Source organism: Pan troglodytes, chromosome 22 (genome assembly GCF_028858775.2).
Source record: "Pan troglodytes isolate AG18354 chromosome 22, NHGRI_mPanTro3-v2.0_pri, whole genome shotgun sequence".
NCBI lineage: Eukaryota > Metazoa > Chordata > Mammalia > Primates > Hominidae > Pan > Pan troglodytes.
This window is the reverse complement of record NC_072420.2, coordinates 26,407,294-26,551,472: the sequence shown is the minus strand read 5'-3', so window position 1 is coordinate 26,551,472 and position 144,179 is coordinate 26,407,294. Positions and strand designations below refer to the sequence as shown.

General features: G+C 39.6%; 3 protein-coding genes and 1 pseudogene across 13 annotated transcripts in view; 2 read left to right on the top strand and 2 right to left on the bottom strand.

Annotated features, from left to right (window-relative positions):
* The window catches only part of GABPA (GA binding protein transcription factor subunit alpha), a 37,828-nt gene extending 7,231 nt beyond the window's left edge, over positions 1–30,597 (bottom strand). Inside the window, exons 1-10 of one of the 8 annotated variants that reach the window (XM_024352454.3) lie at positions 29,986–30,491; positions 25,525–25,678; positions 23,879–23,981; positions 20,206–20,350; positions 16,431–16,515; positions 13,311–13,556; positions 7,332–7,526; positions 3,169–3,222; positions 1,198–1,338; positions 761–953 (exon numbers count right to left, since the gene is read on the bottom strand). In XM_024352454.3, the coding sequence (XP_024208222.1) occupies positions 761–953; positions 1,198–1,338; positions 3,169–3,222; positions 7,332–7,526; positions 13,311–13,556; positions 16,431–16,515; positions 20,206–20,350; positions 23,879–23,955 (1,136 nt within the window). In that variant the 5' untranslated portion in view covers positions 23,956–23,981; positions 25,525–25,678; positions 29,986–30,491. Of the gene's footprint in view, positions 1–760; positions 954–1,197; positions 1,339–3,168; positions 3,223–7,331; positions 7,527–13,310; positions 13,557–16,430; positions 16,516–20,205; positions 20,351–23,878; positions 23,982–25,064; positions 25,158–25,524; positions 25,679–28,621; positions 28,672–29,985 lie in introns of those variants that run through there. The other 7 variants (XM_063803548.1, XM_063803550.1, XM_063803549.1 and 4 more) reach the window with 7 other exon arrangements.
* LOC104002358 (protein LLP homolog) lies at positions 1,930–2,623 on the top strand (annotated as a pseudogene).
* On the top strand, positions 29,938–41,072 carry ATP5PF (ATP synthase peripheral stalk subunit F6). Of its 4 annotated transcripts, none has more exons than XM_001158637.4 (4): positions 29,938–30,077; positions 35,762–35,932; positions 40,221–40,345; positions 40,894–41,072. In XM_001158637.4, the coding sequence occupies exons 2-4, from the start codon at positions 35,769–35,771 to the stop codon at positions 40,929–40,931; spliced, it is 327 nt and encodes a 108-aa protein (XP_001158637.1). In that variant the 5' UTR covers positions 29,938–30,077; positions 35,762–35,768; the 3' UTR covers positions 40,932–41,072. The 4 variants fall into 4 exon arrangements, with proteins under 4 accessions (XP_001158637.1, XP_001158695.1, XP_001158570.1 ...); XM_001158695.4 differs by lacking the exon at positions 29,938–30,077 and adding an exon at positions 30,448–30,575; XM_001158570.3 differs by lacking the exon at positions 29,938–30,077 and adding an exon at positions 30,539–30,625.
* Positions 41,073–50,854: 9,782 nt separating this feature from the next.
* JAM2 (junctional adhesion molecule 2) lies at positions 50,855–126,599 on the bottom strand. Its single transcript, XM_001157948.8, has 10 exons — positions 125,969–126,599; positions 81,960–82,025; positions 75,645–75,752; positions 71,724–71,876; positions 66,818–67,020; positions 63,300–63,399; positions 59,477–59,584; positions 56,099–56,114; positions 53,213–53,255; positions 50,855–50,954 (listed from the first exon to the last, which is right to left on the bottom strand). The coding sequence occupies exons 1-10, from the start codon at positions 126,033–126,035 to the stop codon at positions 50,922–50,924; spliced, it is 897 nt and encodes a 298-aa protein (XP_001157948.1). The 5' UTR covers positions 126,036–126,599; the 3' UTR covers positions 50,855–50,921.
* Between the last annotated feature and the right edge of the window lie 17,580 nt (positions 126,600–144,179).

Sequence of the window (144,179 nt, the reverse complement as noted above, 5' to 3'; positions counted from 1 at the left end):
TCGCTGAACCAAAATTTCCATATAATTATATTGGGATACTGAGATGAGGGGATGGAAAGGGGAAGGGAGAGTGTGTGTGTGTGAGCTAAATTATAATCTTTCAGTGTGAAAATGGCCAAGTGAAACATGAAGAAGCAGTAAAAGCATGCTATTTAGAAAAACTCGTGAATTGCAGAACTATTTTACCATATTCAATCTCCCAAAAAATCAGACATAATTCCGTGATATTCTTATATATCCTTCTTCTCAGATACTTAAATGTACCTGTTGAATTTCCATCACTGTAGTAGGCATAATTTCTGATAGTAATTTCTGTCAAAAAACCTTATACTACTTATGGAGAGTTTGTATCAATGTAAAGATTGGATATCCAGATTTAGGCAGATTGTGTAGAAAATGGGTCAATATTCTGCTTGTAATTGTAAAAACAGAGGACAGTTTCTGCTTACTCATTAAAAACTAACACTCAATTCATCTAGGCAAATAATAAAAACCTCAAAAATTAAACATTTTTTTCTGGACAGAGTATTATAGCTTTCAAATCAGATAAAAACAAACAATCTTAGAGTAATTTTGTAAAAAAAAACTGTACCTCGAAATTATTAAGATCTTTTTAAAAAGGTTTTTTAATATGTAAAGAAAAAACATAAACAAGTTTTTAATATCATTACATAACAATGCTTATTACATCTAGAATAAGAAACTATTTTTTAGAAAGTTTCTATTTTTGATAACAGAAAAAAAAGTAATAAAGGCTTACCTTAATGCACGACTGAGTTTCTCATAGTTCATCGTAGGCTTATTTTTACGCTGTCCCCATTTCTGTGCAACCAGTTCAGGCTGATTTAGCTTAAATTCACCTTCATCACCAACCCAAGAAATGCAGTCTCGAGCGTCCTTATCAGTAAGAAGTTCTAGCAAAAACTGCCATAGTTGGATTTGGCCATTGTTTCCTAAATTGGTAAGAGGAACAAAGCATTAGCTATAGTGTTACAGATTAGCCCAAGGCAAAGACAACAAACTGGTCCCGTGGTTTAAATCTCAGCCATGGCAAAAACAATTTTTGTTTTTCTAGAAATGCTGTCTAAAAACTGCCAGAGGGATAGTCCAAATTCACATTTTTCATACAGTAAAATACAACAAAATATACCTAATTAGATAGATATATTTTATAAATACAAGAAAATACAAAAATACCTGTTCTATTCCCAGGTGAGCTTCTATCTTCTCCTGAAATCCTCGGCGCTCTTTGTACTTTGGCTGCCTTCGCACTACTATTTATAACTTTAATGGTAGTAGGTGTAGCAGATTGCACTGATGCTGGAATAATTTGCACAGCTGCAAAGACAGACAAGGAGAAATTTTTTTTCTTCCAATACAAGCAGGAAAAAAAAAATTACTGAAAGACATTATCACTTTAACTAATGTCCTATGAATTACCCCAAGAAAGTACTTCACTACAGAAAGCCTCAATCCACAATTTCAAACAAAATAACAAAAAAGTTCAGTATAATGCTTGCATTATAGTTTGTGCATCTTAGTAAGAGCTAGTATTCTTGTTTGGAAATAACTTAGTGATGCATACACATTAGACAGAGAGTATTTAAATATGTTTGTTTTTAAAACATTTGTTCATAAAAATGGTTTGTCAAATATATTGTACTAAATGTGGACAAATGAGAATTCACACCACCAGTTTGAGAATCTGGCAATATCTGGAGTAAGGCTGAAAGGATAGAAACCCTATGACACGAACATCTCACACATGTTCTTACAAATATTCATTCAATGATGTTTTCACAGCATTTAAAAAATACAGCAGTGAAAATGAATGAAACAGCTGCAAGTATCAACATGAGTAATTCTCAAATGATAAAAAAGTTATAAAATAATATGTACAATGTATTATTTTACAAACAATGTTTAAACATGTGGAAAACAATGCTATACAGTGTTTACAATTACATAGTTGGTAAAAATATAAAATATGCAGACAGTAATAAACATAAAATTCAAGATAGTTCTCTGGTAGGAGAGAGGAAAATGAAACCTACAACAGGTATACTTGGTGTAAAAAATTTTATTTCTTATGATGTACACAGGTGTTAGTTATACTTTCTTTGTGTATCTCAAATTCCTCATTAAAAATTTTAGCCGGTTGGGATGATCTTGTGACGTGTGTGTTCGTACCTCAGGTAAAACATAGCTAAAAGCTTATGGCATAAGCGGAAAAGAAAGATGCATGCTGAAAAGGGGGGAAAAATGCCCCAAAAGAGCTCAGCAGGCTTAAAAGTATTCTCAAACTAGACAGTAATGTTTTAATGAAAGATGTTTAAGAGATAGCAACTGTTGTGGTACCCAAACCCAAACATGCCAAGAGAAAATGCAACATGAGGTAAAAGATGGAAAAGATGACATGAAAATGGAGATGGATATTAAGAGAAACAAAAAGACTCTTCTAGACTGTACTTCTAGCAAGTACAGTACCCAATATAGATGAATCAAAGGTAAAGAATAAAGCTGAAGGCAAAGCGAGAGAAAAGAAAGGGGAAAAGCCAAGCAAAAGTAGTGGAAGCGGCGAAGGGTTTGGCCTGGTAGACTCTTCAAGCCTTGGAAAATGCCACATGGGACAGATGATCCATTAGAATGTATACAACTGTATATTTTGATTGCAACTCCCACCAAATGAAAACTATTTGTTTTCCTATTTTAACTTGGCCTTTTTTCTTCATTTCAAACCCAGTGTAACTCCTCAAGTTTGTTTTGGACACTTGAATATTTTCTCTGCTGTATCCAACCTATACTGATATTTCAATTGGATGCTACCTAATATCCAGTTATTATCAGGCATGAAAGTTCTGTCAGGTATGAATGTGGTTAGAATTGTTCTTACAACTTGGTAATTAACAGTCAGTAAAGATGAAACAAATGATGTCCTAACAAATTTTGGTGAACTGAGATACAAAGCAAGCTGTTATGTTAATCGTATCATTTAAAAACACATGAGTGGATCTTATAAAGTACTTGTGTCGAGCTTTCATTCCACAGAACAAAAGATATTTTGTGTGTAGAAAAAAAATTTTTTTAAATAATTTTCTTTTATTACCTTGCAGTATCAAATAAACATTTCTTATTAATAAAAGGGCAAATATAGGTACAAATACTCACGTTGATCAATTGTAACTATTTCATTCATCTGTTGTTCTTGACTTGCCAATACATCTGAAAAAAACAAAAATTTTTTGTTTTTATTTAAAACCAAAAATATAAAAACCCCAATCCAATAAAACTCAACTTAATAAACATGGTTCTTTTAAAAAGAACTCCACAATTAAAATCAAAACACTGAACTGAAACTTACTGGCATAAAAACCTTAAAAATATTTGATAGTCACTTTAAAAGGAAAAGATACCTTAAGAGAAATAACACAGGGAAAAGCTCCAATGTCTTTTAGTGTTCAGTAAAGTTCTGCAGAGAACTATGGTTTTCTAAATGTAAACATTTGTATTGAAATCCACATAAAGCCATGTAAAAATATGGAAATCTTCAAGATCAGATCAAAGATAAAACATACACCAAAATTAAATTATTTAGGTACGTATCTCCACCAAAAAGGCCTCCTTCCCATTATCTGTTATAACATCCACTTTTGACTAAAGCTGCTTAAGCTTTATAATGCTTCTACTCAAAGACAGCAAATTTTCAACACAATTGTAGCAGTCCTAAATGTCTCAATTAAACTAAATAATTTCACATTTAAAAATATAGTTCCCAAAATAAAAATACTATAAAGGTCCTGAGATAAGGCTTTACAGAACCATTCATTACTTATCTGTTGTTATTCCCTACTTAGATGTTATTCTTTACCTCTCACAAGAATTGCACATCCCAGTCTCTATTACTTCAGCCTACTTTGTGCCCATCACAAATTGCATGCCTCTCTCTTGAAATTGAAACTATACCCTCCAGCAATCATTCTGGGTACTGAGGCCTGGGCTCCCAAGAAGACTCCGCCTAAGGGTGCCTTGCCAGGATCCAGTTCCAGACACGCAGAGCTGGAAAAGGTTGGGGAAGTAAAAAGAGGTCAGAATCCTATCAGATGGGAGCTTTGAGGGTCTGAAGACTGAGGACTTAACAATTATATGGGACTGGCTTCAGACAGATCTGGATTCAGTTCTTAGCTCTTACTGACTATATGACTTTGGTAAAATTACCAACCTCTTTCAACATTAACTTCTTCAAGTTTAAATTAGACACCTATACTTACTGCCTCATGAGGTTATTGTGAGGATTAAAGAAACATGTTTTTAAAAAGCACAGTGCACAAAACAGTTACTTTTTCAGTCAACTGACAACCTCACTGTTTTATCCAGACTCCTAGTTCTGAGCATTCTCCTCCAGAACTGTGGTCTCTCTTGATAAAAAAAAATATGTACTTTATGTTTGTAGTAAATTTTCCTCAGAATTTTATAAAAGTTCCTCAAAGAGGAACTATTTGAGACTAAAGGAACCTAGCCTCAAAAGAGGCAAACGAAAGCATCACCATCACACAGCGCAGGCATAATCAACTTGTAAAATCACCTTCTAAGTCCTAATTCTCAGATTGGAGTTTGGTCTGTTTCCTGGAAACTCTCAAGACAGAAGGCAGACCACAGGGGGAAAAAAAAAAAGTTTTTGAAAGACTGGTCCAAGACCAATCTCTTCAAAGTACAGGCACTCTGAATATCACATTCCTCCCTGAAACCCCCAAATCCTTGCTACACACAAAGTAAGCAGTCTTGAGAGGCAAAGCCCTGGGGGATATGGAGCCATTTTATGAAGAAACATTAGACACTACAGGAATAAAACAATTATTTTTCCTAAATAAAACCCTTAGCAAACTGAGAACTTCCTTTGCCTTTGGTGACAGAAGACAGAGATTAACACCGAGAAGGACATCATGGAACTGGTAGTACTGGGACATTTCCTAATTATCCTCCCATGTATAGTAGGACTTGGATGTAGTTTCAACATAGGGGGGACTGCAGGCAGGTGGTGGCTCAGGTGAATAATCTCATACAAATATCTGAAGAAGGAGCCCTACCTCTTCAGTACTGCTGCTTCTTGAGAGATCACTGAGGATGGATAATAGAGGCTGGGTTATTAACAGTTCTGTCCCAGAATCAGTGCCTTTTGCAGATAGGCTGCAGACTTCTCTCTACAGAAGGGACCAGAGTACTAACTACACTGAGCTCAAAAAACCCTGTTCTGAGAAGTAAGACTTGTGAATTCTAGAAAGTCTGTTAGAAATACCCTTACACATCATCCTGCTCATCTCCCAATTCTGAACTGAGCACTAGATTTCCAAGGCAGATGGGATTTCCCTACCCCGGCAGAGTGAAGAACCATGGCTGGATCACCAAGAAATTCCGTGAGACACTCATCTAGGCTGTGGGACTTTGTTGCTTTAAAAGACAAAGCAATGGTTCCAGAGCAGAGCTTTTCTGAGGAAGACTCATTCAACCGCATGGAAATGGAAAGATACACAAGACACCTTTGACTTCTGTTCTGGGAAAAGCCTATGAATAAGCTTTAAAGTTTGAGAAGCAATAAGAGAACCAGAAAGAGACAGCCACAACAAACAGCTGACCTGGGAAAGACTGGAAAAAACGTGGATTTGGGAAAAATGAAACTACCATCTATGCACTATCTTTGTTGTGTTCTTGAGATTTCTTATAAGAAAGTGTTTCAATAAACATGACTCACATGTTTCACAATTCAGAATCTACCTTATTCATTTCAAAACCTCTGCAGGGAAGGAAATCTGTGAAACCAAGGACAAAGCTTCAACCAGGACATTCAACTTACTTATCTAGTAAGAATGGAAATTGGAAATAAATGCTGCAAATACAATGAATGTACTAAGTCTTTTAGTATCATAGATACTTAAAAAAAACATCTGGGAGAATCCTTACAAGAATAAAATTATAAACAATTAAGAAATGCCTCTCTCCAGAGCTCATTTCTTATTCACCAGCAGAGAAAGCACTTTCAACTCCTGATCTCAAGTGATCTGCCCACCCCAGACTCCCAAAGTGCTGGGGTTACAGGAGTGAGCCACTGCACCTGGCCAGAGAAAGCACCTTGAATGAAAACTGCAAGCATTGAATTACGGTGGAAAAATCCCTCCACCAGAGCTCTCTCCTTATTGGGTATATAATAAAACAAAATGCTATCATTAACATTTTCATCCATAACTGATATAAAAGCAAAGTCAGAGTATGTTGTAGTCATGTGTTCTGAAAAATATGTGGGTCTGGCTAGCATTTCTGATATGCAAAACTGTCAAGGAATGGGTTGCTTTCGGTGTCTTAACAGTGACAGAAATATAAGATGGATTAAAATTCAAGCAAAAATAATTTACATTTGTGCCTTGTTTTCTTGGACAGCCAAGTAGTTTCCAAACTTCTCTCTCTCTTTTTTTTCCAATTGAGACTCTTGCTCTGTCACCATGCTGGATTGTAGTGGCGCAGTCTCAGCTCACTGCAACCTCCGCCTTTCAGGTTCAGGCTATCCTCTCGCCTCAACCTCCCAAGTAGGTAGGACTACAGGCACGCACCACCTTGTCCACCTATTTTTTGTATTTTTAGTGGAGATGGGGTTTCACCACGTTGGCCAGGCTGGTCTCGAACTTCTAACCTCAAGTGATCTGCCTGCCTCATACAATTTCTTTATATGGTCACTTAATCATAATAATGTCTGAAGCCTTACAAGTTATAAGTGGAAAAACTTATAACCAATGGCTTCCAATTCCAAAAGGTGGCTGCATACACTTCATTCCCTCTTAAGACTCTATTCAATTAATAGTAAAGACTTCAAAAAAGATTTAATCTCATCAATAATGAAGAGAACGGGTAGGAAGCCACCTGTAAACAAATGATCTCTTCCGTTTCTAGATGAGCAGTAAATGTAAGAGCTGATCAAACAGAAGGCAACAAATGGAATATATGAAGAGGGCTAAGTGTAGGGCACAGCATCTGATTTAAGAACTTGGATTCTAATGTTAGCCTGGGCTTGAATCCTGGCTCTGCCACTTCCTAGCTGTGACTTTATGGGGCTCTCAAAGCCTCACTTTCCTATCTAAAAAATAAGCGAAGTAATGACTTGTGGTGTTACTATAGGAATTAAAGAACATATAGAGCTTTCAGCATAGCATTATACAGTAAATAAATGTTAATTATTATTGCTTATTACTTATCATTATCAATAAACAATTAAGATGAAAGCAAAGTTACAAGGAAATAAAATTAAGCTTAAATTACAATGTAAAGAAATAACTGTAATTTCATACATTTTCGGAGAAGTTCCAGATGACTCCAGAGAATTTCTCCCCGAGGAACCCGCTGAAAAAAATCTTCTTGGTTGAGACTACATAATTCTCTCCCCGAAATGTTGAGTGTGGTGAGGTCTATATCGGTCATGCTGAATTCCTTCATTACCCAAACCACCCAATGCAGGACTTGGTCTGTGGACCACTGTATGGGATCTAGAAAGAAAAATATTCACTTTAGCCTAGTTCCATTTTAGATACTGTGTAAATTTACAGTTAACTTCTCAATACACACACATACACACAGATGTTTTCTTTCCCCAAGTATATGAGGTAAACTTACTATATGAAGGAAAAAAAAAAAAAAAGAAAATTATGCTGTAATTTTTTCCTCAGCTCCTTCCCAATTTCTTAATCTAAATTTCTGATGCAGTCACTTGGTTCAACCTCAGTTGGAACTGTATCAAGAAAAACAAAATGCAAAACTGCTCTCCAGTGGGCCAAATGAAAGAATAAAATATGAGATTATTCTGGAGAGAATAAAGTAAATTATCCAAGTTTAAAAAAATTTGCAGTTGCATTGAAAAAAAATCAAAAGGGGATTCTAAGAAGCTAGCTTTATTCTCCAAACTATGAACCATATCCTTTTTCCTCCCTTTTCCTTCCTGTAAAAAGTTGGCTGCTCCTGCATTTACCCTTATGATGCATTTCCAATAAATAAATAAACATGGTAATTGCCTGTTTTACTCAGCTGTCCCCTCACAACACATTAAGAAATACAAGAAATGTGTCTTGTAAACCATTCTATCTTTAGAACCTAACAGTGCCTTGCTCATACACTTGTTTAATCTTAAAGAGTATATCCAAATAATTTTCCTTGTGCCTATCATTTACTACCTAATTGAATTCATAAATAAAAAAAATGGCCAATATCTATAAATATTACATTGCTGTATCACCCGCACCTAATAGAGCATTCTATCTGTGTAAGTTTAATACATATTAGCTAAATTAGTTTTGGTTCTGGTACTCCCGCTTTAAGAAGATGATCTATTCAAATAATATTGGTTATATACCCAATAAATAAATGCTATTCAATAAGAAAAGTAGAAAAAAAATAACATTTAGGTATCGAGGGCAAATTATAGTGAAAATAAATCAAACATAAGAATTTTATAAAAGTTCTTCAAAGAGGCAAAGTGCTATTGAAACTGAAACTATTCCATTTGAGACTAAAGGAACAGAGGTGCCCTAGCCTCAAAAGGCAAAAGCAAGCATTCTAAGAATACAGGATTAATAGCCACAGAATATATATTTTAAAATTTTTCCATAAAGTTGTTACGTGAGGATTCTAGGAAGATGGTGGCAAAGTTTTTTAATTTTTCTGAATTGTACACATAAACATAAAAAAGTGACTGGAGAACAAAACCAAAAACCCACGAACATTTACATAAAACCAGGTGACAAGATATCTTCATGGACCTCAAGATACAAGAGGGTAAAGACAAAGCAGTAACAGCTATAAGACCTCCATGGTCTTAGCTTGTGTGCAGGAGAAAGCAAAGGGAAGCAAGGGAAGTGTGACCCACTCTGATCATAGGAAAACCTGAGCGCAGCCAAGAAGCATGCATTCAAAGTACAACAGGACAAGATGAAAGCAACGCTAAAAAGCAGTTTCGCCCAATCCAATAGCCGCAGTGTGTGTTAAGATTTAAAGGGCTGAAGCAATGTAGCACCTGGGTGTTTGTCAAACTGAGCCAAGAACCACTTTCAGGAGAATGGCCCACAGTAAGGAGAAACTGGCAGAGTGGAACTAGAAGTGAGCAGCAGAGGGACGCCAAGGAAAAGGAAAGAGGAGAAGGCCCAGGTAAAAGTCGACAAGAACTGAAAAAGAAAGTTGCCTTATCTGTGAGTACTATACTACTTGAAAACAACAGAAGCAGAGTTAAATAGAAAAGCTATCCTGAAACACACCTCTTTTAAAAGAAAAAGAAAGCTAATTTCACATAAAAATTTAAAAATAAAAAAAACTCAGGGAAAAATATAATTTGTCTGATTTGTTTTCTCAAATATCAGGACTTCTGGTTTAACATAACTAATTGTCCACCCATGTTCTGCCTCCTTTCTCTAAGACTCTAGTAAAACAAGAGTAAAGGAATTTTTAAAAGATGCAAAATCACAGGAACATGAGTACAAAGTGACAGGCATGGATGAAAGATTTAATCTAATGTTTTGAAGACAATAAGCAGAGTGGTAATCGATTTGGCAGAGGAGGGGAAAACTATGACCTAAAATGTTTGCCAAGGAGGATGCCAGTAAGAAGTGAGAGAATTCCTGCCTGCAGAACCCCCTTCACTGGTTCAAGTCATGGTGGTTCTGAGTAGCAACAGAGGCTTAAAGCTGAAAATAAGGAGACTGATTTAAAGTAGATGGTGTGGTTAGAACCTCCAGGGTCTCTCTTTCATTTGGGGGGCCAGTTAAATGAGTGCACCCCACACATGTGGACACCGGGAAAACACTTATTAATAGATGGGGAGAGACACGAACAGACACCGAGAGAACAATTCCCAGTAATAAAAGCCTATAAACTGAAGAGTGAGACAGTCTCCACCTTCTCTACCTCCTCCCTGCTCTACTTCCTTTTCCAGTTCCACAACACAGTATTCACATGCACACCTACCCCAAATGCTCACCCCTATCTTCTACTGCTGACAGGTATCTGCAAAAAGATCTATAAATATTGACACGTTTGAAACTCTTTTCTTTGCCCTTTTTTTTTTTTTTTTTTTTTTTTAGACAGTCTTGCTTTGCCACCCAGGCTGGAGTATAGTGGTGCCATCAAAGCTCTCTATAGCCTCAAACTCCAGAGCTCAAGCAATTTTCCCAGCTTAGCCTCCTAGGATATTGGTGTATGCCACTATGCCCAGCTCTTTTTTCTTTTTTCTTTTTTTTGGAGACAGTCTGGCTATATAGCCCAGGCTGGTCTCAAACTCCTGGCCTCAAGAAACCCTCTCACCTCAGCCTCCCAACGTGCTGGGATTATAGGCATGAGCCAACACACCTGGCCTGAAATTCTATTAATGAAATAGTCAATGCCTCGTTTTATCAGCATATAGTTATCAAATCCTTCAGAACTTCGCATTAATTAGCTTTAAAGTTATTTACTCTTATTTTTTTTCTTTTGAGATGGAGTCTCACTTTGTTGCCCAGGCTGGAGTGCACTGGTGCAATTTCGGCTCACTGCAACGTCCACCTCCCAGGTTCAAGAGATTCTTGTGCCTCAGCCTCCCAAGTAGCTGGGATTACAGGCATGTACCACCACGCCCAGCTAATTTTTGTGTTTTTAGTAGAAACAGGTTTTACCATGTTAGCCAGGCTGGTCTCAAACTCCTGGCCTCAAGTGACCCACCTGCCTCAGCCTCCCAAAGTGCTGGGATTACAGGCATGAGCTACTGCGCCTGGCCTAAAGTGATTAATTCTTAAATATGAAAAGATGGGCAAAAATAATTAGATATTTGGGAAAGGTTAAAAACAACACAAACAAAAACCACAAGAAAAACAGTATCCACAAGAAACAGATATACCATGGTAAAGCTTTTTAAAAGTTAAAAAAAAACTATAATCAATATACTCAGAGAAGTAGGAGAAAACACGATATTGGCAATGTAAGATCAGAATGCTACAGAAAGGAACAAACAAAAATGAAGAGCCCTTGTAAATTAAAAATCAGATAGGTTATATTAAAAACACAAGAAAATCTGGCAGAAAGTAGTGCAGATAGGTAAGATGAAAAATAAACAAGAAAAAAGATGCAGCAGATCAACTCAAGAGATTCAACAGGAGTTCCAGCAAAAAGAACACAGGTATTTATCAAAATAATGCAGTAAGAACATCCAGAACTGAAGGCTACAATTATCAAGATCAGGGCTGTCCAACAGAAATACAATGCAGACCATTATGTAATTTTAAATTTTCTAATAGTTACATTTAAAAACTTGGTCAAATACATCTTAATAATGAATTTATTTTAACTTAATGTTCCAAATGTTATTTCAACTGGTAATTAATATAAAAAATTAGAAAAGATTTTATACTTTTTCTTTTAATGGGTATTTTTGCATTTACAACCCATCTTAATTTTGACCAGAGACACTTCAAGTGCTCACGTGTGATTAGTGGCTACAGTACTGGGCAGCGGAGGGACAGACTGAAATTCTACATTAGCTGTCTGGTTCCATAGCTCTCTTTCAGTTCCGTGGGTAAGCTCTCTCATTTACTGTGTATCTTTTAGGTTTGGTTTAAAGAAAGAAAAAAATGTCCTAGGGAAAACAGTGGTTCTACAATACAGCCTTTCTGTCATCAGCCCTGCTCCCCAGGTACAACCTTGTCTCTGAAAATAAAAAATAAAAAAAGGACAAAAACCCGACAATACTGTTTCATTTACAAATACACTCAGGTCCCCACCAACTCTTGGAAGATCAGTATTATTTATTTGTTACCCCAGCATTCTTCCTCATCTGCCCCCATTTCTAAGATATCTATTTCTTATGATTCTGTTTTGTCTCGCCAACTCTAGTTACTTCTGTCTAAATTTAAGAATGATCCTCTGATCATCAAATTTAATAGATATCAGTCAGCATTCTTTGACTTTCTCGGCAGCATCTGAGAGTCTTGACCATCCAAACTCTCCTCTCAATTTCAGTGACACTATACATATAAGTTCTTACTTTCTTTCTGTCTCTTCAGTTATTTCTTGTCTCCCTTTTCTCCAACCCTAAATGTTTACAGGGTCTAGGGTATATGCCTTTAGTTGTGTGTTCTTTTCCATTTCTCCCTTTCCATCAGGGACTACGTAGACTTTTATAGCTTCAAATATAAATTCAGTGGGAATGAGTCTCATATAACATCTTTGTCTCCAGCCCAAATCTTATATAACTGAAACCATTTTCTGGCTAACCTCCAGCTGAATATAAACTTCCACATCAAAATCAAGTGCTATCCACCTTCTCTTGAAAAAAACATTTCCTATAACAGACTTCTCTACTTCCCCAACTGGGCTTTTGAAAGCATGCTCTTCATAGTGCACCATCTTAATTAAGCCCAGCATTTAACATGGTGCCTGGCGTACGGTAGTGTTCACTAAATATGTAATGATGATGGAACCAATTTTTATCAAGATTATTACTGTTTTAGTCACCAAGATGAAGCTTGAGAAGTTAGATCAATACTTGTATCTTCCCTCTCTACCCTCATAAAATCTGTCAATCTGCTCAGTCCTATCACTGTTTTCATCCACTTTTTCCTTGCTACTCCCAAAGAAATCATCTGGAGTCTGGGCTAATGTAGACATTATCATCCAGTCACAACTATAATAATATGCTCCTGTTTTCCCTTCACTTAGTCTCTACCTGTTCCAACTTATGCCATATACTGCCACCATATTCATTTTTCAATTATCATTTTCATCAATCAAAAACAGTTCTGTAATGCTATAGAGTAACTCCTTAACCACTCCATTTTCTCACTACTCATGCATACCCCCAGGTCTAAGCTTTGCACATAACATTTCCTGTCTTAAATGTCTTTCTCTGCCCAATGGTATCTTATTTATAATAAACTCTTTTCAGCTTTCCCTCAGGGCAACTATGATCTCTTTGAGATTCCAATAGCATACTTCTTCTACAAGAGTTACTGACAGTTTAAAAACATGTTACCTTTTATGGCAATTATCTCTTTTCATCTATCTTCTCTCTCTTCAACTACACTCTCAACACCCTAAGAGCAGAAATTTTTTAGACTTCTTTGTATTTCCTGCACGCAGGACAGAATTTGTCCACCACATGAGCTTAAATGTGCGTTACAATTAAAAGAGAGATACAGAAAATCAACATTCATCCTAATAACTCTACATGTAAAATAGATTATAACTTACCCTAGTGTCTTCTATGTCAAGCTTAATTCCTATTATTCTACCCAATATAGAATTATGCATTTCATTACCATAGGGTATCCCAAGGCGTTCTTGTTCTTTCCTATAGCCTTCCAGTGCAGCAGCCCATCTTGTCACTTGTTCTGAAGTTTCATCTGAAATGGTTGTGATGTGTTTTGTGCCATCAAGAGTTATCACTTGAGCTTCTTCAACAAGATGTGCTTCTGATTCAGCATGGTGGGCATCTGGATCAATAACAACCTCAACAGTGTCCGCAGGTTTAACAATTTCAAGGATGTTTAACTTTGGTTCAATTCCTGAACAGTGGATTAAAAAAAATTGTAAATCTAAATGAAAACGCAGAAGTCACCAAAAAATAATTTAGTTTATATGTTCCCAAATGGTAGAGAAAAACTACATCGAATAAAGCAAATGTAGTAAAAGTTAACATTTGGGGAATCTGGGTGAAGGATATTCAAGAATTCTTTTACCAGTCTTGCAACTTTTCTACAAGTTTAAAATAATTTTATAAAAAATAAGACACACACACAAACTCTACCTATAAACGTCATTAGAAAAAAAGAAGTACCAGTTCTTACCACAATAAAATAAATAAATAAATAAAAATAAAAATTACCAATACGAAACAATAAAAATTAGACTAGGCAGAGTATAAATGAGCAGCTACCTATCCTTGGAATTTTAAAAAATCCTTCTAAGCAAATTAAAATTATTATTTACTGACTCAGTTTTTCTTTTTAAAGGACAAAGTAGATGTGTTAAAAATTATGCCAAATTTACTAAATTAAATTAACCATTAAATTCTAAATTTCATTTTAAATGAGATGAAGAAAAACCCAAATCCTGAATATTTTAAGCTCCTAGTATAAAGGTGTTAAGAACTGTAATTCCTATGGAAAAAAATAAAAAATAAAAATAAATAATTTATTAATACAAAGGCTCCTCAACTATCCAGAATTAAATCAAAATTCTGATTTTGATTTAATTCTGGATAGTTTAAAACACATTGAAACCTATTAAATTATAATTTGATTATACCTAATTAAATTATAATTAAGCCAAGAAATTATGCCATAAAAGCAGTTATTTCATTATGTGTGCAGTACTCTCTATAAGATATACTTTTATTTATCTATTCAAAATGGAATTAGCCCTTTATGAAATAACCTCAGACTAAAATGACAGCTCTAAGACACTGTCATATTACATAACTGCTTCTGTTTCTTACTGAATCTATTACAATCTATATCAAAATTCAATCAAAGTACAGCTTAAAGAAAAAGCACAACTCAACTTCGATCTTCTGTGAAAACCAGTATTGCAAGAAACTACTACTATCATTCTCAGGTAGTTTAAAGAGAATCACTTTTCAAATATACATGATAAAAACAATCAAAATCAAAAATATTTTTTGTTAAAATCTATTTCCTAATCCTTCATCTAAATTTCATACTTTAATGGCTTTAAGCAAACTCTTCTTAAACACACTTGCATCAAGAGATCACTAGGCTTTTAAAGATAAAAACTACTAATTTATTTCCTATTCCCAATAATCAGTCCTGAGGGAATTAAGGATCACAAGTACGTAACTACCATTGTCAGAGTCTGAAGAAAAATGTGGTTTGTGAAACATAATTGTGAACAATGTATGTTCAGAGATGAAATTATTCTAAATTTTAAAAAGCTAAAATTCAACCTACCAAAACAGTTTCCTAATTTTCTTTTCTAACTTGGGTACTTATACAAGTTTAGTAAAATACTGTAATGAATAAGGTTGACTGGATGACTCTATGTCTATTACAAATTCTTCTCTCTGTGCTAAACTGTACTGGCTGGATTTCTTTGCAGCTAGGGTTCCAGGCGTGATTAATGCTTTAGAATCACTGGTATAAGCCTTCTATTTGGAAATGGGTTAAGAGGAGACAAGCAGGCAGATCAGAGGTCCCCAAACCCCAGGCCACAGACCACACAACAGGAGGTGACTGGCAGGCGAGTGGATAAAGTTTCATCTGTATTTACAGTCGCTCCCTTTCACTCACATTACCGCCTGAGCTTCACTTCCTGTCAGATCAGTGGTAGCATTAAATTCTCATAGGAGCACAAACCCTATTGTGAGCTGCACATGCGAAGTATCTAGGTTGCGTGCTCCTTATGAGAATTTAATGCCTAATACTCTGTCACTGTCTCCCATCACCTCCAGATGAAACTGTCTAGTTGCAGGGAAACAAACTCAAGGCTTCCATTGATTCTACATTATGGTGAGTTGTATAATTATTTCATTATACACTACAATGTAGTAATAATAGATACAAAGCACACCTTAATGTAATGTGCTTGAATTCCCCTGCCCCAATCCACGGAAAAACTGTCTTCTGTGAAACTGGTCCCTGGTGCCAAAAAAGGTTGGGGACCATTGAGGCAGATAACATCTGTTCTTTTATTGATTGATTGATTGATTGAGACAGAGTTTTCCTCTTGTTGCCCAAGATGCAGTGTAGTGACACAATCTCTGCTCACTGCAACCTCCACTTCCTGGGTTCAAGTGATTTTCCTGTCTTAGCCTCCCAAGTAGCTGGGATTACAGGCATGTGCCACCACACCCAGCTTATTCTGTATTTTTAGTAGAGACGGGGTTGCATCATGTTGGCCAGGCTGTTCTCAAACTCTTGACCTCAAATGATCTGCCCACCTCAGCCTCCCAAAGTGGTAGGATTACAGGCGTGAGCCCCCGCAGCCAGCAGACATCTATTTTTTTGACTAGTGTGGATCACTGTAAAGGCAACATGGTTAAAGTGACAGCTACCATGGTAGCTTCCAGGTGTTGTATTTTCCAGATCATGGCAGGGCAGCAGCTTCCTTAGCAGTCCAGTTCTGCAGTGTGGCTGAGGTACTCTTAGGAAGTCAGCTGCAACCTGCTGACTTCCAGTACTCTCTCTGATTCTGCTATTTACTACCATATAATATATCCTTTTATGATTGAACTAAGTAGAATGTGTTATACTATCTGTTTCACCCTGTCAAATAAAACTACTAAACCCAAAGCATGAATATTTGGCTATTATATCATATCAAGTAATGTAGACAACCGTCGAAAACACCTAAAAACTTATAAATTGTATCAGAAAAACATGAGCTAAAATTTTAAATAACTATCATGAAAAGTAACTTACCTTGGTAAGAAATTACCTGTACACTAAGCTGTACAGTTCCATCTGTTTTTACTCCTTGGTCAAATAAACTTCGTTCTGGATCCAGCTAACCATGGATAAAATGAGTAAGATTATTTCAGTGCAATCATTAGATTAAGTCCCTTGCCTTTGGTTTAGAATAAATGAATGTACCAAACAGAACTTAATTACTGAACATACTAATTAAATTATAAGAACACATTATTTAGCTTGTCATATTTAATTCTTTGCCAAAATCTAAAATATTTTCACCACTGAGGAAGTAATTGAGGACAGCATACCACCAAATTTGTCATGTCAGTTTTCTCTACCTCTGGAGTCTAGTTTGGGATTTTAAATAATTCCAAAAGGCAATTATTCATTCTGAAATGTATTTAAAGTAGAAGGTAATGCTATATCTGTCATGAATAAGTAAAAGTGTTTAATTAGTCATGATAATTTATCTAAATATATTAACATATTCTTGTCATATCTGCCTTGTAATCAATGCTACATATTGAAGATAAGGGTTTCCTCTAAATCTCTCATCATAAAGTTAATAAAATTAAAGCACTTATGACCTTACTACCTAACCTAGCTATGAATATCTTGAATCCTAATTCTATATCATTTCAGTATTAGTGTTTTTTCCTTCATATATCCTTATAGAATGCATTTCACACTATGGCAAATTGATGATAAAACATTAATTCTGACTTCCAGACACTTTCTGTCATCAGCTTAAAGACAGGCTTCCATTATAATCATCTTGCATAATTTATAACTGTGTCTGCATGTCATAAAGCTGCATGTCCTACTCGCATTCCCAAGAATTCAACTGATGGTGTCGTCATGGCACAAACACATGACAAATAACTATGAATCTAACTTGAACAGGGGAGAAGACAAACTGTGTAGGGCTGGGCATGGTGGCTCACACTTGTAATCCCAGCACTTTGGGAGTCCAAGGCAGGTGGATCACCTGAGGTCTGAAGTTCGAGACCAGCCTGGGCAACATGGAGAAACCCTGTCTATACACAAATACCAAAATTAGCCAGGAGTGGTGGCGCATGCCTGTAATCCCAGCTACTTGGGAGGCTGAGGCATGAAAATTGCTTAGACCCAGTAGGCGGAGGTTGCAGTGAGCGCCACTGCACTCAGTCTGGGCAATACGGCAAGACTCCATCTCCAAAAAAAAAAAAAACAAAAAAAAAACACCGTGTAACCTTGTAGACAGATAGATTAAATATGACAGTTTCATCCATTAATACACATTTCATTAAAAATTGTCTTAATGTCAAGTTTTTTTCTCCTTGTCTGGTGGACACTGGTATTATCCATTAGAAGCTATGGCAAATGTAACTCTGAAAGTATAAGCTCTCAGGTACTGAACATATTAGCAAGTTCACTAAAAGCCAGAACAAGGACAAAACTCAAGCCTGGTATTTGATCTTGTGTTAACACTCTTCAAAAAAGTGCAACTTAGCCGTTGTTCCCTCAGCTTTCAAGTCAGCCCACAGCATTACCATAAGCAGCAAGACTTCTGATTGAAATGTATGTTTGCATTGACATGAAGAACATGTCAGTGTGGTCCTCATATCCTTTTTAAGGAGGAAAGGGGGACAAGGAGTAATGCAAAATGCCCTTAGATCCAAAGCTAGCCCTGAATTCTATGACAATATGAATTATAAATATTACCATTTATCCAACTAATATTTACTGAGAACTTGGAAGAGCCTGGGTAATCTGCAGGCCATACTTTCATTTTGGATAGGTCAAGTGTTATAAAGAAAGCAATAAATGTTACAGCTGAAAGACAACTAAGAGATCAAGTCCAGATTCTCCTTTATTTTACATATGAGCAAAACCAGGCAAAGTCCAGTGACACTGAGTTATATTCACTATAAACCTTTAAAATAGTTTTTTGTTTTTTCGCCTCAAACAAGTGAAGAGAGTTCTGGAGCCACAGAGGTCTGGGTTCAAATTCCAGTATACCCTTTTGTAGCCACACATTGGGCAAATTATTTAACCTCTTTAAATCTGTTTCTACATCTGCAGAATGTGACTAAAAATATGCTGATTTCAAAGACTGATGTGAAGATTACGTGAGAGAATTAGAGTGTTTTGCAAGTATTTTTTTCACTCAACGTACCTTGCCCATATAGCTCAAGTTCACCAGTTTTTAATGGCTACCTCGAATTCTATTCTATGGAACTAATTTATCAAATCTCATTTTTGGAACATTTGAGGTGTTTTCAGTTTTTGCAAAGCCATGAACATCTTCATGCATATATCTTTACCTACCCAAGTGAGCATTTCTGTAGGAATAATTTGCTGAAGTGGAACTGGTAGGAATTTCACATTTAACATGAACAGATATTAAATGGGAGGTGGTCTTCCAAAAAGACTAAGCTAACTCATCCTCTCATTGTTAAGAGAAAAAAACTTTAAATCCTAAAATTGTAACACTACTAGACCTTCCCACATGCCCTAGTTTTAGAGGCACTCTATCTTCCCTACCCACCACCAATTACTAGATTTATATTGAAATGAAAAGATTAAAGTATGGTTAAAAGGCAAATAAAATGCACAAATTTTGTTAAAACACTTCAACTTATTGTACAACAATATCTTATTAAAAATAGTAGCAGCATATGATGATTTGAATTTTTAAAAAACTAATAAAAAAGTTCTGTAATATACAGAATACCCATATCACAAGGCAGGCAGGGGAAGCAGTAAAGAATAAAATAAATCAAACGATCCAGAAGATGAAACAATATACATTCATCTAAGTTAATATAAAAATAGTATAAAACTCAGCCAGGCACGCTGGCTCACACCTGTAATCCTAGCACTTTGGGAGGCCAAGGCAGGCGGATCACTTGAGAGCAGGAGTTCAAGACCAGCCTGGCCAACACAGCAAAGCCCCGTGTCTACTAAAAATACGAAAATTAGCCAGGTGTGGAAGCACCGGCCTGTAGTAGTCCCAGCTACTCAGGAGGCTGAGGCAGGAGGATCGTTTGAACCTGGGAGGTGGAGGTTGCAGTGACCCGAAACTACACGACTGCACTAAAGCCTGGGTGACAGAACGAGACTCCATTTCAAGAAAAAGAAAGAAAAAAGTATAAAACTCTAGTATTTAATCATATGTTTAAGGAAGGTCATGGAAAACTGTATGGGCAATCCTATTTAGGCTGCTACCTTTTATACATAAAAGTGCTACCTATCTTTAAAATGTACTGTAAAATATGACTCGGGATATGTTTCAGACATAACATATTATACTACTACCATGGGTAAAATCCTTTTACAATAAATTCCAGGACCTATCAGTTGATATTTAAATTCTTATCCAAAACTTACTGTTAGAGAAAATAAAGGTAAAACGGAAATGTAGAAATCATTTAGTTAAATGATACGTTTGAGAAGTTAAAAGCTGGCTAGAAATACACTTCAGCTTCAAAAGTCAATGGGCTTCCTACTGTTACTACTTATATTTAAGCTTTGATTCCAATTTATTTAAACTTCTCATTTTATATTTGTGAAAGTAAAAAACAAATGTTTCATTTGTTTTAGTACTAAATATTTAAAATATAATTTTAAATGGAGAAAACTTTGCTTAAAAACCTTTTTATTTCTAAACACTTAAATTTTACGGTAATACAGGTCAAATCTTCTTAGAGATAAAGTCTATAGCTATAAAGAAAAGGCTAACAAAAAATATTCCTATGCAGACTAAAATGTTGCAATAGAAATTTACAAAAATAAAAATTACCTGGATATCTTGCAGACAAATTTCATGAGCATCCAAAGAACACTGTAGTCTTGGTTCTAGCAGTTTCTTTAAATTGCCTATTGGTTCATTGATGTCTATGGCCTGGCTTACACATTCAGCTGGCGCGTAGGTTTGTTCTACAATGCTAAATGTTAAAGATGTAAGTGCTAACAGTTACATTTTTTACCCTGGATTTCAAAGCAACAATATGCTAAAAACACAATCCCAAACGAAAACACATTTCTGGTCTTTGAAAAGTCATTTCTACATAGATACTGTGGCAGGCTCATCACCAACTAGTGTTGCCAAAATGAACACTGAATTTCACAGAGAAATGCTAAGCTTGAAATTTAAAGCATCCTTGTAAATATGCCTCATTATGTATGTACATACATATGTGTGTATGTGTACACATATAAACATTGCACATACATTATGTTTGCATTTGCATTACATTTTCAAGTTATTTTGAAGAATTTTAGACCCAGAAAGGAAGACACATTGTCTCCTCAAAATCTGTATGCCATCTCTACTAGTCAATTTCCCTTCCCCACATAAAAAAAAATAAAGATATAAAAATAGAATAAGTTAAATAAAAGACTTTCCCTTTAATTTAATATGAACACAACTGGTTATAATCAGGACAGCTCCACGTTTTAAAAAAAATGTATATTCTTCCTAAAAACTGTCTTAGTGCTCTTTCATATTATTTCACACTTTGAATTCAAAAGGGTTAAAATCTTTGGTAAGTAATCCTACATATCTCTTACAAATCCTTATATAGGGCCAAATAGACAAATACTAAGTAATATTTGCTGAATTGGTGAATGTGGAATTCAATTAAGTATTCCAACATGTTTAATTTAAATATGATTTAAATCTTATTTGTGATTGTCAAAAACAGTATGCATTAAAAATCTGTCAAGTTTTCACATAAATTACAAGTAAAATGAGATACATACATGATATTCAATGAATGTATATAGCTTAAACTTTTTTCTACAATATTTATTTATATTTTAATTTTAGAGAGAGTCTCCCTATGTTCACACCAGGCCGGCCTCAAACTCCTGAGCTCAACTGATCTTCCCACCTCAGCCTCCCAAGTAGCTGGGACTACAGGTGTGTGCCATTGCACTTGACTTAAAACATTTAAAATTTATAAAATAGAACCCTCATGATTAAAAACAAGCTTATTTAAAAATACTAGTCTACTATTGTTATTTGTTAAGGTAAAAAAAAAACCTTAAGTAAGCCTTTTTACCAAACTCTTCAGCTATAGCCATGGTAGGTTTTTTTTTTTTTTTTTTTGAGACAGTCTCGCTCTGTTCCTAGGCTGGGGTGCAGTGGCGCGATCTTGGCTCACTACAACCTCCGCCTCCCGAGTTCAAGCGATTCTCCTGCCTCAGCCTCCCGAGTATCTGGGACTACAGGCATGCGCCACCATGCCTAGCTAATTTTTGTATTTTTTGTAGAGACTGGCATGTTGGCCAGGATGGTCTCGATCTCTTGACCTCGTGATTCACCTGCCTTGGCCTCCCAAAGTGCTGGGATTACAAGCATGAGCCACTGTGTCAGGCCAGTTTTTTCTTTTTTTGTAACAATTACTCTTAAGATTCAAATGTCACTTTTAAAACAAATTTTTAAAGAACTACTTTATACTAGCTGAACATTAAACATTTTTTTAAAGTTTTTATTGCTATCATTTAAACCTTGGAAGACCTCAAATATCTAAAGTACCAATTTCTCTTAAAAAAAAAAAAGATGATCTCATACTACTAGACCTAAATTCCTGCACAGCAAAAATCTACGTTAGGTGAACGACAATTACTGCCTCCTTCACATAGGTCATACATATTAATTACCAATCTGTCGCCTAACCTAGACTACCCACAAAAGGTCAGATAGTACATACTTTAGACTTTGTGGACCATCTGTGTGCATGCATGTATAAATATATGCATGCTAGGCTCCAAGAGGGCTGCTAATGATTCTTAAATTCATGCCCTTTTAAAGTTCCCTCCAGCACTGTACTAGGGTTGGACTGTGTGACCAGAAGACTAAGACAAAGTGATATGTCACTTCTTAGATTACTTAAAAAAGACACTGGGGCTTTCTACTTTGCCATTCTGTCTCTCAGACCATTTGCTTCAAGGGAAGCCAGCTGCCATCCCATGAGCAGCCCTAGAGAGAGTCATGTGATGAGGAATTGAGGCATCTTGCTGAGAGTCTCAAGCATGACTTTGGACGCAGACACCCTAGCCCTAGTCAAGTCTTTACAAGACTGCAGCCTGGGCTGACAGCTTCATTGCAAACTCATGAAATACCCGAGACAGATCCACCCAGGTAAGTTGCTCCCAGGTTTCTCTGAGAAACAATGTGCAATAAAAAATGTTGGGCTTTTTTTTTTTTTGAGACCGCACCTTGTCCTGTCACTAAAGCTGGAATGCGATGGCACAACGATGGCACAATCATGGCTCACTGCAGCCTTGAACTCCTGGGCTCAAGCAATCCTCTCACCTCAGCCTCCAGAGTAGCTGGGACTTAGGCACATGTCACCAGGCCACGCTATTTTTTTTTTTTTGTATGTTTTGTAAAGACAGGGTTTTGCCATGCTGCCCAGGCTGGTCTTGAACTCCTGGGCTCAAGTGATCTGCCCACCTCAGCCTCCCAAACTGTTGGGACTACAGGCATGAGCCACTGCATCTGGCTGAATGTTAGGCATTTTTAGTTTCTGAATTTTGGGGTAATTTGTTACACAAATATCTATACACGAAATTCCACAGAAGCATGCATTCCCTCTTTCTTATGCTGGAAAAACTGGGATAAACAAGTTGAAAAGCGCTATTAAAAATTTAAGATTGTAAATCTCAACTGTACTCTCAATACTCAGTATCCTCCTTAACCTTAACTATCTTGTCCAGTTCCACTGCAGAAACTTCTAAACCTTTGTTACTCCACAGAGATTCTCTACTACTTTTCAATCCCTTTTACTTTCAGCTTATTATCTCACCTCCTACTTCACGGAGTAAAATAGGGACCATTAACTACTACTTTCCTCAGTCTTCTTGTTGACTCCCAAATGTCTATTTCTACCCATGTTCTCTCCTTGGATTCTGAACTCATTACTACTGTCCTCCTTTCAAATAAGTATGATTCCACTATTATTCCAAGAATTAACACGTTTCACTACACTTTATGCTTAGTACTGGTCCCGTAAGTACTCATATACCTGTACGTCTCCTCAAATACAACGTGGCCTTTATAAGGGCAGATTAGTATCTTATTTATTCACATATTCTTGTCAATTAGTTGTTTACAACAGTTACTCATAAATATTTGTTAAATGAGTTCAGGTTGAATTAAACTATTTCTGAAATTAAAGCAACCAGTGCTGAGGAAAAGAATAAAGAATCAAATGCCCCAAAGGAGAAAACTATTGAAAGCAATTGCTTTTGATTTCATTTACCCTTTTACTACCATTAGTTTAAAACTGTCTTTCCCTCTCAGCTACAACCACATTAAGTCAGAGGAAATAAAACAATACATTATTCCCTAAAATGCTGAGAACAGTTAAAAAAAAAGACAGTCCAAAAGAACTATGACTTGTTTCCTGGTTTTAATTAGGTATATTGATATTTTGAAAAAAAATGATAAATTCAGAAACACCAACCTTTCTTCTGTGCACTCTGCTTTCTCTGTTCCATCAATCTCAATTTCTATCAGCTCCTCTGCTTCTCTTTTAGTCATGGCTGGAGTATTTCAAAGGATCAGTCCTGCAAGAGTGACTTTTTAAGATATTTTAAAACTATCCACATAAACAAAATGACACAAGAAGTAGAGACCCAATCCAAATAAAAAGCAAACGGCAAGCAGAAGAGGGGGAAGTAGTCTTTACATATAGAAGAAAATCAGCTGGGTGTGGTGGCTCGTGTCTCTAATCCCAGGACTTTGGGAGGCCAAGGCAGGCAGATTGCTTGAGCCCAGGAGTTTGAAATCAGCCTGGGTAACTTGGCGAAATCCTGTCTCTACTAAAAATACAAAAATTGGCAGGGCGTGGTGGCACGCACCTGTAGTCCCAGCTATTAATACTTCGGAGGCTGAGATGGGAGGATCACCTGAGCCCAGGAGGCTGAGGCTGCAGTGAGCCATGATCGCACCACTGCACTCCAGCATGGGCGACAAGAGACCCTGTTTGAAAAATAAAATAAAGAAAATCCACAAATGACATTTATAAACTAATTTTTTAAAAAACTGGCGTTTATTAACCTGAAATGACAACTTCATTAATCTACTGGATTTACTGGGATGTTTTCGGGACCAATCGCAATCAACAAGTTACCTCAAAATTAAGTTAAGGGTCTGTTAACTATATTAAAGCAACTCAGTCTCAATAACAGATTCAAACGTGAAGCTTAACATGGAGATGAACTATGTTTATTCAGCTAAAAGTTGTACCTTAGTAGCAGAATTTACTGCAAAGTATCACATTGATACAATGATATGCAAATTAATCAGCTAGGATTTGGTACAAATGATGTCTCTTATAAATGCAAGAATATTATAAAACAGCAAAACAAAGTAACAAATTACAGATATGCACATTATTTCCCTGATTACACATAGTAGAAAATTTTTAATGATTTTTTCAGAGGTGGTTTTATTTTAAACAGACCACTACTTCAGTTTTTAATTATCCCATGTAAAATTTTTATCTATTGCTTAAAACCACTGATACAAAAACATTAGAATTTTAAAAATGCTAAGGAATACACAAATAGCTAATATACATAGATATTTCTTTGTGGACATTTCTGAGGTGTTAATACTGTTAAGTACCAGGTTCTGTTATTAACTACCTCGCAGTAGGTCAATGAATTTGTCTTTGAATTCCATACGCACTTTCAGTCCACAGCACCTTCTGAGTAGTTATTCTAAGCGTACTACCACATCTAAAAAGAGGCGTATCTTTAAAAGGAACGCTCCACTAAATTTGGTATTTCGACATTTACAAAAGAGTTGTGCTCCCACTTACAAGATTTCACTAAATGAAGAATTTAAATGTTCATTTGTATTAATAACCATTACTCGCTGAGCATCAGGCACTGCATTCAAATGCTTTGCATAGAGCAATCTTATTTTGAGCTCCATCTCATACGAACGCTATTCAGAGGTGAGGCTAAACCACCTGTGGCTCCATGTCACAGTTTTGGTGTATCAACCTAAGTAGGTATCATTCCAGATGGGGATGAACCATGGTTGTCCAAATATAGGCTCTGTATTGCGTATATCAGTACAACAGCCACCACCACCCCTTACCTGGAGTACTGCAACAATCTCCTAAAGGGGGTCCCTGTGTCCACTCTTGTCCCCCCCCCAGTCTATTCTCAGTCAATACAACGGCCAGAGTGTGATCGTTTTTAAAACGCAGCTAGGGCCAGATACGGTGCCTCATGCCTGTAATCCTAATACTCTGGGAGATCGAGGAGAGAGGACTGTTTGAACCCATGAGTTCAAGACCAGCCTGGGCAACATAAAAAGAACCTGTCTCCTATAAAAACATTTTTAAAATTAGCCAGGCATGGTGGTGTGCAACTGTTGTCCTAGCTACTTGGGAGGCTGAAGTGAGAAGATCGCTTGAGACCAGGAGTCAAGACTGCAGTGAATGATGATCGTGCCACTGCACTCCCTCCTGGGCAACAGCGAGACCCTATCTCTTCAAACAAATAAATAAAAGTAGAAGGTCCTTAAAAGTAGAAGAGGAAATTGGAAGAGAGAGCCAGAGTGATTCAATGTGAAGATCTGCCGGTTAGCTGTGACTGGCTTTGAAGATGGAGGAAAGGAGCTATGAGCCAAGGAATGCAGGTAGCTTCTGAAAGCTAGACAAGGAACGGATTCTCCCTCGAAGGCTCTAGAAAAACAGCACTGGCAACACCTCATTTTAGCCCAGAGACCTACTTCATATTTCTGACTCCAAAACTGTAAGATAATAAACCGGTGGTGTTTTTAAGCCACTAAATTTGCATAATTTGTTACACTAGCATTAAGAAACTGAGTCTCCCTTCCCACTTTAGAAAGGGCTATAACTCTCCTAAGTTCTCAATATCTCCAACTATGGGGTAGCTGGTTTTCTGACAAATAGCTGGCACCCAAATCTAGACTGCCTGATACAAAATGATCTAATTTTTCCCACATAATTAAGGTTGCTCTCAGGCTTGCCCTTTAAGGACGAACAATAAAAGGGTAAGGTTCTCCACTGGGATGGACGCATGCATATGGAGCAGACTGCGCAGGCTCCATTCACAAGCACATCCAGCCGACTGCGCAGATTCTGTTCACATGCATATCTAGCAGAATGCGCAGGCTCCAGCAGGATTCTTTGGGGATGATGAAAAAATGAAGACCCTCTGTTTTTGGGTTTTTTTTTTTTCTTGCTGATGCTGGTCTAATAAGCCTTCCTTTTCTCCAATAAAGCCTATTCCTTAACTGGTGCTATGTGTAAAATTGTGGAATTCATCCTGAGGGCTGAAGAAAACAGGTGGAAACCGAGTAGGGATCTACCTTGAAGGACAACATAAGCTTCACGGGGCAAGAATATGTGTTCACAAATATATACAAAGTACTCTGAAGAGTACTACCTTCAGCAGGCACTCCACCAATATGTGTTGAATAAATGAATAAGAACTATTTCACACCATATAAAATGAACTACACATGCCTTAAAGGATTAAACATACAAGGCAAAACTATAAAACAGAAGAAAATGGTGGGGACATTTTTGTGGTCTCAGGATAGAAAAAGATTTCTTAAATAAAATTCCAAGAACATAACCGTAAGGAGAAAAATCTGATTACATAAAAATCAAGATTTATGTTCAACAGACAGGCTACAGAATGGAAAGATATTTCCAATACCCAAAAGTGACGATGGAATAGACAATGGCCTGGAATTTGATAACCAAAAACAGGGACAAATTAGAAAAGTAGTTAAAGCATAGGAAAAGGATATTCACATAAAAGGAAACCAAAATAACTCAGGATACAAAGAAATGCCCAAATTCAAATCATTCAAAAGTTCAATTTAAAACAAGAAACTACCACTTTATACCATGTGTGTGTTGGGGGCAGGTGGCGGCGGCGGCGGCAAATGTCAGAAAATTAAATAACGAGAGCAGTTAGCAGGGACATAAGATTCCCCTATCTCTGTAGATGTGGTGTACACACAGGTGTAGACATTCTGGAGAAAAGTATATCAAGCATACTCATACCTATAACCCAGCAATTTCATCCCTAACTAAGCATTCCAGAAAAATTCTCAAATTGGTTAACAGGATTGATTGACAATGTTCAGGGCAGCTTTATTGGTGACAGCTGGTGCCAATCCAAGTGTCTATTTTAAGAAAGTATTAATCAAAGAAAATGTGGAGAAAGTATACACTATGGAATTTCAGTATTGGTTAAAAGGAAATAATGTCCACACAAAATAGATATATTATAAAAAACTGTTGTCTACAGAAAAAAGTGAGAATCAGGTTTATAGCAGAATAGCACTTTAAAAAAATCACTTATTTTCAGGGCTTATAAAGAGGTCCACTCCCATCTCCACAACCAATTTTTTTAAAATTAGAAAACATAAATTTTCTGGAAACTTTGGCAAGATAGAAAAAAAAAAGCATTATGATGTAGCCAGAGGCTGAGAAGTGGCCCTAATGGCGTATCAGCAGGGACACCTGGGGCTCCCCTAACATAAACACTAAAATAGGAAGTTGCTACAAAGAAATTTATCCTATGATCTTTCAAAAAATTTATAGACCAATCCCTAGAAAGTGCCAAATAGAGAAAAAAACAAAACAAAACAAAAACCCATGCCCTTTTGGAGAAAAAAAAAATTACTCAGTTTCTTAAATGATCTGTCAAAAAATATTACTCAGTCTCTTAAATCTTTCTTTCTCTCCTGGTTCTCTATGCTTAGTCCAGAGAAGCAAAACAGAGATTTGAGAAATAGTCCAAATCTTTCATATCAGTTTTTGAGTGAGTCTTATCTCTTTTTCTGAAACCAATTCCTCAGGCTTCTATGTCAATACTTAGGAAAACTGAGAGAAAATTACTTGCAGTTTCTCCGTCTAAGGGCTGCCCCCGCCAGAACTGCACAGAACAATTTCATATACTTTGACACTCTGGTTCTGCTGGATTAAATCCAACCTGGGGTTCGGAATGTTTCACAAGATGGGATACAAACTAAACTTGAATTTAACGAAAAATTCTGGGAACGGCTAGTGTCTTTTAAAATACAGACAGGTGTAACATTCCCTTTTGAAACTACAGATAAATTTGAGAATTGTCCTTCATTGGAGAGCATTATTACAGAGCTTAGAACATTTTGTTCCCAATATATTATAAGTGGAGTGTGGGGGTACCTGCGAGATTAACTGCACATTTTCCTAAGTTATCAAATGCTTTTCTGTGTCTGAGGAAATTAAAAGACATTTTTATTTTCAAAAATAAAGGTAGCAGTTAAGAAAAAGCAAAGCATACATATCTATGTAATATAAAAAGAGAAAGCACATACAGTGAAAGATTAACAGTTGGGACCCTCAGGTGAAGGGTATCTGCGTGTTCACTGCATGATTTTTTCCCCAATTCTTCTGTAGGTTTGGAGTTTTATATATAAAGAGTTGAGGGAAGGCTAAAGTCAACAGTTTTAATTTAGTACTCGGTCTGATGATTTGCTTCAACCTAACATCTAGCTCATGATTTAATTACTTCATTACTATACATGCCTCATGACAGATGATCTTGTATACACAATTCAGGTAAAATTGACTTGAAGTCCACTCAGCGTCACTGTATGTCTAAAAATAAAGAAGCTTGGAAAGCCTGGATGGAACCCTGAGAGACAGGCTAGTCCCTCAAGCAGTTGCTAAAGAGTTGAGCGGTTTCTTCTGAAGTTCAAGATAACACTACCGAAAAATGTTATCACCGCCTCGTTCTACAATTCGCTCAAGTGAATCCTGCTAAATCTTTGCTCTTCTCACGAGTCAGACCTACTGCTATTAGTGGAAACTACTTATGAAATGAATTTTATTTCTAAATTTCTAATCATCTTGCAATGCAATATTAGGCATGTCCTCTCGGTCCGCTAACCTGATCAAAACGGGGTCCCTAAATCCAAACACGCACATACAGCGTGTCTTCTAGTACACAAAAAAATTTCCAAGTAGACAACCCATTGTTATCTCCTTGGTTTACTTCCTTGCTTAAAAACAAAAAAAACAAACCCAGATGGCTACCATATACGCTGATAAATGATTCTGGTGTGTGTGTTCTATAAAGAGAGCGGATTTGAAATGAGTGAATCGCTGAGTCCCGCGATGAGACAGGGTCTGCATTTTGCTCTTAAAATCTCGGGGGCGTCAGGACCACATCCCAGCTGAGCAGGCTGAGACTGCTGAGGCGTGCGGACGGGCGAGGAGGGGACGCGGAAAGGGGGGAGCGGCGACAGGCGACCCGTCCGGCACGGGTCCCGGCGGTGCCCGGTCCCCCCGGGCTCCAGGCCGCTGGCCCCCGCCCCTCCCCTTCGCTCCCCGCACAGCCTCTCCCGCCCCTCCCCACCCGGCTCCCTCAAGTCTCCACGAACGGAAATGGGAGTCACAGCGCCGGGGACCAGCGGAAACAAAACACAGAGGCGGCCGCGGGGGGGGCCCTTGTGGGGGAAAAGGCCCCGGAACGAGGCCGGCCCGCGAGGGCCCGCGCTCCCCTCCTCCCCGGCGGCCGCACTCACCCGCTCCGGAATCGGCCCTGTCGCCCCCGCCCGCACTCCAGAGCCGGCTGAGAACGGCAGCGGCGAGGGCTCCACGTGCAGCGTCTCTCCGGGTAAGACCTGCAGCTCCCGCGACTAGAAGTGTGAGGCCCCAGGGCCCTTCCCGCGGAATCGGCGCTGAGAAGCCCCAACCCCCCTCCCGCCTCCCAGGCACCTTCGGGTCCAGGACTACAACTCCCGGCAGGGTGCGCAAAACGACCGCCCAAGGCAACGCAGGCTCACGAGGCACAAGGAAGCACAACGCCCCAATCCGCTTTGTTTTACACAGTCTCACTTTCCCTGCACCATTATACACTTCGATAACCCTAACGAACAGGACGCTGACTCGGAGGGGAGCTTGAACTAGGGGAAAGGCCAGTCAAAGAGCGCATGCGTACAGAGCAAGGTTTCAGGGAGGGGAAAAAGAACGGGTCAAATTAGGCGAAGAAAAGATGGCGGAGGCTGTGCCAGGGGACCCGGAAGCACTTACCCTCCACTTCCTCCTCCTGTTTGGCTTCTGTCTCACCTAGACCCGTCCGGTCGCAGACTGTCTCCGAGACGCTTCCTGTCCGGTGAGCGTCGACCGACTGAAACGGCGGCCCATAATGCATTGCGATGGCGGGTAGGCGTGTGGGGGCGGAGCCAGGGCCGGAAGTAGAGCGGAGGTGGTGGCGGCGGAGGCTTTGGCAGCTCGGGACTGAGTGCAAGGTGACTGGGAGGGTAGCTAGATCAGCGTGGCCTTTTGGGACTCCAGTTCTGGGTTTTTTCACGAGGCCTGGGCTGCCTCTCACCTTTACTAGGAGGAGAGAGCAGCTCTGTGTCCTGGGGACCTTCACGGCCTGGCCCGGGGTCACAGCTGACCTCTACGTTTGTAGACCTTGGAGTTTGCCGTAGACCCAGAAATAAGATCGATACCCTCTCTGAGGGCAAATCGGGGAGGCGCGGGGGGCAGGGAGGCCCGGGGGTCTCGGGCCCGCAGCCTGGCTGGGGCAACCCAAGGTCAGGCGCGCGGGAGAGATTTTCGGCCAGGCCTACCCGCCCCGGGCGCACGGGAGCGTCTAGGCTACTTAGGCAGAACGTGTACCATTAAGAGGGAAAAAATTAGTCATAATCTTGAAAGTTTGCATCCCACCTAAAAACGATGGTGCTAACACTTCATTAGGCGACTTTATGGATTGTTCATAGGAATATGCACTGAAGAGGCAGCGAACCTACTAACCTTTGGCCGGTCGGTCATCACTATAAATAGGAGAACCATGCTCCCACCCAGAACAAGGCCTCTGCTCAGACTAGTGTTTTCTTACTGTTGCCTTCCCCAGTCTTTCTGATCATGTCAGACGCTATCATATGCTCTCGTGGCACCCGATGGTACTGGAATAGAGAATTTATGTCAGGTGGTATTTCACAGCTATTTGTGTAATGACTATCTTCTGCGTTTCAGTGGACAATATGCATTCACTAATCAGTGGAAAAAAATGAAAGGGATTACAGCAGACGGAACAAGTTTTGATATGGGATTATGTGTTCGTTTTTTGGATGAGTTCGTAGGACTTATAAGGGAGATGAGAACTGTTGAATGCTGTGGATAGATTTGGGGCTCAGGATGAATACTAAAATTAGAAATGCGATTGGGGAATCATAGGCACTTACATGGTGGATAATTGAAACAATGAAAGTGGATTTTACCCGTGTTGCAGAAGGAGTAACATCTATGCAGTCAGACTTAGAGCAAATTAACTGTGTGAATACGTGCAGCTTAATCTTTCTTAGATACAGTTTTATCATCTGTAAAGCAGGGATAAGAACACTTTCCTTTAACTCTTTGAGAGTATTGCTGTAAGGGTACAAGGAAAGGATATGTATGGAAGTACTTTGCACAGTATCTAGGGCTAAGCAAATGTCGGGTGAACCTATTGCTGAATGTTAAGCATGTCCTTAGCTTGCCAGAAGGGAAAGTGGCATTGAATTACACAATTTTTTTTTTTTTTTGCATATATGTGTTAAGTTAGATTTTGCTGTGTAACTTTGACCAGATTTTTTTTGAGACAGAGTCTCGCTCTGTCGCCCAGGCTGGATTGCAGTGGCACGATCTCCGTTCACTCCAAGCTCCACTTTCCAGGTTCACGCCCTTCTGCCTCAGCCTCCGGAGTAGCTGGGACTACAGGTGCCCGCCACCACGCCTGGCTAATTTTTTGTATTTTTCAGTAGAGACCGGGTTTCACCGTGTTAGCCAGGATGGTCTCGATCTCCTGACCTCGTGATCTGCCCGCCTCGGCCTCCCAAAGTGCTGGGATTACAAGCGTGAGCCACCGCACCCGACCACTTTGACCAGATACTTCTAATCCTCAGTTTCTGTGTGTTTAAACATAGGAATGATAATAAGTGGCACATGACCTTGTGAGGTCATTTGTTGTTTGCTTGTAGTCTTTTCTCAAGTATTTTTCCCTGATGGGGTATAAAAGTGATATGTTATGAATTTTTTAATTTCTTCAAACAGTTTGCTTTCGTTCTGTCAGGTGAAGCATATTTTGTTGATTGCATTGATAGTAGGATTTCTTTTTTTTTTTTTTTTTTTTTTTTGAGACAGAGTTTCACTCTTGTTGCCCAGGGTGGAGGAGTGCTGTGGCGCAATCTTGGCTCACCACAACCTCCGCCTCCTGGGTTCAAGGAATCTCCTGCCTCAGCCTCCTGAGTAGCTGGGATTACAGGCATGTGCCACCACTCCCAGCTAATTTTGTATTTTTGGTAGAGACGGGGTTTCTCCATGTTGGTCAGGCTGATCTTGAATCCCTACCGCAGGTGATCCACCCACCTTGGCCTCACAAAGTGCTGGGATTACAACAAAGTGCTGGGATTACAGGCGTGAGCCATCACGCCCGGCCTGATTGTAGGATTTCTTTCTTTCTTTCTTTCTTTTTTTTTTTGAGACAGGGTTTCACTCTGTAACACAGGCTGGAATGCAGTGGTGCAATCACAGCTCACTGCAGCTTCTACCTCCCAAGCTCAAGTGATCCTCCGGCCTCAGCCTCCCAAGTACCTGGGACTACAGGCACCCACCACCGCATTTGGCTATTTTTTTTTTTTTCTGTAGAGATGGGGTCATACTGTGTTGCCCAGGCTGGTCTTGAATTCCTGGGCTTAAGTGATCCTCCTGCCTTGTTCTTCCAAAGTGCTGGGATTACAGGCATGATCCACTGCACCTGGCTCATTGTAGATTTCTTTTGATAATTTTTACATGCCATTCCAGAGTTTGTCAACCTTGGCATTATTGACATTTTGACCAGATAATTCTTAGGGGTGGGAGGGCTGTTATTGTCGTTATAGTGTTTGGCAGCATTCCTGGCTTTGTACTCATTATAAGCCAGTAGCACTCAGCTTGGTGAGAACAACCAAAAATGTCTATAAAGACATTGCCAGATGTCTCCTTGGAGAGAAAAAAACTCACTTCTTCCCCCACCCCCAACCCTATTTTGAGAACTATTGTGCAACTCTGCAGTTTTCTAGCTAGTGCTGCTCAAACTCTGAGTGGTAAAGGGCCATTCTCACACCCACTCTTGTGGACACTTTTGAATACAGTGAAAATGAATTACAAAAGAAATGAAATTTAAAAAACAAAACAATGAAGTCACTTAAAATACAAGCTCTAATTTTTTAGAGACAGGTTCTCTCCATGTTTCCCAGGCTGGTCTTGAACTCCTGAGTTCAAACAATCCTCCCTCCTCGGCCTCCCAAAGTGCTGGGATTACAGGCATGAGCCACCTCGCCTGGCCTCTAAATACTTATATCTAATTTCTGTATTACTTTAGACCAATAACATAGTTTGTATACTTCCACTATTCCTATTATAACTTAGTAGAAGTCTGGTGTCAATGTGATGATGACAGTATTGCTATTAGGAAATTTGGGGAGGGCATGGGAAACATGTTAGCATATCAGATTTTCACTTGAAGATTCAGAAATTTTACCAGCCAGGGCAATATGGCAAGACCTCGTCTCTACAAAAAAAAAAAAGTAAAAATTAGCCTGGTGTGATGGCACACAACTGTGCTCCCATCTACTTGGGAGGCTAAGGTGGGAGGATTGCATGAGTCCAGGAGGCTGAGGCTGTAGTGAGCTGTGTTCATTCTGGGCAACAGAGTGAGACCCTGTCTGAAAAAAAAAAGATTCAGAAATTTTACCAGGCTATGGTGCATTGTGAGCCTTTTGTCACCATTCCAATATGGGGTTTGGCAAGCCCTGTCAGTTTATAGACTCGGCCTTAATCTGAGAAAAATGTATTCTACTAATTATTTATGGTCTCTTTTAATCATTTTCTTTTTTTTTCTTTTTGAGACAGAGTCTTGCCCTGCATCCAGGCTGGAGTGCAGTGGTGTGATCTGGGCTCACTGCAGCCTCCGCCTCCTGAGTTCAAGTGATTCTCCTGCCTCAGCCTCCCAAATAACTGGGATTACAGGCACGCACTAGCACGCCTGACTTATTTTTGTATGTTTAGTGGAGACAGGGTTTTGCCATTTTGGGCAGGCTGGTCTCGAACCTCTGACCTCAAGTGATCCACCTGCCTCGGCCTCCTGAAATGCTGGGATTACACACATGAGCCACCGTGTCTGGCCCTCTTTATTCCTTTTCTTCTAGAATTCCTGTTTGTACCTATTTGTTGTAATTTGGATTATTTTTTGCATTTGATCTTTAAATCACTAAAGTAAATCTCAACAGGAATTGTCCTCTACTGAAATGTTTTAGTTAGAAAGTAATATATTTTAGCTTAAGGAAGTCTAGGGATTTGAAAGTCTTTAAGTCCTTTTTTTTATTTATTTATTTTTTTTGTGAGACGGAGTCTTGCTCTTGTTGCCCAGGCTGGAGTGCAATGGCACAATCTCGGCTCACTGCATCCTCTACCTCCTGGGTTCAAGCGATTCTCCTGCCTCAGCCTCCTGAGTAGCTGGGATTACAGGTATGCGCCACCACGCCCAGCTAATTTTTGTATTTTTAATAGAGACAGGGTTTCTTTTTGTTGGTCAGGCTGGTCTCAAATTCCCAACCTCAGGTGATCCACCAGCCTCGGCCTCCCAAAGTGCTGGGATTACAGGCGTGAGCCACTGCACCCGGCCATAAGTCCTTATTTTTAAAATTCAGACTTCCATCTCCTTCACCAATTTATTTCACTGATAAAGTTGGACTGCCAGATCCTCCCCACTGTCATGCACAGCTCATTTGGACTGGCTGCTGTTTTTCTTTGCTGGTTCTTCTGGATGTTGATTTAGTTGTTATAGTATTCTTAAATGGCTGGAATCCAGTTGTAACAGGCAGAGCAGTTTCTCCCTCTGTGGGCCTGTGAAGTACACATTTTCAGGTTGTCATGCCCGGCTGAGGTATGGGAAACCTTGTACATTAGTTTGGGGGCCAGTGTGCTTTTCCTGTTAGGAGCGGACAGTGTTGCAACAGTCTACCTCTACTGTTCTCTCTGTTCCATGACCAAGTTCAAGGGAGAAGAAATACCTCACCTCACATTTTGTGCTCTAACCCTGATGAAGCTTCAGGCCTGAGTTTCTAACTGTTCCATTATCCCAGAGCCTTTTGGTTAAGACCTAAAAAACTTGCAATGGGGAATAAGGAGGAGAAGGGAACTGTGGTCAGGTATAGACTGAGATCTGATATGATGTAATTCTGTAGCAATTAGTAGAATTCGAGTCTCATGATATATTTAGAGGTGATTTATAATAAGTATATTAACGTTTCTGATGCTTGTTTTCTGTAACAGAATCAGCATGATTCTTCAGAGGCTTTTCAGGTTCTCCTCTGTCATTCGGTCAGCCGTCTCAGTCCATTTGCGGAGGAACATTGGTGTTACAGCAGTGGCATTTAATAAGGAACTTGATCCTATACAGAAACTCTTTGTGGACAAGATTAGAGAATATAAATCTAAGCGACAGTAAGTGAATAAATAACTACAGTGTAAATATAAATATTCAAAGTATGTAAGTTCCAAGGTGGTAATAAAAAATGACTTGGTATTTGAAAGTATTAGACCTTCACTGAGCTCATCTCTGATATAGAGGTTCATTAGGTGCCCTCAAAAAAGAAGATAAGGATCTTGATTTTTTTAAGTCATAAACTGTATCTTTATATGAGTTACAAGGGAAAATCCTACTAAATTTATTGCTGTTTAAAATACATTCTTACTGTCATGTCATGTATTATAAACCACATCAATTTATAGAAATACATAGGGTCTTGGAAATCATTTAGCAGCTAAGTTTGAAAAAAGTAACTCCCTTAGACATTGATTAGCCGAAGATCATAAAACTAATTGGGGAAAAATGTATTATCAAAGTATATTTTAGCCTCAATTTAGTGGCCTTTCTATGACATTGTAATTTGGGGGAAATGTATAAACACAGCTCTTTTTTTTAAAAGGCTATTTCCATAGTTATAGATCTCTGAGAATGTATATTAAAGGACAAAAGACTCTGAAATGACATAATGTAAGTCCAAGAAAAACAACTGTAGAACCACAGTTTTGGAAAGGAATGACCACCTTAGCCGTCATCAGGTCCAAAGCCCAAATCTTAGGAACAGTGAGGTGCATCAATTCATAGTTCCATTTTCTTTCATATAGTTGTCTACTGTGTGTAAAGCACTTGGCTATTAACCGTGATGGGCCACAGGGCATTTTTACAATATTCTTAAAGTCCGATAGGAGTAGAAAGCTTGTAAGCAAATAAATACAATATAAGGTAAAATGAGTTAGGTGCTAAGGTAGGGAAACGCTGGGTGCTTGGGGAGTTCATAGGAAAGAATACTCCTTTCCAGCTAGAGGCATTTTAGAGGCTTCTTGGAAGGCAGTGTTTGGGTATTCATCCCTCTTGAGAATCTCATGGACAACTGTGGATCATCTTCCCAGTTTAAAGAAAAAAACATGAAGAATTTACTCACATCATTTTCCTTATAGCATGAAACAGTTCTCAAACCCACAGGAGGCCTTCAGTAGACCTGTACACCCAGGGGTTTACTCTAGGTTTTAAAGATCAGTGTATGAAGGTTGGACAGATAAATGAGGGTAAGAGGAGAGTATCTTTTAGGAGGAAAGAATGGTGTGAACTAAGGCATGAAAATGCCTTAGTTGGTGCTAGAAAGCACAAAATATATTTGGTGAATGGTATAATTCTGTTTCCCTGGAGTATAGGGTATATGAAGAGTATAAGGATGGTATGGGGTTAGAATGAGGGATTATGGAAGGCCTTGATTGTAGACTGAGCAAGTAAGATATGTGGTAGGCACTTGTGAGAAATTACAGCTTTTTGAACATGACTGTGGGGATGGAAGAAGATTACTCTGAATTAGGAGGATAATTTTAACCAGGGTATTGGAAGGATTGAAATGAGGAGAGAGCAAAGACAGACATGTTAGCAAAATGTAACCTAAGCATTAGTTGATGAGAACCTTGACTTTATAGCAGTGGTAATGTAAAAGTGACAGAGTCAAGACATTGAAACACTGATGCCTGGTTTTGGTGAGCTGCTGGAGAGGAAGAAGAGGGAACAATAAAAGAAAACTGACTTTTGAGGCGAGGTAACTAACAAAGGTGTTACCATTGCTAAAACTGAGGAGGAGAAATAGTGAAGGGATTAAAATGTAGTAAGTTACTCTGTGCTTTGTAGACATGGTAATGAAACTCTGACAACAACCCTATAGATGTTACCCCAATTTTATATATGAGAAAACCAAGGCTGAAAATTAGAATTTGCCAAAAATCATACTGTTAAGTAACCAGATGTGCAGGACTCGTCAGGGAATTTTGAGTGTCTTCTGTCCAAATGTGGTGTTATATTATAGTATTGATGCTGTTTGCATCATTTTAACTGTCTTTAAAAGCCTATCTAGTAAGAAGTGAATTCTTAGGTGTACCCTATATCTAAGGAGTCTTGTTTGTGGGTCATTCATTCGTTTGTGCAAATAAACACATGGAGAGTTCTGAGGGTAGACCCTGGGCTGGCATCCAGCACTGCCACTAATTAGCTCTATGACCTTGGGCAGGTTTAACTTCTGTAGGATAGTTTTCTCGTATGTAAAATGAGGATGATGATAGTACTTACCCATTTCATAGGATATTATAAAAATTAAATTATTCAATACACTAGCATGCCTAGTATTTGCTAGTGAAATGAACAAGTATCTTCTGAGTGACTGCTTTGTCCTAGGCATCATGTGAGAGCCTAGGAATATAGTAATAGACAAGATAAGCAGCAAGACTTACATTCAGTTGAGGAGGTAGATGAATTCTGGCCTCTTTTTATCACAAGAGTGCATATTAAAGTTAAAATAGCCATCATCCATCTGTAACCAGTATTAGAGTATCTAGTTGAAGGATCTATTTAGAACCGCAGTGTCCATTTTGGTTGCCGTTATCCATGAGACTATTCAAATTCTAATTACAATTAAGTGTATTTATAAATTCAGTTTCTCATTTTCTCATTCATGTTAGCTATATTTCTAGTGCTCAATAGCCAGATATGGCTAGTGGCTGCCACATTGGACAGCACAGACAGAGAGCGTTTCTAACATCACAAAAAGGTCTATTGGACAGTGCTAATCTAAAAGAAAATTGGGTCTCTAACAAGAAATATTGATAACAAGTTCTTAAATTGGAGCCACCTATGTATTTTTTGTGCATGTTCTTTAACTTAAATAAGACTGTATACTTTGATCATAGGCATGTGTAAAAATGTTATTACCCTTGAAGGAATTTTCACGTGTACATTTTTTTACATTTAGAATATTGTTCATTGCTAGGTAGGCAGTAGTATTTATGACAAAAACAGAAGAATTTTTTCAAAGAATTAATTAGACCCAATTGGCCCTGCTGCTGGTTCATAATGCTATATTTATTTTCCCAAAATGCACAAGTCTAATTTTGTCATTTTATTGCTTGGCAAATAAAATACAAACACCCAGGCTTAACATTCCGGGCCTCCCATGATCTGGGGTCTGCTGGTTTTTCCATCTAGACTCCTTAGCATTCCCCACATATAGCCAATCCCTTACCACCTCTATGTCTTTGCTTTTTCCATCTTAGAAGGTCTCAAAATAAACCCTGGCCCCAGATGCCTGATGTTTCTCAAATGCCACCTTTTTAAAATGAAATTTTCCCTGATTAGCTTAGCAAAAGTAGTCTCTTCCTCAACTTGAATAGCTTTTTGTTAAATCATGTCTTTGAAGTTCATCACATCACTCCTTTACAGCATAAATGTTTGTAAACATGTAATTTTTTTTCTTCCAAACTGCAAAATCTCTGAGGGTAGGAAATAATTTGCTTCTTTAATAGGACCCCTATGGTAGAAACTTAAAAGTCTAAGGTCTTTAAAAGCCATTTAGTGATGGCTGACTTAAAGCAGATGATAATAGTAGATAATAATTGAGTACTCACTGTGTGCCAGGCACTGTGCTTAGAGGTACGTGTGCATTTACACCCTCGTTTGGTAGAACCCTCATATTTAGTTGTGGAAACTAAAATTTAGAGTGCTCTGTGCCTTACTCAGGTTTACGCAGTTGCTGAATAGTTGAACTTACACTCAAACAGGACCAGTCTTTGACTCCAGAGCCTGTAGACTTAACGATACACCTTTTGCAACTTAGACCCTGAGAAATTCTGACTTAGTGAGTGTCTGTGATTCTGAGAAACCTTGAATGTTAGAGATTGGTTTGAGGATACCTCATTTATGTGAAACCTCATCGTAATAAAATAGTTTGAATTGAAATTGAAGTGGAAATACTTATTTTCTTTCTGAAGTCTTTTCTTTGACTACATGAATGCTTTAAAAAGGTCTATTGGCCGGGTGTGGTGGCTCACGCCTGTAATCCCAGCACTTATGGGAGGCCGAGGCGGGTGGATCACGAGGTCAGGAGATCGAGACCATCCTGGTCAACATGGTGAAACCCCCTCTCTACTAAAAATACAAAAATTAGCTGGGCATGGTGGCGTGTGCCTGTAATCCCAGTTACCTGGGAGGCTGAGACAGGAGAATCGCCTGAACCAGGGAGTCGGAGGTTGCAGAGAGCCAAGATCATGCCACTGCACTCCAGCCTGGCGACCGAGCAAGACTCCGTCTCAAAAAAGAAAAAAAAAAAAAAAGATCTGTTGGAATATGGTGGTGAAAAGTAATTTTGTTTTTGTAAGCTAGTACACAAAATTCATTTTTGTTTGCTCATTTACTTAACAGGACATCTGGAGGACCTGTTGATGCTGGTTCAGAGTATCAGCAAGAGCTGGAGAGGGAACTTTCTAAGCTCAAGCAAATGTTTGGTAATGCAGACATGAATACATTTCCCACCTTCAAATTTGAAGGTACGTCTTATAAATCACAGATTCATTCTTGTGGGGGATAAGTGAAGAATATTTACACTTACCTGGATTTTTAGAGAATTGAATGACAGTGTTGACATGTGAATTTATTAGGACCATGACATGTGCCTGAGAAGCTGCCGGCTACATGTTTGATGTTAGAATAAGAGCAGTATAGGAGATCACATAACATAGTGATTAAATGGTGGGGATCTGAAATCGAACTGCCCAATCTTGAATCCTTATAATCACTTTCAGCTGTGTAATCTTGAGTAATTAACTGGTGCATGTCTTCTCATCTGACATTTGGGGAGAATTATAGTATCTTCTGCATATGTAGTTAAATGACATAATATATGCAAAGTCAATTAATGGAATGCATGGCTCATAGAAAGTGTTGCATAAATGTTTAGCTATATTTCTATGTAAATGTTTACAAACAGTGTTTACTAAAAAAATCAGAAGATTGATGAGTTAAATCTTGAGCATTCTACATAATCCATTTTATTGCAATTTGGCTAAGCTTGACCCTTTTTTCCCCCTCTTCTTAGATCCCAAATTTGAAGTCATCGAAAAACCCCAGGCCTGAAGAAATAAAGTAAAATTAATCTGGTAATTTGTCACGGGTTAGTTGTACAACTAGTTAGAAGTTTCAGAATAAACATGCATTTCATAACTGTCAAATGTTCTTTTAATTCTGAGTCCAAATAAATTATTTGGTGATGTTGAATGTGTTCTTGATGAATTGAGTTCTGTGTGTTAGAGTTGTTTTTAGATCCTTTCATTTGGTTATAATAAAGCAGATGGAGACCTTGAATGAACTGGACACAACTTGCACATAACCCTGCTTGTTGTGGAGGGATGTTACCCTTCCTTTAGAACATGAAGAAATGGTTTATAAATTCTTGGTCATAGCTTTCTCAGAAATCTGAGTGTAATTTTTTATATGTCTTGGAACATCTATTGTGTTTAACTTTGATCTCCTCAAATGTTAAATAATTTTCTCCCAGTAACCCAGGTCCCTCATCTTTGCTTGCAGATCACAGAGTCTGTTACAGTTCTGTTCAGATTGATGAGGGAAAGGTAGGGATGAAGGGGGTTCTATAAAGGAACTTACTTTAAAAGAGTAAACTTTATGGTGGTGTTTTGTCCTAATAAGACGAGTTCCAGCAGATACATTCTAGATAAGTGGCATATCAGACATGGTCAAAATCTTAGTGACTATAACTGGCTCTCAAGGAAGTTATTTTAAAAAATATTTTAATGGTCAAAATCAGGCTTACAAAAAAGTAAATTTTAAAGGAAAAGCAGCCATGTCTTTTTAGTATTTGACAACATCTCTGATATGTGTTAATAAATATAGGTCTTTAATAGATTTTTAAGATTTTCTTTAAAAGTGTAAAAGTGTGAAGCCAACAGTGTTCTTTTTTTTTTTTTTTTTTTGGAGATGGAGTCTCGCTCTGTTGCCCAGGTTCAAGCAATTCTCCTGCCTCAGCCTCCTGGGTAGCTGGGATTACAGGTGTGCGCCACCATGCCCGGCTAATTTTTGTATTTTTAGTAGAGACAGGGTTTCACCATGTTGGCCAGGCTAGTCTCAAACTCCTGACCTCAGGTGATCCGCCTGCCTCGGCCTCCCAAAGTGTTGGGATTACAGGCTTGAGCCACTGCGCCTGGGCCAAAGGGAATAGATTTTTATTATGGCATACTGTAGCTGAAGGCAAAACCTGCTAGGGAATACCTTTTTGAAAGATCTACAGATATTTCCTAATGACATAGATATGATTGATACGATGTGTAGAGACGGAATTGGGGAGGGCAGTACAGTAGGAAGAAACAGCCCACTTTTCTTCAAATGTGGCTAAGCAGTGACAGAACAGTTGAACTACTTTTATTTAAATAATTGCAGGCTTTGGAACAGAGAATCGGGTGTCTAATTATGGCACTATCTAAAGGCAATCAAGGAAGTCTAGTTGTCCCAGGGTCTTCCTCTAACCTCCCCTGAAACAGCTCTCCTCCACCTACCTGTGGCTGCAAAGCCGTCTTGTGTCAGCTGGAACTGCCAGTCAGTAGAGAACAAACTGACCTTTTCTGCATATGCTTCCTCTCCCTGTCTCTTTACCTCCTTCTTCATTCAAAGTTTAGTTGAATTTTACCTTTTATCAGCTAACACAGTTATCTCATAACACATTTTTTACTTGTCTCACAACTGTGGAATTGCTTGCATGTCCCAGTCTCTTTGTTCATTATTGAAACAGGGTTCTGTTTGACTGTAAGAAGCATCCTATTCTCGTGCCCTATATTACAGGGCTGTGCATTTACATTTAAATGTTGGTCAGGCAAGCACTCCCTGTTTTCCAACTGAACCTCTCGTGGTGCTGTGAGTCACAGATCTTAACCAAGGCTTCGTCTTCCTCAGAGCCCCTTCCTCTTTTTGGCTAGGCTGCTCCAACCCTGCAAACGCTGGCCTTTGTGCAGTACTTCAGCCTGCCAGGTCACTCCTTGTCCTGCACTTAACCATTCAGAACCACCTTATGTGATTATGACAAATGATCTCAGTCTTGTGGTTATTTAAAATGGCTATTTTACCCCTTGCCTGGTGTTATGAAGAATTGTGTTTCCCCAAAATTCATACTTTGATTGAATTGAAGCCCAACCTCCAATACTTCAAAATGTGACTTTGGAGATAGGGACTTTAAGTTAAAATGAGACCTTTAGGGTAGGTCTTAATCCTATCTGACTGGTGTCCTTACACGAAGAGGAAATTTGAGTTGAGGAGAGGTAAGGGGAACTAGAAAGGGACACGTGTCTGTTACTTACATAGCACTACCTTTAATAGTAACCCAGGAAGGCTAGGCAATTTTTACTTATTTAACATTTAGTGTAGGCTTTTTTGTTTGTTTTTTACTGTTTCTCTGATTGTTGCTGCTCCTGGTGTAGCAGCCTTCCAAATGCTAGCTCTCTAGTAAGGTGCATGTATGAGTTCTTGCGGGGCCCTGTGGCTGAGGAGGTCTTCCCAGTTGTACAGATTCCATTCCTTTAAATGGCAGGTTCATGCCAACTCCCTTCCAAACACCCCTTAGCTCCCACTGGAATGGTAAGTACACAGTTTCCAATGTTTGCTCTGGTGAGACACTGGCAGGAAGGCTGAACGCCAACTACTTCCGATGATGCCTACTGAACCCATGGGACACTCATGTCCTTGACCTAAGAAATCTTGGGAAAACAGGTATATTTCACCATCCTCCCCTACTTTGCTCTCTCTCTCTTTTTTTTTTTTTTTTTTTTTTTTTTTTTTTTGAGATGGAGTCTTGCTCTGTTGCCCAGGCTGGAGTGCAGTGGCACCATCTCGGCTCACTGCAAGCTCCGCCTCCCGGGTTCACGCCATTCTCCTGCCTCAGCCTCCCGAGTAGCTGGGACTACAGGCACCCGCCACCATGCCTGGCAAATTTTTTTCGCTCTCCTTTTTTTTAAGAGATGGGCTTTTGTTCTGTTGCCCAGGCAGTGGCTTGATCATAGCTCACTGCAGCCTTGAACTCCTGGGCTTAAGCAATCCCCCCAGTTCAGCCTCCAGAGTAGCTACAGGCTACAGGCATGCACTATCACGCCTGGCCCTCCCCCTCTTCTTGATATTTTTTTCCAGCTCCCTTTCCACTGGCTCAAATAGCTCCTATTTCCTTGGCAGGTGCCTTCAGTTTTTGCAAGTGATCTCTTAAATATTCTCTTTACTTCCTTTGGGGGTGACCTGGGGGAATAGTACTCCTTATGACTTTGGCAAACTCATTCTCTGTCTCTTTCCATCCCCTTGTTCCTTCCCATCCCAAATCCATCCATACACACTTCAGCTTATATGGACTGTGTGATGAGGTGAAGGGTAAAGAGTAGTGGTGGACTGGAGTAATTATTTCAGGGTGGCTGTCTCTTCATCAACAGTGAAGGGGTATTTATACCCAATGTATTTTTTCTTTTCTTTATTTTTTTCTTTTCTTTTCTTGAAACAAGGTGTCACTCTTTTGCCCAGGCTAGAGTTGCAGTGGTGTGATCACAGCTCACTGCAGCCTCAACCTTCTGGGCTCAAGTGATCCTCCTGTCTCAGCCTCCTGGGACTGTAGCTGGGACTACAGGTGCATGTCACCACACCCAGCTAGTTTTTCAGTTTTTTGAGACAGTCTCACTATTTCGCCCATGCTGTTCTCGAACTTCTAGATTCAAATGATCCTCCCACCTCAGCCTCCCAAAGTGCTGGGATTACAGGTGTGAGCCACTGCGTCCAGCCTTCATTTTCCCTAGAAAGTGAGATACTTGTTTCTAGTCTTTGGGCAACAGAGAAAGTCCCAATTAACATCCTGTTATATGAATATAGCATCTTTGTAAAACTTTTATTCATTCTCTTTGGTATATGTTATCCTAAAATTTAGAAAGAAAATGTTTCTTAACCTACAGTAACTTCAATTCAGCAGTAGTTAAATTCCATAGTAAATATTTGGAAAGAAAGTTTGAGAATGAAAAATTAAGAAGTTGGCTGGGCGCAGTGGCTCACACCTGTAATCCCAGCACTTTGGGAGGCCGAGGTAGGCAGATCACTGAGGTCAGGAGTTCAAGATCAGCCTGGCCAACATGATGAAACCCTGTCTCTACTAAAAATACAAAAATTAGCCAGGCATGTTGGCTGGTGCCGGTAATCCTAGCTACTCAGGAGGCTGAGGCACGAGACTTACGTGAACCCAGGAGGCTGCAGTGAACCAAGTTTGCGCCACTGCACTCCAGCCTGGGTGACAGAGTGAGACTGCATTTCAAAACAAAACAAAACAAAACAAAAAACTTTAGGACTCCAACTATAGCTCTTGGTAAATCTATTTTTATACCATCTTTAAGAAACTTTATAAATAGCACACTTGAAGTTGAAAATAAAGGATCATGAAATGGAGCTTTGAAACAGCCTGCTTTCAATCTCAAAGAAGGTAAACAGGTCCTTTGTTGACACACACTTCACTTGTTTTGAGAGCATTTTCTTGGTGGAAAGTAAAAAGACATTTTACACTCCAGTTTGTCTTAATTAGTACATTTTTTCAAACCTGGTCAAGTAAAAACTTAGCATATATTGAAAAGTAAACAAATATTGAAAGTATCACAAATGAAAGCTTTTAGTTTACCTTGAATTTCTTAACCAATTGTTAACACTAAAAGTGTTCCAAAAAGAGAAAACAAAAGATGAAAAATTAAATTTTAAAATTTGAAAGTTGGAAAAATATTTGAAGAGCTTCTTAAGAAATGTGTGGAAATTCATGTCTAATTGCTAAAAGACTGGTATGAGAAAAATAGTTTCCATCCAGCCTTCATTCATGGAACAACTTTGTAACTTCACATATTAGGTAACTATTATAATTACATATTTCAGAATACAATCATTTATTAATATTTGAACTAAATTTATGGGGAAATTTTATAGTTAAATACTAAATTTGCTCTTTGACAAGTGTTCCTTTGATTTTTAAAAATTCATTTATCACTTATTAAATACCAACCACGTTAGATGCTGTTAAATTCTTTGGGTCTTATAAAGTTGTGTAAAACATGGTTCTTTTCTCAAAATGTTTCCAGATTGGTAGGGGTGTCAAACATGTTCATTCCTATTATGGGGTAGAAACCAGTAAGTGAATCAAGAGTTATGGAAATTCAGAGAAGAAAGAATTTCCAGCAGGGGAAATGAGAGAAGGCTGTCCTAGAGGGGGTGGAATTTGACCTGTCTCTTAATGAGTAGATAGAATATACAAGTCTTGTGGTTAGGAGAATTAACATTCCAGGTGGATAGGGTATTATAAGTAAATGTATAGAGGAGGGGGGAAAATGGGTTAAGATAAAATGACCATAGCTCAGTTTAATGGGTACATAAGGCAACCGAAGAAGTTAGTAGAACATATAGCTGAATACGTAGGCTGTGGCAATATGATGGGATATGTCTGTGATGGGTGGGAAACCTTGAATTCCAGGCTGAGGAGTTTAGATTTTGTGATAGACTAGGTAAAGGAAGAGTGAAAGGGTTTAGCCAGGGGAAGGGAGAAGGGAGTTGACATGGTTCGAGAGAAATGGGGCAAATTGATGGATGGGGTCGGGGGAAGAAGAGATTAGAGGGAAAAGGAGCCTTTGGAACTGGAGAGATTGACGTTGTGACTGAGAGGGTACTGGAGGGTGGAAGTTCCCGGAGATAAAAGTTGAGATAGTATTGAAAGCCTGAGATAAAAGGATGAAAGTAGTGACTGAAGAATCAAATAAGACAATGAATGATGTAGTCAATGAATAAATGGGAGGCTAAAGATGGCGAGATTTAGAGATAGGAGGGGGCAGTGGTGGTGATAGGATTTAAATGCATTCATCCTGGTTAGCCTCAATATTTTTCAAAATAATATTAGAGATTTGGGCATCTTCGGAGAATGAGAGGAGAGTGGAAGAGAATGAAATGGCCCACTGTGATATTTAGACTGGGTTAGGGGGAAGGCATGACAAAAAGGTATTTTGTCTGGCAGTGAGACCAGGAAGGCCATGGAGGGGCCAGAGATAACTGGGGGTGAAAAGAAAGTGTGACAGAGAAGAGCACAAGAATTTAAAAGGACTGGGCTCGGCTGGGCACAGTGGCTTACGCCTGTAATCCCAGCACTTTGGGAGGCTGAGGTGGGCAGATCACGAGGTCAAGAGATCAAGACCATCCTAGCCAACATGGTGAAACCCCATCTCCACTAAAACCACAAAAATTAGCTAAGCGTGGTGGAATGCGCCTATAGTCCCAGCTACTTGGGAGGCTGAGGCAGGAGAATTGCTTGAACCCTTGAGGTTGCAATGAGCTGAGATCGCGCCACTGCACTCCAGCCCGACAACAGAGCGAGACTCCGTCTCAAAAAATAAATAAATAAATAAAATTTTAAAATAAATAAATAAAAGGACCAGGCTTAGGCCTATAGTAATGGCAGCAGTTTCAGAGGCCGAAGAGGGAGGAGCGCTTGAGTCAAGGAGTTTGAGACCAGCCTGGCGACATGGCAAGACCCCCCTTCTACAAAAATGTAATAAATAATTACCTGGGCATGGCACACACCTGTGGTGTCACCTATTTGGGAGGCTGAGCTGGGGGAATCACTTGAGCCTGGGAAGTCGAAGCTGCAGTAAGCCATGATCGCGGCACTGAACTCCAGCCTGGGTGACAGAGCAAAACCCCATCTCAACAATAACAACAAAGAATTTAAGAGGAAGTCATGCTGGGGGTAGAGAAAAACATGGTGTGTGAAACATCCTGGATCAGACTGATCTGGGTCCCCACAGACCCTGATTCCTCACTCCTCAGCTCCATGAACTTGACAAGTCAGTAACTCTTGTTTCCTCATCTGCAAAATGATGACATTACCCACTTTATAGTATCGCTGAGATGAATGAGATTTTATACATCCTCACCCCCATCCATCCCCGCCTCTGACATATATAAAGTGTTCAATAAATAGTTGTTGCTTTTTATTTTCAGAGCATTTTTCTCAGCATTTGAGAAGTTGGCAGCCATCCAAACAGAGATGATGACATTCTAATCTTAAGCAGCTAACCAGCAGCTAGCCTTGTAGCTACAGAAGGTAAGAGGGTGTAGTTTCCTGGGTTTTATGAATAACAATAGGTGGATGACTCTTTCCCTGCACTGTTATATGGGGCTAAAAAGTTTAACAAGTTCGGCTATTTTTATTAGTGTAGACTTTAATCAAACAAAGCCACCTGTGGAAAAAGGAAGTTCTTTGCAAAGTTGTATTGAAAAGCAATCAGTTGGTCCAGACTTAGGTCAAACCTCCAACTAAAAATAAATTAAATCTAGTTACAACAGCAACAATAATTAAAACAAAGCTTGCTAATAAGATTTTAAAGCCCTAATCTTTACACAACACAATTCACTGCAGGAAAATAAAGTCAAAATGCTGTAAGAATTACAATGGGATTTTACCAATTGTTAGTGTTCAAGTTCCTCAAGTAAACACAAATGGAAATACAAGTCTGGACACCAGTGACCCACAGATACATACATATACTTTTAATAGGAAATTAGTGCTCAATACTCTGCCCTTTGTGTGGGGGAAAACATTCTTTTATACAAGGATTTTTACCTAGCTATTATAATAGTTTAAGGTAATGTACAATATATATTTGACACAGAGAGTGTTATTAGATGTTCGCACTGCATAAAATGAATCCTCTAGCCTTTGATGTCTTAAAAAGAAGTTTTACAACTGTTAGTGAAGCTAAGGCACTACATATTTTCCCTCCACAATATGGATTTGTGTCATTTAAACTGAAGAAGTTGATCTTGTGTGATGACAGGTATGTCTGAAGAGGCGTCTTTCAGAGTCATCTATCCTCTTGGCATGCCAATGCAAGAGGAAAGCATTCCTCAAACCAAAGAAATCTTCCAACCAAAACATAGGTAACATTTAGCCTGATTTCTTACAAAAGCTTGTAGACAGGTGTTTTTTTCTGTCCTTCACCACCATGAGTTGGGAATCTATGCCTGTGGGCCAAATCTTGTCTGTGCCTGCTATTTTTGTAAATAAAGTCTTATTGGAACACAGACATGACCACTTGCTTGTTTTGTCTGTGGCTGCCTTTGTGTTACAATGGCAGAGTCAAGTAGTTGTTAACAGGGACCTTATGACTTAAAATATCTACTTTCTGGCTCTTTACAGAAAATGTTTGCCAATCCCTGACTCATGTGGTGAAAATTTTATTTTGGGGGCAGAGCCATGTTACAGAAGCCCGACTTCCAGGAAGGGATCTGGTGAGAGACATAGAATGTCATAGACAAGTCAAAGGGGGAGCATCTTCCCGGTGGCCTGGTGTCCAGGCACTTGCTAGGCACTCAGTGGGTGCTTAATCCATTTGTTCGGTGAATCCTGGGGATTTGCTTCGCCAATTGGGTAGAAAGAGCAGACTCTTTTGAAAGAAAATTAACCTGCCCAGTGCGGTGGCTCACGCCTATAATCCCAGCACTTTGGGAGGCTGCGGGGGGTGGATAATTTGAGGTCAGAAGTTTGAGACCAGCCTGGCCAACATGGTGAAACCCTTCTCTACTAAAATACAAAAATTAGCCAGGCGTGGTGGTACACGCCTATAATCTCAGCTACTTGGGAGGCTGAGGCAGGAGAATTGCTTGAATCTGGGAGGCGGAGGTTGCAGTGAGCCAAGATTGTGCCACTGTACTCCAGCCTGGGCGACAGAGTGAGACTCCGTCTCAAAAAAAAAAAAAAAAGAAAGAAAGAAGATTAACCATGTTCATAGTTGTCAAAGGTAGCAAGTGACCTTTTCATCCACATTTGCCCAGAAGAACAGGACATGCCCTAGCCATATTTTGTTTTTAATATCAATTCAGTAATTAAAAGAAGTTACAAATGATATGAATTTTTAACATAGTCTAATTGCTCTGGTAAATGGATCATTGGAATTTTCACATTGTAATAGTAGCTGGAGGCTTTTGTGGTTCATCGGTTGAGAACCCCACATTAGATCCACTTTTCGTTTGAGCCATTGCTCATGTGCCCACTGTGTATCAAGAGGGGTACCAGATGCAGGGAGTCATACTGAGCTTTTTCGTCTCATTTTCCTGGTAGACTATTACTTCTTCCCTCCACATCCCTCGTTGTCCAAAAGCAGAATTGTCAACCCCTGACCAAGGGACTTGGCCCGGAATGTCACTGCACAATTTTTAGAGACAGAAAGATGTGAAGTCACCACTACTGCAGGGAAAGGTATCTGCAAACTTGTGTAGGCTCCAGTGGTGAGTTCTGATGTCAAGGTCACTGATCCTCTTCAAAGAAATCTTACAAGAAGGAAGCAGTGGCAAGCAGCAGTAGGGGTGAAATAAGCCACTTGGGTTTGTGTTTGACCATCAAAATTACATTTAATGAAGAAATCAGTGACACACACCAGGCAAATCCTGTGGTGCACACCTGTGGGCTCCAGCCATTAGGCATTTCTTTTGATGTTGCTTTTAGTGCCCAGGAATGGAAGTAAACACAAAGTGCAAATCCTCGGGCATAACACCCATCCCGCTTCCTCCTTTCTGTGGGTGTGTTAGTGATGAACGAGCATCGGAATAAGGATGATATTAGGGGAGAAAAGAGGATTCTGGCAGAAATGAGACCAGAGTTTCCTTTTGCATCTGTCAGAGTATTTGTTGGACCCCCTAAATCAGACTCTCGTGCAGAGTCTGATTTATATTTTCATGACCTGTGGATTGACTTCACAATCAGTATGTTACATTTTAGTAACGTTCTCTAGAAGTTAGGACGTGGTTAACATTTCCCAAAGCCCAGAACATTACAAAGTATTTTGATTCTTTTAACTTAGTCCAGACACAAGAAGCCAGATTATATTTTAGGTGTTGACAGAACTATTTGTTTAAAATAGCAAGTTCAGGTGAGTTAGTAGTCATGAAAATTAAAATGAAATACCAATTCCATTTCCTTGTGTACCTCTTTGCAAATGTCAGACAAAGCAGAGTTTTATAATAGTTTAATAACTTGCGTAACAACGGTGGCTTTGGTGTATCTCAAAAGTGGAGTCTTTAAATTATAAAGGATTTTGTGTGCTTGAAATCCTAGGAAAAGAGAGAAAAAACAGGTTTAAATATATTAATTCATATTTAAAGAAACATAAATCTTATGAATATCAAGCTATATTTATTGTAAGAATTTTACAGGTAAAAACCAGTATTTATTTATTTATTTTATTTTATTTTTTGAGATGGAGTCTTGCTCTGTTACCCAGGCTGGACTGCAGTGGCGTGATCTCAGCTCACTGCAACCTCCACCTCCCGGGTTCAAGTGATTCTCCTGTCTCCCAAGCAGCTGGAACTGCAGGCACACGCCACCACGCCCAGCTAATTTTTGTATTTTAGTAGAGATGGGGTTTCACCATATTGGCCAGACTGGTCTAGAACTCCTGACCTCGTGATCCGCCCGCCGCGGCCTTCCAAAGTGCTGGGATTACAGGCGTGAGCCACTGCACCTGGCCAAAACCAGTATATATTTAATTAAACTTGTTTTATGGGGAATTAACTAACTAACTCCTAGCAGACAAGGTACTCTGAAGCTTTGCCTAGAGAGTAAAGAGGTAGGACTGGAAGGCAGAGGCAGATAAATCCTGTTAGGAGGATGCCCCGGCATCTGGTGTTGGAGGCCAGGCCTGTGGCTACGCATCCTATGATGTACAGGACAGCACCTTACACCAAAGAATGATGTGGCCCAAAATATCAGTAGTGCTGAGGTTGAGAAACCCTGTGGTAGGGCACAAGAGAACTGAAGGGGACTCTAGCTGTTAGTCGATAAGGGCAACTGAGAGGAAGGCAAAGAAAAAATAAATGGCTTTTGTTCATTCAGTTTAGCCACAATGTGCTTCATACTGTTTGGAGGGATGGGAATATTCAATTCCACACTCCAAGAGTACTTTCTGTAAATTGCAGAAACAAAGACTTTCCATAAATTGTAGGCACAAAAATGGTGGGAACAAAGTTTCTTGTCCCCTAATTAAACATCAGTAAGCTTTCAGTGTAGTAAACCACAAAATAAGGTGAATTCTGTAATAGTTTCTGGAACAGTTTTTGAAAATCAAATTTTTACAGAAAAGTGGGTAAGCATTTAAAATACTGATGTCCAGGCTCCCCCGCCCCACCCCACCCCCCAGACTCTACTGAGAAGAAATCTGACAGAATTCCTGCCATAGATGAGTAAAGCATTTCTGAGAACCCATGCTTTGTTTCTCAAGAAACGACTTAGGCCTCTAAAACCATAGGAACTCCCCCTGCCCCAACCCACTATATTCCTGAAAAAATCATCCAGAAGGCTGAATATCCATCCAAAGAGCTACAAAATCTGAGTAACAATGGTATTTGCTGCATCAATATAGTGTTTACAAAGGGTCCAAATGTCTAAATTATGTTCCTTAAAACCTCTGAGTTAGGTAATTACTGCGTCTTTTCAAACATTTCAGAAATGTTCCTTTCAATTATAACAGGATATTCTGTGCTCTGGTCTGAATGTTTGTGTCACCCAAAATTCATATGTTGAAACCTAATCCCTAATGCAATACTATTAAGAGGTGGGGCCTTTAGGAGGTGATTAGGTGATGAAGGCAGGACCTTCATGAATGGAGCCAGTGCCCTTACCAAAGAGGCCAGAGGGTGCTTGTTTTGCCCCTGCTACTATGTGAGGACACAGCAGGAAGGCTCCATCTATGAGGAACAGGCTCTCACTAGACATTGAATCTACTGGTGCCTGGATTGTGGACTTCCTGGCCTCCAAAACTGAAAATAAATTTGTTGTTTGTAAATTACCCAGTGTATGGTATTTTTGTTATAGCAGCCCAAATGACTAAGACATTGCATAGCCCTAAAATGTTCCAAGTGCTTCACATAACCAAAGGTGAGTCCTAGAACCACAGCTCTGCTGGAACCACTCTGCTTGGTCAAGCTACAGGGAAGAAAAGAGCCTGGGTCCCAGCTCCACCACTGTTACCCTGTAAGAACCTGTGTTTTAATTTACTCATCTGTCAAAGAGAGCTGATAATGCCAGACCTAGTGATACTAAGAAGGCAGACTAATTATAGAAAATACCATGAAACAAATAATGATATGATTAAAGATCACTTCTGCTATTGGAAATGCCAGGTATCTTTATCATGCCATCCTAGACAGGGTACAGAAGCTAACATCTACTTAGCTCCTTTTAAACACCAGTGATAGACACTGGTGCAAAGTGTATTAAAAGTGAAAATTCACAAAGTCCATATAATTACTTCATTTGCCTGCCCTATTCCCCAAACATATTCATTCTATAAATATGCTTTAAAGATACTCACATTTTCACTCATTGTCGTGGCTTTAGATGAAGAATTACTCTTCCTGTTTGTGGAATATAAAAGACAATATTTACTACATTATCACTTCCAATCTGGAACACATATGCTCTTTTAGTTAATTTTACTTCCATACATTTTCTCAGCAAGAACGTGAACATATATCTTAGGTAGAAAAAAAGACAATTCTTACTGAATTTCTTATATTTACAGACAATATTCACAGAGAAAGTCATGCAACAAAACATCAGTGTGAAGCCTTGTGCACGTAAATGTAGCTTGTGGCTAGTATACTAAAGATTTTTGTGGAATACACAAACCAGAGACTTACTAACTTTTAATTTAATATATTAACATTTAATATTTTGAAAGCTTATTATAATCTCAAAATTTATTTATTTTTCCATGGAAAAAGTTTTACATGGTGACTAGTGTTCCAGTCATCCATTTCGTTATTCAACATATTTTGAAGGCCACAGATTTAATGAATGTGAGGGCATATGTCTAGGAATGAAGTTATTCCCCACCAGATTACTACTTGATTTGCTAGAGATACTGATAGAAGAATAACCTCCCTCACTGCAGCTATGTCACCCTTCCCACTTACGTAAGATGATGTCTCCCCTCTGCTCAAAACCTTCCAATTACTTTTCGTGTCACTCAATAAAAGCAGAAGTCCTCACCATCACCTGGAGGTTAGGGGTGGGAAGTAGCAACACTTTCCAGGTACCCTGCCCTTCTGAACTCATTGACTTTATTACTGCTAATTCTTGATAATCTGAACTTCAACCTAGACTTGTATTAGGATCTTACGAGACTGAGAGACCAGGATTGAGCCAGAAATCTGGGAACAGGAAGTCAATGGCAGCTGATTCTTCAAAGGAATTAGGAGATGACAAACTGTCTGAAGCCATGGCTTCAGTATATCTTCTCCACTCCCAGCTGCCATAGCCTCAGATAGTTTGTCATCCATCTTCTCTCTACACCCATAGAGCCAAAGTTGGGTCTGCCAGATCTGTACATACAAGAAGGACAGTCATAAAACAAGTACACACAAACTACAGGGCTTTGGGGAGCTCATCCATATTTCATGTACCAATGACTCCTACAATTCTATTTCCAGTTATTTCCCCAAACTCTAGATTTTGAATATTCAGTTACTGATTACCTCTACTTGGAATCAAATAAGCATATCAAATATTAAAATTCCAAACACTCCAACCTCTCCACTTATTCCCATCACCACTCCCAAACTCTCTCCTCTTAAAATCTTCCACACTTCCGTAAATGGTAATTCCATCCTTCTCATAACCTTGAAGCCATCTTCGATTTCTCTGTTTCTCTCACAGCCCACATCCAACAGATCAGCAAGTTATTAAAACATTATATCCAAAACACTGTCACTTCTCAGCATCTCCAACACTGCTTTGGTACCAGCCACCATTTTCTCTTGCCTCACTTAGTGTGGTAGTTTGTTAACTGATCTCCCTGCTTCCACCTTTTGTCATCTCATAGTTTATTCTTAACAGAGAAGCCAGTGTGAGTTTTGAAAAATTAAGATGACACCACTCCTCTGCTTAAAGCCCTCCAGTGACTTTCTATCTTACTCAGACCAAAGCCAGACTCCTCACAACTGCCTAAAAGGGACTCCATACAATCTGCCCCCACCGCTACTTTGGTACGCTCATCTCCTCTGTTTCTCTCACTCTGTTCCAGCCACCCTGGTCCCGCTGACATCCCTCAGATATTCTAGGCTTGCCTGGCCTCAGGATCTTTCAATTTGCTCTCTGCCCTCTGCCTGAACGCTCTTCTCATGGTTATTTGCACAACTTGCTTCCTCACCCTCTTCAGGCCTTTCTCAAAAATCACTTAGTGAGATCCTTTCTGACCACCCTATTTGAAATTAGAATCTCTACTCCTACCCTTTGTATTGTATATTCTCTTATTTGTTTTATTTTTCAACATAATAGCCCTATCTGATATACTATATAGTATTACTTGTTTATTTTCTGCCTTTCTCTACTAGAATGTAAGCTCCGTAAGGCAGAGTTTTATGGGGTTTTTGGCCTGTTTTGTTCACTGCTGTATCCCCATTCCTTAGAACAGTGTTAGGCACAAAATTGGTATTCAATTAATATAAAAAAAGACTGTTAACTAAAATTTTATTTGAAAATTTTCAATTTAGCAAAATACAGTAAATGTTTTTTTAAGTTAGTTTATACAAATGCCTATGAAATCAAATTAGTGACCATATTTCTTGTCTGGGTAATCATCATTCTCTCTGTACTATCATTTACAAGTAGGTATGAAGTGTGAAGTGGGATGTTGATAGAGTCTGGATATTTGCCTTGCCCAAATCTTATGTTGAATTGTAATCCCCAATGTTGGAGGTGGGGTTTGTTGGAGCTGATTAGATCATGGGAGCGGATTTCTCATGAATGGTTTAGTACCGCCCCCTTGATGCTGTCCTCAGAATAGTGACTGAGTTTTCTTGAGATCTGGTTGTTTAAAAGTATGTGGCACCTCCCCAACCTTGCTCCTGCTTTTGCCATGTGACGTGCCTGCTCCCGCTTTGCCTTCAGCCATGAGTAAAAAGCTTCCTGAGGCCTCCCCAAAAGCCAAGCAGTGTTGGTGCCAGGATTGTACAGCTTGCAGAACCGTGAGCCAATTAAACCTCTTTTTAAAATAAACTACCCAGTCTCGGGTATTTTCTTGTAGCAATGCAAGAACAGCCTAATACAGATGTATTTCTTGATAAACTTGAGTAACTTCTTGTGAGAGTAAACCTACACAAATAACCCAACTTCTCTCTTTTGACTTTAAACAGATGATTAATAGAAAATTAGTTGACATAGGAGAAAGACATGCATTGTAGGAAAGTATACTTACTGGAAGGAGGTTTCTTCTACAAAAGAATAAGTATATATCATTAGTGCAAGGGTTATTATGGTATGATACAGATTCATATAAAAATGAGTTTGGGTTTAATTTATTTTTATTAATTTTAATCTTCACTTGCTGATGTTTATACCTTCTAAATTAAGAGTTGGCAAACTTTTTTGGTAAAGAGCCATACAGCAACCATTTTAGGCTTTGGGGCCAAGAGGATACTATATAGGTACTTAAGTAACAAGAGAGCAAACAAATTTCCAAACATTTTTATGGATAAAATAAAATAATAATAATAATAATAATAATAAAAGTCTTGAAAAACAGGCCTACTAGTTAGAGAAATGGAATGCTTTTGGGGAAGATATCATTTCTCTTAATTGGGGTTCAAAGTCAGCGGGCCCTATCATCAAATAGATTGTAAATGTTCATCTGTAAAGCCATTTTTGTTCATAGGCCATAGAAAAATAGGTGGGGAGGGCACATTTGGTCCACAGATAGTAGTCTGCCAACCTCTGTCCTAAACATATATTCAAGAATATGCTTCTCTTGGATAGATTTTTCTGCTAGATGAAAATCAGAGTAACATTCTTAGGTAACGAACTCCTAATATTCAAGTCAACTTTTAATTAATTCAGTATTTTAGGAAAATTTTTTTACTAACTCCTCATTAAAAAAACTCAGACCGGTATTATTTTAGGCTATAGATAAAGATGACAAGAGTTTTGAAAGAGTAATCTTATTTGTCTGTACTTTCACTGATGACCAGCAGGGGGCCACAGCTGGATTCAATTCATAAAGTTACATTAAAGCGGGCTAAATTGAAGCACTGAACAAGTATTAATTGACAGAGCCGCTCTTTTTGTTTGTTTGTTTGGTCAGTGTCTTGCTCTTTTATCCAGCTTGGAGTGCAGTGGTGAGATTACAACTCACTGCAGCCTCGACCTTCTGCGCTCAAGCTATCCTCCTACTTTAGCCTCCTGAGTAGCTGGAACTAAAGGCGTGTGAAAGGCGTGTGCAACGATGCCTGGCTTATTTTTTTTTTTTTGTAAAGAAAGGGTCTCCCTATGTTTCCCAGGCTGGTCATGAAGTCCTGGACTCAAGTGATCCTCCCGCCTCGGCCTCTCAAAGTGTTGGGAATGCAAGTGTGAGCCACCACACCCAGCCCAGTTATTCTTAATTATAGGGCATCTCTTTGAATCCGTGTCCACGGAAACATTTTATGAGACATAATACCTAGTTGTAGGTATTATTAGGAACACATTTTATATTTAAGTTTATTTTTGGCATAAAATATATTTTTAAAGGCCAAGAGTGGTGGCTCACACCTGTAATCCTAGCATTTTGGGAGGTTGGGATGGGAAGATTGCTTGATCCCAGAAGTTCAATACCAGCCTGAACAACAGAGCAAGAACCTGTCTCCACAAAAAATAAAAGAAAATTAGCCAGGCGTGGTGGTATGTGCCTGTAGTCCCAGCTACTTGAGAAGGCTGAGGTGGGAGGACTGCTTGAGCCCGGAAAGTCAAGGCTGCAGTGAGCCTTGATCACACCACTGCACCAGGCATGGGTGACAGAGTGAGACGCTGTCTCAAAAAAAAAAAAAATTGTTTTAAAAATCTAAATTCCGAAATTAATGTTCGCTGTAAAACAATGGGTCTAGAACTTGTATATGCTATAAATTTATAATTCAATTAAGAATTTTATTTTATACACTATTGCCAGTGGCCCTGATAGAATGCTGCAGCTTCTGAGCTCTCCAATAATATTAAAGAGGGAGTGAAGAAATGCATTAAGAGAATAAAACATTTTTAAATCTCACCCATTTACATCAAACCTATTGCATTATCAAATGGAGGTGTGAAGTTACAAGAGGTCTAAATTTGAAGAATTCAAAACTGTGTACAGAAGTAGCTCTCATAAATACAATAGGTTTCTATTTTTGACTGAACAATTCTCTTTTTTTGTTGTTTTTTTGAGATGGAGTCTTGCTCTGTCACCCAGGCTGGAGTGGAGTGGCACGATCTTGGCTCACTGCAACCTCCACCTCCCAGGTTCAAGTGATCCTCCTGCTTCAGCCTCCTCAGTAGCTGGGACTACAGGTGCACGTCACCACTCCTGGCTAATTTTTATATTTTTAGTAGAGACGGGGTTTCACCATGTTGGCCAGGCTGGTCTCGAACTCCTGACCTCAAGTAATCCTCCCGCCTCAGACTCCCAAAGTGGTAGGATGACAGGCGTGAGCCACCGCACCCAGCTGAACAATTCTCTTCTAAATACAGTTGTCCTAAATTTAACATTCAACATTTCACTGTTCTACACTGATGAAATATTTCACTTATTTATTTCAATGAAATTTCTTAAAGAATTTGAAATCAACTTATATCTTGAGATATACAATTCCTAACTTAAAATAAAAATATCTTGGCTGGGCGCGGTGGCTCACACCTGTTATCCCAGCACTTTGGGAGGCCAAGGTGGGTGGATCAGGAGGTCAGGAGATTGAGACCATCCTGGCTAACACGATGAAACCCCGTCTCTACTAAAAATACAAAAATTAGCCGGGTGTGGTGGCGGGAGCCTGTAGTCCCAGCTACTCGGGAGGCTGAGGCAGGAGAATGGTGTGAACCTGGGAGGTGGAGCTTGCAGTGAGCCGAAATTGCGCTACTGCACTCCAGCCTGGGCGACACAGCGAGACTCCGTCTCAAAAAAAAAAAAAAAAATCTTAAAAACATGCAAAGATACTATAAATATCCGTTCACATTGAATATCTCTGTCTCACTGCACTGCACCCCTCCAAGGATGTCTCTTGCATATTCTGTGGTGCTCCCTGGAATGTGCAACTAGGCAGTTCTGCCTTTTCTCCCTAGGTTTGCCAAGGTGTTTCATAAGCCACCTGCACGTCATCCTGAACATTTTCTGTAGCAGAAAATAAATGAACAATATTCTCCAGAGTTTGTTAAAACTTGCTAGGAGAGGGCCGGGCACAATAGCTCACACCTGTAATCCCAGCACTTTGGAAGGCCAAGGCGGGCAGATCACTTGAGGCCAAGAGTTCGAGACCAGCCTGGCCAACATAGCGAAACCCCATCTGTACTAAAAATACAAAGATGAGCTGGGTGTGTTGGTGCACACTTGTAATCCCAGCTATTTGGGAGGCTGAGACATGAGAATCACTTGAACCTGGGAGGTGGAGGTTGTATTGAGTGGAGATTTTGCCACCACTGCACTCCAGCCTGGGCAACAGAGCAAGACTCTGTCTGAAAAACAAACAAAGAAACAAAAAAACAAAAAAACAACTTCCTAGGAGAAACAGTATCTCATAAATAAATTCCATAGCCATAGAAAGTTATCTGCCAAAGAAGGGTGAAATTCACTTACTTGAAAAGTAGCCTTTCCTCTGAGCATAGCATACACCAAGGCCACAAACGGAAATCACTAAGGCCACAACTACTACGGCTGCTATGATGCCACTTATGTTGAGATCATCTGGAATGTAAAATAAATTACGCATAAATATATGTGGATTACACGGACAGATGCAGTCATTAAATTGAAAAGGTTCAAAAAAAGATCCCCTTTGCAGCTATATCATAAAGCATACTTTAATGATTGTGAAGCCTGTTCAACTAACTCACTTCTAAGACATGGTTCAAAATTGATTAAAAATATTAACAGAACTTAAGCTTTGGAAAAATACTAAATTTTAAAAACTTCTCAGATTAAAAAATAAAATGTATTCTTTTGCATTCATTTGGAGATGTGTAATAATTCACAGGATTAAAAGACTGGAAGCAATCTTTGAAGTTCAATGAGTTCAAGTATTCTACTGCCACTCCCTACCCCACATCTTACTTAAAATTCTTCTACATCATCAACTGTGTCAATTTCACAAATAATGAAAAACTCAACATCAAAGAAAACACATGGTGCCGGGCATGTTGGCTCATGCCTGTAATCCCAGCTACTCAGGAGGCTGAGGTGGGAGGACTGCTTGAGGCTAGGAATTTGAGACCAGCCTAGGCAACATAGCAAGAATCCATCTCTAAAAAATAAAAAAATAAAAAAAATTATCCGGGTATGGTGGTGCATTCCTGGAGTCCCAGCTACTCAGGAGGCTGAGGTTGGAGGATCACTTGAGCCTAGGAGTTTGAGATTATAGTGAACTATGATTGCACTACTTCTCTCCAGTCTGGGTGACAGAGCAAGACTGTCTCTTAAAAAAAAGCACATGTCATTGTTATTCTGTAAAACTAAGTGTAAGAAATACATTCCTTCTTGAATTATATGGGTGTAAATATACAATTATATGTATATGGGTGTATACACACATACACAGTCATATACATATATGCAACTAAACTGTCATCCCATTTATGAAAAATGAATTAAATTCTCTGAGGCTTTTCCTACGACTGTTAAGGCATCCGTCCTCTAATGTAATGCAACTGGATTTTTTGAACCCAAGTTTGGAAATAACTACTGTGAAGTTTTTTTCTTCTCAGATTGATTCTGTTGCCTAATAATTACATTATTAACCTTCCAAGCTTAACATTTCTGCAAATTGAGAATTTTATTAAAAATACTCTCATTCAAGTCATTAATAACATGATGAACATGGATTTGTTTAGGAAACAACTATGTAACAGGCTAGCAGACACCTCCTGTCATACAACACAATTTATTAACATTCTCTGAGCATGGGATTCAACTGCGTGTGGATCCACCAAAATATTGTTTGGACCATATTTCTCCATCTTGTCCATGAGGATTTTATGAGCCACACTCTTCTGCCATTTAGATACTTCCCATGTATTTATTAAAGGAGCAATTCTTCAAAGAGTTCCCATTTTACAAAGCAAGTTTTAATTAGCCTATGATTAAATAACCTACAGAAAATATTACATAGCACTTTCTCAAAAATAATTTAAATATTTTAAAGCAATGTACATTTTGGAAATGATCTTTTTAGAGATACTGTTTAAGTGAATTTGCTTATCATAAAAACTTCTGGTCTCGAAATTCTTTCCTAATGCCAAGTGTGTTATTAATTTTCTTAAATACCTCCAAAATATTAATTGATTTTTTTAAAAAAGAAAACTTGGTAAGTCTTTTGAAAGGTTAAGTAATTTGACCAGAGTAGAAAACATTAATTATTGCTTGGTATAAACTCAGTTTGCTTGGGTATTGAGAGGTCAATAAGATTCAGCTTTTTATTTACTTGGATTAAAAAGAGCAGAGAGAGAAAAAAATCTACAGTAATCATAATCTTAGGCAAAGTCAAATCAGTAAGTGAAATTCATGAGAACCAAAGTGTGCCTTCTATTTACTTTGTAGTAGTCATTAAATCTGACATCTATGAAGCATTCAAAGTAAGGGCTATTATCTGACAAAAAAAAAAAAAAAAACTGTCATGTAGTTTGTCAATGAATTTGACATCTATGAAGGAAGGATTCACCCTAAAAGAAACTACTGACAAAAAATTGTCTTGTTCTGTAAGTGCTAAGTCGTAGTATGAATTTTATGTTATTTTTCTTCAGTGAAATGGGAGACAGAAGAGTAATAGATAAGGAGTAAGTTAACTTCTTACATCCTGTTCACCATTTTCTGTGATGTTGAGCAAGTCATACAGCCATATTATGCCTCAGTGAAGAGAAAATGTAACATTAAGTATGAAAATATTTTGTGGTTTTTTTTTTTGAAAAAAAAAGTCTTTATAAAAGGAAGGTACCATTTTTCTGACTGAAAGAAAAGGAACTAAACTGCTGAAAGGCTCAGTGTGGGTGGAGTCTGCTGGAGTTTTATAGTGAGGCAGCCATAAACAACCAACAAATCCATGCTTTACTTTCTGCACTTTGAAAAAATTTCTTTAGGACAGTTAACATATTCTAATTTTGGTTACATGTGAATATAGTTATAATTCACAAAGAAAACCAAAAAAATGAATTTATGAATTTGTATGTATTTCAAAAGATGTAAGTCCCAACCAAGGACACAAAACACCTCGGATCAATGGATGACCATTAAACAAACTAATTTTAACTTTTAAGCTAACTTGTACTTAGAAAGAGTAGATATGTGAGAATCATGTTCAAATTAAAGTGGTCCTAGCGGAGAAACAAACATTTAAATTTTATTCGTTATGTATTTATTGTGTGCTAAGAAAAAGTAACTAATACATCAAAACCATGACTTCCCGGATATGATTCCTTAAGAGAAGGCAAAGGTGGATGTTTAAATTAAACAGGACCATTTAAATGGAAGGAAAAATAAACAGAAATAGTGCTGGTAGGACAAGGTAATGGTAAAAACCATGAGGACAGGCTGGGTATGGTGGCTCACACCTGTAATCCCAGCACTTTGGGAGGCCGAGGTGGGCGGATCACCTGAGGTCAGGAGTTCGAGAGCAGCCTGACCAACACGGTGAAACCCTGTCTCTACTAAAAATACCAAAATTAGCTGGGTGCGGTGGGCATGCCTGTAATCCCAGCTACTTGGGAGGCTGAGGCAGGAGAATTGCATGAACCTGGGAGGCAGAGGTTGCAGTGAGCCGAGATCACGACACTGCACTGTAGCCTGGGCAACAGACAAAGACCCTGTCTCAAAAAAGCAAAAACAAAAACAAAACAACAACAACAAAAACCCATGGGGATGTATGTGAATAAAGGAAACAGAGAAAACAATGCCTTAATTTTTAAACATGTTGTGATGAATTTTTTTAAATGATAATTTCAAAGCAGCATTGAAAGGGATACTTTCTGATTACTTAAATAACTGCTACGTTGACTATAAATGTCAACACCTGAATTAATTTGGTGAATAATATCAATGATATACATTCCTGAATTTTAAAAATATCAGAAATTCAAACTTCTGGACCTTCAACAATTTAGACTACAAGATACTTAGCTTTTATTTGAGAGAAAGACTACTTAGAAGAATGTACTTTAAAAACGATCATTTAAAAAACTAAAAAAAGTTGTTAAATACAATACTAAGTATTTTTGGCTTATTTGGGAGATGGCTTAAAAACAGCATCTTTGCTTCTTTGCAACACATCATATCAAGTTAATTTTAATCATTCTCTCCTGTTTATTCTTCAAGTCACTCAGACATTTCCTGCTCCTTGCTCCTTGTACCCCCAACTGCTGTACTTCACAGTCTAATTGCAAACCATTTGTTCCTCCCAATATTTCATGCTTACCTACTTGCATTCGTTTCCCAGGACACCTGCGATATCCAACAGAATTGCGGGCTTCACAGGAATATTCTCCAGTGTCCAGTTTGGAAACAGTATTAAATTGCTATTTGTGGATGCAAAAATATATTTTTTTAAGCCATAGATCTATAAGTAGACTTTTTAAATAACCCTGTCCCTCAAATTTTAGCATTAAGTTTGTCTTTCCTTTTTAAAAATTTGGGACTTTCTGTCTTTACTATGAATTTAAAAATCTGCCATGACTTCAAGGAGTTTAAGCTAGACTTTTGCTTAATTTGACGAGAAGAACAAAGATAAAATACATACAGAGAAGTTCCTTTTTTTTTTTTTTAACCATGAAAGCAGTACAGTTAGGAAGGCAATGAGCGTTTTTTAAAGTTCATAACACATGGTAGTATTAAGTAGTGTAGGTATTTCTAATTCCTAGGAAACATCATTTATAAATGAAGGGCAGGCCTCCCTGGTAAAAGGGTTAATGCACTTTCCTAAGTCACAAGCGAGTTCACTGCAGCAGCCAACAATAAACACTTCCTTTAAAGAGCCAGTTACTACCAGGAAGTAGCTTAGGGCCTAGGAAAATCTTAATTGGTATCGGTTTATAGGATTGTCGATTCTATCAATTCTAGAATTTTTTTAAATTTGAAAAGAAAAGCCAGCCCTTGCTCCTTCCCGTCCCTGTCAAAGCAACCAAAAGCTAAGATTGATATAATAGACTTCGTTATTTTTATCAGTAGTTTTTATCCCCTTGGAGGATATTTGGAAGGAATGAAGGCAGACAAAAAGGAAGAAGAGGAGAAAGGAAGGAAGAGAGTGAGGGAGGGAGGGAGAAAGGAAGGAAGAGAGTGAGGGAGAAAGGGAGAAAGGAAGGAAGAGAGTGAGGGAGAAAGGGAGAAAGGAAGGAAGAGAGTGAGGGAGAAAGGGAGAAAGGAAGGAAGAGAGGGAGGGAGAGAGGGAGAAAGGAAGGAAGAGAGTGAGGGAGAGAGGGAGAAAGGAAGGAAGGAAAGAAGAAAGGGCTGGAGGGAGGGAAGAAAGGGAGTGTAATCCTGGTCACCTTGAAGGGTCATTGTCTTAGATCCTCCTAGATGGAGGGAGAGAAAGTTTTCCTGTTTTTCTTTTTTTCCACTCTATGGAATCATCTGTCACTCTCCTCAAAGCCAGAATGCTTTTAGAATATTCACCATGAACTCAGGGCCAAGGTTACATATAAATAATATGTTAGACTAAAACCCAAAATGATCTTCCAGCATATTATAGCTGGTAATTAAAAGGAAGTCATTGGCTTCCATACACTGGAGTCTTTGTTGTTCATTTCTCACATAAGAACCCATCTTGGTTCAATCCAGGTGCATTCCTTTGACATCACAAGCTATTTCAAGGGTTGAGGTTAGCTGAGGAAAGTGAATCTGTATCCTTTCAGACTTGCCTTGAGGCTTTTACCAACTGCCCTGAGAAAAAATAAATTTGAAAAGTAAATATAGCAAAGTGTGACAGCAGGTTTTTCTGCCCAGTTGCTCAGTGTAAAATCACTCAGACCTGCTGACTGCGCCTGCTGACTGCTGAGAGGCCAGAGCTTAAGAAGTAACTGCATCCAATAGGCTTTATTATTCAGCCACTTTAGCAATTTGCTTTCTTGTTTATCAGAAGATCTGTTTGTAAATGTTACTGTGCACTTGTAGATGAAAGGAATGAAGCATTATATCCTCCTTTCAAAATTCATTAAAATTGGCTGGGTACGGTGGCTCACAGCTGTAATCCCAGCGCTTTTGGAGGCCCAGGCGAGCAATCACTTGAGGTCAGGAGTTCAAGACCAGCCTGGCCAACATGGAGAAACCCCATCTCTACTAAAAATACAAAAATTTGCCAGGCATGGTGGCAGGTGCCTGTAGTCCCAGCTACTCTGGAGGCTGAGGCAGGAGAATTACTTGAACCTAGGAGGCAGAGGTTGCAGTGAGCCAAGACTGCATCAATGCACTCCAGCCGGGGCAATAGAGCAAGACTCTGTCTCAAAAACATTTTAAAAAATTATTAAAATTGTTATTATCACCACGCCTTTAAGTTTTTTTTGATAATCGCTGTCATAGTGATTCTGCGTTGCTGGAAGGCAGACAATTTTAAACTGACATAGAATATTACATTGACTGAATTTTTTTTAAAAAGCTTCAAGCTTAATGACCCTTTTTTAAACTTCCACTTCTATTCCTATAATCAAAGATGAAAAAGTAAAATACTTTTTATTTTTAAATGTAATTAGCTTCACAGAGCTTGCTTATAGATTGTCATCAGTATTCCTAGAAAGTCTTTCAATAAGAATATTTTACTGGAGGAAACAGAATATCTGGACTCTAAAGTAATAGATACTAAAGTCACAGAGTCAACTGTTGTTGATCTACAGTCATGGAAATATTTAATGATATAGGAATCCTACCATGATTGACTACAGTTACTATTTTCACATGGTCAGGGTATCCCCAAGCAAGTTTTCATGCATTTTCCTGATGTTGTAAACTGAGGCTGCACTTAGTAATTTTCCAGGCCAGAAGACAGCTGTAGATAACTGCCTGATTCATCATCATGAATCAGGCTTAGTGGGCTTTGGGGCACTGTTACTTAAGAAGGCAGCATGCATTTTTTTTTTTTTTTTTTTTTTTTTTTTTTTTTTTGAGACGGAGCCTGGCTCTGTCACCTAGGCTGGAGTGCAGTGGCGCGATCTCTGCTCACTGCAAGCTCCGCCTCCTGGGTTCACGCCATTCTCCTGCCTCAGCCTCCCGAGTAGCTGGGACTACAGGCGCCCGCCACCACGCCCGGCTAAGTCTTTTGTATTTTTAGTAGAGACAGGGTTTCACCGTGTTAGCCATGATGGTCTTGATCTCCTGACCTCGTGATCCGCCCGCCTCGGCCTCCCAAAGTGCTGGGATTACAGGCGTGAGCCACTGCGCCCGGCCGCGCAATTTTTAAAGTTTATAGCACATGGTAGTACTCAGTAGTCTAGGTATTTCTAATTCCTAGGAAACACCACCTATATAAATGAAGGCCTCCCTGGTAAAAGGGTTAATGCACTTTCCTAAGTCACAAGCGAGTTCACTGCAGCAGCAAATAATAAACATTTCCTTTAAAGAGCCAGAGTTACTACCAGGAAGTAGCTTAGGGTCTACGAAAATCTTAATTGGTATCATTTATAGGATTATCAATTCTAGAATCTTTTTAAATTCTGAAAAGATAAACACACAGCCTTTGCTCCTTTGTTTCAGGAGCCTTTGCCCCTTTGCTCTTTTACTGGTCCTTGCACACTCAGCTCCCTCAGTCTCTGTTTTCTGTTCCCATGTCCTGTAGTAGCTCTTTCCATCACTTCGTGGTACAAGTGCTGCCATCTTTCCTGGTGCCCCTGCCTCTCTCCACTTAGCAAGCAATGGTATCAGTTCTCTATTAAACATCATCTTAAGTTCTAATAATTTTTTTATCCAAATGCAAGACAGTTATCAAGTCAATTCTTGAAATGACCTTACCAGAGTTCCAGTTTTTGTATTCATTGTGTATGAGCTGTTGGTGCTTTGGGAGCCAAGTCTGGGATTTTCTAGCAAACGGATGCCATCCTTAAACCATGTGTATTCAGGAGCTGGATTCCCTTCTTTGTCTTGACATCGTAGCTCTACCACAGTTCCACTCAGAGCAGAAGAGGGTACTTCACATGATGGAACTGCTGGAGCCACTGAACAATGGAAGTCAAATGATATTGGTTATTTATAAGCTAATCAAGGTTGTTTATTTTCTTCAAAGCTGTTGACTTTGTCTCTACAATCAATGGTTTTAATAGCCAGGTAAAGAGGTGTGATTACTGGACCCTGTGATAGAGACTGCTTACTTGTCCAACAAACCCATCTTCTTTCTTCATGGGCACACAGTCGACCACGTTTCCCAGCACTCTTGTTGCCAGATGGGGTCACATACATGAGTTCTGGCCAATGGAATGTGGGAAAAAGTGATATATCCCATTTCTGGGCCAGACTAATTAAAAACCTCCCACATGTTCATTCCTATCTTCCACCCCCTGCCACTACCAAGTAGGTGTCAACAACAATGGTGACCTTGGATCGTCATGTATTGAAGATGTCAGAAGATTAGGTTGAGTCTCTAATGATTTCATGAAATAAAGTAATATGGCTCCTCCACCACTGTCCCAACTATTTAGGCTTTACTGAAGTGAGAAAGGAACTTACTATTAAGCAACTCACTGAGAGTTAAGGGCTTATCTGTTATAATAATAAGCATTACTTTAGCTTATACAACAGCTATTCTTTATTAGATAAACAATCTCTACTGTTTTCTTCAATTGGTTTATTACCACTTATATTTAAAAGAAGCCTAATGAGAGAGAGAGAGAGAGAGAGAATGTGTGTGTGTGAGAGGGACAGAGCGAGAGAGAGAGAGTGTGTGTGTGTGCAGATAGATTTTTTTTTTTTTGAGACAAAATCTCACTCTATAACCCAGGCTGGAGTGCAGTGGCGTGATCATGGTTTACTGTAGCCTCAACCTCCCGAGCTCAACCGATTGATCCTTCCACCTCAACCTCCCCAGTAGCTGGAATATAGGCTCGAGCCACCACAACCAGCTAATTTTTAAAAATGTTTTTGTATAGACAGGGTCTCACTATGTTGCCCAGGCTAGTCTTGAACTCCTAGGCTTAAGCAATCCTCCTGCTTTGGCCTCCCACAGTGCTGGGATTATAGGCATGAGCCACCATGCCCGGCTAAACCTGAGTATTTTTTTCAGGCCCAGTACTCAACTATAAATCTCATTCTGTCTAGAACTGGCAAAGTTAGAAAACACCTGGTCCAGGTATTAGGGTTATTCTGGTCTCAGGGATTGGAAAGTAAACCAAACTTCATTAGGTGACCTATTTATTATCCAGCAAAACCCAGAACTGGCCGTATTCTAAGGTAGTCTCCCAAGATTGCAGTATTTCTACTGCAGAATTCTAAGGTGGTCTCCCAAGATTGCAGTCCTTGGTATAAATACACTTTTTTTCCAGTTATTCAATCAAACACTAATCTAGGTACTGTAGTAGAAAGATTTTGGAAATGTAACTAAGGTCCCAAACAATTGTCTCTAAGATAGGATGATTTCATGAATTGGTTTGACCTAATCACATGAACCTTTAAAAGCACAGAGTTTTCTCTGGCTGATTACAGAAGGGAAAGTCAGATATTCAAGGCACAAGGAGAAGGCTAGGTGTAGTGGCTCATGCCTGTAATCCCAGCATTTTTGGAGGCCAAGGCAGGAGGATCTCTTGAGGCCGGGAGTTTGAGATCAGCCTGGGAAACATAGTGAGATCATGTCTCTACAAAAAAAAAAAAAAAAAAAAAAAAAAAAATGGGTGTGTGCCTGTTGTCTCAGCTGAGATGGGAGGCTGAGATGGGAGAATCACTTAAGCCAAGGAGGTTGAGGTTGTAGTAAGCCGTGATCTGGAAGACAGAGCAAAATTTTGTCTCAAAACAACAACAAAAATGAAGTACAATAATTTGATATGCTTTTCTTTCATTGAAGATGGAAGGGACCATGTAACAGGGAATGTGGTGGCCTCTAGGAGTTGAGTGTGGCCCACGAACTGATAGCCAGCATGGAACAGGGACCTTGGTCCTACAACCACAAGGAACCGAAATCTGACAACATCAAGAATGAGCCTGGAAACAGATTTTCCTCGTAGCCTGTAGATGAGAACTCAGCCTTGTCAACACCTTTGTTTCAGCCTTGTGATACTTTGGGCAGATACCCAGTCTTCCTGTTGGACTTCTGCTCTACAGAACTGTTTAGTTGTTCTGTAACACTAGAAAATGAATAAACTGGCCAGATCTGCTGCAAGGTTTTCTGATTTAAATTTCTCCTATACTAGTGCATCACTAGTATTTCAGAAAGAGCATGAACAACATGAAAAAGGAAGGGGGCTCCCTCTCCCCCCACCCCCTCTCTGTCTCTGTCTCCCCACGGTCTCCCTCTCCCTCTCTCTCCACGGTCTCCCTCTGATGCCCAGCCGAAGCTGGACTGTACTGCCGCCATCTTGGCTCACTGCAACCGCCCTGCCTGATTCTCCTGCCTCAGCCTGCCCAGTGCCTGGGATTGCAGGCGCGCGCCGCCACGCCTGACTGGTTTTCCTATTTTTTTGGTGGAGACGGGGTTTCGCTGTGTTGGCCAGGCTGGTCTCCAGTTCCTAACCGTGAGTGATCTGCCAGCCTCGGCATCCCCAGGTGCCGGGATTGCAGACGGAGTCTCGTTCACTCAGTGCTCAATGTTGCCCAGGCTGGAGTGCAGTGGCGTGATCTCGGCTCGCTACAACCTCCACCTCCCAGCCGCCTGCCTTGGCCTCCCAAAGTGCCGAGATTGCAGCCTCTGCCCGGCCACCACCCCGTCTGGGAAGTGAGGAGCGTCTCTGCCCAGCTGCCCAGTCTGGGAAGTGAGAAGCGCCTCTTCCCGGCCGCCATCCCGTCTAGGAAGTCAGGAGCGTCTCTGCCTGGCCGCCCATCGTCTGGGATGTGAGGAGCCCCTCTGCCTGGCCGTGACCCCGTCTGGGAGGTGAGGAGCGTCTCTGCCCGGCCGCCCCGTCTGAGAAGTGAGGAGCCCCTCTGCCCAGCAGCCACTCCGTCTGAGAAGTGAGGAGCCCCTCCGCCTGGCAGCCGCCCCGTCTGGGAAGTGAGGAGCGTCTCCACCTGGCAGCCGCCCCGTCCGGGAGGTGGGGGGCGCCTCTGCCCGGCCGTCCCTTCTGGGAAGTGAGGAGCCCCTCTGCCCGGCCGCCACCCCGTCTGGGAGGTGTACCCAACAGCTCATTGAGAACAGGCCATGATGACGATGGCGGTTTTGTCGAATAGAAAAGGGGGAAATGTGGGGAAAAGATAGAGAAATCAGATTGTTGCTGTGTCTGTGTAGAAAGAAGTAGACATAGGAGACTCCATTTTGTTCTGTACTAAGAAAAATTCTTCTGCCTTGGGATGCTGTTAATCTATAACCTTACCCTCAACCCCGTGCTCTCTGAAACATGTGCTGTGTCCACTCAGGGTTAAATGGATTAAGGGCGGTGCAAGATGTGCTTTGTTAAACAGATGCTTGAAGGCAGCATGTTCGTTAAGAGTCATCACCACTCCCTAATCTCAAGTACCCAGGGACACAAACACTGCGGAAGGCCGCAGGGTCCTCTGCCTAGGAAAACCAAAGACCCTTGTTCACTTGTTTATCTGCTGACCTTCCCTCCACTATTGTCCTATGACCCTGCCAAATCCCCCTCTGCGAGAAACACCCAAGAATGATCAATAAATACTAAAAAAAAAAAAAAAAAAAAAAAAAAAGAAAGAAAAAGGAAGGGGAGCTGTTTTAGTCTTGTAACTTGGTAGATTATACACCATCAATGAAAGAGAAGAGATCGTGTTCCTCCACAAACTACCATCTTGAGCTGTTACTATCTATCAGTGATTCTTTTTATTTTATTTTTTTGAGAAAGTCCTGCTGTCTCCCATGTTAAAATGCAGTGGCACAATCGTAGCTCATTGCAGCCTTGAACTCCTGGGCTCAAGTAATCCTCCAGCCTCAGCCTCCCAAGTAGCTGAGACTACAGGTGCATAACAACACAAATGGCTTTTTTTTTTTTTTTTTTTTTTTTTAGAGAGAGCGATATAGGGGACTCACTATGCTGCCCAGGCTGGTCTCAATCTCCCTGACCTCAAGGGATCCTCTCACTTCAACCTCCCAAAGTGGTGGGATTAGAGGCATGAGCCCCTGTGCCTAATCTATCCATGATTCTTATAGAAACTAAACATACTGGTTTTGGAGTTAACCCCATCTGGATTCAAATCTTAGTCCAGACACTTTCTAGCTGTATGGCCTTGTTAAATCATTTAACTTCCATTTGGTCATCTATAAAAATCATATTAATGAAGATGAAGTAAAATTACTTATGTGAAAAGGGCTAACATATCAGGTATATAATCAATGTCAATTTCCTTTATTTACCAAATGACTTCTAATCCTACCTTCAGTCTACTTTTTTGTGTGTTATTGCTTCTCCACCATCTCATGTGATACTACTTTAAATGGTTGGAGAAACTGTGTATATGCTGAAAACTATTGAAAAATAAACTCTCAGGAAAGATACTCCTATGTATATTGTAGGATCATTAGGAATTGCCTCCATCTTTAACAAAGAGATACTTTGTGATAACGCATTACTAAAATTTCAGCAGCCAATGAGGAGAGGGGGAGAAATGGCCAAGAGATTGCCAGGAAGGTGATGCTTATGGTCTCTGTAACTTGACTGGTTGAGGCTCCCAGTTGATGCTGGCATGTTTATGGACCAGTGCTTGCTTGCCCCCAGGGCTGGGTGGTGGAGAAGGAGTGGGAGACGTAGTCACGCATATACATGCACATCACCTAATACTTCCAGAGTGACTGTATCCTCTTCCAGGTTTTGGCCTTGCTCAGATGGGGCACTGACTTCACAACGATATTTCCCCGCATCACTTCTTGTCACATTTTTGATCCGGATATTGAAATCTATCATCTCAGCTCGATTTTTAAAATCACCTTTTAGAAAAAGAAGACATTGATGTTAGTAATAATCCAAGTAGCTTTCTGTGTAATACCTTCCTCTAGTCAGTTCATTTAGTAACCAAAGCATTTATTTCCCTTTTAATAAACTCAAGTTTAAAGCCTAAAAGTTGTATATAGATGCTGTTATTTAAAATTTTTCTTTTGGAAAGGACAGTTTTTAAAATGTTCAAAAGGCCAGGCGTGAAGGCTCGCGCCTGTAATCCCAACACTTTGGGAGGCCAAGGCCGGTGGATCACTAAGTCAGGAGTTCAAGACCAGCCTGGCCAACATGGTGAAACCCTGTCTCTACTAAAAATACAAAAAATTAGCTGGGTGTGGTGGCGGGCACCTGTAATCCCAGCTACTGGGGAGGCTGAGGCAGGAGAATTGCTTGAACCCAGGAGGCGGAGGCTGCAGTGAGCCGAGATTGTGTCACTGCACTCCAACCTGGGTGACAGAGCGAAACTCAGTCTCAAAAAAAAAAAAAAAAATTCAAAAAAGCATAGTTTTATATTCTCATATTTTATTTCATTTTGATATCTAATTTTAGTTTACTGGCTAACTTTTTTGGCAGTGTTGTAATGCCTATGTTCAACCTTATACTTCTCACTGAATCAAAATTTTGAAATCCTTATGTGTAAGGTTAATAACTGTCAGTTAAGCAGTTCACTGAGCAATTAATGTTTTTGTCCATATGCAGTCAGATCTAATTGCTGCTGTAAGATAGTCATAATTTCTCCAGTTTCAGTCTAACATATACCTTATAGTAACAAGATGCAGGTGTGTACATATTTTCTAATTAGTTGGATGGCCCTTAACAAGCCATTTTAGGTCTTTGCCTTCACTCACATAAAACAGGGATAATAATATCTTTTTTAAAAAATTTACTTTCTAGGTAAGCAGACATAAGGCCATGTGAAAACATTTTGCTAAAAGTTGCTAAACAAACGTAAGGCATTGTCATATTAATTATTTTCTAATATTTAACTGACCTTTTTCTAATTTAACAAATATAAAAATTGCATATTTTCAGAACTACAAAATTCAGTAGTTATACAAGGTGAATTAAAACAGTAAAGTTGGTCATAATAATAAGTTCATTCATGTATGTTTTTATTTAATTATATTAAGAAATAATTATAAAATAGGTAAAATTTAGTGAAAGCATTGCTATTTATTCTGCTTAGGTGGTCTTGCCCATATCAGTGGATTGTCTGGCACTGGCCACTCCATCAGGTACTCAGACAGTCATATGGCCCATAGATTTTGTCAAACAGATTTGGCAATACAACTCTGACCTGTCTGTCAGTCCATATGCCAGATCAAGCATGTCAACCTCCTTGTCAGTGATTGTGTCTAACTTCTCAAATATGTGCTTTTCAAAAATGAGGTGACAGAGCAAGCCAAGGTTCCCTGCCATGCAACAAACCCATCAATATCTACATGATTTTCAACCACAACATCTAGCAAAGAGTCATCAACTTTTCCTTTGTTTGTTAATGTTTCACTGTTGGTTTATAAAGTGGACTGTTATTTTATCTTCTGAGCTGCTCTGGGCCTTCACTGACGTGTTTGATCTCTGGCTGACCCCAGTGCTCCCACCCCATCTCCCAGTGCCCAGCTCCCTGGCAGGCTGTAAGCTCCAGCATGGGCCCTGTGAGGAGCAGCTGCCAGCAGGCCTGGCCACTGAGGCCCTTCCACATTATGTACATAAATTTTTTTTTTTTTTTGAGACAGTCTTGCTCTGTTGCCCAGGCTGGAGTGCAGTGGCGTGATCTTGGCTCACTGCAAGCCATTCTCATGCCTCAGCCTCCCAAGCATCTGGGATTACAGATATGCACCACCACACTGGCTAATTTTCGTATTTTTAGTAGAGACGGGATTTCACCATGTTGGCCAGGCTGGTCTCGAACTCCTGGCCTCAAGTGATCCACATGCCTTGGCTTCCCAAAGTGCTGGGATTACAGACATGAGCCACTGTGCCCAGCCCCATGTTATATTTTAAAGAATTGAGCTCAAATGCTTGCCTCATTCCCTTTCTAGTTCCCTTGTAAAAATATTCATGTCTTCAGAAAACCAGGGAGTCTGGTTTAATTGACTGGAACAGTAACTTTATGTGTGGTGGCTCACGTAACACTGTGGCACAAGAAAAGATGGTTAAAAACATTATTTTATTTTTTGATAGTAACATATTCAGAATTAAAATAGTGTTTTGCACCCAGTGTGGTGGCTTGCACCTGTAGTCCCAGCCAATTGGAAGGCTGAGGTGGGAAGATTGCTTGAGGACAGAAGATTGAGGCCAGCCTTGGAACATGGCCAGATCTCATCTCTTTAAAAAAATGTAAAAATTAGGCAGGTACAATGGCTCAAATAAATAGTGTTGCATAAAATAATAGTTTTGCATTTCTGCATATGCCAGAAATGGCAACTACAGAAAATTCAAGTGAAGACAGCTGTGCTATTAACACCTTACAGCTAGTAGTCTTATCTTGACAGATAAGAACTTGAGGGGATATTTTAAATTTTCTATAAACTTCAAACATTTTCACTTAATTCTTTAACATTAAAGAAATACATAGTATTTTAAAATCATAACATGTTTATTACACTTGTAAAATTGTATTTCCAGCTTTAGAAATATTTATAATGGAAAGATTCAAGCATATACAACATTAGAAAGTAGAGTGAATTGTACCTCAATGTATCATTGACCAGCTATAATAGTAATCAATGCATGGTTTATCTTGTTTCATCTGTATCATTAACCACTGGTTTATTTTGAAGCAAATAGACGTTATAACAGTTCATCCATCATTATCAATATTTTAAATTATAAGTTCATCACATATTCATGGCAAGAGTAGGTAGTAGAAAGAAACGTATAACAAAAGAAAAAAAAGAAAAGAAAGCACTTGATAATGGTTGCTGTCATAACCCACCCATAAGTCTTAACTCCCTGAGCTTCTCAGTGGTGGCCTACCTTTCAAATGGAGTTAAGGAAATAGGGTGACAGCATTATGACTGAGAAGCAACCTTCCATTTCCAAACCACACCATTTTTTAATTCCTTTCTCTCAGGAGTTTATCTATAGCCAGGCAAGTGGCTCACACCTGTAATTCCAGTAATTTTGGAGACTGAGGCAGGAGGATGGGTTGAGCCCAGGAGTTCAAGACCAGCCTGGGCAACATAGGGAGACCTCACCTCATCTCTACAAAAAAATAAATAAATAAATAAAATTCAATTAGCTGAGCATACTGGTGTGCACCTGTAGTCCCACCTACTTGGGGACTGAGATGGGAGGATAACTTGAGCCCTGGAGGTGGAGGCTGCAGTGAGCCATGATCATACCACTGTGCTCCAGACTGGGCAAGAGAATAAGACCTTGAAAAAAGAAAGAAAGGAAAGAAAGGGAAGGAAGGCAGGAAGGAAGAGAAAGAAAGAAATAAAGAAAGAGAAAGAAAGAAGAGAAAGGAAGGAAGGAACGGCGTTTAATCTACTGAGCCAATAAGAGCAATTGCATTTTGCATACTTTATGCCTGAGTTGAGAGAGAAGAGTCCAGGGATTCAGTGGGCTTCACCTCCCTCTGTTCTCTGCTTTTGTGGCTATTGTGTTTTATGTCTCAGACATGGTTGCTTTCATCTCACACTTACAAAAACACATTTTCAGTAATCAGTCATGTCCGATCTCATTTGCCAATTAAAGGATCCTGGTTGTACTTGGCATTCTCTTGCTCACACCTCTTCAAGCCTACAGCTGCTTACCTTGAAGAGTCTGTTGATAGTAGACAAAGGAGACACTCCGACCCAGTTTCTTCCACTCTAATCTGGAGGAAACAGTCTTCTTTGGGGTTTTGCAGGCTAAAATAGCCTCTAGGAACAACAATAAAAATACTTGTTTTCTAATTGTCCCCATGAATTTATATTTTACTTAACTAGGTAACAAAATTTTAAACATCTTTAAATTACTCCTTTATAGTTTTATTCATTCATTCATTCATAAGTTACATCAACAGGTCCCATGAATTGGAAGCCTTCTAGCTCTTCCACATAGTAACTGTATGACACTATGCTTATTTCCCTGGTTATCAAGTTTGAGTTTTCATCTGTAAATGGGCTAGTATTTCACAGAGTTGTTGTGAGTCTTCAAATGCAATAAGATATGCAAAGCACACAGGCTTGGACGTAGTAAGGACTTAACAAATGGCAGCTATGATTAACTATGTATCTTATTATTCCCAGTGTCAGTCTTGAAGGAGTCTACCATCTGGTAGAAGAGGCAACTAAGATAATGGCATTTCAGCCCAGTGTTTCTGAATATCAGCTATGCAGATGGTGATTCATGCTTAGTACCCAAGAAAGGCACTTAATCCAGCCAGGGACATGCTGGGAAACTCAGAAAAGTTTCCACAACATGCTATATTCTCACTCAGATCCCTTCTTTGTCAACCTTCTCTACAAATACATTAATACATATCCAATATGGTCTCCTAATAAATCATTGATTTTTACCCCCAAACAACTGCCTATATAACCTTGCCTCAGTCCAGATAATTATTAAAGTATTAAATCTTAGCATCAAGTGTAACTGCCTCAAAGTAGCTAAGTTTTTTTATTACAAGAAATTTACTGCAATTGTGTCATTAATACTTGGAGCCTCCAAAGGAAACCCCTTCTTTTCACTGTCCAAACGAGATGTCTGAGAGAAAAAAAAAAAAAAAAAACCCAGTGCCAGTCTGGGAACTGCTTCAAGTTGCCAAATGGAAACCTCCAGTTATAAATATTTTTAAAAGTATTTTTTTAACCAGGCTCTCTAGAATGTCAATTCCATGTTTCTGAAGTACTTTTTTCCCCACAAGGCATATGGTTTGACCTAAAAAAGCACAGTATCTTTGACCAGAAATTATTTTAAAATCCTTTTCATACCTTTGATTTTAATGTTAAGCAAATGAATGTTAAAAAAGAATGCAGAATATTTAGTTTCTAATTTTTTTCATTCCACACATATTGCTGGACATACAAAAATGGAATAAAAGGTAATGGAAAATAGAAAGTAGGGCAGAGAAAAGAAAGGCAAGGAAGAAAAGAACCAAAAGTTGTTTTCAAGGATGTCTAAAGTTTTTAAAGCAGGTTTTACATTACAAAGAGACATCATTTTACAGACATGTTTACAATTATGCTACAAAGACAAATGTGTGCTAAGGGACCTGTCTGAGGAAACACAGTTCTGTTCTGTTGATTAAGGAGAATGGGTGGTGACCTTCCGGAGTCTTGAGTTGTAGATAGGTTTCCTTCCGGTATTTTGTGAGTTTCCAACAATTAAACACACACCCACACTCATTTTTAGCCTATTCCTCATGTCTTCTGTGTCTTAAGAATAATTTTACACTTAAATAATTGCATTGTTTTACATATTTAGATACTCACGCATGTGCGTGTGCGTGCGTGTGGGCGCGTGCACACACACATACACACACACACACACACACACACCCCTCCTGGTGAATTCTTCCTAATTTCTGTCCTTATTGCGCTGTGGAAAAACCTCTATGAAATTTATACTAGAAAATATAGCAATAATTTTCCTAAGTCCAGTGACTTCACTCCAGCCTCTCTCTCGCTGGCCATGTAAAATGTCGAGAAATGGTTTATCCAATTCATCCAAAATAGGTTGAGTACTTACTGTCTGCCATGCATTGCTCTTGAGCTGTATCAGTGAACGAAACAAAGATCCTTGCCCTTTGGGATCTTACAATTTAACAGGGGAAGTCAGATAAACAAGAAACATAATAAAGTGAATTACTTAGTACGTTAGCAGTTGATGAGGGTTATGAAGACAAAAGAGAGCAGAACAGAGTACAGGAGGTTTGCAAGTGCTAGGGACAGGGCTACAATTTTTGAAAAACAGTAGCCAGAGTTCACCTCATTTAGAAGGTGATATTTGACCAAAGGTTTAAAAGAGGGAGAGAATTCATTATATGGTTCTTTGAGAAAGAAGATCCCAAGCAAGGAAAGAGCCAGTGCCTAGGCCCTTGGGTACTAATGCCTTGATTTTGAACTTCTAGCCTCCAGAACCATGAGAGAATAAATTTCTATTGTTTTAAGTCACCTGGTTTGTAGTATTTTGTAATGGCAGCCATAAGAAACAAATGCAGAGAATAAAAATACTGGAATCATGGGGTCAATATCTGAGGATAAGGAAGTAAATGAACTTACAACCTAACTCTCATGAATTCTCTTCTCTCTCTTCAGCCAAAATTCAGTACTTATGCCAGCATAATTTTCTGTATCAGGCTTTAGGGTTATTGCGCTATAACATGGTAGCTTATAGCAGAGGCTTCGGAGTTAGACCTCTACCATATACTCCGTATGTGATATTGGGAGAATTACTTTTTTTGAACATTATATCCACGTCTGTAAAATGATAAAAAGAACAGTACTCATCTTACAAAGTTGTCACTAGGATTAAATGAGACACTATATTTACATGTGTGATGCACATAGCACCACCTTACATATAGTATGTGCTCTGTAAATGGTCATGATTGTTTTCACCCTTGAGGAATTTCTCTTAGTTATAGTTGCAAGCTTGCCTTGACGTAGAAATATATACTTTATACCATCACAAATTTACCTATAAATCACTCCAATTTGAAATAAAATGTTATCTCTGTAGGAGATAGCAAAAAATATAGATATAAATTATATTTTCTCGACCTAAGGCATATTAAAAACAGGAAAATATGCCAAGTCTTTTCTATTAAGGGGATTATTTCATTGCCAAAATATCTATTTCATGTAGATCAAGAAAAGAGAATTCTTTGTTTATAAAAAGCATTAGCAACAACATGTGGCAAAATAATCACATTTAGGAATCGCATAGATAGAATCATTATGAATTTTAATTTTCCTGGATTCTGTACTGCTAATTATCCTTTGATTTCATTCTCAGGGCTCAAGTTAAAAATCATCAAAATCTTACATAACACAAAAAGAGAATTGATACTACCAAAATAGCTCTGACTTAGCAGAAATTACTTCTGTGAAGAAATGCTTGCCATTAAACTCTAATTTATAGCTTTCAGGTTCAGACTCCCTTTGCAGAGGGCTGCTCATGTAATTTACAAGCCTGGCAGAGCTGCCCTGATTTCAGTCTCCTTCTGCTCTTGGCACTATAATGGGAAGTGATACAGCACAGCAGCGCTGGAAAGAAGGAATTAATTCATAATTTCTTGACCTCAGAGAAACAAGGCATAACAAATGAACAAATAGGGTGAAACACACATACACATATACGCAAATCATAAAATATTATAGACTTACGGCAAAATTAAGTTACTGCATCTAGTCCTAAGACTAAAATGTAGAAGAAACAGAAATGTATTTATGCCTTATGAAGAGCCAAAACTGGAATGATGGGGACACATATACAATAGAATTAAAATGAAATTCTTAATTAAAAAGAGGTGAGATGAAACAAGAAAATAGAAAACACTTATTTTGGAGTGAGATTAACATTTGCTTGCAATACATTATGGAAGGATTTTCTACATTAAAAATAAAACATGCATTAAAAAGTAATGCAGATGGGTACAGGGTTTTGTTTTGGAGTGATGAAAATATTTTGGAACTAGGTAGAGGTGGTGGTTGCACAAAACTGTGGATGTATCAAATGCCACTGAATTGTTCACTTAAAAACTAAAAATCTCAGGTTATGTGAAATTTACCTTGATACATTTTTTAAAAAATAATGTAAGATTAAAGAATATAATTTTGATGTCCTGACTCAGATATGATGGGAGAGGATCTACATCCACTGTACCCAGTTGGACCCAGCATTAAGAACCTCCGAGAAAGTGAGAAGTGGAACTGAACTTCACTTCCTTTGTCCCTCAGGGACATCCTGGTCCATTTACCCCTCTCGCACTCTGTGCTCACCCTTGTGGCCTTTCCAGCTTCCGTTCTGGCATCTCACCCAGCCCTGTTTATCCATCCTGGAGGTGCTCCATAGTCCCAAATTCCCTCAATCATTAATTTCCTCTTCCCACCTCTCTCCGTTTAAAACTAACTCATACCAGAGTGTTCTATAGCTTAAGCATATAAAATGTTAGAACTTAAGAGAACTTAGTTAACCTAATAATTTTTTAAGTAATTTGTTATTAAATTACTCATTTTTTTAAATGATGAACTTTTTTTTTTTTTTTTTTTTTTGAGACGGAGTCTCAGTCTGTCACCCAGGCCTGGAGTGCAGTAGTGTAATCTTGGCTCACCGCAACCTCCGCCTCCCAGGTTCAAGCTATCTCCTGCCTCAGCCTCCCAAGTAACTGGGATTACAGGTGCCCGCCACTAGGCCTGGCTAGGTTTTTAGTAGAGACAGGGTTTCACCATGTTGGCCAGGCTGGTCTCGAACTCCTGACCTCAGGTAATACACCTGCCTCAGCCTCCCAAAGCTTTGGGATTACAGGTGCGAGCCACCGTGCCTGGCCATTTTTTTTTTTTTTTTGAGACATTCTCTCACTTTGTTGCCCAGGCTGGAGTGCAGTGGCATGGTCATGGCTCACTGCAGCCTCAAACTCCTGCACTCAAGTGATCCATCCACTTGCCTCAGCCTCCTGAGTAGCTGGGACAACAGGTGTGCACCACATGTCTGTCTAATTTGTTTGTTTTTTTGTAGAAACAGGGTCTTCATGTTTTCCAGGCTTATCTCAAACTCCTGGCCTCAGGAGTTTGAGATTACAGGCATGAGCCACCACTCCCAGCCAGGACTGATTCTTACTACAGCATATTTTTACTTAACAAGCACATATAATTTGTATTATGTGTTAGGCACTATTGAAAGCACTATGTAAATATTAACTCATTTAATTCCCCCCACTCCAGGCCTTTACTTCAATCTTTGTCTCTTTCCTTCAAACCTATCTTTCTCCACCTCCAGGAACCTAAGACATACCTGATGATGAGAGATCAGACATTTAGGATCTGTTTCTTAAATGTTCATAAGCTCTGGCCTAAACAAGTATTAAATTTAAGAAATAGTAATTCTTCTGATTGCCCAATATTATTAATTGTATGAAAGATAAAGGATCCTTTGGAAAAGTAGTAGGTGATCAATATTTGAAATAAACTTATAGGGCAGGTGTGGTGGCTCATGCTTGTAATCCCAGTAGTTTGGGAGGCCAAGGTGGGCAGACTGCTTGAGCCCAGGAGTACAAGACCAGCTTGGGCAATGTGGCGAAACCCTGTTTCTACAAAAAAATACAAAAAATTAGTCAGACATGGTGGCCTGTGCCTGTAATCTTGGGTGGCTGAGGTGGGAGGATCACTTGACCCCGGAGGTAGAGGTTGCGGTGAGCCGAGATCATGCCACACTGCACTCCAGTGTGGGTGACAGATGGAGATCCTGTCTCAAACAAAGTAAAGCAAAACAAAACAACAACAACAACAATGAAAGCTTATTAAAAAGCCCATATATAGGTTACTAGTTTCTTTTGACAATTTTTTAACTGTGGCAAAATAAACATAAAATTCACCATCTTGACCATTTTTAACTGTATAGTTCAGTAGTATTAAGTATATTGTTGTGCATATAACAATCTCCAGAACTATTTTATCTTGCAAAACAGAAACTTTATGCTCTTAAATTAACTCCTCCTTATAAACATTTTTAAGAAGCTAAAATAGATAAGAACATGGTACCCCAAAGTAAGCTATATTAACATCACCTTAAATACACAGAGTGGAGTTTGAAGTGTTCATTTCTATGTATCATATCTAGCTGGCTAGAAACTTTCCAAGCTCTCCATCTCCCAGTTTCACAAATTCGATTTGCTTTGTTGCAGATAATTTAAGTTATAGGAGACCTTCTTTGCATATCCGGTCTTTTATTGAATATCGAAAATTTCCACTGAGGAGGTGGAGTAAATGTTCTTGAGGTGGAGTCAGCATGAAGCAGCATTTCAGGCAGAGGAATTCATAGAAGGTAAGGCAGAGAATCCCAACAAATAGAAAATAACATCACACGAGTCACTCTCGTGAGTTATTTAAATAACACAGCCTGTGAAAATCAGTAAGATACTGTACCTTGGTACTCTACTGCTGTGACTACTTGTTGGTCTTTTGGGGCAGAAAACCCATAGGCCTTATGATCTGAAAGATTAAAACAGATAGGGTAATTAAAATTATACAAAAGTTCATTTTCAAATGTCTGAATGGGATGCAATAGTCAAGAAAACTGTCCTAAAGTTTGGTGACAAGTTTACCCAATTCATAACACATAGTTTTAAAGTATCAAAATAGGAAAAAGCAAACGAAACTATACATGTCTATTTTCTAGATTGTAGCTTTGGCCTTTAAGCATTTTCCAAAGTAGAATCCATGCATCTATTTGGACCCCACCCCAGACAACACACTCTTGCCAGCCCGATCATTGAAAAATAACTTACATCCTTAATTCAGCTTAATATGCAATCTAGTGTCACATGGTATTGTCCCACAAATAAAAGCTAATTCTCTTTAGTGCTTATTTGAAAGTATAAATAGCTTTATGAATTTATCCTTGACAATACCTATGTCATATAGAAATGAGTCATTTTACATACTTTTGATGAAATTTGTATATATATAATAAATGTATATAAGCTGTATATGAAATTATGATGAAAAATTCAAGCAGAACATCTTTATTTTTTCCCCCAAAACATTTCAATGATTTTTGAGAGCCGGTCTATAGACTGAAGTAACTGACTATGGTGGCTACCGCTACTGTGATCTAATAGTTACATGACGCTGCTGTTGCTTATTATCACTCCCTTAAACTAACACAGAAATTTTCATTTAAAAAGGCACCTTTGATACAGATAGGAGACAGGGAAGTACTGGGTAGAAGAAGGCAGTTCCCTGGCAAAGGCCCCACCCTCAGGCCTGGAGACCCGTGACCCTAAATGGGGACAGGCATTCCTGTTTTCATGCCCCAAAAGTTGCCTTTTGTCCCACCATGCCCCTGTCCTGTACCTATATAAACCCCAAATCCCAGGTTCTAGAAGCAGATGAGCAGGCGAGGAGACGAGGAGACAAGCAGACAAATGGCGGAACAACAGGGCAAAGAAAGATAGATGAGGAGAGACGTCTGAACACCGAGAGGAGTTCGACTGGGGGTGGTCAGAGAAGTGTTCGGCCTCTGGATGGCCAAACTCCAGGAAAAGACCATCTTCCCACTCCGTCCCTTCTTCCATCTCCCCATCCATCCTGCTGAAAGCTACCTCCACCACTCAATAAAACCCTGCATTCATCCTTCAACCCCGTGTGTGACCCGATTTTTCTGGGATGCTGGGCAAGAGCTCAGGATACAGAAAGCTGTCACACTGGCCCTCGGCCCATGCGAAAAGGCAGAGGGTCCGTTTAGCTGGTTAACACTCAGGCCATCTGTGGATGGCAAGGCTAAAAGGGCACATTGTAACACACACCCACATGGGCTCCTGCACCTGTCTGTCTGCATGCTGCCCCTCCCCTCAGGGATTCAAGCAGCGGTGGCGACAGAACAGGTGAGCCACACCCCTGTCGCACGTCCTGCGAGGGGGATCAGGGAACTCTCCCATTTCACCTTCACATACTTGCTTTTATGCTGTAAAATTCAATATTCAAAATAACCTGGTGTGGTAGGCATTATTAGTACTAAAGAAGAAAGTATCAGAAAGTATCAATATAAATTTCTAATTCCGTCTTTGATCTATATCACTTTCTTTATGGATGTCATTCTATACTCCAGTGTAATGACCACGTTTAAAAATAATTTAAATACTTTCCTATAAGTATACATATCTAAAATATAAATGCTACAAGTGCAAGTCTGTTGCCTGTTATAGTCTCTGAAATTAACGCAAACACTCAGAACAGTGCCTGGCATAAAGCAAGACACAATAAATGTTTGTTGAATAAATGAGCCCATTCCTTATTGTATACTAATGAGAAAAGTCCAGTAAATGAGGTCGGATCAAACTGATACTAAGGAAGAGTTCCTGAAGGCAAGCAATTCTTTTTTTTTTTTTTTTTTTTTTGAGACGGAGTCTCGCTCTGTCGCCCAGGCTGGAGTGCAGTGGCACAATCTCAGCTCACTACAAGCTCCGCCTCCCGGGTTCACGCCATTCTCCTGCCTCAGCCTTCGGAGTAGCTGGGACTACAGGCGCCCGCCACGACGCCCGGCTAATTTTTTGTATTTTTAGTAGAGACAGGGTTTCACCATGTTGGCCAGGATGGTCTGGATCTCCTGACCTCCTGATCCGCCCACCTCAGCCTCCCAAAGTGCTGGGATTACAGGCGTGAGCCACTGTGCCCGGCCAGGCAAGCAATTCTTTGGGGAAAGTATTGTAAGTATACGATATTAGATTGGTATTAATTGTTTCAAACTCAGAATAATGCAAAGCATTATTGTTGGTTGATATGGTTTGGCTGTGTCCCCACTCAAATCTCATCTTGAACTGTAGTTTCCATAATCCCCATGTGTTGTGGGAGGAACCTGGTGGGAGGTAATTGAACCATGCTGTTCTCGTGACAGTGAGTGAGTTCTCACGAGATCTGATGGTTTTATAAGGGGCTTTTCCCCACCTTCACTCTGCACTTCTCCTTGCTGCTGCCATGTGAAAAAGGATGTAATTGCTTCCCCTTCTGCCATGATTGTAAGTTTCCTGAGGCCTCCCCAGCCATGCTGAACTGTGAGTCAATTAAACCTCTTTCCTTTATGAAGTACCCAGTCTCAGGTATGTCTTTATTAGCAGAGTGAGAACAAATACATTGGTCATCTCAAGTAGACAATTTAGGCAAAACAATCCAACTGCTGTCCTTCGTTATTCACCCAAAAAATTATACATGATGTAAGAATGAATTAAGCCTATCATGAAAATCTAAAGAAGGTTATTTCTTGACTATATATTTCTATAGTTTACTTGAAATGCTATTTCTCCACTCATGCTACCATCTGTTCTCTGTCTTCCTGTGGTCTACTGACTCTGTTTTCACCAAGACGAAAATGACCTATCTGTTGGCATATCTAACGGACACTTTTCAGTCTGTATCTTACCTGACCTCTCCATGACATGTGACTCTGTTGACTCCCTTGTATTCTGTAACTTGATTCTCTCCTAGTCTTCATCCTTCTGTTCTGATCCTGGTGCTTCATTCTGTCTGCTTTGTGAGTTCTTCTTCCTCCTTGTTCTGCCCATCCATCCATCCATCCATCGTCATCCATCCATCCATCCATCCATCCATCCATCCATCCATCCAGAAACTGCTTTCCTGACTAAACTACCTCCTTTTTATGGAGTATTTTGTACTCTCATTGACCCAACTAGCATTTATTTGCTAAAAAGTCATAACTCCACATCTCCAGCTCCAATCTGTCTCTTGAAATTAAATTTGTAAGCCCAGCTTTCTGCTGGACATCTGTATTTCCATTTCCCACAATTACCACAAACTCATAGGCAAAACTCATCAGCTTGCCCCCAAACTTTGTCTTATTTTTACAAATCCCATCTCTATGTAAAGCATCACATTCCATGTGGCCACTCACACCAGAAACTTAGGTGCTGCCCATGATGCACCCATCCTCTCATCCCTTCATTCATCAGCTTCCATCTACAGACTAAGAATTGTGAGTCATCCATGAAAATGTTCTGAAGTATTTTTCCTTCCATCTCTTTCCCATCTCTCACCTTTATGCCACAAAGTGCTCAGGGAAGGGATATGGACAGCCAAACCTGAGAGAGAAAAATAGGGTATGTTCTGCCTTTCCACATCAAAAGTCCTAGCCATTAGATTAATGGAAAACATTCACAATTTAGGCAAACATTTAAGAGAAACCATCATGAGTAAATTACACCTGCTTTCCAGACTTGGAGTACAGAGAAGGAAGTAACTTAGAGGACAAGGACCTTGATGGACCCTTGAGAAAGGATAATAATAGCTAACATTTATTAAGCACTTGGCGCTTTACAAGTATTAACTCATTTGACTCTTACAATTCTCCGTGGCAGGGTACCATTTGTACTCACATTTTTGAGGGTGGGAAAACTGAGGCACAAAGAGAGTAAGAAACATGGCCATGATCATAGAAGAAGTAAGTGGTGGCGTTTGGCTTTGGACTCAGTCAGTACCTGAAGCCCACATAGTTAATTACTGTGCTATACTAGGCCCACACCATGTTCCCCGCAAGCTGAACACTAGCAAGGATTGCAGATTAACAAAGATTCCAGGTGGAAAGTTTCATTGGTCTAATGAAGACAGGAGAGTTTGAGAAATTGGTGGTTAGAATGAAGGCAAAAGACTGGCTCTGAAGCACAACAGGAAGGTGGAAGCTAAGAGGCTGATCTAGGAAAGTAGGACACCAACGTAATCCCAGAGGGGAGGTCTAGGTGAGGGTTTCTTCGTCTTGACACTAGTGATATCTGGCACTCAATCATTCTTTGTTGTAGGGGGCTGTCCTGTGCACTGTAGGATGTTTTGCAGTATCCCTGGCTTCTACCCACTAGATACCGGTATCACCATGCCCCCAAGTGATGACAACTAAAAATGTCCCTAAATAGCAAATGTCCCCTGAGAGATGGGTGTAAAGAAATCACTCCTGGTTGAGAACCATTGCTCTAGACTTAGACCAGTTTGAACAACCAGGAACAGGAATAAACCAATAGACTATAAAGAATGGCAAAGAACCATGAATTCTAGGATTTTGAAAAGTTTGTATAAAATCAGAATTGTATAACTATGAAAGAGAATTGATTATACTCCTGGAAAGGAGAGAGAAATCTTTCATATGACATGACAACTCTTCTTTGATTTATTCATCTCTATATATCAACATGTAAATTAGTCTTCCATTGTGCTAGATTTTATCACTCTTAAGGAGCACATGCTATTCTGGAGAATTTCCTTTTTCCCTTAAAAGCCTGGACAGCAAATCTAATTGTGAAGTTAAAATTTGCAAAACTACTTTGAGAGGCCAAGGAAGGAGGATCACTTGAGGCCAGGAGTTTAAGACCAGCCTGGGCAACATAGTAACATCCCCCATCTCTACAAAAATTTTTTAAAAATTATCTGGGTGTGGTAGCACCTGCCTGTAGTCCCAGCTACTTGGGAGGCTGAGGCAGGAGGATCACTTGAGCGCAGGCGTTTGAAGCTGCAGTGAGCTATGATCGCACCACTGCACTCCAGACTGGGCAACACAGTGACTCAAAATATATATTTTTTTAATTTGCAAAAGTCTGTGGGACACAAATTACTAGATTTCTAGTATAACAGGAAAACCAGTGATATGCAGGTTCAATAGCTCTAAATGGCAAACATATTCAATAGGGAAACTGGCAAACGTGGTGTCTATGTGAAGAGTACAGGACTGAACTGATCCTTTCTATTGACAGCTGTAAATATGTCTGTAGAAAGCAGTGACCCATGTGGCTCAATCTTATAGAGGTGTCAAGTCCACCAGGGAGTCATTTCAAAAGAACTCTTTTGCTTGTATATTTCAAGAACCATGAAAGGGGTCCATGCAATCTTTTTAAATATCCTTTTCCACACACTTTGATCACATAGCAGCTGTTCTTTCTTTTCTCTTCCCCCATATCCCTTTCTTCTCCTGCATTCCTTTATTTCCTAGCTTCTCTTCTGCTTCCCACATGTTATAGACTCCAAAGATAGAGTCTGAATCTTCAGAGAGCAGAGGAAGGAATGAGACAGGAGACCAAGCCAGAATCCTCTTCAGTGAGGTAGGGAAGACAGGACCTACCTTGTTGCTTTACTCCTACTTTTATTTATTTTTTATTTTTTAAATTTTTGAGACTGAGTCTCACTCTATTGCCCAGGCTGGAGTGCAATGGTGCAATCTCGGCTCACTGCAACCTCCACCTCCTGAGTTCAAATGATTCTCATGCCTCAGCCTCCTGAGTAGCTGGGATTACAGGCATGCATCATCACACCCGGCTAATTTTTGTATTTTCAGTAGAGACAGGGTTTCACCATGGCTGTTCTCAAACTCCTGACCTCAAGTGATCCGCCTGCCTCGGCCTGCCAAAGTGCCACCGCGCCTGGCCTACTCCTACTTTTGATGACAAAATCTCTGAACATTTTTGCCAGTGATTCCAATGCCAAACCATTGTTCTGTGAAACTTTCAAAGTATACTTTGAAAAAGTCTCTTTGTCTCCTTTAGCACTGTGTGAATTAATGCCCTCGGAGAAACTCTACTTATGACTGACAATTCTTGTGATTTCTGAAGTATTTTAGTACACTTTTTAGAGAAAACAATGCAGACTCAAATTCCCTGAAAACCAGTCGAGGAAAACCTCGGGGCAAAATAGGAAAAGATAATCTTTGTTCCCTCTGTATCATCATACCTTTGAACTTTTCAAACATCACACTGCCTACTGAGAATGTTTATTTTCTTCAGTAGGTTCTGGCCTTCCTTCATTTCAGGCAAACTTTAGTACACTCTGAGATTATAAGATTTAGGAACTGGGTTTCAGGAATCATTGAGAAAGAAAATCATTTTCTCTTTCTCAATTACAGTTTTCTACTTGTTAAAATTTCCTTTAAGAAACATTTCTTAAATTGTCAAAAATTACTATAAAATTTATGTGAAAAATAACAGCTGTTAGCTTCAGGAATTTTGTTAATTCCCTTGTACATTTTTTATGTGTATATTAATATTTGAACAGAAAAACGATGTATCACAGATGTTAAAAAAGAGGATTAGTTGAATTAGCAAAATTATGTAGGCAAAAAATTATAAAGGGAATTAGCTTTAATAAATTAATTATCGGTAGTATTTCTTAGTAGCTGAATATTTATTTCCTTTTTTTTTCTTTTTGTGTGTATAAATTTAAGGGGCACAAGTGCAATTTTGTTACATGGGTATATTGTGTAGTGGTGAAGTCTGGGCTTTTAGTGTAGCCGTCATCCAAACATACATTGTACCTATTTTTGTGATTTTAAGTATCTTCTCCTTCTAGCTACCTTTCTTCCTCTAATTCTATTTACTTCAGGGTTTACCAACAAATTAAGTAAAAATATTTAAAATGTATGGTCACTTATGTGGAACTTATTTGAACAGAAAGCTCTGAATCTTTAAATTAAAAAAATTTATAAGATTTCTACCTTGTTTTAGCCTTTCTAGTCTTAGAGTTCCTTTTTACAAAACTTGTACCTAATAACTCTTTTTATAAAAACAAAATGTTGGATTTTATATCAGCATATCACTAGCAGATGTTAGGTATAGCCCCTGTTGGCTGCATTCTTGAAGTGATTTTTATTTTTTCTTCGCTTTTCCAGAATAAATTAAATAGGAAAATAAACAAAAGAAAATGGTCATGTAGGCCTGCTGGTTGAGGTCAACAATTGTCTTAAAGTTAGCCTCAGAACATCTTTAACAGTTATGAACATGTTCCAAAAGCACTGGCAGAAGTTCATAAAATAAGGTGAAGAGATGATTATTTTCATAACTGCTAACAACTCCAAGTCAAATAATTCCCAGTCAAATGAAACCTTTTGTGTTTCTTTTCCTCCCAACTTTAAAAACAAAAGTTTTTGTATTCTCTATTACTCATCTAAGATAGTCTGGTTTGACTAAGAATATTTACTTTATATTACGACAATTTTAAAATTACTATAAAGGTGTTATTTAAATTAACACTTTTAATTGAAAACATGACTAGGAAAAACTGGAGAAGTGTTACATAAGTTGTTTTTTTTTTTTTTTTTCTTTTTTTTTTTTTTTTTTGAGACGAGTCTCTCTGTGTCACCCAGGCTGGAGTGCAGTGGCGTGATCTTGGCTTACTGCAACCTCTACCTCCTGGGTTCAAGTGATTCTCCTGCCTCAGCCTCCCAAGTAGATGGGACTACAGGCATGTGCCACCACACCTGGCTAATTTTTGTATTTTTAGTAGAGACGGGGTTTCACCATGTTGGCCAGGCTGGTCTCAAACTCCTGACCTCAAGTGATCTGCCCACCTTGGCCTCTCAAAGTGGTAGGATTACAGATGTGAGCCACTGCACCCGGCCGGAAGTTTTTTGTTTGTTTTAAATGTATAGTATCACATTATCATGTATAAAAGCAAGTTATAAAAGGTATGGATATCAGTTATATCATAAGTTTCATAAAAATAAAAATTTATGGCCATGTGGTTTTGATAGTTACTGAAAGACAATTATTATACTGATATGGTTTAGATCTGTGTCCCACCCAAATCTCATGTTCAGTTGTAATTCCTAATGCTGGAAGTCGGGCTGGTCGGGGGTGATGGGATCATGGGAGCAGTTTCTCATGAATAGCTTAACACAATCCCCTTGGAACTGTTGTCATGATAGTGAGCGAGCTCTCCTGAGATCTGGTTGTTTAAAAGTGTGTAGCCCTTCCTCCCTTCCTCCCTTCTTTCCCTCCTTCCCTCCCTCCCTCCCTCCTTCCTTCTTTCCTTCCTTCCTTCCTTCCCTCCTTCCTTCCTTCCTTCCCCTCCTTCCTCTCTCTCTCTCTTTCTCTCTCTCTCCTCTCTCTCTTTCTTTTTCTGAGACAGAGTTTCCCTCTGTCACCAAGGCTAGAGTGCAATGGCGCCATCTTGGCTCACTGCAACCTCTGCTTCCCGGGCTCAACTGGTTTTCGTGCCTCGGCCTCCCGAGTAGCTGGGACTACAAGCATGAGCCACCATGTCCTGCGAATTTTTGTACTAATAGTGGAGATGAGGTTTCACCATGTTGGCCAGGGTGGTCTCAAACTGCTGGTCTCAAGTGATCTGCCCACCTCAGTTTCTCAAAGTGCTAGGATTACAGGTGTAAGCCACCGCGCCTGGCCAAAAAGTGTGTAGCACCTCCCCACTTTCTCTCTTGCTCTAGCTCACACCATGTGAGATGCCTGTCACACCATGTGAGACGCCTGTGCCCCCTTCGCCTTCCTCCATGATTGGAAGCTTCCTGAGGCCTCCCCAGAAGCAGAAGCCACTATGCTTCCTGTACAGCCTGCAGAACCGTGAGCCAGTTCAACCTCTTGTCTTTATAAATTACACAGTTTCAGGTATTTATTTATTTATAGCAGTGAGAGAACAGATTAGCACATATACTAACAAATATAAAAAGTTGCACAGGGTTGGCATTGACAAATAAAATAATGCCACCCAGTATTTATTATGGATAAATATGTATATTAATAGAAAGTAACCCAATGAGGTAGGAACTAATTTGGAGCTAGATATTATGGTCATCTATCTCATTATCGTCTAACCATACTAGATTTAGAGAGTAGGGGAGAAAGAAAAAGAGGCAGACACATGTCTTTACAGTCTCTCGAACTAGACAATCTGGCCCTTCCTCTTAATGAGACATCGGTATCCTATTTTCAGAGAAAGGGAAGCCACACCAAAATGCAAGGAGAAAGAAAAGACACACTTGACTTTAGAGTTACTGGTGGCTGATGTCCTGGCCAGTTTATGATCATCTTAGGAATTTAAGGATAATTTTCACTATGAATAAATTCTCCCCTTAAGAACCTAACTTCTAAGTAAGATATGACTCCACCGCACTAAAATCCTCATTTGACAGATATATTAGTCTGTTCTCACACTGCTGAGACTGGGCAATTTATTTATTTTTTATTTTTTATTTTATTTTATTTTTTGAGGCAGAGTCTCGCTCTGTCACCAAGGGTAGAGTGTAGTAGCACGATCTCAGCTCACTGCAACCTCCACCTCCCAGGTTCAAGTGATTCTTATGCCCCAGCCTCCTGAGTAGCTGGGATCACAGGCACATGCCACCACACCTGGCTAATGTTTGTATTTTTTAGTAGAGTTGGGGTTTCATGATGTTGGCCAGGCTGGTCTCGAACTCCTGACTTCAGGTGATCCACCTACCTAGGCCTCCCAAAGTGCTCGGATTATAGGCGTGAGCCACTGCGCCTGGCCAAGACTGTGTAACTTATAAAGGAAAGAGGTTTAATGGACTCACAGTTCCATGTGGCTGGGGAGGCCTCATAATTATGGTGGAAGGCAAAAGGCACATCTTACATGGCAGCAGTCAAGAGAGAATGAGAGCCAAACAAAAGGGGAAACCCCTTATAAAACCATCAGATCACGTGAGACTTATTCACTACAATGAAAACAGTATGGGGGAAACTGCCCTCATGATTCACTTATCTCCCACCAGGTCCCTCCCACAGCACGTGGGAATTATAGGAGCTACAATTCGAGATTTGGGTGGGGACACAGCCAAACCATATCAAGAGATATGACAATTGAGAGTAGTTAAATAAGTTGCTGGAGGTCACAGTGTTTTAGAAAGCAGGGAAGCCAAGATGTCCATCTGCTTAGTCTGCTCCACAGTCCCCTTTCCTCTCTCCCTGCCCTCAAATTAGTACAAGGCATTATGAGAAAGTAGCTCCAGACATAAGACCGCCAGACACACTGTAATGGCTTCATAGCCATTTTCAACCTTTAGGGTTGTAAAGATATTATTCAGAGAGTATACTACAAATTTCCATCTTAACAGAGACAGTGTTAATGAGTAAACGTTTATGGTGAATGAACTAATTTGAATAAACCGTGTATATTTATGCACAAAAGTTTTATGCCCTCTCCCTTTTCTGGTTCTTCGACAACTTAAGTATAAGAGGGACTACTGATGATTCAGAATTGAGGATAAAGTTATTTTCATATAAGTTACATGCATTACTAAGTTCAGGAAAACTTCCAGGGCATTCCATTGCACAAACAACTAGATTAAAATTTTTCAGTGATATTAGAAAGAGATGAAGTATTTAAATTAACTTCTCGAAGTAAAATAAATTCTCAAAAGTTTCAAAAAAAATTGTCCTGCACATGTTCAATTGTGTAATGGTAGCCAGTGGTACAGGAAAACCATCAGTGGCTGAATGTCTCACCAGGCACTCCTCATCAGACATGAAGAAGCCATTTTAGGATTCTGTAGTCTTTGATTTTCCCCAAGTGACAATCTCAGCCAAACACAATTCATTTACCTGTGACATTAACTATAGATTTTAGATAGATGGCAACAGTCAATTCAAATCTAGTAGACTATCAAGTAAAAAAAAGAAATACCCCTTCCAAAATGGATGCTAATAAGAGCCACATACTCAGTGGAAGCCATGGTTATTGGCCATTCTGTGTTCTAATTGCTTCTCCTTAAGAGTAAGTTACCAGAAAACAAAACGATGGCCCTAACACTTCATTAGTGGATAGTAGAAGAATATGAAAGATGTCAGACATCAAAACAGACACTTGGCGTAATGGCAAAGAGAGAAAGAACAACAAGCCTGGGTGCCCTCCTTACTAATGAGACATGGTCTGCGTTGTGTATAGGCGCACCTCTACAGCAGAGATGGTGCATCAGACTTTGAGAGCTATATAAATTAGGATTATTCATTGCTCTTTAATCTGAAATTGTACTTACCTAACTCCTAGACCTAGATACAGCTTTTAAAGATTAAAAGTACAGAACCACTGCCAGCATTTGGCAGTTCTATTTCTCACCAGAAATATACTTACTAATTTACTTGTCAAATAAATCATTTTTAAGATTAGGTATTGTAAATCATTTCTCCAGAGTTTGATCAGCTCTGGGCAAGTGGTTAAAACTGAGTCTCTGAACCTGGATTTGAACTCTGGTTCTGAAATTCTGTGAGAATCTGTGCATCTCTGCACAAAACACCCTAACAGCTGATACACACCCAGATTTCTCAGGGGCTGTTTGGGTCAGGGATAGAGAAATAATTATTCCACAGGTATTTGTTACTTACTAAACCACCTGGATGTGGTGGCATGCACCTGTAATCCCAGTTACTTGGGAGGCTGATTTGGGAGTATTGCTTGAGCCCAGGAGTTTGAGACAAGCTTGGGCAACACAGCAAGACCCCACCTCAACAAAAAAAAAAAAGAAAGAAAGAAAAAGAAAAATAGCTGCTTAAACAATGTATATGACAAGATACATCACTACCATCTACTAAACTCTCTCCACCTCCCACGCTACGTAGATGTTTGGTATTGTTTCAAACTTCCTTTATATCTTTGTAGTTTTACTTCTCTGCCTTACTGAGTGAATTTCCACAATCACTAACAGTTTAATGTGTTTGGCAGAGATTAGCATAAAAAGAGATCAAAAGGATTCTCTAATATCACCAATCTGTTAAATGTATAAGCTGCAAATGAGGTTATCTCAGCATTTCTCAAACAAAGATAATCCTTTTCTGCTGGGCGCAGTGGCTCATGCCTGTAATCCCAGCACTTTGAGAGGCCAAGGCCAGCAGATTGCTTGAGGTCAGGAGTTCGAGACCAGCCTGGCCAACATGGTGAAACCCCATCTCTACTAAAAAAATACAAAAAATTAGCCAGGTGTGGTGGTGCACGCCTGTAGTCCTAGCAACTCAGGAGGCTGAGGCAGGAGAATCACTTGAACCTGGGAGGTGGAGGTTGCAGTGGGCTGAGATTGTGCCACTGCACTCCAGCCTGGGTGACAGAGCAAGACTCTGTCTCAAAGAAAAAAAAAAATAAAGAAAAAGATAATCTTTTTCTAAAATAGGTTGTATATAATAAATAGGCACATAAAGGGATACAGGTTGACCATGAGTTTTATAAGCCTTAAGTTTTGGGACCAACCCTTACAAGAGTACTTACCAAGGCCCAAGTGAGGGTGGGTGGGGAAGGCTTAGCAATGCATGCACATTTTGTAAAATTTGCAAGAATAAGCATTTTTTTTTGTATTATTTTTCTTACACAGGGAACTAATAACCCACTCCACATAATTTTGGGCTTCTCCTTATTAATGAGTTTACTAAGCTTTCTCAATTTTACCACCCACAAAGCTGGGAGAAAGAAATGGTCTCCACGGACCATGATCTGATATTCAGCCTTTAAAATACTAAAGATTTTATGTGGCCAATGATTTAGCATGCACACTTTCTATCAAACTTCATTTCTTAAAATATGAGAGCTGTGTGAATTTTATTTTTCAACTTTCCTGCTGGAAGATGACTCATAAAATCTTGGCCCTTACATTACATACAAGTGTTATTAATTAAATTCTATTACCACAAGTGCTTACAGAAGAAATTTGAAAACCAAAGAAACTTCCCAGCCATTGTTGCTTCATGCTTCCTTTGATTAGTCCTCAGGAAGCCAAAAAACAAGAACCATTTATTTTGAAGTGCAGAACATGGAAACAATGGTTTGGCATCGCTTAACTGTCATATTCACAATTGTCAGGCAAGATTCCTAAGAATTAGCTACCCTGATTTCTTGGGTCCTGTAAATCCAGGAACCACAATTTCCCTTTTCTTTTGGTAAAAACAGTTCTCTGACTTTTTTATTTCAAAACTAGTCCTACACATCCAACTGTGAGCTAACACCAACACGCACTTTTTTAGGGTCAGTGAACTAGACCAATAAAATAAATAATTTAGTGAATATCTGCACACATTAAAATCAGTGGGACCTTTGGAGCTGCTTCCTAGAATGGTCAGGAAATGAGTTTTTGTGCTATTGGATAAAGGTCAATTTTTTTTTTTTTTAAATTTTGACACAGGGTCTTGCTCTGCCACCCAGGCTGGAGTGCAGTGGCGTGATCATAGTTCACTGCAGCCTTGATCTCCCGGGGCTCCAGCGATCACTGCGCCTCAGCAGTCCTGAGTAGCTGGGACTGTGGGCACATACCACCATGCCTGGCTAATTTTTGTGTTTTTTGTAGAGACAGGGTCTCTTTACGTTGCCCAGGCTGGTCTCGAAACTCTGGGCTCAAGTGATCCACCTACCTCGGCCTCCCAAAGTGCTGGGATTATAAGCATGAGCCACCATGCGCAGCCAAGGTCAAATGTTTGAAACTCTTTCAAATTGAGTATTGGAAAGAAGAACAAAGGTATTTGTGTCCAGATATGGTAGGCAAAAGTCTAATTGTCGTAATATAACTCAAGTGAAATGGCTGTTTGATGTTTGTCATAGCATGAAGAGAACTGGATTTATGACAGAATCTACCAAAAGTTTTGAAATTATTTACAGTCAGCCTTAGCACATAATCTTAGCACTTAGTCTTAATAAGGTGGTATCAGAACTGACTTTACCCCCATTGGGATAAAGAACTAAATTGTATTCTACCACTATTATTTTCAACAGCTTGGCTTTTTGAGTAAGTATCATCTAAAATTAAATAAAAGACAACATTAGAGTCTAGCAAGGTAAGAAAAGAGTAGTCTATTAGAGAAATGCAACTTAAGTCTTAGTCTTCATTATAGATGGAAACAGAATCATTCTGTCTTTAGGAAGTCATAACCCAGTATTTGAAACCCAGTGCTGTGAATTACTAGCCACGTCACCTTGGATAAGCTACAGCCTCAGTTTCATTTAAGTAAAATGAAGCTAGTAATGCCTTCCCTAGCTGGTTGTAAAGATGAAATAAAATCATGTACATAATTGCTTAGCCTACCTCTTGGCACACAGTAGATTCTCTATAAATACTTGCTTCTCATCCCTCTCCCCTCACTTCACATTGCTTTTTATCCAATGTGGTGACGCAGATAGAGCATTTCACAAATGATTCTACAATAATCGTGTATGAGGATGTTCTATGAAAAATGAATTGTTAGGGTTATACTTTTCCCCCATCTTCTTTTTTTTTTTTTTTTTTTTTTTGAGACAGGGTTTCACTCTGCTGCCCAGGCTGGAGTGCAGGCGCGCAATCATGGATCACTGCAGCTTCAACCTCCCCGGGCTCAGGTGATCCCCCACCTCAGCCTTCCGAGTAGCTGGACCACAGCTGTTAGCCAACATGTCTGGCTAATTTTTCTATTTTTTGTAGAAATGGGGTTTCACCGTGTTGCCCAAGCTGGTCTCAAACTTGTGGGCTCAAGTGATCTGCTTGCTTCAGCCTCCCAAAATGCTGGGATTATAGGTGTAAGCCACCACACCTGGCCTCCCCTACCTTTTTAAATGTAATGACTATTTCATTACAGTGGAAAAGCCCTGGGTTTAAATTCTTCCTCCTTTTTTGTCCTTGCTATGATATGTTTTGGATAGTTAAAACCTCTTTGGCTGTGTCTCGTCCTCTGTAAAACATAATTTATGATGATGTCTTCCATAACTACCTCAATTGACACAATCCATCACACCCTTCTTCTTAACACACTTTCTACACTTAACGTCCAGGACAACACACTTTCCTAGTTTTTCTTCTCATGGCTCCCATCCTTGGTCAAATCTACTTCTCTATCTGTATTTCCTTCTTTAATGATGTGATCCAGATTCCTGGCATTAAACACTCTGACATGCTAAACACTCCCAAATACATATTTCCATTCTGGACATCTTTGCTGAACTTCAGATCCAAATGCCTATCACCTGAAAGTTTATGAGACATTTCAAACTCTACATCCAAATATCATCTTTCTTTCTAAACCTGTTCCACCTTCTCCACCCCAGATGATGGCAACTCAATTATTCCATTGCTCTGGTTGAGAAAAATCTGGCATTTATCTTTAGTGATCCCACGTATCACAGCCCATCTCCTATTCATTAGCAAAACCTACTGACTTTACCTTCAAAATGCATTCCGAATCTGACCACTTCTCACTCCTCCCATAGCTACTACTGTGGTCTGAGCACTAACATCTCTTTCTTGGATTGCTGCAATAGCCTCCTGACTGTCCTGCTTCTGTCCTGCCTTTCTGGAATATAATCTCAACACATCCACTAGAGTGACCCTTTAAAATGCTAAGTCAGATCATGGCACTCTTCTGCTCAAAACCTTGGACTGGTTCTTCATTTCCCCAGAGTAGAAGGAGAAGTTCTTTCATTGGCATAGAAGGTCCTATGCAAAGTGGCCCATTGCTTTCGAACCTCCTTTTCTTGACTCTTCCCTCCCTCTGCTCCAGGGACACTGGCTTCCTTGTTCATCCTCAATCAGGCCAGACTCTGGCTGTTTCCTCCATCTGAAAGACTCTTCCTTTAGATGTCTATTAACTCCCTCACTTCTTCAAGTCTTTGCTCAAAGGACACCTCCTTAATAAAATCTCCTCTGATCTCTCTATTAAATATTTCAGCTCACCTTCAGCTCACCTTTCCCCTTCGACATCCCTGATGCCTTTGATCCTGCTTTTCTTTTTCTTTTTTCATATTTTCAAACGATATACAATTGAAAATAGCATTATTATCTTCTAATGCATTATATATGTGTTGATGTACTGAAGGTGGGGCCCTTTATTTTGGCTACTAATTTTTGTTAATAATCCCAAGGGCGAAGAACAATGCTTGCCATATGGTACTCAGTAAATATTTGCTGAATGAATGGAAGTGAAGTTAATTATGGAGAAGATGGAATGGAACACACTAGTCCCCCCTAATTCATAAGAGATACGTTCCAAGACCCCCAGTGGATGTCTGAAGCCATGGATAGTACCAAACCCTATATACACTCTGTTTTTCCCTATACAAACATACTTATGATAAAGTTTAATTTATAAGTTAGGCACAGTACAAGATTAATAACAAGAATAATAGAACAATTATAACAATATGCTGTAATAAAAATTATGTGAATGACGTCTCTCTCAAAATATCTTATTCTACTGTATTTACCCTTCTTGTAATAACGTAAGAGATAAAATGCCGACGTGATGAGATAAAATGAGGTGGGTAACAGGCATCGTGAGGTAGCATTAGGCTACTATTGACCTTCTGACAATACATCAGAAGGAGAATCATCTGCTTCAAGTGATCCCGAATCATTCAGCCACAACGATGTCACTGGTTGGATGACAGGAACAGGCAATATCAGTGACTAACAGGTGGGTAGCTTCTACAGCATGAATACACCAGACAAAGGGATGATTCCCATCCCAGGTGAATTGTTTATTTCTTGAACTTTTCATTTAGCATTTTTCGACTGTGGTTGGCCACGGGTAAAATTGCAAAAAGGAAAACTGTGGATAAGGGGAGACTATGATATAATGAATATACCACTTTAATTTTTTTAATTAAGAGATAACTGCCCAGGATTAAAGAACAAAAGATTTTGAAGTAGCCAATTCTGACACAAAAGACATTACTGTGCAGAAACAATTTTCACATTATGCTGCAACAAAAAATTAAATGAATATATTTGATGCTTAAAATGATAGAGTCAATTCCTAAAATATTTTTCTAGATTGTAACTTAAAAGGAGATTTTAAAAGCCACAACTCCCAGGTGCAATGGCTCATGCCTGTAATCCCAGCATTTTGAGAGATGGAGGTGGGAGGATCACTTGAGGAGTTTGAGACCAGTCTGGGCAACACAGTGAGATCCTATCTTTACAAAAAATAAACAAGTTAGCTGGGCATGGTATGTGCTCCTGTTGTCCCAGCTCCTCAGGAGGATGAGGTGGGAGGATCACTTGAGCCCAAGAGGTCAAGGCTGCAGTGAGCTGTGATCTCGCCACTGCATTCCAGCCTGGGAGACAGAGCAAGACCTTGTCTCAAAAAAATAAAAAAATAGCCTGGCCAACATGGCGAAACCCTGTCTCTACTAAAAATACAAAACTTAGCCGGGTGTGGTGGCGGGTGCCTGTAATCCCAGCGACTCAGGAGGCTGAGGCAGGAGAATAGCTTGAACCCGGGAGGCAGAGGTTGCAGTGAGCAGAGATCGCGCCATTGCACTCCAGCATGGGTGACTGAGCAAGACTCCTTCTCAAATAATAAAAATAATAATAATAATAATAAAAGCCATAACAATGTAATTTTTAAAAATCTCTATTACTATAAAATCAAAATAAGCTTAATAAAGCATTCTAAATTTAATAACACAAGGTGAGCAATTTTTTAAAATTATTTGCTTTTTTAAAATGTTGATATACAATTGAAAATAGCATTGTGATAGTTAATTTTACCTGTCAACTTGGCTAGGCAATGACGCTCAGATATGTGGTCAAACATTCTGGATGTTTCTGTGAGGGTGTTTTTGGATGAGATTAACATTTTATTATTATTATTTTTGAGACGGTGTCTCACTCTATCACCCGGGCTGGAGTGCAATGGCGCAATCTCAGCAAACTGCAACCTCAGCTTCCTGGGTTCAAGTGATTCTCCTGCCTCAGCCTCCCGAGTAGCTGGAACCACAGGCATGCACCACCACGCCTGGCTCATTTTTGCATTTTAGTAGAGATGGGATTTTGCCATGTTTGCCAAGCTGCTCTCGAACTCCTGACCTCAAGTAATCCACCCGCCTCGGCCTCCCAAAGTGCTGGGATTACAGACGTGAGCCACTGTGTGTGGCGTGAGATGAACATTTAAATTGGTAAAGCATGTTGCCCTCCGTAATGTTGGTGGGTCTCATCCAGTCAATTGAAGGCCTAAATTGAACAAGAGACTGACTTCTCTCAAGCAGGAGGGAATTCTGCCAGCAGATAGCCTTTGGACTTGAACTGCAGCCTTGGCAATTCCTGGGTCTGTAGCTTGCTTGCCTCCATAATCACATGAACCAATTCCTTAAAACAAGTCTCTTTATATACATATATGTACATACATGCACACACATACACACATGTCTTGTTGGTTCTACTTGTCTGGACAACCCTAATACAAGCATCATAATGAATTATAGTAGTAAATTAATTTGAGTGCCTACTTAAAACTAGTGAGCATTGTACCTTAGGAGTTCCTTTGGAGGTCTGGCAATACAGTCATTTAAAAAGTGTTCCATAGTCTATTTTGTTCTGAGAATGCTGATCTAAAACAACCTTACATAATCAAGCACTTGCCTTTAAACCTTAATACCATCTTCAGAGGCATGTCAAGGACAAAGGAGATGTTCATGTAGCCTTTCTTATCCCTTGTACAGCCCTCACTCAGAGAGGAGGTACAGGCATGGGTGGGAGTGCTGTCTCCTCTCTATTACAATTTTCTCCAACCCTCAAGACCCCTCTTAAGTCTCACCACCTCTAGGAAGTTTTCCTGTTAAAGCCCTAGGCAACACTCTAGACAACCCATAGAACTTTTCTCTTCAATCTATGTTGATAAAATTAAGTAGCATTATATGATTTGTCACATTTTGTGGCTATTGTGACACTATTCTTTCACGTTCCTTTCCTGCATCTTCTCCCTCAGACTGGCCATTGACATTTAGCGTTTTACAAAGGGATACAGATTCCATGGTGATAAAAGAAACACTGGGTTGAGAAAGACTGGGTTAACAAGTTAAACAAAGTTCTCTATTGTATAAAAGGACTTATTGGAGCCTCTAACATGCTAAGGAGCATTGTGACTCTCTAGGGAGGAATATAATTTAGAGCAGGAAACACTGGAGTAGAATAAGAGAGAAAAAGTTCAAGAGGAAACCATGTAAGAGATTGAGAAGAGGCAATTGGAGAAATAAGAGAAACTAGGACAGAATGATGTCATGGAAATCACGGAATGGCAGACTTTCAAAGAGGGAGTGTCAACAATGTTCGATGTTCTAGAAAGGTCAAGTAAGGTTTTGACTTAAAAAGCAAGCCATGGGCTGGGCGCAGTGGCTGACGCCTGTAATCCCAGCACTTTGGGAGGCCGAGGTGGGCAGATCACAAGGCCAGGAGTTCGAGACCAGCCTGGCCAACACAGTGAAACCCCATCTCTACAAAAAATACAAAAATTAGCTGGGCATGATGGCGTGTGCCTATAGCCCCAGCTACTCGGGAGGCTGAGGCAGGACAATCACTTGAACTCAGGAAGTGGAGGTTGTGGTGAGCCGAGATCACGCCACTGCACCCCCGCCTGGGAAACAGAGAAAGACTCTGTCTCAAAAAAAAATAAGTAAAATAAAAAATAAATAAATAAAGCAAGCCATGGACTTAGGAACTAGTAAATTATTGGCGATACAATGATAGCAATTTCAATGGCATGGGAAACAGGTAATGTACAGTGAGCTGAATGGTCAGTAAGAAAATTGACATAATAAATATATGTCACTGTTTCAAGAAGTTTCCTTGGAGAATCATAGCGGGGTTCTTTCCTACATTAAGTTGTAGAGATTTGAGCATATTTATAGCCTGTGGTAAGAGAACTAGCAACGAAGATAAGTTGAAGATACATGACAGAGAGAGGAGATTAATTGCTGCAACAAAGAATACAAGAGACTGGAAAAATAGGATCATGCACACAGGTGTGAAATTAGCTTTGGGTAGGAGAGACCCCTTATCTTCATCTGTTTTCTGTTGCTTATAATGGAATACCTGAAATGGGGTAATTTATAAAGAAAAGGAATTTATTTCTTACAGTCATGAAGGCTGAGAAGTCCAAGGTAGAGGGGTCACATCTGATGAGGGTCTTCTTGCTGGTGGGGACTCTCTGAAGAGTCCCTAGGTGGTACAGGGCATCACAGGGTGAGCGGGCTCAGTGTGCAAGAGTGCTAGCTCAGTTCTCTCTTCCTTTCCTTATAAAGCCACCAGTCCCGCTCCTATGATAACTCATTAATTCCTTAAATTGTTAATCTATGAATGGGTTAATCCATTCATGAAGGCAGAGTCCTCATGAATCAATCACTTCTTAAAGGCCCTACCTCTCAATACTGCTACATTAGGGATTATGTTTCAACATGAGTCTTGAAGGGAACAAATATTCAAACCATAGCAACCCTCTTCCTTTGATTCAGGAGGGAAATTGACAAGGATGAATATAGATGTGGACAAGTTTGCAGTTCATCCTCCTTACTCTTACATGAGTTAGAGCCTTAAAATACTATCTGATATTTAGCTTCCTTCAGAGGCCTCCTGTTACCTTCAAGATGAATTCCAGGTTCCTTCAAATGGCCTTTCGGAACAGGCTCCTATCTTTCCAGCCTTCCTTTGACTACTGCCCCCTACAAACCCTATGTTCAAGGCACCCATGGTGGAGTTCCCAGACACTCTGGCTCTCTGCATTCTCCAAGCCCTCTGCCTGGAATCCCCTCTCTCCAACACTCCCCTGCCGAATGATGAACTTCTCTGTTATTTAACACCTGACTTAACTGTCAAGAAAAGTAAAGCTTTCGCTGGCCCCTTCTGTCCTCCCATACAGAGTCAACCCTTCTCTATCTGACATAGTACTTTTTATAAGACTTTTAAAAAATTAGGATGTTTTACATGTCTGATCCTCCCATTGGATAGTGTTAGGAGCATGATGTTGGAACTATTTGATACAAGATTGTGTCTACATCATACTTAACCCACAATAGGAAGTAATTAAATGTCTGTTATAAACAAAAGCGGACATATTTCGTCTTCAAATCAAATGTATAAACTTCTTGTACTGTATTTTAAGAATAGTATAAGCTATATTTACATATAATATAAAATACACTTAAATATAGTATTAACTGTCTATTGTTTAATGTATTGCAATAGTTAGGCTACGAGACCAACAGACAATACCAGTTAAATTAAAAACTAAGTATAGCCAGGTGCGGTGGCTCACACCTCCTATCCCAGATACTCAAGAGGCTGAGACAGGAGGATCACTTAAGCCCAGGAGGTTGAGGCTACAGTGAGCTATGATCACGTCACTGCACTCTAGCCTGGGTGACAGAGTGGGACCCTGTCTCAAAAAAATAAAATATAAAAATAAGGCCGGTCACAGTGGCTCACGCCTGTAATCCTAGCACTCTGGGAGGCTGAGGCTGGAGGACTGTTTGAGCCCAGGGCTTCAAGAGTGGCTTGGGCAACATAGCAAGACCCTGTCTCTACACAACAAAAACAAAAACTAGCCAGGCATGGTGGCATGAGCCTATAGTCTCAGCTACTCGGGAGGCTGAGGTGGGAGGGATGGCTTGAGCCAAGGAGGTCGAGGCTGCAGTGAATTTTATTGTATCACTGCACTCCAGCTGGGGTGACAGGAGTGAGACCTCTTCTCAAAATATATAAATAAAACAAAAAAAAAGTATTAAGCTTTATCTATATGTTGACATTTTTGATAATGTTACAGGTTTATAGCCTGTTTGCACAAAAATCCAAAAGTAATTTTGACACTGAATAATTCAAAAACTATCCTTATCTTAACTACATATAAAAGAAAAAAATACTTAAGTAGATTTTAATGAAACACGCCCACATCTACACATATCCACGGTTATTCTGCAGCATGTTCTGCAATTATTTTTTAACATTTTTCTCCCATTTAATTTTTTTGCTCATGTTAGCTAAAAATGAATCTTGGAAAGGGAAAAACTGTTTCCCTAAAAATAGAGTATATAATTTTGTTTTCAACCACCACAAACCTAAGAATTTAGTGCAGTGATGAAATACATGTAATTTGCATTCATTTATTTTAATTTATTGGTTCTTAACACTATCAGACCCTCATTTTATAATAAATTTTGATGCCTCCTTTATTATCCTGAAATGAAATTTATAGATAATATAACATTACATATACAAACATATAATTTATATACATAAAGTTTATATATATGTAAAATTTGGGAAATAATGTAATGTCCCTTTAATGTTAAAGAGAAATAAAAAAACAAAATAATACATATTTTAATTCATAAATGCTTATACGTGAGTACACTAGAAGACACAACGAAGTCTACACTTATTTTTATTTATTTATCTTTTTTTAGAGATAATGTCTTGCTCTGTCACCCAGGCTGGTGTGCGGTGGCATGATTATAGCTCACTGTAACACTGAACCTCTGGGCTCAAGGGATCCTCCTGCTTCAGCCTTCCAAGTAGCTAGGACTATAGGCCTGCACCACCATGCCTAGCAAATTTTCTTAAATGTTTACTCTCATAGAGATGGAATCTTGCCATGTTGCCCAATCCAGCTAGTCTCAAACTCTTGGCCTCAAGAGATCCTCTGTCTCCACCTCCCAAAGTGCTGGTATTACAGGCATTAGCCACCATGCCTGGTGTACACTTATAATGTTAAATGGGATTTAAGTAAGATCAGAAACCATTCCAAATAGTACAGGAATATAAGAATAGGGTTATTGGCCAGACGCAGTGGCTCACGCCTGTAATCCCAGCATTCTGGGAGGCCGAGGTGGGCGGATCACCTAAGGTCAGGGGTTCCAGGCTGGCCAACATGGTGAAACTCCTGTCTCTACTAAAAGTACAAAAATTAGCTGGGCGTGGTGGCAAGTTTCTATAATCCCAGCTACTCAGGAGGCTGAGGCAGGAGAATCACTTGAACCCAGGAGGTGGAGGTTGCAGTGAGCTGAGACTGTGCCATCACACTCCAGCCTGGGCAACAGAGTGAGACTCTGTCTCAAAAAAAAAAAAAAAATATATATATATATGGTTATTGTGAGCATTAGAATACAAATTTGTATATTTAGTTATATGATAAGACTGTCCAAAAGAATATTTGTGTTTATAGGTAAAACAGTGTAAGTTACAGTATAAGCTCAGATAATTATGAAGTTTTCACTTATATGAACATGCAGCAGGACTTTGGAGAGTTATGAAAAATGAGGGACTCAGGAAAATTCTTTATTTTGCAGGACTGTCTGGCACACAGCAAGCTATTTAACAGGCCTGGTCCCTGCTCAGCAAATATATAGCAACCACTCATCATTGTGACAATGGAATAGGTCCCATAAAATTTCACAGTACCCCCTGGGGGCAGTAATCCCCTTCCTGTTGATAGTTCCTAATTTAATTCCTTGAGCACACTCTCTGTTAATAGAAAGTTGAATGCTTTGTTTTATAAACTGAGGATGTTTTTGTCTTATACAGCTAACGTAATGTGACCATAATGGTAATTTTTTAAAAGTAAAATCTATCATCTACATTATTTTCCATTGACCATACTTGTTCTCACAATAAAACTATAAGAGGGGCTGGGTGCAGTGGCTCAGGCCTGTAATCCCAGGCTTTGGGAGGCTGAGGTGGGCGGATCACTTGAGGTTAGGAGTTTGAGACCAGCCTGGCCAACATAGTGAAACCCCGTCTCTACTAAAAATACAAAAAAATTAGCTGAGCATGGTGGGGGGTGGCCTGTAGTCCCAGCTACTCAGAAGGCTGAGGCAGGAGAGTTGCTTGAACCCAGGAGGCAGAGGTTGCAGTGAGCCGAGATCCGCACCACTGCACTCTGGGTGACAGAGCGAGATTCCATCTCAGAAAAACAACAACAACAAACTATAAAAGAGGTATAGGAGAAGACACTAGGTTTATGTTATATTTCAAAGAATCAATTTTCAGCTAAGGATAATTCAACTAATTTTGATGCATTTAACTGGGATAATTATTGTTTTAAGTCTTCTTATCTGTCAAGAATAGTATGCATAATATATTTAATTTTTTCAGGCATGTATTAACACATTTTTAAATGATCTTAAAGCTCTTTGATCCAAATCTCTAATAAAAATCTTTGAAAAGGCAAACATATTATGAAATCATAACCCAGTTTTTTCCACCTTCAAAAATAAAACACAGAAAAAGTCTCATATTAATTAAACTATAAGTGCCTGAACCCTAATTAGAAATCTTGGACTCAACATTTTGAAAGAATCCCAAATGCTTTCCGATTGATCCTGTTCCTATGGAAACTAAAGTTGGGAAGTAGTGAAAGACAAAAGAAATTACAAAATGGCACCAAAGAAATCAGCTAAAAGAGTTATTTATTTATTTTAAAAGGAAGGAAAAACACAGCCTTGTGTCCTATCACCAGACACACATAGCAATTTTAAAAATAACACATAATTGAAATTTAGGAAATGCATGACGTATAATAATATTTATCTTTGCTTAAGACAATATTAATGTTATTCTTTTAATATGAACTTACAGCAAAAAAAAAAAAAGGCTAGAAAATTATGAGGATGTTTTCTATTTTCATTTTAAATGATCTGCTGTGATGTTGTTAGGATGACTAAATTGGATAATAAACCCCTTCCAATATGGAATGTGTTCATTTTTGGATATTTCTCCCATTTAGTTAAATAATATTTTCAGAACATGAAATATTTATTACAGGCTTATGGCTTACCCTTCAGGTTAATATTGCTTTGAATTTGATTTGAGTTGTGAATATGGAAGGCATTTATATGTGGTGAGAGACAGGGACACTGCAAATATACTATTGGTTGGTACTTTCCAGCATATTCTTTTTATCCTTGTCTTCCAGATAGCAAAGAATGTGGGATTTTGAGTAAGTAACTCTAAGTCCTGCCTTGGAATAAGTCCTAAAAGTACTCTAAGCTCCCGTGTTTCTCATTTATGACACTGTGAATAAAAATAGTCCTGTGGGTCTCACAGTAATGTTAACATGAGAATTAAGTAAAATAATTCCTCTGAAAGTGTTTTGTCAATTGTAAAGTTCCATTCAAATGCTAATTTTGTTTTTTCTTTACTTTTTAATCCCCTCAGGTTACCCAACAATTCACCCTGATCTTTTCCCTTCATTCTTCCTGACCTCTAGATAACAATTGACATTGCAAAATTCCTCCCCAGCTTCCATGACACTGGTTCTGTTGGTTGTCCATTATTACTCTGGGCACTTGTTTTGTCATTGTCTCTGCTCTTTTATATTCTTTCACAAGTATGTTTTCCAGAGTTCAGTTTTTTGCCTCCTACTAATCTTCTCCATGTTTTTCCCAGAGTGGTTATACATTTCTCTTTCCATTTTACCACTTAAATACAGGGGATAGGTACAGATCATGATCATCCACTCTCCAATGGTCTTTAGAGATACATTTAGTTGGCTATTTTATTGCTTCCTGAAATATATATATAAAAATAATTCCTTCTCAATTAAATACCATGATTTCTCTGGTTCTACAAGGTTACAACCTTGGAGTTACTGTTTTGATTTCTTTGATGTCCCCTATATTTAATCAATCACTGCATTTTATCAATTTCTATTTTCAATGTCTTCTGGATTCTACTTTTCCTAAATGATTTTGACAGCCTCCAGTTTAATCCTGGATCTCATTACCTAAGGCCTGCCTTACAGTTACCCTTTCTTCCCAAGTCTAGTCTATATGTAAGGGGCAAAATTATTGTTTATCTCCAATATTATTTTTTGATATATTATTCCACTCTTCAAAACCTTCAACAACTTCCTGTTGCCTACTGCATCAAACAAAAAGTTTATAACATGCTATACAGTCAACTTTATGAATATCCAGCATTTTTGGAGCCTATTTTCTTGCTTCCTTCCAAAACAGGCTCTGTTCTAACCAATGAGAATTCTAAAGGAGGCAGTTTAGAATTTTAAAACATGTTCTCAGCTACATATAACATAATTTTATTATAACAGGCTAAAATATGGTACATTTTCCCATTTAAAAACATAAAATGTTCAATTATAAACAATACAAATAATCATTAAATCAAACCCTTTCATTTAACAAATGAGGGAAAAAAGACTCATACAATAAAGTAGCTTTTCTAAAACCATATGATTACTAAGGGCAGAACTGACTCAATCTAGCCCATTGGAACTCTAGTTCCATTTTATTTATATTATACTTTTTGCTTCTTTGTGAACAAAATTTGACGTTTGTGGTTAGATATAAGGAGGTCCTTTGAACATCTAGTAGAGACATTTCACATGGATATTTAACTTATGAATTCAATAATGTACCACTGGCAAATACATATTACAAATATAATTCATAAAATTAATCAGTTTAAAAAGTGAAGGTGATTCTGTCCACCAACCCTGTCCTTTTGAACCTGCCATGAGTCACCTTGTAAGAGAAGATGTGACTAATACTCTTTTAGGTAAAGATGAAAGTCAGGTTGGTTGCAGTGGCTTACGCCTGTAATCCCAGCACTTTGGGAGTTGAAGGCAGAAGCATCACTTGAGCCCAGGAGTTCAAGACCAACCTGGGCAACATAGTGAGAACTCATCTCTACAAAAAAATAAATAAATTAGCACAGGCTATTATTGCACCACTGCACGCTAGCCTGGGTGACAGAGAGAGATCCCATCTCAAAAAAGAAAAAAAAAAAATAGATCTAAGTCCATTGTTCTCTGAAAAGAAACATTTGTATTCAATATCCATATAAGTGGGATAACTGCTCTATAAAAGAAGTGTTGCAATAGCCCACTCCCAAAATGTTTTGTCCTTTCATTTTCTAATAATTAGAAATAAATCTCCTTAAACATTCTAGCCCACATAATGAAAAAGGCTGGTCTTGATTGGTCTCATCATTACTCAGCAAATTTTGGTAACTTGTGGTCAAATATAAATAGTTGAACATATATATAATTGTACAAGCAAATAATATGTGATTGTTCAAATTGTTAGGACTCTGAATATATATCCCATGGAGGGCTGTGATGCAATCTTGCTTCCACTCTAAAATTAAGACGCAAAGGAGTGGGAGGTGAAGTGTAACTTCTTCCTCCATTAACATCTACATTCCCTTGCTCATAAACTCAGTGTATTTGGAGAAAGTGTTATCCAGCACAGAAATAGCTTCTGACACAAATGGCTACAATGACAGTGTGCATATGCTGCTGACACAGGCCCCAGGCTATTCTATTGTGGCTGCTAAATGCCTCTACTTCTTCCATTCTTTTCCCATAACCGGCATCTTCTCTAGAAAATCCTTATAGATTTGGGGTCTTCAGGGCTAAAGGAACTATGAGAAATTAAATCATATGAAGAACTCACAGGAAGCTTGATACTAAGTTATTAATGACAAGAACTTTAACATTAAATGAATATTTTAGAAACTATGGCCAATTTTGAAATGTGCTTGAGTTGATATGTCGAATGTAAGATATCTGCAGGTATTCTCTTTACTTGTTTAGAAGGAGCCTGGGGGTGGACAAGAGGACCTTGATGGAACCAGTCTCCACTAAACAAATGCAAGACAAACATTTTAAATTTTTAGGAATTTAATCAACTCTTTTTTTATATTCACTTTTTCTTGCCATCAGTCTATGAATGTGGCATGCATTCATCTGATGAGTATTTTAACATTTTAGGGAATAAAATATTAAAGTCCCTTTCAAAAGAAATGCACTGAAAGGTCCACGCTACATCATTAAAAAAAAAAATGTAGCTCCTATGCAGTGGATTTACTAACAGACTTTGCTGTATAACCCAGGATCTTGCAGTTCTAGCTGATGACAGGGTTGAATTGGTTTTCTTTTCTCTTTTTTTAAAAGGCATTAAAAAAAACTATTAGTGGGAAATAGACTAAATAAATAGCTTTTTAAAAGGGACTATTCAAACATAATTTGCATTTCTTATACTGACTACCCTGGTTAAGGCACAGGATTTAAGAGAGCTGGTGTTTCGACTGGGCACGGTGGCTCACACCTGTAATCCCAGCAATTTGGGAGGCCAAGGCAGGCGGATCACCTGAGGTCAAGAGTTCGAGACCAGCCTGGCCAACAGGGTGAAACCCCGTCTCTACTAAAAAAAAAAAAAAAAAAAAAAAAAAAAAAATTAGCTGGGCATAGTGGCAGACGCCTAGAATCCCAGCTACTCGGGAGGCTGAGGCAGGAGAATCACTTGAGCCCGGGAAGCAGAGATTGCACTGAGCTGAGATGGCGCCACTGCACTCCAGCCTGCGTGACAGAGTGAGACTCCGTCTCAAAAAAAAAAAAAAAAAAAAAGAGCTGATGTTTCAAATATTTCAAGTAAATTCACTTTGTTCTATTTATTTTCTCTTTAAACCTATAGGGTGAAAAGTGGAGCATACAAAAAAGACCAGAGGGCTTCAAGGATAAAAAAAAAAAAATAGAATTTCAGTATATTTATCATGTTACTATCTTTTTTTCTATTTTATGGATTTAAATAGTTTTTTATTAAGAAAATTTTCAAATATATACAAAAATAGAGACAATAAACAATAAACACCATATAGTCATCATCCAGATTAAAGTTATAAAGATTTTATCATGTTTACTACATTTACTTTATTGAAGAATATTAAAGCAAATCATATATATCAAATAATTGTCTTTATTACTTTAGCAAGCACCACTAAAGATTAAAGACATATAACTATAACACCATTTGAACAACCAACAAAAATAATTCCTTGTTATAATTTAATATCTAGCCACATTTCCCTGATGTCTTATTTGAATCTGGATACACACTACATGTCAGCATTACATTTGCTTCTTAGGCCTTTAGATGCATGTGTTTCATCTAGCACCGACCTGCTCTTTCCTCTCTCCCCCTTTGTTTTTACCTTTCATGCCACTGACTTGTTGCAGAAACCTGGTCAGTTATTCTGCAGAAAAACCCACTTTCTGAGTTCATGCACGTGCTACCTTGTGGTGTCATTTAATTTGTGCATCTATCCTTCTGTAATGAAAGTTCGCTTGCTGAGAGGCTTCATTCAAGTGAAGGTCATTTTCTTTTTTTGGAGGGATGGGCAAGAATATTACACAGGGAGTGCTATGTGCTTCCAATTTTTTTTTTTTTTTTTTTTTTTTTTTGAGAGAAAGTCTCACTCTGTTGCCCAGGCTAGAGTGCAGTGGTACAGTCTTGGCTCACTGCAACCTCTGCCTCCCAGGTTGAAGCAATTCTTGTGTCTCAGCCTCCCAAGTAGTTGAGATTACAGGCACAAGCCACCACACCTGGCGAATTTTTGTATTTTTAGTAGAGAGGGGGTTTCACCATGTTGGCCAGGCTGGTCTCAACTCCTGACCTCAAGTAATCCACCCATCTCAGCCTCCCAAAGTGCTGGGATTATAGGCGTGAGCCACAGCACCTGCCCTGGTTGTCCTACTTTCAATGATGCTAAGATCAATCAGTGTTTCAGGTGATAACAGACTGATCCTTCCATTGTAAAGCTCCAATCAACATTTTGTCTAATGATTTTAGCCATTAATAATCATACCCTACGTCAATTACATGCTGCAAATGATGATTAGATTCTATTATTTTTTCATTATCTATTTTCTTTGACATTCATTAGCTTGAATTCTATAAAGAACTTTTCCTTCTAAGTTAAGGCTATGTGGTTATACATACATGCCTAAAAGAAAGCAGAATAAAGATAATTATTTATTTTGATTGCCAAATATCAGGGTAAGGAGTAACTGACCTAGTTAATTCTAATGGTGACCAAAGAGTGATGACTTTTAAACATTTTATTGATTTTCTTTTTTGTATCTTTATAATTAATGCATTTTAAAATAAATTCAACATATTTAAATCAATTGCATTCAGTATATGTTTTCTCTTTTGACTCTCATCTTGCCTCCAGTTTGGCTAAAGAAAGACTTTTTAGGTTAATTCCTTTGTCCTTTGGGCACAATCTCATTAGTCTTTGATAGCTACCTTGCTTTCTAAGTGATATGGTTAGGCTTTGTGTCCCTACCCAAATCTCATCTTGAATTGTAATCCCCATAATCCCCATCATCCCCATGTGTAAAGGGAGAGACGAGATAGAGGTAACAATCATGGTGGCAGTTTCTCTCATGCTGTTCTCATGATAGTGAGTTCTCACAAGATCTGATGGTTTTATAAAGAGCTCTTCCCCCTTCACTTGGCACTGTCCTTCTTGCCACCACTTTGTGAAGAAGGTGCCTTGCTTCCCTTTGCCTTCCACCATGATTTTAAGTTTCCTGAGGCCTCCCCAGCCACACTGAACTGTGAGTCAATTAAACCTCTTTCCTTCATAAATTACCCAGTTTCTGGCAGTTCCTTATAGCAGTGTGAAAACAGACTAATACACGAGGGCAACAAACCATCCCAGGCTCATCTTAAATTGCCTAACCTTAAAACTGGAGTCAGGTGTCCCTCCAAAGTTTGCTAGTCATTGTTAGTGTGGAATGGTATTTAGGGATTATAATCTATATGCTAAGTATGCTCATTTTCAAGGGGTTGTAGAATAGTTTATATTATTATCCTCAAGTCCTAACTCCCTTCTCATTTATTGTTGTATGATTTCTAGGGCCTCCCAGCAGGCAGAACACAATTCTCCATCCCAGTTCCACGTTTGGCCACGTGATGTCCTTTGACCAATGGGCACATATCATGTTAAGTAGAAGCTTTTAGAGCTGTTAAGGACAGAGCTAAGCTTTGTCCTTTGCTTTTCCCTAGGCCACAAGGACAGTCTGTTCCAAACAGGGTCAATTGCTTCAGCTTGAGTCCTGGAAAAAGAAGACTGTAGAGAAAAGACTCAGCAGCTGATCTGGAGCCACCAAAATGGAATACAAGCCAAATATATAATGCATATGGTGGCAAACTACTGAGGTTTTTAAGGTTATCTGTTACTTCTTCAAAGCTGATTGATACAGGCTGTGATGTCTTCTGGGCCTTTTTAGTAGACAGATAGGAAAAGCAGCTTTGAAAAGAGGAAAGCATTATGAGTTCAAACTCAACTCAAATAGAATATTTCCAAATCAGATAGAACATTATAGGACCTGTACTTAATTTTTAAAAACTTTATACATATATCTCTTTTTTCTACACTAAAAATCTTAATTTCTATTTACATTAGTATAATTACTGATTTGTATTTCCTATAATATAACATAGTGTCAAAATAACAAAATCATTATTTTAAAGTACTAAAGTTTAAAACATATTTGTAGCTATTTTTGTCCTTAAGATATATTCTACTGTTTGGTGGAATATTATGTTTTTAGGTTCAGATTGAAATAATTATTTCCTTTATGTGGTTATATCACTAATTTGATATACAGTAGGTTCATTTCCTTATTTCTTTTTTTTTCTTTTAGAGACAGCATCTTTCTCTGTCACCCACGCTAGAGTGCAGTAGCACAATCACAGCTCACCACAGCCTCGATCTCCCAGGACCAAGCAAACCTCCCACCTTAGCCTCGTGAGTAGCTGAGACTACAGGCATGCCACCATGCCCAGCTAATTTTTATTTATTTTTCTTTTTTGTAGAGGCGTGGCCTTCCTATGTGGCCTAGGCTGGTCTTGAACTCCTGGTCTTAAGCAATCTTCCTGCCTGGGCCTCCCAAAGTATGGGGATTACAAGTGTAAACCACCATGCCCAGCTCAGTAAGTTCATTTATTTCCATTTGTTTTCCATTTTTAGGGAAGGCTATTTTAGTGAATTTTATCTTTTGAAATAAAACATTTAAAATTTCAAAATGAAATCTATGTAATAAGCTATATATAGTAAAAGAAGTCTGTTCCATTCCTGTTCTACCTATTGTTAATAGTTTCATTAGTTAACAGTTTAACCTGCCAGTGTCTCTGTCATACACAAAATGTAGCATGTTGCACTAGATTGTTCTGCATCTTACTTTTTTCACTTACTATATTTTGGAGATGACAGTACAGAGAGATCACCATCATTCCTTTATATCGCTACAGTGCCTACCATTGTGTTATTCATTTAGCCAATCCCCTATAAATGGGTATTTGTTTTCAATCATTTTTAGAATAGTTGTGAAATAAATAACACAATGCATAAAAAAGAAATAACACCATGCATAAAGCATGTCCTGTTTTTGCAACTACAGCTTTAAAATAGGTTCCCAGTAACGGGGTTGATGGGTCAAAGGGCAAATATAGAATTTTTCTACATATTGCTGAATATGATGGGTCAAAGGCTAGATGTAGAATTTTTCTACATATTGCTGCTCCATAGCAGTTGTATCATCTCACAGCTCCATCAGCAGTATGTAGAATGCCTATTTCCATACAACTTCAATAACAGAGTATGTGGATGAGTTTATGTGATTTTGCTAAGGGAAGAAGTGCTATCTTTGGGACAATCTAATTTGCATTTTAAGTTATACTGAGAAAAGCTTCATATTTGAAGAACCATTTAAATTTTTCTTCTGGGAACTCTGGGTTTTTTGTGTGCCATTTATAAAATTTTGATATTTGTATTTTAATTTTTAGGGGTTCCTTTTATATCAGTGATAATACTCTGTCAGAGATGTAACTTACAAATATCCTTTCCCAATTAGTCATTTATCTTTGGATTTGTTTAGGGTGTTTTATTTTTTCCATGCAGACACTCATTTGATTTATAGTCCAGTTTACAGAAGAACAGATCCATACTTTGTTTTTTTTTTTTTTTTGGCGGGGGGAGGTATGGTTTTATTTATTTATTTACCTATTTACATTTAGATCTCTGATCCATTTGAAATTAATTCTCATGGAGAATATCAGGTTCTGATCCATTTTTCCCTCAAATGGTTCCCAGTTGTAACAATATTGATTAAGCATTCTCCATGGTTTCAAATGCTACCATTTTACACACACATACACACATACACGTGATTTCTAAATGAAGTTGGCATAATTTCCGGACTTTATATACTCTTCCATTGGCTTGTCTGTCTATTCATGTACCAATCTCACATTATTTTACTTATAGAGGCTTTATAGAACACTATAATATAGGGCTATAACCACTTCATTTCTGCCCCGTTAGTGTATTATTAATTCTCCATTGTCTCATTCATTTGATATTTATTCTATGTATTATATGTTTTATGATTAATATGTTGATACAGAAATACATATTACAATTTATTAAAAAACACATCAGGACATATCCTCTTTTAAGAAATGAAGTAGGATATGTAATATAAAAAAGTTTGAAGATCACTGATTCAGTGTTTTTTGAACATGCCAGCATCTTTAGATAGCTGTCCTGGGCGGCAGTAGCACAATGGAGCTGAGATTCTTACATGTATCTGATTTTGGCATTTGCCTAATGCTGAATGAGATTCTTGGCAGAGACAATGACTCACCTGGATCCAGGGGTAATTTTTTAAGTGCTAATGAGCAAGTGTCAAGATCCCACAAAATCATTAAAAGTAACGGCTAAAACTGCAGTTACTTTTGCACCAACCTATATAAATACTGGACAAGAACACCTAGGAAAATCATCTTTGATTTGGAAATGAAGATCACTTTATCAGGCTCTACAATGGTTTAAATGTGCTCCTCAGAATTCATGTATAGGAAATTGAGTTCCCAGTATAATGGTGTTGAGAGGTGGTAGGACCTTTAAGAGGTGTTTGGGTCATGAAGACTCCGCCACCCTCACGAAGATATTAGTCCCATTCTCATAGGACTGGGTTAATTCTCACAGAAGTGAATGAGTTCTTGTTCTCATGGGACTAGATTAGTAACTGCAAGAGCAGGTTGTTAAAAAATGAGGCCATCACTTGTGTTTTGTCTCTTTTGCACATACTTGCTTGCTGCTCCTGCAGGTGTTTCCACATGTGATGCCATTCACTATGCTTTAATGTAACATGAGGGCCTTGCCAGAGGTAGCTGCCCAATGTTGAACTTCCCAGGCTCCAGAACTGTGAGCCAAGTAAACCTCTTTTGTTTATAAATTACCCAGTCTCAGGTGTTCTGTTACAGCAACAGAAATAGACTAAAACAGTCTCTATTTTCTCATCTCTCTTAATAAACTTTTGCTCATTATGGGATATAGATTGCTATTATATCAATTGAGTAACAAAGAGATTAGGCCATGAGGGGAAAGTCTGGAGATCCCCTGCTCCAGAGAGTAGAACTTTTACAACTAACATGCTGATACGGTTTGGTTGTGTCGCCACCCAAATCTCATCTTGAATTGTAGTTCCCATAATCCCCACATGTTGTGGGAGAGACACGGTAGGAGGTAATTGAATCATGGAAGTGGTTACCTCCATGCTTTCTTTTCTCATGATAGTGAATGAGCTCTTATGAGATCTGATGATTTTATAAAGGGCTTTCCCCCCTTTTGCTCGGCACTTCTGCTTCTGGCCATCAAGTAAAGAAGAATGTGTTTGCTTCCCCTTCTGCCATGATTGTAAGTTTCCTGAGGCCTCCCCCGCCATGCGGAACTGTGAGTCAATTAAACCTCTTTCCTTTGTAAATTACCCAGTCTTGGGCAGTCCTTTACAGCAGCGTGAGAACACACTAATACGTGCTTTGTTCTAGTCTAGATTAAGCAACTTTTGAGGGGTGCATTGTTTGACTCATCTGAGTTTTTAATCAATGCTTACTAATTCAAGAGGAACTTATGTGCTTTTAGGATATAAGGAGGCATCAGGAAACCTGGAAAATTTCTTAAAATCGTATAAGGCAAACCAGTCTCTATATTTCCTTATATCTTAGGGAGGCCACTGTTAAAAAGAGGAGGAGGGAGTTTTAGGAGCAGAAATATTATGCATTCATTTGAGATTATTAATTTTACATATGTCTTGAGGTTTTTATTACTAAAAAGTTATATAATTTTATGAAGCTACAAAACAAATAAACATTAAATTCCAGCTTATGTAATTCTACTTAATCAAGTATTAAATGTGCCAGGCAGTACTCTAGGTACCAACCACCTAAAGATGTGTTGTCTCTGCCTCCAACAAGCTCACAATACGGAGAGAAATACATGGAAAAATTATAACAGTACAGCTCAGTAAGTGCCATAAGAGAATAAAGAATATGCCAAAAGCACCAGAGTATAATATACAGTAGACATCAGCTTTGAGGAATTGATGAGTTGGAAAGAATTAAGAGAAGGCACAAGGAATTTTGGAGTTAGACCTTCAGGGAGAAATTGCATTTGGCCACATGAGGAACAATAGCAACAACAACAGAGATGAATGGAGGTTGGGAAGAAGTACTGTATCTAGATAAAATGGCATAGATGTTCACTCGTTTACACACACACACACACGGCACAAAAGAACCTGACTTGTTCTGGATCCAAAAGCACTATATGGACAGTACAATAATCTCATGTCTCTAATATGCTTAGGCACAATTTTAATGTTTTATGACATAGATGGCTGCATGTTTCAGTTATTGGACAAATGCATACTTGAGTTATTGTTTATTCCATTGTGTCAGTTCTGCTTCTGATCAAAATCCATTCCTATTTGAAAATGCATCTAGTGAATTTTTTTTTTTGAGACAGAATCTTGCTGTGTTGCCCAGGCTGGAGTGCAATGGCACAATCTCGGCTCATTGCAACCTCCGCCTCCCATGTTCAAGTGATTCTCATGCCTCAGCCTCCTGAGTAGCTGGGACTACAGGTGCACGCCACCATGCCCAGCTACTTTTTGTACTTTTAGTAGATACAGGGTTTCACCATGTTGGCTAGGCTGGTTTCAAACTCCTGACCTCAGGTGATCCACCCGCCTCGGCCTCCCAAAGTGCTGGGATTACAGGCGTGAGTCACGGCGCCCAGCCCTCTAGTGCATTTTTAAAAAAACATAAACACCATTCTCTCTTTTCAAATTTAGCACTTGCCCAGAAGTTTGACATGTTCCCTTTTTATTTGTGGTCATTATTTCCTCTTTGGTCTCCTTTAAAAATAGCACCCCTTTGCACTTGTCCGTGAATCTTAGCTGGTGCTAGTGTCTCTGTCCTCTCTGGGTGAACACACGTTCTCCTTTGGACTTTTTAACTGGATCTTGCTTGGAATTTTTCCCTTTCCATATTTGGTTACTGGTTTGGAAGTTTATTTCCCTTTTGTTTTACTAATCACTTTGTTCCATTATTTTTGGTGGTTCTAGTTAGAAAATAGCTCCTACTGCATTTTGGTGCAACAATTTTAAAGGCCTCTATAAGATGTTATCTTCTGTCCTGCTTGTAGACTGAGCTTTAGGTTGTAGCTTAATTACTAACATAAATAACTTTTTGGAGCAAGGTGCACAACACTATATATAATATGATTTGATTTTCTGGAAGGTATATAGCAGTAAGCATAATAAATTGTGATCTTTATTTCTAAAGAAATTATAAGAGTATGCTTATATATACTGGAACTATTTCTTTTCTAATTTCCTGAAACCATTTGCAGGAAACTTAAGGATGGTCTATCTGAGAAGCATAGGAGTCAGGAAGGCTGGAAAGGAGACTTATTTCTTGTTTTGTAAACTTGCTGCTCTGTTTGAATTTACCCTAAGCATATATTATTTTTAGTTAGACATATAAGAAAATGTGTTTAACAATTCATTCATTTTTATCTTTGGTTTTGTCCATAGTATGTATTTAGCAAGTTTCACAATGTGAAGAAAGCGAAGAGTAAAAACAGCAGGTGACTGCATTGACAAAATGAAAGCAAGCAAATTGGACAAACCTAGCATAAAGAAGACAGACCAGGTTATGCATTTTTACTCCTTACAAATATAAAGACAAGCCCGTCCTAAATTATCCCAGTAGAAAATTTCGACAACTACAACAAAACAGAAAACCCAACAAAACAAATAAAAATTTGACGCTGATGACATGCGATAAAGAAAAGCAGAGCTCTCCAGTAAAAACCAAAATTCCTGTCTGTTAAGTTTACAAGGATTCTTCCTTAGGACTTTCTGAGCCAAGACAATGGACAGCTAAGAGGGCAGCTCTTGAAATACTTTCACAGGATTTGCTTCTCTGCTTATAAAATGTAGGAACAATTCAAACTGGAGAGCATTTCCTACCCATTCACTGGCCTGAAGATTCATAGAGTAGGGTTTTGTGTTGCTGTCAGCAGGCATTTATCTGAGCACACATCCATCCATCCTCTCTCTCTCCTTCTCTCTCTCTCTCTTTCCCCCCACACCCCATGCATGCATACACTCACACACTTTGGAACTTAGAAGGCCACTCTTCTGAACATCAAATCAAGTAAAATGACCATTCTAAGGGTGACAACTCAGGGAAACTCTGGAAACACTGGAAACAAATACTGAAAATAAACTTATGTGTGGGAGAGAGAATAACATTGAAAGAAGGTATACATAGTAACCAAAAGAGCTACTGTTTCATGTTTATAGGTTGGGAACTGAACAGAAAGTTGAAAACACAGCATACATGATTAAAAAAATTTTTCCTTAAAAACCAAAGAGCCATTTTTCTTCAATTCCTGATCAGATTAATTAACTACATTTCAAATGCAGTCATGCACTGCATAATGACATTTTGGTCAACAATGAACCATATCAGTGGTCCCACAGATTATAATGGAGCTGAAAAATTCTTATCATCTAGTGATGCTATAACGCCTGTACTGCTGTTACACAAGAACTTTATTGTTTTATAAATTTAGTGTAGCCTAAGTGTACAGTGTTGATAAAGTCTACAGTAGTATACAGTAATGTCCCAGGCCTTCACATTCACTCACCACTCACTCACTGACTCACTCAGAGCAACTTCCAGTCCTGCAAGCTCCACTCATGATATGTTTCTACACAGGTGTACCATTTATCTTTTGTGCTGTTTTTACTGTACCTTTTCCATGTTTAGATATGTTTAGGTACACAAATACTTACAACTGTTTACCGTTGCCTACAGTATCCAGTACAGTAACATGCTGTGTAGGTTTGTAGCCTAGGAGCAATAGGCTACACCATATAGCCTTGGTGTGCAGCAGGCTCTACCATCTAGGTTTCTGTAAGTACACTCTATGATCACACAATAACAAAATCACCTAACGACACATTTCTCAGAACACATCGCATCATTAGGTGACAACTGTAAAAAGCAATTGTCAGTGGTTATATGTGTATGTGTAATTATGTGAGTATATTTGTCAATAAACTATATAAAATAAGTACTTACACAAGCAATTGCCTGGACTACTCCAATAACTTCTAACTGGTCTCCCCAGTTTGACTCCCCCCACCCCAATCCTTCCATTCACCATACTCCATCCGATGCATTCTCTTTAAAATGCAAATCAAACTGATATTCAATGTCAAAAGGCTTCAATGGCTTCTTCAGTTTACTAAGTGTGTTATACATGTAATTCTCCCTAAACCTCTATGAGGTAAGCACTCTTATTGGGATTATCACCAACACTGATGAGTAAACTGACATATACACAGGTGTTAACCTGTATAAGATCACACAGCTGATAAGAGCACAGAGTGCTGCATTGGAGTGCATGTTCTTTACCACCATACTATACTATTTGAAATACAACTAATAAAAAATATAGCTTTAGGCCAGGCGCGGTGGCTCACGCCTGTAATCCCAGCACTTTGGGAGGCCAAGGCAGGCAGATCATCTGAGGTCAGGAGATCAAGACCAGCCTGGCCAACATGACGAAACCCAGTCTCTACTAAAAATACAAAAGTTAGGTGGGCATGGTGGTGGGAGCCTATAATCCCAGCTACTTAGGAGGCTGAGGCAGGAGAATTGCTTGAAACCAGGAGGTGGAGGTTGTGGTGAGCCGAGATTGCACCACTGCATTCCAGCTTGGGTGACAGAGCAAGATTCCATCTCAAATAAAACAAACAAACAAACAAACAAACAAAACCAAAAAACCAACCAGCTTTATATCACTATGAGTTATACTTTAAAGGTAAAAGTTATGGTGGCTTCATGGAATCTAGAATATTCTTGGCTACAGCACTGAAAACACTGTCGCTGTGCACAACCTCATTTTGGCTGCTGTGAGAAACAGAATAATAGCCCCAGAAAGATGTCCACATCCTACTCCCCAGAACCTACAAATATCTTACTTTACATGGTAAATAGGAATTGCAGTTGTAGATGGATGAAAGTTGCTAACCAGCTGACTTTGAAATGGATAAATTATCCAGAGTTACTCAGGTAAGCCCAAGGTAATGACAAGGGTCCTGATGAGTGGAAGAAGGAAGCAGAAGAGAGAGAACTAGAGAGGTGGCAGCCTGGTGTCGCAGGGCCGTGAGTGGGGACAGGTGGCAGCCTGGCGGGACAGGGCCGTGAGTGGGGCGCCTCCAGAAGCTGGAAAAGCCATGGAAACAGATTCTGCCCTAGAACCTCCAGAAGGAATGCTTCATGCTGATACCTTCATTTTAGCCCAGTGAGACCTGTTTCAGACTTCTGACCTCTAGAAGTTTAAGACAATCAATTTGTATTGTTTTGTTTTTGGTCATGTGTTTCACAGAAATAGAAAAGTAATACAGTTGGGTTATTTTTTCTGAGTTCTAGCCTTGTTAACAGTAACACCATCCAAGAAAACAATCCCTGGTTTTAAGTTTTATTTTGCTGCTTTTGCCAAAGGAAGCACCTGACCCAGGTTCTGATTCCCCTTTTCCATCTTCACCATCATCTTCCTCAAAACATCAATCTAGCAAGAGGGGTATACTGGAGTATTGACTCAGCAGTGTTACTACTATATTGCTATGGGATGAAAAAATATTATTTTAAGAATGGCCTTTATAGCTTCCTGGTGGTCTGACTTCAATAAAGCTAGCAGCTCTTACCTCTATATTCCAATACATCTTCTCTATGAAGAAGGCCCACAGGAGGAAACCAATGCAATGGAAACCATGGGTGGTGAACATCCGTAAGCTCCTGTGGGCTCCTCTCATTAAACTGCTCATGTGGGAGGATAAATGAGTGTTTTCAGTCATAGGGAACTCACTGTGCTCAGGCTGAAGTTTTTGTTTTTGACTTCATTCTTTCTAATATAATTTCTTTCATAGTCTTGAAATGGTTGTTAAATCCACCTACAAGCCCATTTTAACGTTTCTGTTCATCAGATAATTGAGACTATGCCAGCATGGAACCACTTCTCTCCAGCAAATTGATTATGACAGTTGCTTCTTAACAATAGATACAGAGGGCAGAATTTTCCTAGTACCAGTTCCCTGGAGTGCTGTTTTGGGTCAGTTCTGGCAAAAAGGCAGAACCTTGTGATTTTACAAAAGATTCAGACCTCTCTCCCCTACCACAATCTTTATCAGTTGATGAGAGATTAGACTCAGGCTAAGCGCCTGGATCAGGTTCCAGTCCAGATCTGAGGACCAGCTGCTACTGGCTAGGTGGAATCAGGAACTGATTCATGATCAGCTCCTTGGCTCTGAGAGACCCCAAAAGGCATGACAACACCCCACCAAACACGGAATACTCATTCCTATTATTTTTTGACATATCAGCTTAAATGATGCCTCAGAGAAATCTAACACTCCACCTACTTAACATGAAGTTAGAGCTTCATGATTTATATTGCAATCAGTTCAATCTATACACTTCTGTTACCTACCCTACCTCATCCCCATTCCATCTGCTGTGGTTTATGTCCTCCCACATTCATATGTTGAAATCTAATCACCAATGTGATGGTATTAGGAGTTGAAGGCTTTGGACCGTGATCTGGTCATGACAACAGTGCGCTTACAAAGATACCTCAGAGCTGCCTTGCCTCTTCCACCATGGGAGGTCACCCTGAGAAGGCTCCATCTATGAACCAGAAAGTGGGCCCTTGCCTGACACTGAATTTGCTGGTATCTTGATTGTGAACTTCTCAGCCTCCAGAGCTGTGAGAAATAAACGTTGTTTTTAAGCTACTCAGTTTATGGTATTTTGTTACAGCAGCCTGAATGGACTAAGGCACCATAGAATCAACAGGCATATATTTATACCTACTATTAACCAGGAACTTTGCTCAGCACTGGTCATATAGTGGTGAACAAACATCAAGAAATTCCTTTCCTAATGGAGTGGGAAAGAAAAATGTAATTCAACTAAACACACACAAAAATATCCATATATCAACAGGGATACTGACATCATCGTTTAAATAACAAGAACAACAACAAAAAAGCAATCCTCCAGACTACTAAGAAAGATATAAAGGATGTTGATAAACAGCAGGAAAAAAAGGAAAGAAGGGAGTAAGCATGATATTGTAAATGATAGGAGTGGCCAAAAGAATGGCACAGTTACATCTGGGAAGAATATTAAAAAGATGAATATGTAATAACAGCGTAAGAAATCCACTAAGTCTTTAATAAATAAAATAGTATTGGATTATAACCCAAAGTATAAAACAAATATTTATGAGCCCATACTGATAGAAAAATAAATGATTAAATAAATAAATGAAGGGAAGGGAGAGACACATCTCCCATGCAGAAGAGCTCCAAATAATTTATGAAGATACTCCGCCTTCAAGGAGTTGGAGCATAACTCTCCTTCCTGAAGAAGTGTGGGTTGCATGTAGTGACTTCCTTCCAAAAAAATCTAGTATGGAAATGAAGAAAAAAGGGTAGGTAATCTGTAGAGAAAACTGGTATGCACTACATTAGGAGTATGATTACAGGTGATCTAGGTTCACATCAACAGCAATAAGTCATGTATACAGTATGTTCCCTGGAGATAATGTGATGAAAATGTCACTTTACCTAGGCCCCTTACCACTTTCTGATCTTCCTCCAGAAAACCTATAACCCCAGTCTAGTTATGAGAAAAATATCAGAGAAACAGCAATTCGCAGTCATTCTACCAGATACTTGACCAGAACTCCTCAAACCCATTATAGTAAGAGAAAGCAAGGGAAGCCTAAGAAACTGTTACAACCAAGAAGAACCTAAGGAATCAGGACAACTAAATGTAATATGGTAGCCTGGATGGCATCCTGGAATAGAAAAGGCGTTAGGTAAGAATGAAGGAAATTTGAATAAAGTGTACCATACTAATGTAAGATATTAACAATATGGGAAACTGGGTGTGGAGTATATAAGAACTCTCTATACTAGCTTTGGAATTTTTATTTAAATCCAAACTGTTCTAAAATTGTTTTAAACATAAAAAAAAACACCCACATACAAAGAAAACACTCTTGCAATGCCAGATCTTTTAGTATCCCAGGAACAATATAGAAAAGTCCCCACAACACTTCCAAATACATCCCCTATAGGAATCAAGTTTAGCAGAGACAATGTGTTATATTTACCTAAAGCTTGAAGAGGTCACTCAGCCCCATTCATTTATGCTTTTGTTTGCCTCTTGGTTGTTTCTCCACTACAATTTCAGACTTGGGGTGTATTGTTTCTATGTTGGTGATTCAATAGGAATAGCACAGCAGAACGATTTTCTGTTTTTAATTAGTGACAATTCTACACTAAAAGGCACACTCTTTTCTATTTGAAATTTAGAATTTCAGCAGAATACATAACTTTCTCAGTTGTTCTGTTACAATTTCTCCAGCCTACCTCTCTGTTGCCTTTTAGCATGAGTGCATTTTTTTTCTTCTGTGTGTTCCATATGATACCAATTGATATTTCAGAATTGCACAAGGGTTTCATTGTGAAACTTTGGCTTTCCGGTTTGACTTTATATAATATTGGTCAGTACATGTCCCTTCCCTGAGACAATGTGCACCTTCCTCCTCCACAAAGGGACGTGGCTCACATCACTTGAGCTGTGCGATGATCACTTGGGCAGCGAGGGCGTGAGAAAATATCATTGTATTGTGGTATTAGACACTCGTCCCGCAGGTTAAGTATTATAAGTGTTACTTTACCAGAACGTGAATAGCAACAATAACTCATTTTACAAAAGAAAGAAAGAGAGACAGAAAGAGAGAGAGAGAGAGAGAGAGAGAGAAAGAAGAAAGAGTAAGGAAGGGAGGAAGGAAGGAAGGGAAAAAAGCAAAACAAAAAAGGTGAGAGAAAAAAGAAAAAGCAAAAGTAGAACTGCATTGCTTAGTCTATTGTAATTTCCTCCATTTTCCTAAAAAGTTAACGCGAAGAAAACAAAATAACGGCAACGTTCCCAGGATTTCAAATCTCATGAGTCCAGAATCCGTGAAAATCCTGTTTAAAATCATCGGGTGAAATTGGCTTTGGGACGTCTCCCCAGCTACTGGATCATGTGGCTTCTGAATCTTTCTAACAATCGTCCCGTTGGATGTCCCCTGAGGACACAGCAGCTGGCTAGAGTCCCCAGACCAGACTTCTCTAAGTGAATGTAGATGTGCAGGTGGAGAGGATAAAAGTAATTCTGGCTCAGCAGCCACGAATTCCCTCCACCTCCGCCCCACAAGTGCGCTGCATATCGCCGGCTCAGCTGGGACGCTACAGAGCCCAGACCACGCGGACGCTGCCCCCTCCCCGGGGACTCAAAGTGTGGCTGGCGCCCGCCTCCCAGTGATGCCATCTTTCTTGGGGTCTTAGCATCTTACCAGTGGGTAGTGAGTTTTGCATTCGAATCACGTCCCTCTGTCTGAAAACTTACCCCAACTTTGCAAACAGATGAGAACCTGCTAGTGGGAACCCTTAATTTTCTGTATCTAGAACTGACAAAATCAGACGCAATTCACAAGAAACCCACGACCTCGCGCTCCCTTGCTCCCAGCGTCCGCCCGCGGGCACCCTGGGTTTCCCGCTCGCCTGGGCGCAAGGTCAGACGCCCCGCGGCGACCTCGGCCCAGAGCCGCCCAGACACTGTCAGCCAGCGCCCCGTGGGGGGCTGGAGGGTGGGGGCAGGCTGGTCCAGGCAGGAAGGGTAGAGGAACCCGAGCAACTTACAGCCCAGGGCGACCACCAGGTAGCGCAGCAGCAGCAGGAGGAGGCGGTGGCGGCTCCTCCTCGCCATCTTCCCGGGGCGGCAGCCGGCTGCTCTGAGGAGGTCGAGGGTCCCGGCGGCAGGAGCGCAGGAGGCCGGGGGCCCTTGAACTTCTGGGGCGGGAAAGGAGCAGAGAGTCGCGAGGGGAGGAAGAGGAGGGAAGGCTCTAGATGGGATGTCAGTTTCCCCCTCCCCGGGGCGCCTTCTCAGCTGGCTGCCAAGAGGCGGGTCCTCCAGCCCAGGGATGGGGGTCTGTTCTTTTTTGGGTGTGTGGGGGTGGGGGCTAGAAGGCGTGAAAACCAGGCGAGGCGTCCGCCGGGTCCTAGCGAGGGGGCAGCAGGAGGAGAGCAGCGCCCGGGAAAGCCCCGGCGGGTCGTCCCTCCGCCCCCACGCCTCTGGGATTGATCGGCTTTGTGTCTGGTCCGCGCGGGGCTGCCAGCTGTCCCCAGGGCGAGGAGCTGGGGGCGGGAGGCGCGGGCAGGCTGGGGGTGGGGGGATTGGGTGTCTCGGGGACGGGGATGTATGCGGGTAGGGAAACGCCTCCTGTTTTGCCCCAACTCCTTTCTTCCCCTCGTTGGCTCAAAACTTCTTTCTGGCTTTTCAGCCTAGGGGTGGAGATATTTGGAAAATTTCTGCCCAACGGGCGAAGCTGAGGGGGTGGCGCTCTGAGGAGATGGGGTTCGCGGGCTCCGCCTCGAACTCGAGAAAAAAAAAAGCAATCAAGACTCGTGCTGGAAGTCAGGTCTCAGATTTTAGTACAGCCTTGGTCCCTTCTCAGTTTAAGCTTTTTGCTCCTTGGAGATTTGAGGTGCATTTGTCTCGCGTTCTTGTTCTTTGCTTTTTTTTCAGTGTCAGAGTTGGAAGTTCATCTAATGGTGAGAAATATTTATCATGTTTCTTTCAAGTTACATAACTGCTGCTTGTGGAGTTTTCCACGTGTTAAAACTCTACAGCTGCCCTTTGTCAGGTTTATTTTTGGTCTACTCTGCTTTTAAAAGGGAAACCCATTATGAATGCTCTGTTGCGTGCTTTAAAATTGCACCACACTTATATTGGACGCACGTACACTGGCAATTTTTATATTTGTTCCTAGGGACCAAAAATGTATGGTGTATTCAAGAGTATTGGCAGGTCTGGAAAAAGGCCATTCCCAGGAGAAGAAATTAGTATACATCAGTTTTTTTGTTTTGTTTGTTTGTTTTTGTTTTTGTTTTTTTTTAAAGGTTGAATAATGGATGAAGTTCTGTACAGAAGATAGTTGATTTAGTGGTGTATTTATAAAGAATTCAGCTAGCTCAGTGGACAAAGGCGACCAGAGTTTAGCTGTGCGGCACTGTGAGGAATGAGGCATCCTTGCTGTTGCCGTGGTGACAGTGATGAAAACTTAGTACCCAGGGAGGGGGTGGGAGGAGAGGACCCAGGGGGCCCAGAAAGGAAAATCAAAATGGCAAAATGTTAAAACTCGTACTCCAGTCAACCGAGGAGAAGGGGCACAGATTTAACAACAGCTTATGCCAGTTTTTCTGGGCAGTAATGAGAAGGATTTGATGCTTAAAAAGAAAAGTTGTTGGCATCTTCTTTTTTCTAATTCTTGCTACAACTATATGTCTTTTACTCCTCCCTAAAAATATACACAAAAATGTCATACTTAAAAAAATTCTATGCAATCCTATGTGAGTAACTGACTAAGTTATTTATCTGCCGCCCAGCCAAGGCATTTGTCAAATGGCAACAATGTGCTGGATGCTGAAGGACAACCATGAACAAGATAGAGGCTTTCTTGCTCACAAGCTCACAGTCTTGAGGGGAGACAGAGTCTTATCAGGAAAGATGCCTGATACCACATGGTAAATGTTACAGGAGGACAGAAAATAATAACAGCTATTTTTATTGCATGCTTTCTCAGTGATGGAGTCTGAATAACCCAATATCTAATCCCCCAACAACTCCATAAAAGAGGAAATGTTATCATTCCCACTTTGCAGATGAGAAAACTGGGCTGAGAGACACTAAATGGCTTGTCCAAGGTCCATGATAAGGGGATGTTCCTTTTGTTGGGAGTGGGGCCAGGGCTTTCTTTATTAAACCTTGAAAAATGGGTCAAATTCTGAAAGGAAGGACATAAAGGAGAGGCATTCTACATAGAGGAAACAGCAGGATCCAGAGCTAGGAGATTGAAAAATTATGGTTTATTTAGAAAAAGCAAGGTTCTACAGTACTAAAGTGTATGTGGGATCGGGATAGTGAGGTAGGTGGTGGTGGTGGTAGAAACTGAAGGGGAGGTTAGAGTACGAAGAGCATTCACGCTACTGTCTAGACCTCATCCTACAGCTAATGAGCTTTTTGAAAGCAATGAGATAAGAAAAGACTCATATTTTAGAACTGTGGTGTCCAATATGGTAGCCTGTAGATCTAAGAGGCTATATACATTTTTTTTGTTTTCTTTTGTTTTGTTTTTAATTTGAGACAGAGTCTCACTTTGTCACACAGGCTGGAGTACAGTGGTGCAATCTCGGCTCACTGCAACCTCCGCCTCCCAGGTTCAAGTGATTCTCCTGCCTCAGCCTCCTCAGTCCAGTAGATGGGACTACAGGCATGTGCCACCATGCAGGCTAATTTTTGTATTTTTTGTAGAGATGGGGTTTCGCCATGTTGGCCAGGCTGGTCTCGAACTTCTGACCTCAGATGATCCGCCCGCCTTGGCCTCCCAAAGTGCTGGGATTACAGGTGTGAGCCACCATGCCTGGCTGGCTATATAAATTTGAATTCAATTATATTTAAAATGCAGTTCTCCACTGACACTGATCACATATGAATTTCTCAATAGTCACATGAGGGTAGGGGCTACCATATTGGAAAATGTATTTCCATCATTGCAGGAAGTTCTACAAGAGAGTGCTGCCCTAGAATGATGATTCATATTGAAATGTGCAGGATGGATTACAGAAAAGAGAATCAGGGTGTTAGTCAAGTCTAAACTATTACAATATCCTGAGAAAGAGACCAAGTTGTGAAGTAAATGGTCACCGTGTGATAAATGAAAAACCGGGTGGATTCAGATGATATTTCACAAACATGGTCAACAGGATTATGTTATCAGCTAGATGTAGGGGTGAGAAAGGAGAGAACATGTAGGTATCAGATTTCTAGCATGGGTGGCTGTATGTGGAGGTTATAAATAGTGTCATTAAAGGAATAAGAAACATAGAGGGCATACATAATTCCTGCAGGTTTGGGATGAGTTGAGAGAGGGAGATATAGCTGGGGTGACCAGTAAACTGTTAGAATGAGTGCTCTAGAGCTCAGGAAACCCTCAGGATTGACTAAAGAAATAAATATAAATATTAGCAGCATCTTCTAGAACAGTGATCACTGGACTATCTTCTCCCCAGAATCCTTTGGAGCTCCTTCATTATGATTCTTTCCTTAAAATTATGTTAAAATTCTGAGTTTCAGAAGTTTTAATCTCAGCAGCCCCAGGAAGCTGTATTATTAACAAGTACCTTGATTAATTCTGATGCAACGAATCTATGGATTATTGTTTGAGGAACTTTCTAGAAGGCAGGAGCAGTGAGTGAGATCAATCAGACAAAGAAGGGAATGTTTATGGATAAATCTAAGGAAATAACTGCAGTAAGAGGTAGGAAGAGAAAGAACCCAGAGAAAGAACACAAGAAAGAGCAGTCAAAAAGTACAAAAGGAACTGGGAGAGAATCAGGAGCTAAAGGTGGAGGTGTTTGTACAGTCCAATGCTAAAAAGAGGGTTGAGAATTGTCTCTTGTATTTAGTGTCTATGAGGGTATTGCCCACATGGATAATAGAGAAAGCAAGCCTCCAAAAAACGTGTAGAAAAAATTTGCAGACTTGAGTTTTATACTTAGTAAAGCAACTAATGCATAAGGTATATTAAAAATATTTTTAAAAATTTTTAATTATTATGGGTACATAATAGTTTTATATATTTATGGGGTACAGGTGATGATTTGATACAAGCATACAGTGTAGCAAGCAGGGTAATTGGAATATCCACGTCCTCAAGCATTTATCATTTCTTTGTGTTAGGAATATAACCACCCAATGGGTTCACCTTGCCCGATGCCCAGATAGAGCTGATTTATCAAGACAGGGCAATTGTAATGGTGAAAGAGTCATTCACGCAGAGCTGGCTGTGTGGAAGATGGAGTTTTATTATTACTCATATCAGTCTCTCCGCATTCAGGGATCAGAGTGTTTAAGGATAATTCTTGGTAGGTGAGGGAAAGACCAGTGAGTCGAGAGTGCTGATTGATTGGGTTGGAGATGAAATCATAGGCAGTTGAAACTGTCCTCTGTGCTGAGTCAGTTCCTGGGTGGGGGCCACAAGATCAGATAAGCCATTTTCTCTGTCTGGGTGGCACCAGCTGATCCATCAAGTGCAGGGTCTGCGAAATATCTCAAACACTGATTTTAGGAGCAGTTTATGGAGGGTCAGAATCTTACAGCCTCCGCCTGAATGACTCTTAAACCATAATTTCTAATCTCGTGGCTAATTTATTAGTCCTACAAAGGCAGTCTAGTCCCCAGGCAAGAAGGGGGTTTGTTTTGGGAAAACATTGTCACCATCTTTGTGTCAAACTATAAACAATAAACTAAGTTCCTCCCAAAGTTAGTTCAGCCTACGCCCAGGAATAAACAAGATCAGCTTGGAGGTTAGAAGATGGAGTTGGTTAGGTCAGGTCTCTTTCACTGTCTCAGTTATAATTTTGCAATGGTGGTTTCAGGAACACTCCAAGAAAAAAACTATTCATGACGCTTGTTAAAGATGGTAAGGCAGACTTTATTCAAAGGGGGGGCCATGGAGATAGGTATGGGAGCCACTGCAGCAGTGGGGGAGAAAAATTGGACACAATTTTTCAGTGGGGGAGCAGTGGGGTCTTGCAGTGGGGGAGAAAAATTGGACTCAATTCCAACAACAAGGACAAGTGGACTTCTAACTCAGTAGCAGGGTTTGGGGGGGTGTCAGTGGACAAAAAAGTACTAAGAAGAAACATCAAGGATAAGGGGTTTCTAGCTAAACTGACTTGATAGGGTTCTTGCTGAAGGCAGGCCAGGGTGACAAGATATCGAAGGTCAGATACCGGGTGGGGGGAATTTTCAATAAACTGACTTAGCAGGATTCTTGCTCAAACTGGATTCTACAAAGACAGAGAGGGAAGCCTAAGGTTGGATCTAGTCAAGAAAAGGACTCAGAGGGCCCTGACTAAAGTTTTGGTCAAAGGACAGTGTGTTTTTTTTACATAAAAACAAATAATAAATTCCTAACTTAAAAAACATCAGCAAAAGGATGGTGAAAGAAATGGCGGCAGTTAATACTGCTTCATTAACAAGTGTTTGGGAACTGGTTTCGTTGTGGTTCTGCCTGTAGGAATCACTGCACCAGGGAGCATGGGGCAACTTGGGAGGAATGGGGAGGAAATACTGTCAGAGTTCCTGTAAGTTCTGTTCTCTTCTCCATGAGCATACTACCTGCCTCCACCTGTCACAATCACTTTCACTCTGACTCTATAAGCAGTTTTGTCAGGTAAATATAAATGAGCACTTGGTGTTTTGGGACAGCTTACCATTTTTAATTCTTTCCACCCATTCTAATTCTGAATTCAAAGTAACACTAGGGTGTCGAGGCACATTTCCTAAAACAAGCAATGAAGGAAAGGGCTGGGTTTAAATGGAGTGACTTCTCACATCTCAGATTTGGTATTTCTGTGTTGGATGGTTTATTTTTCCCCATGGGTGTGGAGAAGGTGCTGGAAAGTGTGCCCACACTCTGAAATTTAGAGAAAAATATACTCCTATTTCCAGAACCACATACATTCCCAAGTGTCTCTCATATAAGTTTAAGCTCTTATGGATAGAATGTAAGGTTTTTAACGGGTTCCCAATTACCTAACTTCTTTTATTCCTCACCGTTATCTCCTCAGATCACTTTTCTTTTTTTTTTTTTTTTGAGACAGGGTCCCCCTCTGTCACCCAGGCTGAAGTGCAGTGGCACGATCTCAGCTCACTGCAACCTTCGCCTCCCAGGTTCAAGTGATTCTCCTGCCTCAGCCTCCTGAGTAGCTGAGATTACAGGTGCCCCAACAGCGCCCAGCTAATTTTTGTATTTTTAGTAGAGATGGGGTTTCACCATGTTGGCCAGGCTGGTCTGGAACTCCTGACCTCAAGTGATCCACCTACCTCGGCCTCCCAAAGTGCTGAGATTACAGGTGTGAGCCACCATGCCCGGCCCAGATCACTTTTTGAAATAAGCCTGACTTCAACATTGTGTCCTGATGAGCCCACAAGCACACTCATGCTGTGCCCCTCCCACCCTCTTTTCTAGCCAAATAAACCTATTCAGGGAAGCCCACGGTGTCTCCAGCATGTAGCTTACCTTACTCTCCCAAAGTGACACCTTCCTTCAGGTATTTTATAACAATACAGTACTCAAAACGTACCTTCGAGAAACATTAACAACTCACTAGCCTCACCTGGTTTTAATTACTACAAGCAGGAACATTCTCTTTCACATTGTCTGCTTCTAAATTACATCATTAGATTAGTTTTACCTGCCAATTAAAATCAGTAAAAAGCACTTATTAGTGGTTCTTTCTTTTATAGTGCTTTTTTTTTTTTTTTTTTTCCGAGATAGAGTCTCGCTCTGTTGCCCAGGCTGGAGTGCAGTGGCACGATCTCGGCTCACTGCAACCTCCGCCTCCCGGGTTCAAGCGATTCTCCTGTCTCAGCCTCTGGAGTAGCTGGGATTATAGGCATGCACCACCATGCTCAGCTAATTTTTGTATTTTTAGTAGAGATGGGGTTTCTCCATGTTGGCCAGGCTGGTCTCGAACTCCTGACCTCAAGTGATTCGCCCACCTAGGCCTCCCAAAGTGCTGGGATTACAGGTGCTTCTTTCTTTTATAAAACATATTTATTATCAATTCAGTAGTTGGTGCTTTACTGAATGTTAATTAGCAATTTTATAAGAAATTAGGTGATATGAAAATGATTTTTAATGGAATTTTCTTGGGGGAGAAAATAACATTTAACAAACACTTGCCAGGATCAAACAAAGGATGGACAGGCATCCATTAGTCTACAAGCATGAAATCCTAACAATGAAAACCTTTGGGGAGAATGTACAGATACTTTCCAACTTCACTCCCCACCATTTCTCCCTTATTCATTTCACAGTTAAGGAAAATGAGGCCCATAATGGTGAAATGGCTTATTCAAGATCATTCTCCAAGATAAGAAAAGAGCCATGCCTGGAATAAACACATTATGTCTTTCCTGTGCAGTCTCCAAAGCATGGGCAGGGAAAAGATTTGTCTTTCTGCATATAACATGACCTAAGTTATACCTTATTTCCCGTGAGAGTCCTTGCTTAGGACAGCTATGCTTAATATATGTCCTTAATTAAACAGCAAGTGGGGAGGGTAGGAACTCTCCATTCTGTTGCAGGGAGTTATGCAGTCTAATGCAACATCTTGTACCTCGGGTAATATAATCCAGATGAGAGGATGCTGAAAGGAATTGAGATAGATTCAGTAATTCTTTCCTTTGGTCCCTGCTCTCCAGAGCACTCTTAAAGACAATGATGATAGCCAGGCACAGTGACTCACACATGTAATCCTAGCACTTTGGGAGGCTGAGGCAGGTGGATCACTTGAGGTCAGGAGTTTGAGACCAGCTTGGCCAATATGGTGAAACCCCATCTCTACTAAACATACAAAAGTTAGCTGAGCGTGGTGGTGTGTGCCTGTAATCCCAGCTACTCAGGAGGCTGAGGCAGGAGAATTGCTTGAACCCGCAAAGCAGAGGTTGCAGTGAGCCAAGATTGTGCCACTGCACTCCAGTCTGGGTAATAGAGCAAGACCCAGTCTTAAAAATAAATAAATAAAAAGAGGATGATGATATTAATTGTTAACATTTATTAAGGCCTATTTGGATGGCACTGTGCAAAGCACTTTATAGGCAACATCAAGCAGTTTCGTGAGGAGGTACTATTATTATTTCCATCTTACGGATGCGGAAACAAAGGCTTAGAAAATTCCCTAACTCAGGACCAGGCAACTAGGAATAATTGAGCCAGATTTAAACCAGATGTGTCTGAGTTCAAGACCAATACTCCTAACCACTGCTATGGTGTGAATGACTGTGTCCCCTCAAAATTCATATGTTGAACCCTAACCCCTGAGGTAAGGATATTAAGAGGTAGGACCTTTGGCAGATGATTAGGTCATGAAGGTGAAGTCCTCATGTGTAGGATTAATGCTCTTATAAAAGAGGCTTGGCCAGGCGCCGTGGCTCACACCTGTAATCCCGGCACTTTGTGAGGCCAAAGCGGGCGGGTCACCTGAGGCCAGGAGTTCGCGACCAGCCTGGCCAACATGGCAAAAACCCTGTCTGTACTAAAAATAGAAAAATTACCTAGGTGTGGTGGTGTATGCCTGTAGTCCCAGCTACTTGGGAGGCTGAGGCATAAGAATTGCTTGAATTTGGGAGGTGGAGGTTGCAGTGAGCCAAGATCGCGCCACCGCACTCCAGCCTGGGTGACAGAGTAAGACTCTGTCTCAAAAAAAAAAAAAAAAAAGACAAAAGGAAAAGAAAAAGAGGCTTGATGGACCTACTTTGCCCTTCAGCTATGTGAGCACACAGCCATAAGGTGCCATTTCTGAAGCAGAGAGTGAGCCCTCAGCAGATATTGATTCAGTCAGTGCCTTGGTCTTGGAATTCCTCGCTTCCAGATGTGTGAACAATAAGTTTTTGCTATACATTACCCAGTCGAAGGTATTTTCTTAAAACAGATTGAGTGGTAAAAATTAAAACAAAAACAAAAACAAAAACAAAAAACCTTGAATAGACTGAGGCAACCACAAAAGTGTCTAAAAAGATGGACTCTAATGCAATGTATTTCTCCCTTCTAGAAAGAAAAAAACCATCCTTAATATTGTCACTTGATCTCTGTAATGACAATGTCATCTTCACATGTTTGACACTTGATATTTGGAAAGTATTTTCATATGCATTTTCTCTTTAGATCTCTGCAACACCTTAGAGGGAGCTGGGGGAAAGGTATGATTATGCGTATTTCAACAACCCTATCTATAACTGATGGATATCAGTAAGTACCTAATAAACTTCAGAAGCCAAACCATTAGGAGTGTCTCATTTATGTATCATCAATATTCAGGGTGCTCCAAGTGACCAGCCTGGGGATATGGGAAGCATGCTATCGGGGGTCTGTGTGGCTGGGATCAAGTTCTGTCTCTGTGTGTCTCTTAAAGAGGATTCAGTGACTTCGTAACTTGTCCATATTGATAGTTAGTGACCCCAAGCCTTGTATCCAAAGACTCTGCTCTTCTTCATTCACTGGCTTAAGTGAGTTCCCATGTTCTAAGGACTCCTTAGTCTACCTCTCTTGACCTCCACATCTGTTTTCAGAAACGGCTACCTAGATGTACCACTCAAAATCAATGTCTGAAATTGAGCTGGCCTCAACGCCTCCCCACCCCACCTTATTTTCCTCTACTTTTCCTCCTCCTTCTTGCTTTTCTATTCTTTCCATCTTCCATTATCCAGTGGGAAATAAGAGCCTACAATAGGCCAGTCACTATGCTAGTGGCTGGGACACAACTGCATGCAATAACAGACAGTGTCTCATCTTGTGAAGATGTAGGTGGGAGAGAGAGACATAAATCAGGCGAAGCGATCACTGAGGGTGCTATTAAAAAAGAACTTGCTATCAGGGAGGTCAGGGAAGACTTCACAGGGGAATCTGAAGGCTGGAGTCTGAAGGAGGTAGGGGAAGGCAGGTAGAAAGAAGAGTCTGTGAAAAGGGGACATCACGGGCAAAGGCCTTGTCACAAGTACTACAGAAAGAGAGTCAGAAGGTGTGGCTGTAGCAGAAAGGTTGAGAGGAAGAGGATGGAGCCCACAGAGTGCCCCTGCTTAAATCCTCAATGGTTTCCAGCAGTGTTTAGAATAAAAGCAGAACAAACAACAGGGCTTCATCTTTTTTTCTCATTGAGCTCCCACAGAGCCTTGGCATATGCTGCTTTTGCTATGCAGTTGATTTGGTTCTTCATTCTTTTATTTCTTTAGTATTATCTAACATTTACTGAACAGTTGCTATGCATTAGGCACTAGGCTAAGCTTTTTTCATAGTGTCTTTTAAGAATTTAATCCTCATAATCATATTGAATAAGGAAAACTATTATTTCCATTTTACAGGTGAGGTCATTGGGACAGAGAAGTTGAGCAACAGGCCCAGAGTTGTGACAGCTTGTGGGTAGTTGTTATGTGTCCCCCCAAAATTGATTTGTTGAAATCCTAACCCCCAAAGTGATGGTAGTAGGATGTGGGGCCTTTGGAAGGTGATTAGGTCATGATGGCGGAGCACTTATCAATGGGATTAGTGCCCTTATGAGAAGAGACACAAAGTTTGCTTCCTCTCTCTGCTTATATGCCAGGCATAGTGGCTCATGCCTGTAACACCAATACTTTGGGAGGCCAAGGAAGGCAGATTGCTTGAGCCCAGGAGTTGGAAACCAGCTTGGGCAACATGGTGACATGCCCTCTCCACAAGAAATTAGTCAGGCATGGTGGTGCGTGCCTGTAGTTACAGCTATTAGGGAGGCTGGGGTGGGAGGATGTCTTGAGCCTGGAAGGTTGAGGCTGCAGTGAGCTGTGAGCATGCCACTGCATTCCAGCCTGGCCAACAGAGCGAGACTTGTCTCAAGGGAAAAAAAAAAAAAAGGATACAATGAGAAGATGGCCATCTATCAACCAGAGAACAGATCCTCAGAGGCACCAAATTTGCCAATACATTAATTTTGGACTTCCCAGCTCCCACAACTGTGAGAAATAAATGTTTGTTGTTTAAGCCACTCAATCTATGGTATTCTATCTATTGTACAATCTTGGACTTCCCAGCACCCACACCTGTGGGAAATAAATGTTTGTTGTTTAAGCCACTCAATCTATGGTATTCTGTTATAGCAGCCTGAACTAACTAAGACAGTGCTGGAGCAAGCTTTGGAAGCACACCTGGCTGACTCTAGACTCAATGTGCCTAACTGTTATGTGCACTGCTCCTCATTTATATCCATCTCATCTAGTCAAAGCCTACTCATCCTTCTGCCTCTGCTTAGCTGCCATTTCTTTAGGAAACTTCCCTGCCCTTCCCAACTGAATCCAACCCCACTCTTGCAAGCTCTCATTATCCCCTTCCTCTCTTGCATTATAGCTGGGGTTTCACACTTAATTGATCACAATCAGTCATGAGCAGGACTCTTTGAAGGCAAAGTCTGTGTCATTTTTGGCTTATTGTTATTATATAGTCTTTTTGCCTAACAAAGTGCTTGTCTGTTAATAAATGCTCAATAAATATTTGGCTACTGGATGAATATATAAATCCATATGTCATTTGACAGGAGTATGATTATATAACGTACATAAGTTTTTAAAACAACAGCATATTTGTTAAGCCGATGGTACTTTTAAGCTTCAGTATCTCAATATGCCAGTCTCAGTGCCAAGTGTTCTATTTTCATTATCAACTTTGATTCTTCACATGAAAGAAATGAAGGTCAGAGTGAGATAAATTTCCAGATCATCCAGTTGGCCAACAGCAGAACAAGGACATGATTCCAGGTCTATCTGTATCTGAAGGCTTTACTCTACAGCTCAGCCACGTTATCTTCATTCTTACAACCATCTTTCCAAGTTAACCAATCTACTGCAACATCAGCCCTGACAGCACCATTGTGTTGACCGTAGGGATATAATAACTTGTTGAACAAACTGCATTTTATTTACTTTTAGGTCATTTTGATTTTTTTAAACATTTTAAAGCTGTGATGCACATTCTTATACATTTATGCCCTTGTTTAATTATTTCTTCAGGGTACTTAGTAAAAAAGTCAGGCAGTTTTTAAAGTGTTTCATTCATGGGGCCAAATTGGCAACGGTAATACTTGAGTTATTAGTAGCTGATTCTATTACTTTGCCTATTCGCCAAGAGAATATTTCTCCCACTGTGCCAACAAGGAAAAACACAACTTCAAAATAATCCTTTGCATTTTTGTGAATTTGTCCTGGGGTACAGAAAAAAAAAGATTAAATCCATTGTTGCCCTTTTTTTGGATCTAGACCTTAGGACATTCTTTTGAAGTACAGAATTTATTAGGTACTCCAACTTAAGACAGATAAATAAGAGTGTACGTAGCAACAACAGGCTGCTTATGATTTACTTGGTGTTTACTATGTATCCTGAACACATTTTTTCTCTAATGAGTAGCTGTAAACATTTATATATATTTTTGTTAATCAAATTCTTAATGATGACGGAATTCTATACCTAAAATAACAGCATCAGCTGCATTCTTTCGTCTTTAGAAATCTTTGAGAAGATGTCAGAGACCATGGATAAACTTGATCTCCCTTGCTACAATGAAAATTGGATGTACAAGAAACAGAATGATGCATTTTCACTTCCAAAGATTTAGAAATTCCGCTGTGTTCTTGGATCTGCCCCCTTTAAGCCAGGTGGATGATTTTAGTCTTTCTGGAATGCTCTTTTAGGCCCTACTGAAAAGTAGCTTACTGGAACAGCAGCAGATTAATGTTTAGTTTCATAACTGATATTCTGTTAAGTGACAACATTCTGTCTACCCCACTAGCCAAGATTTCTGTTTCTCAGGAGAAGTCAAAGAAGGAGATATTTTCTTGTATCACAGCCTTTAAAATGATTCCTTGTTTCACAGAATGATAAGGCTGGCCATGCACCTTATAGATGGGAGTGCTCCTGGGAATGGGACCAGTTTTGCAAGATATTTTCTTCCTTGAAGCTTAGCATTATAAAGAAGGCCAGGCTGTTGATTCCCTGAAGCTAGACGTCATCACAGAGACAGAAGTTCAAATGCTTGTCTGTTGGCTTGGAGCCAGGGCACACAATGGCAAGGAACAGCAGAGGCTTTGAAAATGCCCCTTGGGGTGGATGATGTTTAACAAGCAGGATGCAGGGTGAGGGCCTGTGGCGGAAGTGACCATCCTTGTCATTCCTTCCTAGGATAGGGACTCAACATCCTGGAGCACTAAAAATCAAAGGTAGAGATATACTGGCCATTCCAGAAGCAAAAAGCTATTCCCTCAGACCCAGTCTCTGAGAAGCCACCTAACACCTCTGGAACTTTGGTTCCTTGTATACAGAAAATGGGACTGAGATATGTGATCTTAAAGGCATTTTCAAATAGAAAACTACACTGCTCTTATGTTTGAGTCTGCAAATTCAGAAACAAAGATTAAGCAATTAAAAAAAATTTTTGGGGGGGACAGAATCTCATTCTGTCTCCCAGGCTGGAGTGCAGTGGCAGGATCTTAGCTCACTGCAACCTCCACCTCCCAGGTTCAAGCCATTCTCATGCCTCAGCCTCCTGAGTAGCTGGGATTACAGGCGTGCACCACCATGCCTGACAAATTTTTGTATTTTTAGTAGAGACAGAGTTTCACTATGTTGGCCAGACTAGTCTCAAATTCCTGGCCTTAAGTGATCTGCCCGCCTTGGCTTCCCAAAGTGCTGCTATTACAGGCATGCGTCACTGCACCTGCACCCGGCCGGATTAAGCAATTCTTTTTTTTTTTTTTTTGAGATGGAGTCTCCCTCTGTCTCCCAGGCTGCAGTGCAGTGGCACAGTCTTGGCTCACTGCAACCTCCACCTCCTGATTCAAGTGATTCTTCTGCCTCAGCCTCCTGAGTAGCTGGGATTACAGACATGTGCCACCACACCCGGCTAATTTTTGTATTTTTAGTAAAGACGGCATTTCACCATGTTGGCCAGACTAGTCTCGAATTCCTGGCCTTAAGTGATCTGCCCACCTTGGCCTCCCAAAGTGCTGGGATTACAGGCGTGAGTCACCGCACCCAGCCAGATTAAGCAATTCTCCTAATAGCAAAACCATATACTAGGGCTAGAAAGATGTCAAAATGATAAGCGACCTGGACTCAGCTACTACAGATATTTTTTTCTTTACTGCCCCCGGCCACTGAACTGGAACACATTTTCTCTCTGTCTCTGTTTAAAGTATAATAATAATAATTATTATTTTGAGACAGAGTCTTGCTCTGTGGCCTAGGCTGGAGTGCAGTGGCGTGATCTTGGCTCACTGCAGCCTCCGCCTCCCACGTTCAAGCGATTCTCGTGCCTCAGCCTCTTGAGTAGCTGGGATTACAGGCGTGCACCACCATGTCTGGCTAATTTTTTTGTATTTTTAGTAGAGATGGGGTTTCACCATGTTGCCCAGGCTGGTCTCAAACTCCTGACCTCAAGTGATCCACCCGCCTCGGCCTCCCAAAGTGTTGGGATTACAGGTGTAAACCACCATGCCCAGCCTAAAGTATACTTAATTTTATTGTAGTGGGTCAATAATGTTAGAATAGAAAGGGATATAGGGAGATAGAAGAAAGAGATGTCTTAATTGGGGGATATAAATTGGGGATTCATAAGATCATCTGTTTCTTTTCTCTCTTCTGATTCTCCTTTTATCACTTTTTTCTACCCTCCCTTCCCTCTTTCTGCATTTAAAAGCACCAAAATATTAACTGAGATTCTTAGTTAAGAAAGAGCTACTGTTATTTAGCGAAATCTTTCCACAGCATTTTTTTCAGTGAGGAAGGATTTGGCTTTTGGCCCAACTTGACCACAGTTTATCAATGGTTTATGATGAAAGAGAATTTAGCTTTCTACTGTCAAGGCTTTTTTGGAAACACCAAAGAATAAACCCTCAGCTGGTACTTGGAACAATTCTAGCAGGTTCAAGTTCTTTTCTTGACCTTTGCTATTAGGAGAAAAAGCAATAGGAAGAATAATGGAAGCTTTTTGCTACTGGAAATCCCTGTAGTTTTAAACTCAACAGTTTTAGTTAATTAAAACTCATCTTTTATAAAAAAGTTACTTAAAAAAAACATACGCACTGTAGAATTAGAAGTGAAATGTCATACTATCCATAATTTATATTAAAATACTTCAGAAAAATAAAGAAGCAGCAAAATGTGGCAAATTGCTAACCTATGTGCTGTAGTTTGTTCAGGTTGCTATAAGGAAATACCATAAACTGGGTGGCTTATAAACAACAGGAATGTATTTCTCACAGTTCTAGAGGTTGGGAAGTCCAAGATCAAAGGGTTGCCAGCAGATGCAGTGTCTGGCTAGGGCCCATTTTCTGATTCACGGATAATGCCTCTCACCAAGTCCTTACACCGTGGAAGGGGAGAGGGTGCCCTCTGGCTCTTTTATATGAGCTCTAATCCCATTCATGAGGGATCTACCCTCATGACCTAATCACCTCCCTAAGGTCCCATCTCCTGGTACCAGCACATTGGGGATTAGGTTCCAACATCTGAATTTTGGGGAAACACAAATATTCAGACCATAGTACTAGGTGTGAGTATCTAGAATTTGTTACACTATTTTTTTCTGCTTTTTCTGTATGGTTGAAATGTTTCACACATATTTCAAAATTTCACATACATAAAAAAATTAATAAGTTAACCTCATCTTCATAAATAAGGGGCCCAAGTATATTGAGTTAATTCTATACCCTCTTCCCTGCACTAACTTGCTGGCTCTTCAAAATAGCAAAAATAGAGAAAATCTCTTTATTGTGTTCCTGGGTCCACTTATTCACTTGATCCAAGAGAAATGATCACTATTAAAATAAGTTTAACTTTAAAGAGGTCTTGACTGAGAGTTGAAAGTCCAATTTATTGGGGAGAAAAACAGAAATTTGTGTTCTTTCTTGTTTTTATCTTGCTCTGTCCAACTGAATCTAAGGTCCCTGCTTTTTAGAATAGAAGAGCACAAGGAAAGAAACAGAGGAGCTAGCAGGGTGAAACTCCACAGGCCCTTTCCCTTGCTTGCTTAGAAGAAGTAAATAAAATTAACCTTTCTCACACACACAAACAAAATACACTCAGGTCTAAGTTGGAAAAGTAATACTGATGACTTTTAAGAAAGAAACTTGGGGTATTAGTGAGGACTTGAGAGAAAGGGATGGGGAGACTTAAACATTGGTTTTAGGGCCTATGCCTATTTTTTTCTATTCACACTAAGTTACACTTAATGTTTTCCAACTGAGTAGGGGACTGAACTCTCAACCAGTGCTTCTCAGGCTTCAACGTGCATCGGAATCAACAGAGAGTCTTGTTAAAATGCAGATTTGGATTCAGCAGGACAAGGTGAGGCTGGGATCCTGCATTTCTAGCAATCTCCCAGGTGCTGGTGGTCGTGGACCACACGGAACAGCAAGGCAATATTCAAATGTAATAAAATAGCTACCTCCTTTTCTGCTACTGAAAATAACAAGCTGCAAAGAAGAGCTGCGTTTGAGGAAGATTGTTCATCCTACATTTTCTTACTGCATCAAATCTGGATACCTATTTTGGGCCATGCATTCTCAAGCAGGGGCAATATTTTCCCAAGGGAAAGAAAATTATTCTGTTGAGGGTTGAAGAAAAAGCTTACTCTTTTAATCTTTAAAACACAGATACATATACAGTACATAAACAGATATATCATTGATCAACTGCATTAAAATGTCACGGGGGAGATCAGGAAGAGGTCTAAAAACGTTACTTGGGTGGGGGATATAATGAAAAAAGCTTGAGAACCACTGCTCTAAACTATTACGGCGTGTCATGAAACTGGAGCAAGTAAAAATCAGCCAGCCAGCCTGTTTGTAAATTAAATAATCAGTTATCAACATTTGGGCCATGTGTTATATATCACCACCTAGATTCTCAAGTTCTCATTGACAGAATGATGGAAATTTTTTATTCATGCAAGAGCACACTGGGTTGATTTTCATGCAACTTACTTGTACCTTCAGGGCCTTCTGGTGTCAAAATATTTTAGATTGCAGAGGAAAGGGATGAGAATAAAATCCATGGTTATCAGAGATGATTTCTACCAACAGGGAAATTCACCCAAATTGCACAAACAGCAATCAGATTGTAAGTAAGTGAAAAGTTGAAAACTGGAATTGCAAACACACTCCCTGCTTTTTTTTTCAATGTTTATAATGTTCACTGCCCTCTAAATGCATTTCTTTATATCCCCTTCTGAGGGCATTAAATCTACACTTCCAGAAAAAACTAGAATGCCCCCCCACCATCCCCACCGAGGCTGTTGCCAGGTAAGACAATGCTGATTCTCCTCAGGACCCACCCCCACCACCCCAGAAAGCTGCTGGTTCTGAGTGGGGCCTAGAATGAGAAAAGGCTCTGCAGCAGGTCCAGGCTCCATGCAAGCTTCTCTGCCATGTAGACCCTATGATCCAGCAGATTCAATGGTACTTGAAGTGTCAGAGGCAGATAGAGATGCTCTTTGGAGCCTTTTCAGACCCTTAAAAGTGAATCAAAGGGAAGGCCCTTAGGATTTTAAGCAAAGCTCTGTCATCCTTCGCAGATAACTAATTTCCTTTTGAGAAACAGCTTTTGGCCTGCTATTGGCCCTTAGTAGAGACTGAATGCTTAACCATGGGCCATTGTTACCCTGTGACCTGAGCCGCCCATTATAAGCTGAGTGTTATCTGACACACAAAGCAATAATGCTGGGTGTGCAGAGCAGCACTCAGTTGTTAAATGGAAGTGGTATACACATGATCAGTCCTATGCAGGATTTGAAGGTACAAGTAAGTTACGTGAAGAAGTGGTCCAAATGTGCGTGGTCCCCACTCCTGGTACATTGCCTTCTCTCTCCCAGCCTGCACCTGTGGTCTCATTGAGAGTTCCCCCATGATCAGTTGACAAAGGAAGAGAAAACTCAGGCCTGGTTTACAAAGGATTCTGCATGATATGCAAGCACCACCTAAAAATGGCAGGGGCCCAGCACTTTGGGAGGCCAAGATGTGAGGATTGCTTGAGCCCAGAAGTTGGAGACCAGCCTGGGCAACATAGCAAGACCGCATCTCTACAAAAATAAAAAATTAGCTAGGCATGATGGCACACACCTGTAGTCACAGCTACTCGGGAGGCTGAGGTGGGAGGATTGCTTGAACTCAGAAGGTCGAGGATGCAGTGAGGTAGGATTGCTCCACTGCACTCCACCCTGTGTGCTAAAGCAAGACACTGTCTCAAAAAAAAAAAAAAAAAAAAAA

Coding starts and splice junctions, on each gene's coding strand:
- ATP5PF (XM_001158570.3), top strand. Junction 35,933..40,220: donor GAATATAAATCTAAGCGACA/GTAAGTGAATAA, acceptor TTTACTTAACAG/GACATCTGGAGGACCTGTTG. Junction 40,346..40,893: donor TCCCACCTTCAAATTTGAAG/GTACGTCTTATA, acceptor CCCTCTTCTTAG/ATCCCAAATTTGAAGTCATC.
- JAM2 (XM_001157948.8), bottom strand. CDS start 126,035: ATGGCGAGGAGGAGCCGCCACCGCCTCCTCCTGCTGCTGCTGCGCTAC. Junction 75,753..81,959: donor CACAGCAGTAGAGTACCAAG/GTACAGTATCTT, acceptor TGTTGTTCCTAG/AGGCTATTTTAGCCTGCAAA. Junction 71,877..75,644: donor CTATCAACAGACTCTTCAAG/GTAAGCAGCTGT, acceptor TTTTTCTAAAAG/GTGATTTTAAAAATCGAGCT.